Raw genomic sequence first — 143,829 nt, 5'->3', positions numbered from 1 at the left:
CTTCTGCTGCGCGCTTGATGCTGCCGATGCTGCTGACTCTGCGTCGACGTTCTTCATCTACCTTACAAGGGCCCCGCGGAAATAAAGGAGCCATCCTGGCGACTTAGTTGTCCGGAAGGACAATAGAAAGGTGATACGGCTTGAGGCGCTGAACGTGAACGACTTCCCGATTCCGACGTCGCATGTCGGACGGCGGCGTGAGCGGCTCAACCAGGTAATTAACGGGTGATGTTCTCTCGATAACGCGGTATGGCCCGTCGTACTTCGGAAGGAGTTTTGAAGCGAGCCCAGGCGTGTGGTGTGGCACTAACAACCAGACGAGGGCGCCCGGGAGAAAATTGGGAGTCGAGTTCCGGGCGTCGTGAACGACTTTTTGACGGTTCTGGTCGTCTGAGGTGAATTGTCGGGCCAGCTGGCGACATTCTTCGGCGTGTCTGGCTGCTTCCGAGATCGGCAGGCATTCGGATGGGTCCGGCCGGTAGGGCAGAATGGTGTCGACTGTGTGCGAAGGATGACGGCCGTAAAGAAGGTAAAAGGGTGAGAATCCGGTAGTGGCCTGAGTCGCGGTGTTGTAGGCGTAGGTGACAAACGGAAGAACTAGGTCCCAATTAGAGTGATCAGGTGAGACGTACATGGCGAGCATGTCACCAAGAGTTCGGTTGAAGCGTTCCGTGGTACCGTTAGTCTGTGGGTGATAGGCAGTGCATTTACGATGAACAATAGCGCATGCAGCAAGCAGTTGTTCGACGACTTCAGATAAGAAGGTGCGGCCTCTGTCGCTCAAAAGTTCACGTGGACCTCCATGACGAAGGAGAAAACGGCGTAGTATGAAATTGGCGACCTCCTGCGCTGTAGCATTTGGTAGAGCAGCAGTCTCCGCATAACGTGTTAAGTGGTCTACCGCAACGATGATCCACCTGTTGCCGGTAGGAGTCAACGGAAGTGGCCCGTAGAGATCTATGCCCACGCGATCAAAGGGTCGGGATGGGCATTGTAAAGGCTGGAGTTCACCGGCGGAGTTGTGCGGTGGCGCTTTGCGACGTTGGCACTCATGACAAGAGCGGACGAAGTTGCGAACGAAATTGTACATTCCCCGCCAGTAATAGCGGTGTCGAAGTCTTTCGCAGGTCTTGAAGACTCCCGCGTGGCCACACTGAGGGTCGACGTGGAACGAGGAGCAAATCTCGGATCGCAAGGTTCGCGGAATGACGATAACCATGTGCGACCCTCTGGGGCATAGTTGCGGCGATACAGTAGCTGGTCTCGAATCGCAAAATGAGGAACTTGGCGCCAAAGCGTTCGTGACGCTGGAACTTTCGACGTATCCAAGAGAAGGTCGAACAGAGATGCAGTCCAGGGATCATCACGCTGTGCAGATGCGATAGTGTCAAAGTCCAGAGATGACAATGTGCACTCGCAGGAGGAGTCGTGACTGGCCTTCGGGGGAAGCGGTGATCGGGATAGCGCGTCAGCGTCGGAGTGCTTTCGCCCGGAACGGTAAATCACGCGGATGTCATATTCTTGAATTCGCAATGCCCAGCGGGCAAGGCGGCCCGATGGGTCTTTTAGCGTCGACAGCCAACATAGTGCGTGGTGGTCGGTCACTACGTCAAAAGATCGGCCGTATAAATATGGGCGAAACTTGCCAAGTGCCCACACAATGGCCAAACACTCCTTTTCTGTTACGCTGTAATTGGCCTCTGCCTTGGTTAACGTGCGACTCGCGTATGCGACGACGTATTCTGTGTGGCCAGGTTGACGTTGTGCCAACACAGCACCAAGGCCTACACCACTTGCGTCAGTATGAAGTTCGGTTGGCGCTTGAGGGTCAAAATGGCGAAGAATGGGTGGCGTCGTGAGAAGACGGCGCAAGGTTGTGAAGGCGTCGTCACACTCTGGAGACCATGATGAGAGATCTCTAGAGCCACCAAGGAGCTGCGTGAGAGGTGATATAATTGACGCAAAGTTTCGAACGAATCGCCGAAAGTAAGAGCAGAGGCCGATGAAACTGCGTAGCTCTTTGATAGTGGTAGGTTTTGGGAACGCAGTAACAGCACGTAGCTTCTCGGGATCCGGGCGAACGCCCTCCTTTGACACGACATGGCCTAAAATTGTGAGCTGACGAACAGCAAATCGACATTTCTTCAGGTTAAGTTGCAACCCGGCGTTGGTCAAGCAAGTGAGTACGTGCTGGAGGCGGAGCAGGTGCGTTGCGAAATCAGGGGCGAACACCACAATGTCGTCAAGATAGCAAAGACAGATTTTCCATTTGAGGCCACGCAGAACATTATCCATCATTCTTTCGAACGTAGCAGGTGCGTTGCAAAGTCCGAAAGGCATGACGGTGAATTCATACAAGCCGTCTGGTGTAACAAAGGCAGTTTTCGGGCGATCGGCCTCTGCCATCGGAACCTGCCAGTAGCCTGACCGCAAATCCAGCGAAGAAAAGAACTCGGCTCCCTGCAAACAGTCCATAGCATCATCGATGCGTGGTAATGGGTAGACGTCCTTCAGTGTGATCTTGTTCAACCGTCGAAAATCAACACAGAAGCGGATGGAACCGTCTTTCTTCGTGACGAGTACCACGGGAGAGGCCCATGGGCTCTGTGAAGGTTGAATGACGCCCCGACGAAGCATGTCATCGACCTGTTCTGCAATGACGCGACGTTCCGTAGCAGACACGCGATATGGTCTTTGTCGCAGCGGTGAGTGAGAGCCAGTGTCGATGTGATGCTCGACTGTCGATGCACGGCCAAGAGATGTTTGCGCAACGTCGAAAGAACGGTGGAAGTGCTGAAGGAGTGCGAGAAGTTGAGATCGCTGCGAATGTGTCAGATCGTCGGCGATGAATGGGCTGAACACATCTGTCCATGCTGAGTCGGCTACGGAGAGGGCACTCAGTTCATGAACGGCAGTAGAAGGCATTTCGTCGAGGACGGAGACAATTCGGGTTGAATCAACCGACTCGACGTAACCAAGGCATTCGCGGCGGAGCAGTGATAGCGGCGACGAAAGATGATTGTAAATGGGCATCGTGCTGACACCGGCGGCGAGGTCAAGAGCTGCAAAGGGCAAAGGAAGCGCTTTTCGGGTAACAAAGTGATGAGAGGGCATGAATAAGACCGTCCCGTCGGATATAGCACTACACGAGACCGGTACGAATGCTGAAGAGCACGGGGGAATACAGGAGTCTTCTTGCACGAGAAGTTTAGCGGCAGGTTGAGCATCGACCGAGGCCAGGTCACCAAGGTGGGAAAGTTCAATCTCAGCCCGAGTGCAATTTATGATGGCATTGTGGCGTGAGAGAAAATCCCATCCTAGAATAACGGCATGGGAGCACGATGAAAGAACTATGAACTCAATCGTGTATAAAACGTCCTGTATGGTTACACGGGCTGTACAAGCAGCGGTAGGGCGAATGGGTTGAGCACTTGCCGTTCGAAGCGACAATCCAGACAGAGACGTCGTCACTTTACCAAGCAAGCGGCAAAACCTGGCATCCATAACTGAAATAGCGGCACCGGTATCGACGAGGGCGACTGTAGCGACATCTTCGACAAACACATCAATGACATTGGCAGGTAAAGGAGGAGGACTTCGGCATGTCGACACTTGCGCAGTTCTTGCCTCAGGAACTGCGTCGTCTAGTTTCCCTCTTCGTTAGAGACGGGTCGCTGACGCATAGGGGAAAGCGATCGGCGACGTGGGGAGGGTGACCGGAAGCGTTCGAAGCGAGGACGGCGACCAGTCTGGGAGCGAGGTGGTGATGGATCGAAGGGTCCGTAAGGCGCACTTGGATCGGGCGGCACATAGGACGCTCGTCGATCGTCATCGAACGCCTGCGATCGGCGGCGGCAGAACCTTGCGACGTGACCGGGATACCTGTATGCAAAGCATATAGGCCGATTGTCCGGCGTACGCCACGGGTTAGCGACGGCAGTGCTGGCCCAGGGAGCGGGAGGAGGAGGGCGGTGCACAGGCTGCTGGAAACGTGGTACGGGCACACTGCGCGGGGCCATTGCAGCAACCGCAGCATAAGTTAACGGTGTAGCCACGGCATCCTGCTGGTGAACCGCTGGCAGCGCTTTCGTGACCTCTTCATGGATCACATTACGGAGAGGAGACGGCAAAGTGCTGGCAGACTCCGGAGTGATGGACACGAGAGACAGCTGGCGTGCGACTTCTTCGCGGACGAAATCTTTGATTTGGGCTATCAGGGAGGCTTGTTCGGGGCCGGTGGTCAGGCTGCAGAGTGACGCCGCATTAGGTGTGGGATGTCGCCTTGTCAGAGCTCGCTGCTTTCGCAATTCATCATAGCTCTGGCACAAGCTGATAACGTCACCAACAGTGCGCGGGTCCTTGGCCAGAAGCATCTGGAACGCGTCATCATCGATCCCCTTCATGACGTGCTTAATCCTTTCCGCTTCCGTCATGGCAGCGTTCACGCGCCTGCACAAATCGAGGACGTCTTCTATATAGCTGGTGAACGTCTCAGCCGTGTCCTGTGCGCGTGTACGCAAACGCTGCTCGGCTCGGAGTATCCTGACGGCGGGTCGGTCAAATACTTCGGTAATCGACGTCTTGAACGCCGAACACGTTCGGATATCCCTCTCATGATTCCTGAACCAGAGACTGGCGACGCCCGCAAGATAGAAGGATACGTAAGCCAGCTTGTCCGAGTCATTCCATTTGTTGTGGACGCTCACCCGTTCATAAGATGACAGCCACTCTTCAACGTCGTTGTCGTCGGTTCCGCTGAAGATGGGAGGTTCCCGCTGGCGAACGGTGCCAGCGCAAGGGACGGGTGGCGATGGAAGAGTCTGCTGGTCGGCGTCCGGCATGGCAGAGGGTAGCGTCCGCGAACGAAGTTCCAGGATGGTAGAGTGGAACGTTACCCAGCACCTCCACCACTTATAAAGGGGATTTATTGGGGTTCGTAGCGACAGCGGGTCGTAGGATGTACCGAGCCCAGTCCTCTCGCTCGAGCTTCTGCTGCGCGCTTGATGCTGCCGATAGTGCTGACTCTGCGTCGACGTTCGTCATCTTCCTTAGAATATATATATATATATATATATATATATATATATATATATATATATATATATATATATATTGCCACGACCTTGACACGACTGAAAGCCACTCGGTGCGATTCCATGCTAGGGATGTTGGGTGGTCATCGAAGAAGACAACGACGAAGGTGCCAGAATAGCTCCATAAAAAGATCTATAACGTCGACGGAAGTCTTTTGTTCTTTTGTCTGTGACAAACTGGTGGAGGTGCGGGGTACGCGTCTATGTACTCTGACCCCCAGGATCTGGAAGCGGACCACCTATGCAAAAGCCGACGGCTTCAAAGACTGCCTCCGGAATACGACATTCAAGATCTGCCGAGGATGCCAACCGCAACCCAGACACAGGAGTCATACGGTACGGGACCGCCTCCTGCGTCGCTTGTTCACACGCCCCGCTGGCCGCGGCCGCTCCATGGTGCGCCTTTTGAGGACGTGGAAGACTGGCTCGATGACTTCGATCGTGTAGCCCAGGTTAATGATTGGGATGAACGGAAGAAGCAAAGGAATGTGTACTTCGCCCTAGAGGACTGTGCCCGAACATGGTTCGCTAACCACGAGCCATCCATCACCACTTGGCAAGAATTTCAACGGCAGATACGCGATCGATACGTACAGCAGTCCCACAAGAAAAGAGCGAGGAGAGCAAGCCCTTCAGAATAGGGTATAAAAGCCTAATGAAAGCGTAGCCATGTTCGTAGAGGACATGTCGCGGCTTTTCAAGCGTGCTGACCCTTGCATGACAGAAGCGAAGAAGGTCCGCCTGCTGATGCAAGCAGTGAAAGAGCAGCTGTTTGCAGGACTAATGCGAAGGCCTCCAGCTACAGTAGCCGAGTTCGTCAGTGAGGCGACAACAATGGAGCGAGCCCTTCAGCAACGCCCCTCGGTGTACGATCGCCAATTCACCCTGGGATCAACATCTCTCTCGTTGCCCTGTGACACCGATGCGCTTCGAGAGCTTGTGCGTAGTGTCGTGCGGGAGGAGCTCGAGCGACTACAGGGAGTGCGATTTCAGCCGACCGTAACGTCCCTCACAGATATAGTCCGCGAAGAAGTCCGCCAGGTGGCACAGCCATTCGTGCAAAATCGGATATATTGGCGGGTTTAGAAGTTAACCAAAGATCAGTAGGCCGGTTGGCTTTGGGAGCACACGGTAATACGACAAATGAGGCAGTGCATGGAGACATGGGTTGGGCCTCTTTTGAAGTCAGAGAAGCACAAAGCAAAATTAGTTTTGAAGAAAGGCTCAGGAACATGGATGAAAATAAATGGGCGGCTAAAGTGCACAAGTATCTCTACATGAAAAGCGTGGACACAGAATGGAGGAAGAGGTCAAGGAAGTTGGCAACCAAGTACAGGATAATCGAAACTGTAAATAGACAACCAGGGGTCATCAGAAAGAAAGTGAGAGAAATAGAGACCGTGAATTGGATGCAAAGAATGGAAACGAAAAGGACAATGGAGATTTACAAGAATGAGAAGAAAGAAATTAGAAGGGAAAATCTGTACGATAACACAAAGGGCAGTGCCTTGCTATTTGAGGCTCGAGCCGGTTGCCTAAGGACGAAAACATATCGGAACAAATATTCGGAACTAGATGAGACATGTGTATGCTGCAGTAAAGATCCAGAGACCACTCAGCACATCCTAATGGAATGCGACGGGATCCACCCAGCGAGAACCGTAGGTAACGTGCAACTCCCAGAAGCGCTTGGGTTTAAAGTGGAAGGAAACATAAACAGATCAGCCGTAGAGATCAGCAAGAGACGATTAGAGTACTGGTGGAAAAAAAGCAGGGAAAAGATGGATACGACCTGATCTCTTAAAATCATAGGCAGCGGTACAAGCTAAATTTTTGAAAAAGGTATACAAAAATGCGAGATAAAGAACATGTGTAGTATACCTGATTAAATCAAGCAGGCTAGGTGACTATTTGTCGCCACCCCGTTTCAAAGGGGATGCCAATAAATCATCATCATCATCATCATCACCCGACCTGAAGCTGCCCCTGTAGCGACTTATGCGCAAGCAGTGAGGCTACCTGCGCAGCCCGTGAACCACCGTAACCTGCCTTCTTCTGAAGAACCGCTGCGCCACTTCCAGGATCAAGCTTCGCATACAACTATGTACGAGTCCACGAGGCCCCGAATCAATACGCGAAAGTCAGACGTGTGGCGCACACCTGACTATCAGCCACTCTGCTTCCACAGTGGCGAAGCTGGCCACTTGTACCATGCCTGCTACTACCGACGAATAGGACTCCAGGGATATCACCCCGGCGCTCGTCGCCCACGTGAGGGAGTGAGTGAGTGAATAAACTTTTATTGGGTCCAGCAAAACGCGATAAAACGCGCACCCGGCTAATCCCACGACGGGACTGACAGGTCTAGCCTGCCAGCCCGATCACGGGCGCGCTGGACGGCAAGGATTTGGTCTTCAAAGAGGGGACTTCGCAAGAGCGCGTCCCACTCTTCCTTGCTGAACTTTGGGCCCAACGACTCGCACTCCCAGAGCGTGTGAGCCAAAGTAGCAGCCTCACCACAGGCCGTGCAACAAAAATTCGGATAAATATCAGGATATATGCTGTAAGAGACACCGGATTTGGGTAGGAGTCCGTTTGCAGGAGTCTGAGCGTGACCGCCTGCGGCCTGCTTAGCTTAGAATGAGGCGGCGGGAAGACCCTTCTCGCTAAGTAAAAGAATTTAGTGACTTCATTGTGCGTGATAGGCGAGTCCCTGTGGTCGGGGGGAGAGTCGTCCGATCCGAGGGCAGCGCGGTCGGTAAAGCCACGCGCAGCCTCGTGGGCAGACTCGTTGAGGTTCAGAGGAACCCCCTCGACCACCCCGACGTGGGCAGGGAACCAAAGGATGGAGTGTGTGGAGCTGTCGCCTTGTTTGGCGCATTTCAGAATTTGAACTGCCTGCCGGGCTACCCGGCCTTTCTGGAATGCCCTGACGGCCACTTTCGAATCGCTATACACCCTGCCTCTCCGACCGTCTTGCATGACGAGTGCAATGGCTACCTGCTCGGCCACCTCGGGTTCCGTCGTCCGAACTGAGGCACAGTTGATGACTTTGCCCAAGGTGTCCACGGCGGAAACCGCAAAAGCCTTGCCGTCTCGGTACGCGGCGGCATCAACGAAGCTTGCTTCAATCTTGTCCTTGCATATTTGTTTTAATATCGTGGACAGGACCTCCTCCGGCTCGGCATACACAACACCATGGAGGAGATAGCCGAGGCTCAGGAACGGGCCCAGCTAACTCGGCTATTGTGCACAGGATGAACGTTGCGGGGCAACGGGGCGACGACGAGCTTCTCCCCTATTTCTCTGGGGATCTGGGCGTTGCTAGCCAAGTTCTTGGTGGGGGTGAGTCTGATCTCCTCAAGGATCCGCCTGCCGGCCGGCGTGGTGGATAGCCGAGTTAGCTGGGCCCGTTCCTGAGCCTCGGCTATCTCCTCCATGGTGTTGTGTATGCTGAGCCGGAGAAGGTCCTCGGTATGCGTTCTGAAGGGCAGCCCGAGGGCTTTCTTGACAATTTTTCTAATGAGGGCATTGAGCTTGTCCCGCTCGACTCTGAGCCAGTTGTGCATGGCCACCGTGTAGGTGAAGTGACACAGCACAAAGGCATTGATGAGCCGGAGCAGGTTGTCCTCCTTGAGGCCACGACGTCTGTTCGTCACCCTTCGCACGAGGCGAAAAGCGTTGTCGGTCTTCGCAATGATTTTGCGCAACGCAGTACTGTTGCCGCCACCCGATTCGATGAACATACCCAGAACTCTGATGGTGTCAACCCTGGGTATCGGGTCGCCGCTCCGAGAGAACAGGTGAATGTCACTTTCGGAGACCGGTTTCCAGCCCTTGGATCTACCCCCTCTTTCTTTTCTGTAAAGCAGAAGCTCGGATTTTGTCGGGGAACACCTGAGTCCGGTGGGTAGCAGGTACTGCTCTGTGACGTCTACAGCCTCTTGCATGGCGCTTTCCACTTGCCCTTCGCTGCCACCGGTGCACCAGATCTTGATGTCGTCGGCGTAGATGGTGTGTTTGATACCTTCAACTTGGGCCAGCTTCCTCGAGAGGCCGACCATGCAGATGTTGAAGAGCGCGGGCGAAATGACCGAGCCTTGCGGCGTGCCCCGTGGGCCCAGGAGCACCTCGTCGGAGACAAATTCGCCGATCCGCAGCTCTGCTTTCCTCCCCGTCAGGAACGAACGGACGTAGTTATACAGCCTGGGGCCCAGCTCGAGGTCCGCGATGGAAGCCAGGATGTATTCGTGGAGAACGTTGTCAAACGCTTTCTCGAGGTCGAGTCCGAGCAGGGCCCTGGTGTCCCTGGTACTGCCGTCGATGACGTGATGTTTGATCATCTTCATGGCATTCTGCGTCGAGAGGCCGGCGCGGAAACCAATCATGTTGTGAGTATAGACGTTGTCTTCGAGATATCTGCTTAGCCTGTTGAGGACGACATGCTCCGCCACCTTCCCGACGCAGGACGTGAGAGAGATGGGTCGGAGATTGTCCACGTTCGGAGCCTTGCCGGGTTTGGGGATCAGGACGGTGTTGGCGGTCCTCCAGTTCTCTGGGACACTGCCATTTCTCCACGTCCCGTTGATCTCCTTGGTGAGGTATCCGATTGAACGGTTGTCAAGGTTCCGCAGCATCTTGTTGGTGATGCCGTCGGGACCCGGGGCAGACTTGCCGTTCAGTGCAAAAATGGCTTGCCTGATTTCCGCCGCGGTGAAGTCTTCGTCCAACTCCGGACGGGCCGGGCCGAGGTAGTCGGGAAACCGGACTTACTCGTCTCCGTGCTTTACGGGCAGGTACTTCCCCATGAGCTTGGCTACAAGCTCGTCCCCGGAACAGGACCTGGTACCTTCGTGCAGGGCTCTGGCGAGCGTGTGTCTCTGGTTGGATCTGGTGCTGCCCTCGTCGAGGAGATGTTTGAGCATGCCCCACGTCTAGCCGTTGCGCATCCGCCCGTCGATCGAGTCGCAGACCTCGTTCCATTGCTACTTGCCGAGGGTCCGACAGTGATCTTCGATGGCTTTGTTGAGCTCGGAGATCTTTTTCCTCAATCTTCGGTTTAACCTTTGTCCCTTCCATCGGAGGAGCAGTGCCTGCTTGGCCTCGATAAGGTGGGCTAGCCTGCTGTTCATCTTCTCTACCTTCAGGTCGGTGACGATCTTCTTGGTGGACGACTCCGCGTCACTCTTGATTCTCTTGCACCAGTCTTCCAGGTCTTCGGGGACGGGTGCGCTTTCGTTGCCGCGGAGCTTGCGAAAATGGTCCCAGTCTGTGATGGTGAACTCTCTAGATTTACTTCGGGCGACGTCGAAGCGGGTCTCGAGCACGTAATGGTCGCTACCGAACTCCATTGCGGCGTTACTCCACTCGGCTCTCGCGATGTTCTTCACGAACGCCAGATCGGGGGTGGTATCCCGGCTCACCGAGTTGCCGATTCGGGTTGGGAACGCCTTGTCCGTGATGAGCGTGAGGTCCATTTTGTTGGCGTTCTGCCACAGACCCCGGCCCTTGCTCGTGTCGTAGATGTAGCCCCACAGTCCGTACGGGGCGTTGAAGTCCCCGACGACTACCAGGGGATGGGTGCCAGCCAGGTCGACGGACTTCTTAAATATCGTCTTGAACTGTTCTCGAGAGTCACTGGGATTGCTGTAGATGTTGAGTATAAACACGCTGTTTCTCCGCTGGTTGCGTTGTCTCGTGTTGAGCAGAACCTCCGCCATGACGTATTCGACCTTGCAACTCGCCAGCTTCAAGTCGTGAGACAAGTGCGTAAGCTTCTTGTCAACTAACGTGCATACTCCCCGACCACCAGGTTGACCGGAGACGGCCCGATAACCGGGAAGGGATGCGGCGGACACTAGGGTTTCCTGTAATGCTATTACATGTGGTTTGTTAGCTAGCGATCTAGAATATTGCTGCAATGGAGCCCACTTATTGGAGTATCCCCTGCAGTTCCATTGCCAAATTCTGAACGCTTCTTTCGAACTATCCATGAATAGACACGTTTTCCGTACTACCTGCTGTAAGCAAAGCCGCACGTAAAAAGTTCCCCCCAGTCTGATGCGTCGATGTGCCCGTAGCCCCGATTATAGTCGACGACGCGTTCGGATCAACGACCTGCATCGGAGTTGTGGACGTAGTACTTGGGATCACCAGACGCTCGAGAGCGTCGATTCGATCGCCCAGCGCGCCTAGGCCTCTCTTCGGGTCTCCTAGGGCGACCTGCACCTGTGCTAAGCCTTGATGTAACTGCTGCACGCTCGTAGTGAGCGTGGCCAACATGCCCTTGATCTCATTCGTTTGCGAAACTGATTCTTCCTTACTGGAAACTGCCCTGCGCTTGGAGGCCCCGGCCGAGTCGCTGACCGGAACTGGTACTTCGATGGCGGTCGGGGCAGACGCTTTGACCAAAGCACTCTGACTGATTACCAATGTCTTAATCTCCGTCATTTCGCTAGCCATCTTTCTCACCATTTCTTTTAAGTCTGCGTTTTCCTTCTGAAGGCGCGCTATCTCGGCGTCCCTAGCTTGCTCTGGGAGCGGGTCGCGTGGGCCCCGGGAGGGTCCCGCTTCGCCGCCGCCACGAACCCTATCGGCCCAGGATAGGGTCGACTTCCTCTTCATCTGCTGGCCGACGCTGGAACCGGACCGGGCCCTTGAGACGGAGCGGCTCCCGGAGCGGCTCCCGCAGCGGCGCCTGGATCTGCCCCTGGACCTGGATCTCTCCCTGGACGGGGACCTGGAACGCCCCGAGGTAACCGACGGAGAGGGGTTCCTGGATCTGGAGCTTCCGCGGGCCCCGGAGTGACCGGCGATATCTGGGAGCTGTCGCTCGCCCTTGTCGAAGGCCGGAGACTTGCTTCTATTGGCTCGGGATCGCTCCCGACGCCTGCGTCTGACGAGGTACGGCATCTGGTACCTCTGGTTGCACTCCTTGGCGGCGGTGAAGTGTCGGCCACCGCACAGCCTGCACTTGGGGTCGCACTTGTGTTGCTCGTCGGGGTTGGCAACGCCGCATCCTTTACACACGGCTTCATCTGGAGAGGGGCAGACGTCTGCTCGATGCCCGAGGCGGCCACAGGCGTAGCACACCTCCACTTGCTTTCGATATAAGGTACACTTGACGAGCTTACCGCCGTACGAGGCGTAGTTTGGCACCTTGTAGCCGTCGAAGACCACAACCACGGTGCCCGTGCTCTTGATTCGTTTGGCCCCCAAGGCCAGCGGGTTCTTCGAGTTAACAATCTTGCGGTCGAGCTCCTCCGGGCCGTCACACGGAGCGATGCCGCGGATGACGCCCTTGCACGTGGAGTGGGGCGCCGCTTCATACGCGTTGACGTCGTGCTGCTGACCGCCAACGGCGATGCACTCGACCCTGACGTTTCGGGTCGCGTTCTCTCTGCAGGGGGTACTGACGACCATGATGTTTTGTTGAAAATTCGGGCACATCGTGTCCGAGTCCCGCTTCGCCGGGTCGATGCCGACCGCGTTCCATATGGCCTCGGCCACAACTATCGGGCCCACCTTGCTGATGTTCAGACCTCCCATTGGCCTGACCATGATCTTCGCGTCTTCTTTGGGCAGCGGGGGCATCCTCCCACCCCGAATAATCTTGGCTTTCGCCCTGCCACGGTCTCGACGACCCTTGGCGGACAAGTTGTCGTTTGGCTTAGCGCCGGTTGAAATGCCACCAGCTCGCTCAACGGGCGCCGATTTGGCTCCGGAGCGCCTGACAGCAACTGTTTGCCATCCGGAATCCTTGGAAAACTCTTCGGGAGTCAGAAGCTCCCCTTCCACTTCAGTTGCCATGATTGCACAGTCTTAGAGTGTCCGCACAGGCGAGAAACACGGCGGGCGTCGCAGCAGCACCTCGCCGCGCTAGCTCAAACGCGGTTAGCGTTAGCTTCGCAGCGGCGTGGTCCGGGCGGTCCAACGCACTTCGAAAGATCCTCCGCTGCGACGCCCCGACGCCGACTTCACCGACGACGATAACAATGATGACAACGACGACTGCGCACCTTCGGCACCTTTCTTCGAAAACCGTAAACCTGTTTCAGCCGACATACTCGTTTCTAACGGTTTCTTATAACGTTTCTAACCTAACCACCCGGTAACCGCTCTTGTAGATACTGGTGCCGATTATTCTGTTCTGAGCGGACAACTCCATGGCTACTGCACTTCGCAAGGTGACGACACCGTGGCCCGGATATAAGCTCCGTACAGCCGCGGCGGTCATGTTCTCACGCCGATCGCAAATGCACTGCGAGGGTACGCATTCGTGAGGCCACATTTGTCGGTTCATTTATATTGTTACGAAGGTATGGGTTGATTTACAGGTGATGATAGATGAGAACACATGAAGGGAGCAGCCGAAGGCGAAAACCAGTCCGGTACGATCAACCGCCCAGTTCAAGCGCGCGCTCCACGCCACCTCTTTGTATTCTTCTAACCTCCGCGCATTGCCGCTACATTTTCCCCGGGGGCAGACGAAGCTCGCCGAGCGAGTTAAATGGGTCGGGGATAATACTGCTTGAGGCGAGCCACATGAACAACTTGTGTCACGCGCGAACGCCGGTTATTTGAAGTCACTTGGGCGACAACGTAGCTTACGTCACTTAGACGAGCGAGAATGACGAACGGTCCAGAGTAGGTGGCGAGAAACTTGCGGTAGAGCCCTTTTTTGCGAACTGGTGTCCATAGCCAAACATAGTCACCGGGCGAAAAACTCACGGGAATATGCCGGGCATCGTAGAGGCTCTTGCTGTGGCTCTTGCTACAATATTGCTACGTAGAGGCTCTTGCTACAATATTATACTGGCAGAGTGCTCTAGGCAGATCATTCTCGGCATGGACTTTCTTCGGGAGTACGGGACAATCATAAACCTTCGCGAGTTGCTTGTCACATTTTCCAGCGAACATGCAACTCATTCAGACGACTATCACCCACAGTCCACGGTGTTACGCGTTTCGGGTGACTGCGCTACTTTGCCACCACGGAGTACTACGTTGATGACGGTGGAAACAGACGACGATCCTCCCCATCTCGGAATCGCTGAAGGCAATCTGTCAGTCTTGTTGGCTCGACAGGTTTGCGTAGCCCGCGGCATCTTGCAGCTGTCGTCACGGACTGCTCAGATTTTAGTGACCAATTTCTGTCGTGAATACCAGCACTTCGCCCCACGTACTGCCATCGCCTATTTGGAGCCAGTCAGTGACTATCCTGCTTGTTTAACTGTAGGACAGAATGGTGCAGATGCTACCTCTGACTTACCGGCCAACAGCAAAATTGATGTGAATTCAAAATTATCATGTGAACAACAAGCTAGAATTCAGAGCCTTTTACAGTTTTTTGCGAACTGTTTCGCTTCAACGTCAAAGGTCAACCAAACGCCTATTGCGAAACACCGAATTATTACAAATCCCGATGAAAGACCCGTGCGCCAACGTGCCTACCGTGTTTCTTGTAAAGAGCAAGACGCCATCCGAAATCAAGTCCAACAAATGCTTATACCGACGACATCATACGGTCCTCCACCAGTCCATGGGCGTCACCTGTAGTTTTGGTGAAAAATGTCACAGTTTCGCCCTAAGGGCGAAGCAATGAATGCGATAGCAACACAGCAATGTCATACGAAGTAAGGTGAGCGGTTTTGGTAGCAATATGAATTGTAGTAAACATGAGCTGATTAAGTAAGCAGGTGTGCTGCGGCGTAAGTAGACCGACATGAAGAGAGACTCGATGACCACGAGAAGGCGCGTGTGAAACGGTGGTGTTGATGAGAAGCGCTTCCCGTGGGCAGCGCGTGCGAAGGGACACACCTGTAGCGCTGCACTGCCGATCCGGGCAGCATTGCATGTGTAGCGTGCGTTGGAAAATGTCGCCCGACTATTACTAACTGATTGAACAAGCGTGGTGTGAGCGCGCACAAACAAACACGAATAGATCACACTGAATGACTCCAGACAACGACTGTCAAAACGCTGGCAGCAAGCATACGCCGCAGCGGGCGAAGGTACGTGCGGTCTATCGCTTCAACGGAAACTGAGCGGCGAATGCACGGCGCATAAAGGTCAGAGCCGTGTGGAGATAAGAGACGGTGCGGACGAGCGACGAGCGCGGTTGTTGGCAGAGTAGAAGTACGCCCCCCCCCCCCCCCCCCGCTCCTTCCGGCGCTGGCTTCCTGCTTCCTTGCTCTGCGCGTGGGAGATGAGTGCGTTCGCTCTCCGTGATAGCGCGCGTCCCCGCACGCTTCCGCTCGGGCATACGGCGCGCGGCGAAGATTTTATCTATAGGGAACCTCACGGCGACGACGACGGCGACGGCAGAAATCCGGTTGAAGTGTCCATATAATTGCTATCGCAATAAAAGAAAGACGGTACAATGCGTTTTTGCTTTGACTATCGCAAGCTTAACAACGTTACGAAGAAGGACGTTTATCCCCTTCCCCGCATCGACGATTCTTTGGACCGCCTTCGACATGCCTGATACTTAATCGATGGACCTACGCAGCGGCTACTGGCAAATAGAGGTTGATGACCGTGACCGTGAGAAAACCGCCTTTATTACGCCTGATGGACTCTACGAATTCAAGGTTCTTCCTTTCGGACCGCGAACTTCGGGCGGCAGCGACGGAGGGAGACAAGGGGAACAATAGTGACCCCCTCCCCCCCTCCCCCCGCAGTCCGCCGTGCCTGCACGCGCTGCCGATTCTACTTAGCAGCATGTGGCTACCCGAGTGCTTCCTTCATAGCGCTGACCAGGTGTGTGAGGGAGAAAAGGGGGATTGGCAAGGTTGAAGAACGAAAAAGTAAACAGAAAAAAAAAGCGAAGGAAACATTATGCACCAAAGACAGGCAAGGACGAGAGGGTATTAGACAGTTTTAGTTTAGCGTTAGCGTAATAGCGGGGTTACGGGAAATAGCGTTACCGTTCCGCAAACGAACTTTGCAGAAAAAGTTCGTTTGCGGAACGGTAACGCTATTTCCCGTAACCCCGCTATTACGCTAACGCTAAACTAAAACTGTCTATTAGCGTGCGCACGGTAAACGGTATGGGTCGGTTAGCGTTCTGCGCATGCGCACTTCGATCCCGCTATTCCGGTACGCCCGCTATTCCGGTAACCACGCTAAAAAAACTGTCTATTAACACGGACAAGCGCAAACTTTAAACAATTTTTTCTTTCACTCCGAAGCGTCCATATAAGGAGTTTACCACGCATGCGCAATGAAGCGATAAAGAAACCCATTGAAATATGAGCATGATTAATGTCAGCGCAACATGCCATGAAAGTAATTTCCTAGCTGCTAAACAAATAAATAGAAGTTTCACTAACACATGCATTCCATCTCTGTTCCGCATCGAGACGATGCTTCTAGTGAGGGGGGTAATGCCACGACCTTGACACGACTGAAAGCCACTAGGTGCAATTCCATGCTAGGCATGTTGGGTGGTCATCGAAGAAGACAACGACGAAGGTGCCAGAATAGCTCCATAAAAGATCTATAGCGTCGACTGAAGTCTTTTGTTGTTTTGTCTGTGACAATATATATATATATATATATATATATATATATATATATGTGTGTGTGTGTGTGTGTGTGTGTGTGTGTGTGTGTGTGTGTGTGTGTGTGTGTGTGTGTGTGTGTGTGTGTGTGTGTGTGTGTGTGTGTGTGTGTGTGTGTGTGTGTGTGTGTGTGTGTGCGTGTATTTTTTTAATCCTACCGAGAAACAATCGCGTTCAGCGCTGATTCCCATCGCGCTCTACTGCGAATTTCCCCACTCAGCGTACTTTCGCACGTCGCAACTATAATAAAATGCCAGGCCAGCGCGGCACACGCAGCACAGTCACAGCGTAAGCTAGACGAGCGTTTCGACAGTACTACCTTTGAGTGAATGCCTCAAGAACGCGCTTGGGGCGCCGTCGCGCGTGCAAGCCGACACGTTCCATCGCCGATGGCTAGCGTCGTTCGGCTCAACGTTTATAGAAACTTGTTGGTTCGGCCCAGCCAAGCGGCCGACGATGCAACTACGGCTGTCACATTCGCTCCCATTACAACGCGCCCAATCTAGCGCAATCAACGTGATCCCGAGCGTCCATCGGTATGTTAGCGCTATCTAGTTAAGGCGGCAGCAAAATTTACAGTGTTTGAAAGGTTTCGTTTGCCGGCGCCTTAACTAGATGGAGCCGCCATACCGGCGGAGGCCTGGGATCGCGTTGTTTGCGTTCCGCGTCTGAATCGCATCGCATCGTCTGCGCCTGCATGCCTGCATAGGGCGCGTTTATAGTACGTTTTCCCGCTCTCGGATAGCAAGCGCTTGCGTGGTATAAGATCCTGTTAGTATGTTCTTCTGCGCTCGTCAAATCTGTGACATAAGAGGCAATAAAGAAAAAAAGCTTGCGTGGCTCAGTGGTATAGAGTATCCGCCTCCCACGCAGCGGGGCAGGGCTCGATTCTCGGCGGAGAGCGGGTACTTTTTTTCGCATGCGATAGCGGCTACGGGGCGGCGGCGGCGGCATCATCGCGACCCGTAACAGCTATTGGAATGAGCCCATAACAGCTTACACTGTAAAAAAGTCGGTTAGAATTAACTTAAGAAGACAGGAGAGGCCCGCCCTGATCACTGAAGCGCAGCAGCCAACTGCCACCGTGACTAAAGAAATAGTTCCGCTGACGCGACTCGGCCCAGCACGAAGCACGGGCTGTCATGTCCTCCGTCGGCGGGGTCACCGGCCGTCCGACTCATGACGTCAGTCTAGAGTGCACGCCCATTGGTGGATTCTCGTGTGCATACGCCTTTGAGGGGCAAATGGCGCTGCCTTCCAAAGTTGCAGACGACTATAGGTGGCGAGAAGAGGCGATCGTGGAGGTTTACGGCGGATTTCATACTCGTAGCTGGAAAAATTAGATAAAATGGCCCGGTCCCATGTAAGGCTCGTCAAAATTGCGGCAAAAAAGTGCGACCCTCACATGCGTCTGGGCGTTGGTTATATCGCCTATATGAATTGTAGTAACATTTACTTACTAATTAAAATACTAAACATCGTTCAATGCATGGACCATGTAAACCTGTAAATATATATATATATATATATATATATATATATATATATATATCGCTGGATGACCACGAGCAGTCGCTATCACAACGCTGGCATTATGAAGAACGCCGGCAGCGGAGGCGAACGAACCGGTTCGTACAGCCATGCGATTCACCGCGGCGCTGAAAATTGGATTCATCATCATCATCTGCATATATTTATGTCTATTACAGGACGGCCTCTGTCAGCGATCTCCAATTACCCCTGTCCTTTAACTTAGGCCATGCGATCTGCAACACTTGGGGCGCGGAAGAACAGCCTAAGAAGGAAGACAGCACGCATGAAGTTAGCAGCCATCCCTGCTCGCCCTTTATTATTGCACCCCTCCCCAATGATTATCAACAATTGGATAGGGCACGCGGGCCGCGTAAGCGTCAATTGCACACAGTAATTTGTATACCTGCGGCAGGGCTAGATGAGAAGACGCGTGCTCTCCTCCCCATGCGTGCATTTGACCACGTGACCTCCAACTAACCCGAATATTGACCGCGTGGGAAGATAACGTCGATCAAGCCGCCATCCTTTTGAGCTCAGTGTTACGCGCTTTTTCTCGCAACCACAGTGTATGGGTCGCTCACTCATACGACTTTTGGACTTTATACGGAATATCACTGGCGACGACGACAATTTGTCTGGAGTTTCGATACAATTGCTGTCGCGATAAAAGGAGAAATAGAAAACAGGCGTCGAGCTCGCTTCTACCGCGGCTGCGGACGTTGCAATGTGCACCGGCTACAAACACTGCATGAGCACCAACGACAAAACCAACAGTGGGTACATCGCTTATCGGTACTTCGCCAGAACTCGTCTGACGCTGAAAAGGAAGTGTATTTTCCACCGTATAAGCACCAGCGGAAACATAACACTAGGCTTACGGGGAGACAGCGCACGCGAAGGGACCAACCATCTCGGATGGCCCAAGCTTGAACTCGGCGCAGATGAACTCTAAAATAAAGCGCGTGACCCGCGTATGTATGGTAGAGGCTGGAAAAGTAGGAGTTGAGGACCTGTGCGTTCTAGCTGCTAGGCGAAAGAAGACTTCACGCTCACGTGTTTCCATCAGCGAGTGACATGTATCGCCAGAGGTTCTATGAAGTACATGGCACAGTGCTGTCTTCGTTAAACACCAGGTATCCACCTGATATGTGGCAGCATAAGTCCCACATTGAGCAGCTTCCCATAGAGAAGTTCTACGGTGATAGCGTTCTACGGTGACGGACCTTGAACCAGGACGCCTGGTTCAAGGTGGTGCAACAAAAGCCTGCAACATTGCACACATTCGAGGACGTCGTGCGCATGTTTACGAGGGGAAAGGGCGAACACCTGCGAAACCTTTTGCCGGAATTGGCCAAGCTAAACAAAATTGCGTCGGCCATACCGGTCTCGTTGACCACATCCGAGAGGTCCTTTTCTTGCCTTCGGCGGTTGAAAATGCACTTGCGGTCGACGACTGGACAAGCCCGTTTGAACCATCTGGCCATTTTGCACGCCCACAAAGAACTCTCCCGCAAAGTCAATTTGAATAAGATTGCCGACGACTTCATTTCCAGATCAATTAGTGCCCGAACGAACACTTTTTCAATGATGGTGAAATCATCGCATCAGACAACGAACGTATGTCTTTAATAGGAGAGAGAAAGGCAGTTCTAGTTGTAAAACAAATACCCCGAAAGTGGATGGGAAAACGGCTCCACGGTAGCTCAATGGTAAGAGCATCGCACACGTAATGCGAAGACGTAGGATCGTTCCCCACCTGCGGCCAATTGTTTTTAAGGCGAAAGCCTTTAATGGCTCCTACTCGCGGCGTCCGACCATCCGTCCGTCCGTGGCCTGGAACGGTGCCAACATGGCATAGTCAGTCGAATGGCCACAGGCTCTCGCCGAACACACTTTGGAATTTACAAAGTGTCCTTCAATTTTTTCATCCATTGTCATTTCCATTAACTTATCATTTCTTGAATTCAATTACTAAGTACAAGTAATTTCTCCTACGATGTCATTGCCTCATTGGTGTCATTGTTTGTTTGCTTCTTATGGTAATATATATATATATATATATATATATATATATATATGCATACAGGGGTGATGTTCGAAAAGCTGGTCCGGCCATAGCCCCTCCCCTCCCCCCCCCCAAAAAAAAATTGTGGGATCTGCCGGGTTTTTTTTTTTTTTTTTTTTTTTAATGTAGCCTGGTTTTTGGGGCTCCCGGCATATTCTTGGGTTCCTTCTACACTGGGACAAGACACCACTGCACTACTGGACTATGGCAAGGCGAGAAATTTTGTTTCACAGTATATATATATATATATATATATATATATATATATATATATATATATATATATATATATACGACGCAATTAGGCGAAACACAGCACGGCGGTCCTGGCGCAGTTAATTTGAGTTAATGAATCGTGCTGGTACATGTATCTGACGCTTCCTAGGGGATTATTGTAACTTATTTCGGTTCTGTTGAGGCACACTGCCGCACAGGGTGCTGTGACGCAGTTAGCGAGAATCAACTCGGCCGTGGTGTGTAGTCTAGTGCATATTGTTAGAAGTTTGTGCCATTTTCTCTGACGCCTGACATTACTGAAAAGTAATTTGGTTACTTTTTGGGCTACTTTTGAGGCACGCTAGCCGCACAGCGTGCTGTGACGCAGTTAGCGATAAGCAGCTCGGCCGTAGTGACAAAGTTAGTTTGACGTGTAATGAATCTTAGAGGGACAAGTTTGTGACGTTTTTTGTGGCCCCGCAACAACATATATACCTTCTTTCGGTACACGCCTGTCGAAAACGCTGTTCGGCACGAGGCGGACGACTACTACTATACTAGCCAGGCAGTCGTCGTGCTCTTGACGATCTTTCCCAAAAATTAGAATGTCATCAATCAGGTTCACGACCCCAGGCAAGCGCTCAAGAACCCTCGACATTAACTGCTGGAAATACTCTGGTGCCGTGGCAATACCAAAAGGAAGTCTCTTTATTGTAGCAGTACCGGCCGAACGGCGTTATAAATGTCACGAGTTCCTGGCTGTCGGCTCTCAGCTTCACCTGATGGAAACTAGACCGCGCATCCAACTTGGAGAATACTCGCGCTCCACCCAACTAGCCGAGGATCTGTTCCACAGTCGGCAAGATGAAGCGCTCCCTTTCGATGACTTCATTCAGCTTCGTCAGATCGACGCAGATTCTGTAGCCGCCCGATGATTTGGGTACGACTACAAGCCCGAAGCACCACTCAGTTGGCGTCTCTACCTTCCTTATGACGTCCTGCGACTCCACAGTGGCGCACCGACGGGGGGGGATTCGGGGGTTGGAACCCCCCCCCCCCCCCCTGAGGCCGACTTAACCCCTCCTTTTGTTTAACCCCTTTTCTTTCCTTACGCATTTGAGTACTGCAACTAAGATGTAAGACGCGCAATCGTCTGCACACTCGCAAAAAGCGCATTTTTTTAACAATTTCCCGTGAGGAAATCGAAATTAGTGCTGTTTAGATGGTATTGGCAAACTGTCAACCCCCCCCTGGCAGAGATCCTGGGTGCGCTACTGCGACTCCAGGTCGCCCAGCTCTTTCTTGACAACGTCGTTTAAAGGAATTGGAATCCGCCTTGGGGCGCTCAAGGAAAATGTACGAGCGCCGGGTTTAATGCGAATGCGATATTCGGCTTGCCGAAATTTTCCCAAGCCTTGGAAAATCTTGGCGGTGGGGGAATGAACGCACTCGGCAGAATCCAGGAAGTGAACAACACCAAGGGCTTCAATTGCAGGGAGCCCAAGCAGGTGAGTGCGCTGACGTTCAACCACGTACAAGGTCTGCACAGTGGACTTATCACCCCACTGTAAGGTTGCTTTAAAGGTACCAAGAACGTGCAGACTGTTCACCAGGGCCCAAGACTACCCCTTCAATATCATCCAGCACCCACAGTCGGTCTGGGAAAGACGGCGAGACAACAGAGACTTCCGCGCCAGAGTATCTTAAACTCGGCCGGGTGCCCGTTCACTAGAATGTCTATGTACATGTACCTTACTCGTCGTGAATCCACGTTGTGAAGTTCGATGGAATCCAGTAGCTCATTTCTCTTCTTCTTCATGCAATCTTTGGCAAAATGTCCTAGCTTTCTACAGTAGTGGCAAACTGATTTTCTGGCTGGGCAGTCTTTTCGAGAGTGACGCTGTCGTCCACAAAAGCCACACGATAACCTAGCCGGTTGCTCAGACTGGTCGCGAAAACGTGGCGAAGGGGTGGGCGTATCGTTTCGCCGAGCCGAGTCAATATTTAGCGTTTCGGCAAGAGCGTTATCCATATAGTGAATCTATCGCGTGATAATTAACCGCTCCTTTTCTGCGTCCTCGTGTATGCGGGCTTGGAACAGTGCTTCCTCAGCGGTAAGTTTTGTGCACCGGCACAATTGATCAGACAGTTTCTCGTCACGTATGCCTACGACGAATCTGTCGCGAACAAGGCGGTCCTCGACGAGCGGGCTGTTATAGCTCGCATTACCAGGTTACGTAATGCCGTAAAAAAAGTCATCCACAGATTCGCCTGGCTGCTGAGTGCGGCGGTGGAAACGACGACTTTCGTATATCTCATTTACTGGATGCGCGAAATGCGAATCCGACTTTTCTTTGACGGCAGTGAAAGAAAGCGCCTCCGGTGTTGACACCCCCAAGGACGATAGAATGCATGGTCCTGGTTTGCGGTCCCATACAGCAAAGAAGTGTCAGTACCTGGCAGGGGCGTAGCCAGAAATTTTTTTCGGGGGGGGGGGGGGGGGGTTCATCGGCCCGACCGGGGGGGGGGGGGGGGGGGGCAAGCGTCCGCTTTCCTCTACGTGACGTGATCGATAATAAATATCGGTAGTTTAAGCACCCTCTATGTATGTATATCAAAGACATGGGACCCCCCCTCCCCCCTCGCGTGTGTGTGTGCTAGAGCACTGCACGGGCTCGGGCTTACCCGAAAGCCCGGGCCCGTGGGCCGGGCCGGGCCGGGTAGAACTGTTTTTTCACGGGCTCGGGCTGGGCTCGGACACGGCGTGTGCTTTTTGACCCGGGCCCGGGCCGGGCTCAGGCTTTCTGGTGGTGTGCATGTAACGTGCAGTGAGTTATTCTCGCGCGACTCAACTCTGAAAAACATTATTTTTCGGTCTCGGGCCGGGTTCGGGCCAGTTTAGAGTCGGGCTCGGGCCGGGCTCGGGCCTAAGGTAAAGGGGTGGCGGGCCGGGTCGGGCGGGTAACGTAGATTATTTCCGGGCCCGGGCCGGGCCCGGGTCTCGCCATAAAAGTTTTGATCGGGCTCGGGCGGGCCACCCAACGTAATAACGGACCCGGGCTGAAAAAATCGGCCCGTGCAGTGCTCTAGTGTGTGCTTGTGAAGAAATTAAGTAAAAAGTAATGTAAGCTCAGTAAAATACAGTAAGTACGACAGGTACAGTGGGCGTTTGGAGCAACCGTCTCTCATCGCACCACTGAATGGACCAGTCTTCGAAAACGCATCATTGAGACGACCCGCCCGATCGGAGAAGACATCATTAATTGTTAATCTCCGTTAAGCGTGGATGGCGTCGTCCTCGTCGGGGCGAAGTGCGTTTTACAGGTCAAGGACGGCTATACATGTGAAAATGCACGTGTTACCAGGCTATACCTACTCCCATAGCAATAGCTTGTTCGCTGCGTCTTTGCGCTAGAAAACTTAAATACGCGCAAAAACGAGTAATGCTTTTTTTTACGAAGCTTTCGTCGCCTTGCATTTCCTGCGGCAAGTGCATGGGCTGCTGTGTCTTCCGCTGTGTGCGAGCGTGCAGCCGTCATTTGCCTTTACGTCATGGCATGTGTACGCATTTTAAGTAGTGCGTGCGAGTCATTTCTGCTTCACTTAGGCCGGTGCAAACAGGAAGCGGCCTTGTACCTCACAGAATCTCGACTGATTGGTGTACTAGTGATGCAGGAATGAACTCCGGTCTTGTTCAGTGCATAGTGCAGATAATCAATTTCTCAGGACGCGTGAACTCCGACGAGAACTGTCAGCGCCTGCAACAAGAGTTTACTTACGCTGTACTGCGCACATGTAATCCATGCTTGTCGGCTGTCTGTTTCGTGCATTCTGTTGCGAGTCGGTGGAATTTCACTGCTGGCATCAACCCTTTGGTGGGCACATTGCTGGTTTGGGATTCCACAACACAACAGCAACTACCAGCCTTTCGCAATTGCTGGTTGGGGATTCAGCAACACAACAGTAACTATACCAGCCTTCCGTAGGGGCGCAATCGCAAACGAGAGACGTTCTGCGCTGCAGACTATGGCTACGTTCACAGTTGGGAAGCGGCAAGCGGTTGGAGAGGCCAAAGCGGCCGAAAAGGCCAAAGCGGCCGCAAAATCTTTTCCGCGCATGTCCAAGTTCACATTTGTTTTGCTACCACCGCGGCCGCCGCTGCCGCTTTCGTCCACATCCATCTAGTCTGCGTACGTTTGTCGGCGTGGTGGCGCTCATTATCGCATTATTTCGAGCGGTATGTTCATTCACTGACCCACCCGTCATCAAAAGTGATCATCTTGCGCAATTTCGCGTGTCATCTGCAACCTTCGGTAAATTCCTCGTTGGCGTTCTGTAATTCTCCTCACACGGGCGCGGTAGCGCTGTGTCACAGGTTGCTGCCTAGGCGTGATTATATTTCTTTAATAGCTTTTATTTACAAGTTGTAATAACATTTCATCAATTCGTATTATTTTCGGCGCCTCCAGGACACGAAAGTGGCAACGGGAACACCAAAGCTAAAACCCGGGCTGGCCCTTTGTGTTGAGGCTCGCCAAAGCCTGCGCGTCCTTCGTGAGACCTACGCTCCCAATCTATCGTCGCGACGAGAAAAGCACCCCGCGACTTCTGCAACATACCGTGCACGTGCGAGGAGAATTATGGAGCGCCAACGAGGAATCTGCCTAACTATTGTCTGTCATGGAAGTGGAAGAAGAAATGGCTTTTATACTTCTACCTACTTGTTTTCTAGAAATGGACAATGAATAAACGGAAGACAAGAAAACCTCGGAAACGGCGGTGGTGGGTTCGCCTGGCTTTGCAAAAGCGCGAGAAGTTGGGTCACGCGACTCCGTTGGCTTCGTTGCCGCGCCTCCGGTCGCGCGACGTTGAATATTATCGCGAGTATTGCTGACAGTACGTTTTAGTACTTCTCTTGTCGTAGAGCAAGGGGTGGTTCTTGATCGCGTCGATCAGCATTGCAGTCTACACTTTTGGTGCCATGTTCAATGTTACGACCTGAAGTTTACATGCTAGTGTAGCTTCCGGTCGAGCAGAACGACTTTCCGCCACGTTTCCGCTTCGCCATGGCGAAAAAATCGGTCCGAGACCAATTTGGCTCGCCGCCTGTTTTTCTGCCTGTTTTGCCGCCTAGGCGGGCGGATTTTTGCAAGATTTTGCCGCTTCCGCCAGCTTCGAGACCAAGTTCCTACGCGAACGCGGCCTAACCGGCACCTGAAGGGAAGCGGTGGAAATGTATACCGGAAATTTCGACCACCTGGAGACTTTAACGTGCACCTAAATCTAAGTAAACGGGCCTCGAGCATTTTCGCCTTCATCTAAAATGCGGCTGCCGCATTTGTTTTGTTGCTTCATTTGTTGCGCATTTGTTGTTTCAGAATGCGGCCGCCACATTCGCGCCCAAAACCTCACAGAGTGTCAAGGCCTTGACAAACACCGTGACAGTTTTTTTCCATATGCAGACATGATTCGCTGTAAATTACCAACCCAAACGGAAGCGCCCAGGAACGAAAGTGTGAAAGTAGCACCGGTTTCTTGAAATATGTCAGCGCGAAGCGACGAGAGCAAAGGGTGGGTTAGTGGGGGGGGGGGGGGGGGGGGTGCAAAAAATTTCGGGGGGGGGGGTTTGAACCCCCCCAACCCCCCCCTTGGCTACGCCACTGGTACCTGGGCCTCATCGCTGGCACTATGGAGGCCGGCCACGAAAGCGTAATCCTTGAACGTCGAAATCCAAGTTGGCCATTCTCCCGGGTTTGAAAACGTGAAGTTATCAGGTGGGCGCAGACCAGATGCGCCAGCGTGAACGATGTGCACTTTTGGTTCGGTGGTCTCGGCGGGGGTGGATTCTGTGTCAGGCATGTCAGCGTTAACGGCGGGATCCCACTTATGACACCATGTTCGGCACGAGGCGGCCTACTGGCAAGCGGAAACCAAAAACCAAACTTTATTTCCACTCTCCCAAAGCCCCTTATATGGATGGATGGATGAATAGATGGACGAGGCTGAACCCTTTAAATCGGGCGGTGGCATACGCCACCTAGCCATGACTATTAACATATTTTGTACTTTGCGGTGGGTGAAATTTCACCCCTGCCTTGATTTTAGCCACCAATCAGATAACCTCCGTTTGGTTATTTTTACCCGCTTAAAGTCTATTTTGCCTTCACTGTCCCCAAACCCCAATGCTTTGAAAAAATCAGCCCCGTTACTTTGCACTGTAGGGTTAAGGCCTTTACAGAAAAGTATGAGGTGTTCAGCCGTTCCTCTTCTCCACACGCACAGCACAACGTGTCTATATCTTGGTACTTGAGTCGGTACATCTTAGTCCGCAATACTCCCGTCCTGGCTTCAAACAACAAAGAGCTTCCCCTAGAATTATCATAGATATTTTTTGACAATTTCTTGCTTGAAAGTTATGTATGTTCCCAGTGCTGATGTCGTCTGCATCCCTGTTTTCCACAGACCCTCTCTGTTTCTTTAACCTTTTTCTTAACCGCTGTTTCCTGGTTTGCACCCCTCCTGCAGTCCAAATATTTGATTGACAATTTTCTGGTCAGCTTCCTCCATTTTGTGTCAACATTCCTCATGTACAAATAACTGAAAACTCTCCTTGCCCGCCACTTTTCTGCCATTTCTCTCAATCGCTCCTCAAATTCTATCTTGCTGCTGGCTTCCCTGCCCTCGAATGACGTCCATCCCATGTCACCCTGTACCCCCTGATTTGGTGTATTTCCGTGTGCTCCCAGAGCCAGTCTACCTACCCCTCGCTGCTTAACTTCCAACCTTGCTCGAATCTCTGATCTCATGCACAGGACCGCGCTGCCGAAAGTCAAACTAGGGACCATCACCCCTTTCCAAATCCCTCTCACCACTTCGTACCTATTGTAATTCCAGAGTGCCCTATTTTTCACCACAGCTGCATTTCTGCTACCTTTAGCCGTTACATATTTTCCATGTTCCGTTAGGTACTCAGCCCCATTGTTTATCCACACTCCAAGATATTTGTACTTATCCACCACCTCCAGCGTAACCTCCTGTATCCTATGCTCGCTGCCCTGATTATCATTAAAAATCATGACTGCCGATTTTTCTTTACTAAACTTCAAACCTAAGCTATCTCCCTCTTTACCGCAGATGTCCATTAATCTCTGCAAGTCTTCTTTGCTGTCAGCCATAAGTACAATGTCATCCGCGTACATCAGTACTGGTAATGACTGTTTAATCCATTCTCCTTGCTTGAAAAAGGAAAGGTTGAAGCCAAGTCCGCTCCTCTCTAATTTTTTCTCTAATCCTTGTAAATACAGCATGAACAACAGAGGTGACAGAGGGCACCCCTGCCTAAGCCCCTGCTGTATCTCTATAGGCCCAGATACCTTGTTTTCCCATTTTATAAGTACCTTGTTACTTTTATAGATATCTTTTAAAAGATTACTTACTCCGTCTTCCACATCTAGAGTGCCCAGTATGTCCCACAAATCCTTTTGGAATACACCGTCATAGGCTCCCTTGATATCCAGAAATGCGGGCCATAGGGGCCTGTGTTCCTTTTCTGCTATTTCAATACACTGCGTCAAAGAGAACAGATTATCTTCTAACCTTCATGTTTCCGGAACCCATTTTGTAGTTCCCCCAGCACCTCCTCGCTCTCCACCCATGCCTGCAGTCTGTCCTTTATAATATATAAAGTCCCTTGATGTAAGAAAGTACCGCCACTCTGTACTCTGCCGCCGGCGCGCGACATCCTCGCCTCCTCCTCGCCCCTCGCGAGTCCCCTCCGCGGCAGACGGTCTTGCGCCCGTTTTCCTGCACGATGATTGGTCTCCCTGCCGTTGCCCTTGGAAACGAGCGGAGCTTGCGTTTTGCTTGTGTTTTGCTTTTTCGTTCGCGCCATTTTGCCCTCAGCGCGGCTGGCTCGGCGTATAGAGAACGTCGCACGCTAACATTGCACGCTGTTTCGTGCACTCTGCTGGCGCTACGCCGTGCTGCTGCGCATATAACTGCAGCAAGAAGCGTGATGATGGCTATGCAGTTTTTACGATACCGCAAGGAAAGCGTGATGGCTTGCGCAAGAAGCAGTGGCTGCACAACATTGGCCGGAAGAACTTTGTTCCGACAAGGAACAGTGTTGTTTGCGAGGTAAGGCGCCTTTCTTATTGCTCATATCAAAGCATCCCCTAATGCTGCATTTTTTCAATTCTTCCGGCCTGCTCATTAGCGTTTTTGCTGCGGCAATTTGTACGTTGCATAAAAATGGGATTCTCCTCAGAATGCTGAATATCCTGCTGGGACTCCATCACCTCGCACGTCGTCAACTCTTGTTCAATCGGAAATGGCACATTTGTACACTAGCATTGTTTCTCATTCTGAATATTATATGATACTCTTCTGCGTTATCTGTATCTTGTCAAATAACGTTTTTTGCGCGTGCACGAAAATAAAGCATCTTACTAACCATTCTTTTTGTTTTTTGTGTGATAAATATATGTTTTTCTGATGTCTAATCAAAATAATTTAACTATCCGCCTACTACACAATTTAATGGTATGTTGGTGTGAACTATCAAAATACCTTTTCCAGAGGCGTTTCTTTTGTCTAAAAATGTAAAATGCCTTCTCCCATAGGTATGCCGATTATTTTTTAAGCTTCATTGACACCGACGCCTAAAGAATAATCTGTAAATACCTTTCCTCAGATTCTGCTATTGTGGGTGATGAGTGGCTGCCGGCACCGTTTCATCGCACTGAAATTGCGCAACCGTCCTATTCAATGCAGAAACCACAGCGCAAAAGCTACTTTGACATTGAGACAAACACATGGACGGATGATGCTCTCGCCAGTAATTCATTATAAGAAGGCACACTGAATACAATACCTGCGGTGCACATGCGCGCACATACAAGAAAAAACTGCCAAACATCGAGCGATCTGCCACAAGCAATACTAGATCAGATGCAAAAAGTAAAGCAGCGTATCGTGTGGCAGAAAAAATAACTGGAGTATAGAACTCGCCTCAAATCTCCTTTTACATCAGTGTGTGTCATTCATACGACTTTAAGATAAAACCAACCTCCTCATAAACGTTGCCTTCAGCATTCTCCATGCTGTTATCACCATTTTTCAAAATATTCCACGCCACTGGGGCGCGCAACTGGCCCAAAATAATGCGTCTCCATCGAATTCTGCGGCCCGTCCGCGGGAGCCCAGGCGCAATAGCGTGCCGTGCGCAGCGCGCGCAGCCGGCGGGCGAGGAAAATTGAGGAGGAAAGCGCGCGCGCGGAGGAGAGTGTCGCTACTTTCAAGATCAAGGGGCTTTAATATAAAGTCCCTATATAAGAAAAGTACCGCCATCTACTCTTTCCTCCGCCGCCTCCTCTCCTAAAGCGCTTGCTTTTTTCTTTACTTTTTGCTTGCGAAAGCCAAGTCGACGGTGGCGCACCTAGAAAGTCCACGTTGAAGCTTTCAGGCCGGGCGCGCGCCGCCGCCGCCGCCGGCGACTGCGGCTGCGCAGAGGACTTTCAACATGGCTCTGAGGCGGAAAAAAAGAAAATATAAAGAAGTGAAAAGCGCGCGCTATCATCGTGCAATCGGAGATACGGGAGAGAGAGAGAAGCGGCGTTTATCAAAGGATGGCGGTACTTTTCTTATATAGAGACTTTAATATAAAGGTCCTTGTAGCGCCACCTTATGGCCACTTGCACATTGCACGCAGGTGGCGACCTCTACAAACGCGATGGCCGATTGCCAAGAGTGATAACATATGGGCGCGCAAAAGATAACGCCGAGGAACATATCAGAAACTTGTAATTCGAAAATTCCGTCTTCTAATGGACCCACGCATTTGCCTTGAGTGCGAGTAGAAGGCATTCTGCGAACGTCTAGCATGGTCCGTCTCTGTGTATGTAGCGTACCGTCGCGTCACCCGAGGCCAAGTTTTGGGAACGCGAAGTCGCCCGTGTATTTATGCTGCTAAAGTGCAAGAAATAATGCCCGGAAATGGGGGAATGCTAGGAAGTCAGATGTTTTCATATTTTATGGTATTGTTTGGGATGAGTCGCGTATTTTCTACGCCATGTATGTAAAAGCGAATTGCTTTTGTTTGTAATACCGCCCATTCACCGCTTTCGCACGTTTCGCCTCTGCACGCAGTATTCCTATGTCTAAATACCAAAATGATACATGCCTGTAATTTACTTTTTTACAGCTTATGCCGTCCGATGGAGCTTCATACGGGAACTACTGCACCGTGCGGGGTCGAGCAAAAAAAAAAAAAAAAAAAGCGCAGCCGGCGTGCTAACTAGCGTTCAAAATGCGCGCGCGCAAAACCGAAAACAGAAGTGATTGATACCGGCCGCTTGGCGCGCTGCAGTCAATTCGGCCGCTTGGCTCCATGGGAGTGTCCGCCCTTGAATCAGTTTGTAAAGTATGGCTCTAGTCACCGTAGTTTAGGAGGCGGCGGGCTGGTTTCGTTGTGTGCGTCCTGCACAAGTCGTAGCTGATAAAATTCATGAGGTGAGTCCTTCATACGAAGCTGCGTCCTTTCGGTAGCTGATATTCCGTAACTATTGTCGACAGTATTGTCTGCGGTGTGGGCTGGGCTGTGGAGGTAAAATGTGAGTAGGCGTATTACGCGGCATGCGAACTCGCATTTTCTGTGCCGTTGTCATATCGGTAACGTATTGTGATGAATCATGAGGGTAGAAGAAACTGGCGCTTGATCATCGTTGAGACGTGCGTCCTAATCGACAGGCAGAGTCAACGACCTTAAGGATAATGGAAACAGAACTAACATAGCATGGGAACACAGGACACAGTGTCGCCTTACTGCGGCCTGTTGCCAAAAGTGCCGAACCAACTAGCCCAAGTCAAAACTCACGTGATACCTGTATTTAGGACAAAAACAGGATGAGCTTTAACTGACCTAGTGGCTATTCGTTGTGATGCCTGCCGCGCACTGCCAACTAGGGAAGTCAGGACAACACAAACAGTTCACGACGTGTAACCGCGGCTATAACAATATTAGTGAACAAAACATTGCTAGCGAGGAAAGCATTGCTAGCTGGCTGAGAATAATATGTGGGCGCTCTTTTGTGCAGGCGGACCAGCGGCATACAGCGTCGCCGTACGTCACCGCCAAGTGATCATGACGTCGGAGCAGAAAGCGGGCGAGGGCTCTGCTGCGCCTTCACTCGCGCACTCCTCACCCAATGACAACGTCACTACCGCCCGCGAAGTCCATACTTTCTTCTCTGCCATGGAGTCTAGCTTCGTCCAAATCAAGGAACCGTCCGAGTCCAACATCGAAACTGCCAAGTTCCTGGCATGCTGCCGGTCTGTGCTTCCAGTGTTCAACATCCTCGGGGGAACAGTCTTTGCTCCCATCAAGGCCGACATCCAAGGCAACATCGACAAGCTCAACGAGAAATACAACACAGACAAGAAAAGCTTTGCCCGGTTGATGGTGATGCTGCAGAAGGAAGTTGACGAAGGCAGGAACGCGACCAGTGGCCGAGCCCTCGAAGCCGCTCTGTGGCTGAAGAGAGCTCTTGAGTTCATCCTGAGCTTCCTGTCCGAGATCCACAGTGGCAACGACAACCTGGCCGACTGCACCACCAAGGCGTACAACGGGACGTTGAAGCGGTACCACAGTTGGTTCGTGCAGAAAATGTTTGCCTTTGCCGTCCTAGCGATGCCTTCGATGAGGACCTTCAAGCGCGACCTGGCGCCTAGCCCAAAGGACGCATCACACCCTGACTACACAAAACAGCTCCACGCCGACTGTGGGGAATATGTAGCAGCCCTCCGTTCAATTCTGGAGACAATCAACCAATATTACAAGCACCATAATCTAGAACCCAGTCCATGATAGCAGTCTCCAGACTGCATGCCTTACGATGACTCGAAACAATAGTCAGTCTGGTTGTGCGCATTAGAATTTAAGACTGCTCAAATAGTCGTAGCTTAATCCACATCGAATAATATAATGCCCAATGCTTTAACTTGTTGATATTCTAAGTACTCATCCATTTCCTGAAAGTTTCTAAAGCACGCAATATATTTACTTAAGGCTGTGGGGAATATGTAGCAGCCCTCCATTCAATTCTGGAGAAAATCAAGCAATATTACAAGCACCAGAATCTAGAACCCAGTCCGTGATAGCCGTCTCCAGACAGCATGCCTTACGATGTCTCACTCACTCCTCACGCAATGACGACGATACTGCCGCCCGCGAAGTCCATACTTCTCTGCCATGGAGTCTAGCTCAAGTTCAAGTGCACTTGCTACCTTTTTTGCTTATTTCTTTTGTTATTCACTGTAGGTGCAGTACCAGACTTCAGGAATTGAATTTGATATATATTTTACAAATGCATCTCGAGAAAGGAGCTTCTTATAACTTTGATACAAGTGCAGACTGCGCGTGCTGCTCTATCTAGATGTATCTGACTGTGTCTTTGTCCTTTTTAGCCCCTTTTACATCTGGCACTTTGACTGTAGCACATAAAATATGTAACAAATGCATGCTGTTTTATATGTAGAAGACGAAATAAGTTTTATGCTCATGCAGATGTCTGTCTGTATTTTACTGTTGGCTACCCCACTTGTGATGCCTTGTTACACAAAAGGAGGTTTTAGCCATGTTCTGCCTCATTGCTGTGCAATCTCGTATGATATTATCGAGGCTGGAATAGAACGTCTAGCTTCTCTAATGATATTTTACATATCAGTGTTGTGTGCAATGGCATATAAGCGCTGGCATCTAAATTGAGAGATATTGTTATATTATGTTTATTTTGACAAATAAAGCTATTTACTATTTTGCTTACTCAGTTTCTTGTTTATATATGTTCTAGAGCACCAATAAGACTTGCTTGGCACCAAGGTCTGCATGCATAAGAACCTCTCTGCATATGTGTACGGATGAAACAACCAAGGGCATGCACCAGTTTATGTGAGAGCTTGTAAGTGTTCACAACTATTTAAAGACTTTACTGTGGCACCTTCGATCAGGTATCTACTAAATCGATTGCAGGTGCTCAGTATGTGTGTATATAACATGTTTTTTGGGGCGTTGAGAAGGAACTAGGGGAAATGAAGCAGCAAGATATGTGCCAAGTCCTTTTGTCGCTCATCTTCCCCCAATGAAGCAGCGCTGGCATTATTCGATGAAACTGTCTCTTGATTAAGCATGCTGGTGGGATATGATGGATTGAGGCACATAAACTGTTGTCATTCTTGTGAGCTATAGCTGCCTATATGTAATTTGGCCATGTCTTCGGTAACAATTCGGTCTGTGTAGGTGCAGTGTTCAATTGGCTGTTCTGAAATCTCGCATTTGGTGTACAAAATGTTTTTGATAACCGATTTTCCCTACGAGCTTTCAAGCATATTGCTTGCAGGACCCTCGAGTTGCAGGTTGCCTGGACAGATGTTACCGACAATGATTTTGTCACACTTGTATGTAGAAAGGATACAAGTGTGTGTGTGTGGGTGTGCTTTTGCGTGCACATGCGCGGATCCAGGGGGGATGTCCCCTCGATCCCCTTAAAATTTGGGTGTGCAGCCTTCAGCGTACGGCTCGTGGGATACTCATGAAGTCCTTCTTTCCAGCTGTTGCTATTCATTTTGCTTCGGATCAGAGACAAGCAAGGTTTAATGAGTGAAGAGAAGCCGCCAGTATCACGCTTTCTTCAGAGGTCCTCAGCGCGGCGAGGAAGGGTGATACTAAGTGTTACTAAGTATAGTTACTAAGTGGCAAAGTGAACGTTCAGAAAGCGAGACTAGAGTTGCGAGACGCTTGCGCGAACTCGCTAGCACATATCTCGCCAGAGTGACCTAGAATACTAGTCGCCAGTGGCGCATCGACGGAGGCGGGGGAGGGGGGGTTGGGTGTTGTAACCCCCCCCCCCCCCCCCACCCACACACACACACACACGCGTACCAGCTCCACCACCACCAGTCCAACGTGTACCTTCAGTGCTCTGCCAACGTTTTTAGATCTAAAAACGTTGGTACTCTGCCCATATTGTCACTCCAATTCAGGAGGTGGCTTGAGGTCGAATTTTCCTAATTAACAAAAACACTCCTTCACTGTCTTGTATTTATTCGTTCACTTTTAAATTACTTTGAGTAAACGCTGAAGAAATAAACATCGTCATCATTCTTGGTGTCATTAGTATAATTATTATATAGGCATTTTATTTGCTGTTGGATACCTCTGGCTGAAGTAAGGAAATTGCATATTATGCAAAGTGCTTGCTCCCTCCCCCCCCCCCCCCCTACCACCACAAAAATTCGACCCCCACCCCCCGGCAGAAATCCTGTGGATGCGCTACTGCTAGCCGCACCTGTGTTACATGTGCTACTGCTCACCTGCACATCTGGCGGACATTGCAAGTGACTCTAGGAGTAACCAGTAACGTACGAGAATGAGAATTTTATGAGAAAACGCAAAAACCGGCACGATCACCGCCAAGTCGCCAACTTTGCTTTGAACGCGCCATCTAAAATCGAAACCGAAACAAGTAAAAGCAAATTATTAATAAAAATACACAATTTGCTAAGTAATTAACAAGATAATTATATAATAAATATTGAAAAATATTTTTGTGTGCTTTAGCATTTTTATATTGAGAAACAGCAAATTAACATCACGGGTTATTATTTTCTCAAATAAAGGTATCTTGACTTTATTTTTTTTAAATATATCTGGTTATGCAGAAGTGTGCGAAATAAAAAACAACAACAATTACTTTATTAAATGACATCTAAGGTTACGTTGTTGTCACTATCATCATCGCTGTCACCTGAAGTTTGTCATGGCCGACGTCTGCAAATATTTTTTTATTCTTTCGACGATGCGGCAGCGTGGTCGCGGTCACCGGTAATTCATTTTCTTCCGTTGGATTAAGGTGGAACTGCCGCATAAGTTCACGAAGCGCAACGCCAACTTAAATAGTGTTTGGCGAGCTTGCTTCGTTTCAGATACTCAGTGTGAGGCGCGGACGCCACTGTAGTCGTACGTTACCCGCATATTCGCTCGGAATATGTCTCAATTTTTCGATCGGGCTCAAGCAACGTGACATTTTAAGCATCGGGCCAAATTGTGAAACTATTGTATGAACGCAACTGCCGTGAGACGGTCGGTTCAGTACCCTAGGTCGTCTGCGATGTACTTTCTGACCTTGCCCGCTGACCTTTGCATGAAATAACGGGCCATGGGGCATAAACTAGCCGGTAATCATGCACCAGGCACATCTTGCGATCATTCCATTCCTTCGTCCGTTGCTGATAAAGCAGTTCTTTATCGCACCTGTGAGCGATCCGAGTCGACTGACCCAGCCGAGAGGCGATCACCGATTGAAATAAATCACCTGCCATACGTCAAACTCGCAGCTCACCGGCATGCCAGTTTTCGTATGATCTGGCCTTTTGAAAACACGCTAGTTTTATAACTAGTTTACCCATCTTTACCTGATGCGAAAACGAGTTCGCGATGTCTCATTCATTGCTGTTGATTAGGTAATCATCGGTTCTTTTGGCAGGTCGCGTTGGCTGAGCTTTGGCGAAAAAGTTTAATTTCGATCAACTGGACTGTCTGCTTATTATCCCACTGCTAACTACCAGGAGAAAACTGCCACTGTTTGATAATGGCCAAAATAGATCATTTCAGTCAGTTCCGCTCGGAAAGACATTCAGCTTGTGAATAAACTCATTTTTTTTTTATTTGCATGTTCTATGCTTGTATCACCCCATGACAAGTACATTCTCGATGTTCCCAGCTGTGTAGAACAATCTTAAGCTTCTTTTATTTATTTTGTCAGCAGATGGTGTGAACTGTGACGTCAAGTGCTTCAACTTTCACTTTTTGCATTTGCATACGTAAGAAAGAAGGAACACCGAAGTACACATGTGGGGCATTCAAACAGAGAAAACGTGCAATAAAGGTACACTGGGGGGTCCTTGAATGGTCGATCAAATATAAAATATTTATCCATATGTTTAAGAATGAGGAATTAACACAACTTTTGTGATGCAAACTTCCCGAGGTCTACCAAGGAAACAAGACAATATTTCGTGTAAATTGAGATAATAAACCAGATATTCGAGATAGCGTAGTGGAAGCAGTTCTAATGGCACTCCTTGTACCTGTGCAGTGCACACACGGTGTAGCCACCAGCCCCCACATGTGGCACAATATGGTGCTCAGGGCACACTCTCCCTTACTCCTGATAAGTTTGCTGCACCCTTTAAATTGTGGTTACTCTACTGAAGATGCTGCTGCTGTTTGATGTACCAGTGAGGAATGGCACTGCCTCATAGACACAAGAAGAGCATAATGTACGGTTGAAGTACCAGCACAGCAATTTGAAACACTGGAGGAAGTATCTCTCCCTCATTAGTGCACGTTGACGTGATTGTAATTGATAAGCGCTCGTCCATGTCTCTTCTTGTGTCGTCTGTTTGGCGCTTTAAATAATTCAGTAATTGGGGCAGCTCGTGCGATTTGGTGCTTCGCTTGCAAGACTTAGATGTACCTTGGAAAATGGTGCTTGCAGGTGACGGCAAAGGCATGTCGTGCCTAGCCATGCTGTCGCTGCCAAGCCTGGCCCGGACTCAGCTGAAAACCAGGGGCAGCGTTCGGTACCTGCGCAGTGTCTACCGGCCGCACAATGTAAGCAAACTTAGCAACGTGGTGGAAGACGGTGGGCTTAAAGCCACTGCTTAGGTCCACACTGCTATCTGTCTGTCTGTGACCTGCCTCTTGGGTCTTTCTGGCCTCTATGTATGCTTATGACAACAGTCTCCAAGATGACAATGTCGCTGGTGGCTTGGCGCTGCAGGTTCGACGAGCGAGCACGACGGTGCCCAAGGTGGCCGTGGAGGACGCTAAGGCCGGTGAAGAGCTCGCTCCCATTGCCTGCGCGGAGCCTCCGGTGCTGTTCGTGGCCAGGGCAGGCCGCCTGATGAGCGTCCCGGATGGCGCGGTCAGCCACGGCACGGACATTGTGCTCTCCCCGCCAGTCCAGCAAGCATCCGTCGAGCCCGGCGAGGAGTGGCACAGGCGCCACCTGGACCCTGCGCGACTGCCCCACTACTACATGGCACTGAGCAAGATTCGGCTCACAGGTGGGGGAGGCCAGCTGGTTTGCAAAAGCTTCATTGAGACTGAAGTGACGTCGGAGCTGGCTGGTGTGGTGACACTTCATGCATCTTCAGAAGGCAGGGAGGACACAAATCTCTTAGGCTATGCATATAGCAAGTACAGCCCCCTGTACACCTGGCAGCGCAAGCTCACGTTGTTACAGCTTCCTCTGATAGCTGGTGGAAAGGGTCTTGGAAGCACACCACTCCTGCACTCTAGACAGCCGGGACGAGGGCTGCACATGCAGCGCAAAGACAGAAGCAAGTGCTTGCACCATAGGTGCTTGCAGTGTCTCACCAGCTAGCACAACGAAATGTGTTATATGCATATACACCGCTAATTGTTTTCAGTATCGCTTAACTTTTTTATCTTCTTTAATTGTGGTACTGACCTCCCAAGGGTCGAGACCTATAGGTTTCATTTACTCAATCGCACTTCTATGTTGCCGCGCTGCATACTAATTTTTGCATTTATATGCTGTGCCGCTGTGTGCCTGCTCTTCATAGTATTGAGAGCAGTGGTTTACCTTTGTTATCCTGTATTGTATCGGATTTAGCCAACTTTCTCAATTAGTTATCCCTACTGGCGCTACCCGCCGTGGTGGCGTAGAGGCTTTGGCATTGCGCTTCTAAGTGTGAGGGCACAGGATCAAATTCTAGCCACGGCAGCCACATTTTGATGGAGGCAAAATGCAAAAACGCCCGTGCATTGGGTTTACATTAAAGAACACCAGGTGTTAAAAATGAAAAATTAATCTGGAGCTTCCGCTAAGGTGCGCCTCATAATCATATCCTGGTTTTGGCACGTAAAGCCCCAGAAATTTTTTTACTGATGTACTGATGCATACTTTATTTTAATTTCAGCTGGCATGTGCTTTTTGATTCTTGCATACGTTTTTGTTTCATTAATGAGTTTGATGTAGGTATTCATTTCTATGCCTACCACGCTCCTGCTGTCTTGTCACACTTGCTGCCAAGAAATGCAGGGCTCAGGAGCTTGTCAAGCTCTCTTGAGCTTTTTCTCTCTATGCTCGTTTACTCTTTTGAGCAGAAAATAGAGTTAATCATTCATTCATCTCATTGCTTATTTTATTATTGCACTGAGGCAGTTGAATGGTGACTTCCTCGCTTGTCGCAGTGTCATGGCTGCCTTGTGGCACAGCAAAAGGTGGAGATGATTGCTCTGCACATTTTTTACCTTGAAGGCTAGGCACTCTTACTAAAGATGAATGCCTTGTACAAGTCACAAGGTGAAAGCCTTATGCCATGCCATGTTTCTCATTGTGGTGAAGGGGTGAGGGTATTTGAGGCACTGACAGGATTGACACCGAATTGGGCAAACTCGGCTGTTCCCTGTGAAAATGTCTGACCTGATGTTCTGTGCAGGTCTGGTAGTGACAACCACGCTGGCTGGTTACGCCATGGCTCCTGGAGCTTTTGATCCCTGGGTGGTGCTGTTCACTGTGGCTGGAACCACGCTCACGTCGTGTGCCGCAAATGCCATTAACCAGGTGCGTTTTGTGGCCGAGAGCATCCTTCTGTTCTTGGGGACTTTGTCTGGACAAAATGTTTGGCAAGCAAAAAAAAAAAAAAATCTGGCAAGCTTCGGTGCACGCTTAATAATTTACTATTTGTAGCTTTTCTACGTACTAGTTTTGGTTTTGTTTCCCAATAGGTGTACGTGTCGTGACTTCGTGACGCAGGAGGTGGTCACATGGGAGAAGAACATTGCGCCGTCTTGGCACTTGCTCTGACTTGGCTTGGTTGTCTGCCTTGCTGCTACTCGTGTGCACCCAAGTAGCGAGCCAGAGCAAGTACCAAAACACCACAATGTTCTGCTCCCGTGTGGCCACCTTTGGCGCCACAATGTCACAACACAACATTGTGCGTTGCGTTGTCACAACAACGTGCAATGCATTGTTGCCTTGTCTGTCTGGCCCAGTTCCTGGAGGTGCCGTACGACTCCCAGATGAACCGGACGAAGAACCGAGTCCTGGTGCGCGGGTTCCTCAGGTACGTCCTGTACTGTCATAAGAGGTAACAACCAGGATGGATACAAGATGATCGTTTGCGCAGAAGTATGTGGGGGGGTTGTGTTGTCCATCCATTGGACTGCAGTATAGTGCCTCGAATGGAGTCAATACATATTCCTTGAAAGGCGTTGCAAGCATTTGGCTCACCGGTGCAGTTGCCTTTCTTGTAAAACCAAAGAGTGTGGCAGAACGCCTGTCATGTCTGCAAGAATCGTGACAAACAGATAAGTGAGTCGTCAACCTAAAACAGCTGTTGAAATGGTTGCATATCAGCTCCCTTACGAAAGCTTTAATTGCGTTAATTGTTCACATAGGACTGCGGAGCTCCCACGTGAGAAATGAAGCGACGGAAGCTGTAGGACAGAAGAGTAATATGTGTGAGTCATTACCATGTCCCCCACTTCAGTCTTCCTTTACTGACACTGGTGCCCTCCAGTTTGCTGCAGATGCTATCACAGACAAATGAAACACAAACAGCAGGCGAATGTACAGTAGAATGCCTCTTTCGAGTAATAAAGGGAGAGTGTTACTTCGCTGCATCGCTTACATGATCACCAAAGACAGCCGATGCCCCAAACTAAGTGTGCAAACTGAAGTCATGCCAACGTCACACAGGGTGGTGAAAGCAGAAATGAAAGAACCTAGTTAACCCCTTAAGGGCTTATGGCGACCTAAGCTCGTCATGAGCAGTCGCCACTTTTTGCTTATGACGACCTGCGGTCGTCATGGGTCTTCCGCAATGTTCCAAGAGGCGTTCGACGAGCCCAGCTCGTCAAATGGTGCTTTTCTATTTACAACAAAGATGGCAGCACAGGTTCCGTCATTGGCGCTTTTGTTGAATGAGCGTTTGCGCACTAGTTCCCGGAACGCGCGCCTTGTGTTTTCCGCGCGTCATAAAGGTTTTTGACGAGCCCAGCTCGACAAATGGTGCTTTTATATTTACAACATACAAGGCAGAACAGGTTCCGTCATTGGCGCTTTTGTTGAATGAGCGTTTGCACAATAGGTTGGCGGAATGCGTGCCTTGTGTTTCCCACGCGTTATAAATACAAACATGGCCACATCCGCGCGGCGTACTCGCGCGGGAAATCTTTCTCCCTCAGGTGATGAAAGCGTGAGTGATGAGGATGTGGTTGTCATGTTTGACTCTTCAAGTGAAGAAAATAGTGATGACGTTTTTACGGACAGCGACTCTGAAGCGGAAGAAAGCAGTGATGATACGATGGCCAGCGCCCGCAAATAGTACCTGATAGACCCCGACAGCATCCCAGCCAGTCCTCCACGGTTTGAATTCAAGGGTTCTCCGGTAGTGACGATCATAGTGAGCTCTCCCCCTCAACCACTTGAGCTTTTTGAGGCTTACTTTGATGATGAACTGATTGATGTTATCGTAGTCGAGACAAACCGGTACGCCTCTCAGCTATTGAATTTGAGTAATCTGAGCCAACATTCTCGCTTCCGAAACTGGTATGCACACGCGAGAAGAACTTCGGGTTTCTGTTAGCCTCTTGTTGCTGCAGGGGATTGTACAGAAACCAAATGAAAGGATGTACTGGTCAAGAATCCGGCGGATTGAGACTCCTGCTTTTGGCGAGATAATGCCCAGGAACCGGTTCCAACTCATCATGAAAATGTTGCACTTTGTTGACAGCGCGACCATCGAAAATTCGAACTATCGAGGAATAGTGCATCTTCTGCGCGGCAATTCAATTCCAACCCTTACTTTCTGGAGTTGCAGAAATTTATTTCAGAATACACCTCAAATGCCCCATGTATTATAGTGTAATACATGATGGAGCGAGATGGCCAATAAAACATTATTATCTGCCGAAAAAGCTTTTCGCAAATATTTTTTCGTTTTGAACATATTACTGAAGCATTTCGCGTCATAAAAAATTTTGGCAATTTTGGAACATAATTTTTTTGTTAAATGAGCCCTTAAGGGGTTAACCATAACATGCTCGTATCTCGTTTTATGTAGAGTACATGGAATTGAACTACCTGTTATGATAAAGTAGCACTTTGCATAGACAAGCTGCTGAGTAGGACATCGCAATGGCGTGGCTGCACTGCCATTGCATTCAGTACGGGCAAAAGAAGTTTATTAGAGCTTTAACTGGTGTAAATCGTTGCTGAACGCAAGGTTCAAGGGACACTAAGGATGACTATTAAGTTGTATACATAAATTACTGGGGTTGTGCAAATGCGGAATAGTAGGTTTTGAATCGAATAAAGAAAAGAATGCCGGGGGGGGGGGGGGGGGGATATCAGATAACAGAAGATTTTGCAGAAAATGTAATGCCTACAAGTTTTGGGCAAGAAAACACGGTGCTGCGCATGCTTGGGAATCTCCTAGCATTGCATAACAAGAATGTAGCAAGCTATCACTAACTTATATGCAGTACAGTCTACTCTTATTAAAGCGAACTTCAAATTAGTATGCCAGCACTGATGACAGCTCAGTTCTCGTATATGAAGGTCCGGAAAATAATCTTTTATCAATAGAATATTTGTCGAATAGAATCAAGTGCTTTTTTCCCTATGAAGCTAAAGTATTAGTAGTGACCTTATATTGTACTAAATAAGAATTAGGTTCTCAGTTTAACAGTGGGCCTGTGTTTTCTGGCAATCTTTTATTGCTTATTAAGTTTTGCTTTCCAGTTTTCTTCTAAAATACAGAAGGGCTTTTCCGTCTTCACAGCAGGCGGGTTATCGTTAGGCCAATCTTCGCGACAGGTATAAGCATGGACTGCGCGTTATGGGACTCGACCACCGCTCGTGCATAGTGATTGCTGGCGCTGTGCAGGTCGATGGCGCCGGTAAAGAGCAGGCCCTGTTCCATTATCAGGTTTGGAATTATTTGCCAGCTGTCCAAGATTCTTAAATTGGGATAATAACGGCAAAGTCGCACGACGCTTGCCGAAGTAAGCTGACGCAGGCTTGCCAAAGCCGCAACAACGAAAACACGCATCTCTGGCTGCTTGGGCCTCACCAGCTCAGCGCACGTCGGCGTCTCGTGCTGCAACGATTTGTGCAACACTTCACATTACATAGATGTCAACTACAGTTGAGCCTGCCAAATGTTTTAGTGCCTTCGGATCACACATTTTCCCGGCCAGTATATTTCTTCTTGCGTTTCTTTCCAGAATGTATGTACGAGGTTCTACTGTACTAATACTATTGCCTGCAGTATGCCTCTTTGTGTATACAGTATAGACCACTTATAACGTAACCGCTTATAGTGCAGGACCGGATATAGTACGTTCTTTTCAGACTCCCGTTTATTTTCTCGGAGCACTCCATGTATACGCATACCGCTTACAGTGCAGCCGCGTGAGACGAAATACCGGTTATAATGCGGCTTCCGCGGGAAAATCTCGCCGACAAAGGCGGTAGCGAGCACGCTTCTCAACGAGGTGCGGCCACTGATGGGAGAGGAGATCAACGAGGGCGATGAGGAGGAGGAGCATGAGACGTGGAGCATCACGGGTCATCGCAGCGCACCCTATGTGCGAGTGAAAGCGCGCGGGGGACACGCGCCTTCACGGAGAGCGAACGCGCAGCAGAGAGCAAACGTGACTTTCATCGCGCGAAACACCGGGGGGGTATGGAAGGGAAGGAGGGGGGGGCGACGCTGTGCTGCGACACCAAATGCATATTTTGCAACCAGGCACAAGGGTAACTGTCGACGCAATCTCCCACGCAAAAGGAGCAAAGCAGGAAGGCAGTGCGGGAGGGAGGGAGGGGGGGTGGGGCGGCGGCTTCTACTCTGCCAACAAATGCATTCGCGCCTGTGCCGGCTGTCGGTGTTGTCGCGCGCACCGTATCTTGAAAGCGATCTCCACACGACTCTAGCCTTTGTATGCGCTGTGCTTATGCTCCTCAGTTTCCTTTGAAGCGATAAACTGCACGAACCTTCACTCGCTGCGGCGGCTGCGTTTTCCCACGCCCGCGTTTTGACAGTGGTTGTCTGCGGTCATCGAGTGGGATCTATTCATGTTTGCTTGTGCGCGTTGACACCACGCTTGTTAATCCAGTTAGTAAGCAAATGTGTCAAGTTTATGCAGCCGATAAAACTACTATCCCTACTCCTTATAGCTTTCTACTAATTTGCTATCGCAATGGACCTTTTTCTAGTAAGCGACCCCTCTAACGGCCGCCACTTCAACTTGACGGGCAAGACACATACGCTCCCGCCGCTTCTCGCCTCTACGCAGAGCATGGTAACGTTTGACCAAGCAGTCTCGTGACGGCCCGTCCCTTCTTTTTTTTTTTTTCTTTTTTCCTTTTGTCGCTTGTGTTGTTGAAGTAGCTTCTCATTGTACTGCTCAAGCGCGCGCGTATTTGCTCACGTGTAGCAATAACACATTTTACATTTACCGACGCGACGGCAACATGCTGATGCAACGTGCAGGCTGTTTGTAACCAAGATTTGAGAGATGCACCAGCCTTTATTCTTCAACAGCTTGGTCAGTACTTTGATTCAACTGGTGAAGGCATGCGTGATCGTCAAACGCGCCTCGGTAGGACTTTCTTCAGGATGAACTCGACTGGTCGTTCGGAGTGGCTCGACTTGAAGGAGGCGGTTAACATACGCATGCATGTACGTGCTTGCCCTAAATAGCGGGCACGCAAGCAGCTCACTATGATGAAAAAACAACGTGCAAAACTTCTGCACACGTACTGCGAGTGTGCTGCAGGGCAAGTGTTGTTTTATCTCGAGATATGTATCGTATATGGCATGGTACTGGGGACTAAGCGGACGCAACACAGTTTGAGGGGCTAAATAGAAGGTAAGTGGACGCAACACATTGTTTTGTCAGGCGCGTAAAGCTTCATTTGCCTGCAATAAGCAAGACTCGCGAGTTTTGTATATTGCGACACCGCGAGTGTGTCACTTTGGCCTCGCACGATGCATTCTGATCGGCTGTGTGGCAAGATTTTTCTTTTCATTTGGCCCCACGTAACCGTACAGCTTTTTCCGTCTGCATGCGGTAACGCTTGCTTCAGCCAATGGTAAAATCCGTGCGGTATAAATACCCGTAGATTAAAACATCGCCGTTACTTCCGAGTCAGTCGTAGGGCGAGAAGTGCAATAATCACAGCGCTAGTGTCATGCTGTTACCAGAACGCAGGCTTCCCTCACTCAGCAAGAATCGCGTGATAACTCACTGATAACATGGGGTATTTTTTTTTTATCTGACAGTGCGCTCCACTCCCGTACAATACGTTCACCATTCCACGCCAGTTTGTGCAATCGACAATACAGCAAGTGCCCGACATGAGATTTGTCGCAAACGCTGCACCTATTGCTCGAGCCTTAGTTCACGGAGTCGTTTTCATCGACAAAAGTGCTTGCAGTCTTTCCCACTAACTGCTAAGTGTTTCCTTTAACCAATATCCTCGCCCAGAACACGAGAAAAATTATTGTTCAGCCCCTCAAGCTCAGGAAATTGCCGCGGATCGTGCAAGGGTTCACGCACTCACTTTGCGCACCTGCCCCGCGATAATGGCGGCGCGGCGTGGAAGGCAGCTGGGGCGAGGGTACGCGCATGCGCATAGCTCAATTGGAAAAAGGTCCATTGATGCTTCGCCTTTCGGGCAAAACTGAGACATCTTTCTTTAAATTATTACTTTGTCTGCTTCATGCGAAGATCGTGGGTACTTGGACATTAAACTTTCAACGTTCGTAAATTTAAATGGATGCAAAACTTCCAGTCGCCTGCTTCGATTCTCGGATACGTGCGGCTGCTTGGTCTACGTGTTTTGCATACGTGCAGGGCTTGAAAATTTTTCTTTTGGTTATAGTGCGATACCGCTTTTAGCGCAGATATTCACAACTCCGGCGACTTACGTCATAAGCTGTCTACACTGTATAACCATGCGTCTTGTCCACCTGCAACTGGTGATGATCGCTCTCTGCAAACGTTATTTTGACTGCGTCGTTCATGATGTGCTCTCCATAGCCCCCTGCACGCCGTGGGCTTTGCGGCAAGTACGGCGGGTCTGGGCCTGTGGCTGCTGTCGGTGGGCGCCAACGGCCTGACGGCGATGCTGGGCGGCGCCAACCTGCTGCTGTACACGTGCGCCTACACCCCGCTGAAGCGCTGCTCCATAGCCAACACCTGGCTGGGATCCGTGGTGGGTGCCATCCCGCCGCTCATGGGATGGGCTGCCTGCACGGGCACCCTGGATGCCGGTACGGAGAACTCTTGTCTGCAGTAGTTCCAAGCAACCTCCCGTTGTGTGTGCCCGAGAGTGTCAAACATTGTTCATTCTTGGAATGTTACTGCATTGTAGTGAACTGTAATTCTTAGCAAAGAGAACGGGATGGCAAAAACTTTTTATGTACAGTGGAACCTCGTTGATACGATTCTGTGGGATACGTTTTTCGGGATATGTTTCTTTTTTTTCCATTTTCTGATAATACGATTTGGTTGGATAATACGTTCCTTGATACGATTATCAGATGACACGCTTGAATTTCCGGTTCCCGTGAAGATCGTATCAACGAGGTTCCACTGTAAGTGGTAATTTGATGAAAATGGATGTGCCATAGTAGCTGTGACAATAGCATCCTAGTTGTTCTTTACGTCCACATGGTGGTCATAAAGATGCCCAGGCAGTCCCACCTCAGTGACGCCAATCCTTGTCTCTTTATTGCAAAAAGAAAAAGGAGTTCAACTTAGTCTGGCAAAAATTTTCGGCAGACGTGAGCAATGCTTCTTCCAGCTTCTGCGCTCTAGTCGAGCAGTGGCGTGAGGATCGTAAAGTCATCATGTGCACGAGAAACCATAAATGTCATGAATGTGAGCATCACTCACTGTGTGTTTCAGTCAAAGGCTGTCACTCAAAAAAAAAAAAAAAAAGCTTAGTGCCAGTCTCTGCAGAACATGCTCACCAGCAAAGGCATTCACTGAACTCACTTTGCCTCATCAAAGTGTGTAGCCTCACTTTACGCACCTTCCTTGCCAATAAAGCCTCTTTCCACTCTCTTGGTGGCAATGCTCATGACAGTTGACCGTGACCACGCATCTCACCAAGTTTGCCCATGCGACCAAGGCATTGGTTGTCCCATGCAGTCGTACCCGATCAGTGCATGCTGCCAGAAGGAAGTTCGTGTCAATCCAAGTGCCGTGCTTTTTTGACAGAAAGGGAACATACAAGCATGTGGCCGATAGCTTTGTTCCATACCTACGAAAACATGCTGCAGCCAAAATTTAAACGAATGGGAGAGAGTGGTGCTGATCTGTCAGCTGCCGGCACCTACTGGAGGCAAAAATTATTAGTTGGTCGTCAAGAATGAAGCACTCTTGGCTGCATTGTCATGTATTTCTGTCAGTTTATGCTTCATGCTGCAGCCTAGAAGTAAGATTGATCGTTAGTATCAATATCTTACATCCTGAAATATATGGCATGATATGAGCGAGCAGCGAGATTGATTGACATGTGATAAGCATGCTGCACGTGATAAGCATGTGCCAGCAGACGAGAGAATTGCACCGCTCATTACCTTAGCTTTCAATTTGGGCCACATTGCATCGTTAATGGTACCATGCTAGGCTATCTGCCATGCACTCGCTTTCATAGAGCTCACAATAATTCAAGTCCAAGTGCAGGCGTCATCGAAAGTTTAAAGATCTTGGGAACCAAGAAAAAGAATATTTCTGTGGCTTGGCCACACAGCCTGGTATATTCATATTTGCCATCTGTACGTACTTGCATGCGAACAAAATGGTGATGCGTGGTTTTGTCGGCTATTGTTGCAGACTGCCAGGAAATTCAATTTCTTCTTGGATCCCACGGTCTGCAAACTGCCACCAACCGTATAATTGCTACCCCACCTTCGTAATAATCCATGCCTGCATGCAAGCTTTGGTTTTATAGTCGAACGACGTTATAAAAATGTGCTTGGGAGCCTCTGAAACAATTCGTTATAAAGGGTCACGCACGGCACAGCTCACAATAGAACTGGGGCAGAATCATTCTTTCGTTATACAGGTCATTTCGTTGTGGAGGCGTTCAACTGTAATTGTGTCACGGTTGGCGAAACTGAAGTACAGCTGAACGAGCCCAATCTTGGTTTTGCCGTGTGCAGGTGCCTGTGTGCTGGGAGCAATGCTCTACTCGTGGCAGTTCCCGCACTTCAACGCCCTCTCGTGGAACCTGCGGCCCGACTACTCGCGAGCCGGCTACCGCATGATGTCGGTGACCCACCCGGATCTGTGCCGGCGCACCGCGCTCCGACACAGCATCTTTCTCGCAGCGCTGTGCAGTGTCGCAGCACCTCTGAGCGAACTGACTACGTGGACCTTCGCTGCCACCTCACTGCCCCTCAATGCATACCTGTTGTACCGTGCGTGGAACTTCTATCGCGAACCCGACAGTGCGACATCGCGTGCCTTGTTTCGGCTGAGCTTACTGTACTTACCAGTTTTGATTGTGCTCATGTTGGTGAGCAAACGGCGAGATGGTGCAAGCACAAAGCAGACTTCAAATTCTGCGAAGCAGTTGCCACCAGCACTACCCACGGGAGACTCCTGAGGACCTTTACCTTAGGCCTAGGTGACTAGTTTGTGGGTATCTGAACAGAGGCATCTGTATGTGTGTTATCGTGGAAAGTTGGTGACCATTTGGTTTTGGTAAGCTAGAACGGTCTCAAGCTAGCGGTTATGACAGTTGTCCTTGAGTCCTGTTAGAGCTGAATGAAAAATCTAGCAGGTCTCAAGGAGAATGTGGTAGCTGTCACGGTCACAGCTTCACAGGCACAAGACCCGCCTGCTTATTTTCTATCATCCAGCAGAAGGATTTTAGAAGCTCTGATTTTCGAAAGAGAGGATGGAAGCCTTCTATTATCTGTGAAAACTGGATTGACAGTGACGCTGTTAGGCATTGAAGCTGTTAGTGAAGCCTCTGTGTACTGATATCATGGCACTGCCAGAGTACAGCACACCGCCAAGAAACTGAAGATGCTTCTCCTGGAGGCAGCATAGGCAAGTCTCTGTGTCATTCCCACAGCACAGGCCACAAAACATGACTGAATTCAGCATTGGCACAGTTTTGCTCACCAAGCGCCTCATTCGCACGGTTGCTGTTGTAGACACCGGACGCAGGAGCGTCGTCAAGTTGCTTAGGATCATTTCATCTACGTGCATACATGCCTTCTGATAAGGCATTCGAGCACTCATAACGTCATGTGGTGCACATTTTTCACGCCAGTTCGCAGGATATTTCACTTGCCATGTCCGCTAATGCGTAATTTAAGCCATGTAACACAGACGAATGCATTCTGCTTCACTGGAATCCTGCACAATGCTTGCTAGTCTGGAGCGAGTACTTAGCAGTTTGTTTTAGGGTCTGGTTGCAGCTTGCACAGTTGGTCAGTGTGCAAGCCTGTATGTACTGTACATAGTAGGTACGTAGATCTGTACAGACACTAATTGTAACATAACTTCTTGCTTCTGACGTGTCGAATTTCTCGCCGCCTGCATATAAGAAATCCGTCCGTGCCGAAGAGTCGTGAATTGCTGACATGTCAGGCCAGTGGTGCATTCAGCATGCATTGTTCTTTCCTTCTGGTGGCCGAGTCTCTCTGTCGCCAGTTTCATGTGATTTGTTAAGTTTGTTAGCACGGATATAATTGATTTTGGGACTCCCTAAGTATATTTCATTGGCAACCAAACTTATAATGGCATCTGATGAGTGCCTAGAATATTGTTATGTTTGACTTTTTATATTGTCTTTATTAAAATCTGGAATTGAACTGAGTGTATTAGCAGTCTTTGGAGAGTTCCAGAGGAGTGGTTACAACTATCTCAATAAATAAGAAAAACAGCTAAAACAAGGAAGGCTGCTATGGGCCCTGCTTTATGTATATGTTTTTAGTAATGTGTTAATTGCTTTACGATTGAGGAAATACCACGTGTTTGTGTGTAGCCTTTCAAAAACGTGTTTGGCCTCAGTGCCTGCACTGCTGTTAGAGCTACAGCTTGGCATATATCTAAGCTCTCTGCACGAACGTACTGTAAGTCTATACGGTACGAACGTAACGTATAGACTTGTGTAAGGGTCGCAACCCCAATTTGGCAGCCCAAAATTTGGTAAAAAATATTTCCATCGTAGTAACAATTGCGTTCATTGCTGTGCGCGAGCATCGGCGAATTTTCGCTCGCTGCCTATTTCCGCGTCCCGCTACTAGATGCCGAGAGTTGCACATTCGCATCTGTCGCTATGGTACATCTAGGGATCCGGGGTGTGCAGTAGTCGCCGGCTATGGCGGCACCGTTTTGACCAAAAGGTTTGGCCCCGTGTAAAAGCTGCACCTCGTGAAAATTGTGAAAGAAAAGTGCGACTCTTACACGAGTCTTTACGGTATGCGTTTCACAAATGCTTGAGCACTTTTAGTTCAAACATGTGCGATTATACATTTGTACATGCAAGCCTGCATGTACAACTCGTAAATGTTAATGCTTTAGCTGAATCTGTCAGGTAGAGCTACACTTCTAGCTTAGTGAGTGCAGTGCTTGAAAATATGCATTAGAATTTCTTGCGAATGTGATAAATCTGCTTTAAGCAATGCATTCATCGATAGTATTGACAAGCAGTAGCTGTGTAAGGGTTCTTGGTTTGACATTGCAAATTGTTCACAAAATTAGCCCATATGGTTTCAGAGTTTCTAATGAATGTGTGTCCGGTGAGTAAATCCATCTGGTGCCAACTGCCTGGCATAGGGGCACCTTTTTTTTCCAATTTACTTGGTATGTTTTGTTGGATTTGTTGACGAAAGTTGATTGAACCATTTTTGGTGGTGCATAAAGATGGGCTTGTTGATCGGAAGTCTACTTGTCTTCTTTGTTTTTGTATTGTCTTTGAACACGTTATCAGCAGTTACCGTATTTACTTGTGTAAGGCCCATACCCACACTTTGGCGCACGAAAATTTTGAAAAAATGTTGCATTAAGCATCACACCTGGGTGCTTATTAAATTCTGCAAGTCGCTACAAGATGGCGCTAGTAACTGTTCTGCTGATGATGCCATTGTCACAGTATCTCACTAGATCGCTATCACATGGCACAGATCCATCGGGCTTCAATGGTTTCAGGCTGTGCTTTAGGGTACATTAAAAAGGCATTGCTGCAAGAAGTGTGCACATGGATTTTGAAAGCGTGGTGTGCAGTTTTCTTTGAGACCAATGTCACGAGCGTCGAGGGGACAGGAATGGTAATGAACAGCAAGGAGGATGACCAGCTTTTGGGAAAGTACCAGTGAGACGAGCTCATCAAGTGACAAAGGCAGTGGAAGCGACAAAGATGTCAAAATAAAGTGTGCATTCATAGTTGACTGCTAGTTGTTCTTGTATGTGCATCTATTCTTGATGCGTGGGTGCTCTGCCCGTCGCATCTGTCGCAGAGTGTGTGCTGCGAACGACACAATATAGCAAACACTGTGCAACATGCCTGGACGTGTCCGTAAATTGTTACGCAGCATGTCCCCATGATGTCCCTCGCGGACATGCAAGGAATGCCCATAGGACATGGAAAATGCAGCCAAACGATCATATGAGGGACGTCTACAGGGGGTATTCGACACATCCCAAGGATATCCATGTCCTGGCAGTGGATCTCCATAAGATATTCTCACAGGATATCCTTTGCACATCATTCTGGTCACTGAAGATGTGGGAATGAAACGGGCAAATATTAGTCAAACTTATCACACTCTTTCATGTCGTGCTTCTCTGTATATACTAGCAGCTCCTTAACCACACCTCCTCTCTCTCTCTTCTCTATATTTTTTCTACAGAGTAGCAGGCCAGATACAAAGCTCCTCTGGGGTAACTGATCTGCCTTCCTCACATTAAATCTCTTGTCACCATTCTTTTCTCAACAAACATGAAACGTCAGCTTTGTCTTTGTTACGTATCACTGTGTCAATGACTCGCATTGCGAATTCGCGTGAGCTGCTGTAGGCATTTCGGCATATTTATCTTGTGGATACGCACTGTAGTTTATAAACGTAAGCTTGTTGCAGGACATAAAAAGTAGTGACCTGAATGAGAATGAATGTTCTAAGCGACAATTGTATGCATTGGGTTTAGTTGTATAGTATTCAATTACCGTGTTTGTGCCCGTGCAAGCAGCACCAAAAGTCTTTAAAAATTATCAGTAAAATGGACCGCCGGTTATATGCGAATTTCGTCCTGAGGTGTGGCTTCATCGCAGTATGTGCCGTGCTGCATTGAAGGCACACCTGCAAGCACAGTTCTCTGTCATCCAGTTTGGTTATCCCCTAGGGAACCCCACCCCTGTGAGCCTTTTTCATGGTCGCCCCTTTTCCTCTTTTTGGGCTGCGCTATTGCATTCTGGCTATGTTGTAGTTAATGCACGTGGTGCCGGCGAAGCAGAACTGCAGATCACGACGAAGCTGCGCTCCACGGCAGTCCTTTACAGCGCAGCAGAATCCAAGATTATCAGCGTTACCGAAAAAGTGGGGAACAAAGCCACTGGTCGAAGATACCATGTGGACGAGTCGCGACCGAATGGAGACTGTCTTCACAGAGATTTGAGCGTTAGTTGCACGCGATCTTTTCCATTACCCCACCCCCTACCCAGTTCCGAGATGATGTAATTGGAGATGCGGCTTATACGCGAAAACAGTACGGTAACCGCTTCAGATGCTTCGCTATATCCGAACTTAGTACTTTTCTATATTTTTCTTCATAACAGACGCATGTTCCTGCACCAGCTCCGTGTCCTGCACTGTGCAGTTCTACAATGCCGGTCTAGGCTGCGAGTTCTGACGGTCCGGTACAAGCAGAGCGTCGGCGTCCGGTTGCTCGTTCTCACCGATGCCCTGAGGCATATCATAAAATAGGAAAACACGCAGTTCTTTGCGCGGCCTTCAGTTTTAGAAAAAAAAAAAAAATATGGTGCAAACGGCTCGGCTCGACCGCTAGGCCGAATACCGAAACAAGAACTACCACAGTGGCCTAGCGATCCGTGTCTTCATCACCATCATCATCATTCATTTCTTTGCACTCGCGGGCGTCCGTTTCGAACGCGGATGGCACCGGCGTCGACAAGGTATCGTTTTCTTGCATCGCTAATTGTCGCTAAAAACCGAGTCTGGTAATGGCCTGGCACGTCTCTCTGGCGTGGTTAGTAGCGGTGTCCTGCTTTGCGGCCACGGGTGAGCCCGACGGGCTACCCTTCGTGGCTCCAAGCGGTGTCGAACAAGGCGAACGTCAGTACAAAGCCGTGCTGGCCAAGATACCCGAGTACGGCGCGTGCTGGAGTGAGGCGGTCGCACGGCTGGAACGGGGCTGTGACGAGCTCACCGAGGAGTTGCAGGTATGCGTTGATATCCCGCTCGATTATTTGCATTGCCGAGTCGTTTCGCGCGGGGCCTCTTAAGCTGCGTGGTGTGAAGCATGTGGCGCTACGGTCGCGAGCATGTGCTTCGCGCTACTCACGTTGGGCTGTGCGACGCACAACACAGTGCAGAAGTGCTATTCTATCATGCGTCGGCCTCCGCTTCGCCGATAGACGTAATACAGAGGGAACCGTTACTGAAGGGTTCTATTGTTCTTTTGAAGCCAAGGAAATCGTGGTGGAGCGGAATGGGAACGATTGTCATACATACTGTTGTTGCTACTACCTACAGTAGAATACGGAATACACCAACATGCGGGCCCGCCATGAACTGAGTGGTAGGAAAAAAAAAAAAAAAAACAGGGGGGGGGGGGGGGGGTATTGCACACACAATACCATGTGCAGTTCAGGATGACCGCATGGAACAAGAGGTTGAGTGGATACCTCCGTCTTGTCTCAACCAACCTCAAACAATCGGCGTGGCTTCTCTAGAGTAAGCACAATGACAAATTGATAGGTTTGCATCGAGATCAGTGATTACTATGCCTTTACGTTCGTTAAAGTAAGCATTGATTGTGATGGCATAGGTTGCTGTTTTCGACATTTACGCTGGTCAGTGGATCCGGTTCTGGGCGTTTGGCCGCTGTCGATATTGCGTCATCACGCCTGCTGTGATTAGCTTAAATGAAGAAAACCAGCTGGCCTGCGAATTTGAGCACACAAAGATTCACAAAGGTATTAACATTTTATTTCGCATAGGGATCATGTAGACGTTTATTCAGTATAGATTATTGATTTTTTTTTAATTAGTGAAATGTCGCTGTGTGCAAGACTACTATGTGTTCAGCACTATCATGTTCTTAATGCTGTATTGCCATGTTAGGGGTCGAGACAACTAGGAGTGGTGTGTGACATTCTGCTGAAGGCAGCAGATTTACTAGGCAACTCAAAGGTTACAGAAACTTTTAACCAGTTTAAGTAAAATAGCAGTCAAAGAATCGTACTGCTCCCATTTCCTTGTACACCACTTCATAAAGTAGGGGTCGTAATGGAACAGTTTGTGGTGCTTTATCACAAGAGCACAGTAAATCAGTTGTACTATTTTCGATGCCGTCGTCATCAAGTCGTGCTGTCACTCTGCCGTTATCCCGTACATTCACGCGCACAATTGCTCGCCCTACACGGACATCTTGCGCTATCTGGTCTGCTCCCATTTCCTTGTACACCACTTCATAAAGTAGGGGTCGTAATGGAACAGCTTGTGGTGCTTTATCACAAGAGCACAGTAAATCAGTTGTACTATTTTCGATGCCGTCGTCATCAAGTCGTGCTGTCACTCTGCCGTTATCCCGTACATTCACGCGCACAATTGCTCGCCCTACACGGACATCTTGCGCTATCTGGTAACACATTGTGGAACGCCAAACGGGGCTAGATCTCTGGTTATGTGCAAAATGTTTTGCGTGGCATTGATTCCCGTTGTCGCGGTTTCACCCGAAAGGTGAAGCATCAATTGCGATAGCAAATTAGTAGAGAGTTATACGGAGTAAGGATAGTAGTTTTATCAGCTGTGTAAACTTGGACATGCAGCAGCACCAGCAACGCGCAGAACTGTTGTTGACGTCGTCGGCGTTTTATCCGCGTTCGCACCGAACGCGCGTGGCGTTGGTGACTTTTGCCGGTGCCTCTGGGGGCGGCTCGGAGGTTTTCCACGAAATCAGAATGGGACACTCGTCGAGCAGCGTCGGAAATCTTACCTACCTTTTCGTCTCGCAACGTTCTTATATAAATATACATTTGGTGCCGCAGCCAAACGTCGCCTCCCCTCCCTCCCTCCCGTCCCCCCACGGCATTTCGTGCCTCGGAAGAAGTCGTGTTTGCTCTCTATATATGGTGATTCTAACGGAGGAAAGAGACACAGTCCTTCAGGGAGCACGGCGCAATGTACTTGTGGGATTTGCACGATATATATACATATTTTTTGAAAGGGACTATGATACATCTCGTTCAGTCGAGAGGAGTTTTCGTGTTGCTGCTCGAACACTGAACTTGAAGAGCACACAGTGTTGCATAGGAACCGGGAAGTGGTGCAAGGCTGGGGGGGGGGGGAGATGTTGAACTGGGCTGGAGGGTGATGTTCGTGACATGAAGTGACAGTGCAGCTGCCAGGTTCTGGTTCTACACGACACAGCACTACACTTAACATGTGTCTTCTTAGTGCGTCTTGACTAGAATTGACTATCTGGAAGAGCTTGTCTTCCCCCTCCCCACTTGGGTTGCCATGTGGCATAACATCACTATGAAACTAAATGTAAGGCAAATTGGTGCTGCGGAATTCTGCAGGGTGGAGGAAGGTTTGTTAAAGGGAACGTTGCCATCCACCCGTATGTAGCACGAAGCTACAAAAGAAACCCGTGTGGGTTTCCTTTGTAGCTTCATGCTACGTACTGGTGGATGTCAGTGTTCCCATTCATGTACTAAATACAAGCATGCAGACCCATTCCATAGAGATACTGCAATAGTGACTTATAAAATGTGTTGTCCATAATACAGCTTTCGTGGTCTTCGGCTTGATCAAAGTTCATTTTCACACCTTTAAGTACACTTTCGCGAATTGTCCTTGTCTCAGGGCATCTGCCAAAGTTTGCATGTGGTAAGCTCCCAGTCAGGATCTGGCAATGCCTGCTGTATGAACTCCAACCCCATTTTTATTCTTCTGTAAATTTCCTTCTCATGGTTAGGTTGAGCTAGATAAACGTACTCCTTTACAGACTCTAGAGACTGACAATCCTGAATTCTTGTTCTCTTGCCAGGCTGTTGAACATTTCTTCTGCATATTAATCTTCAAACCCACTCTTACAATTTTTCGGTTAAGGTCCTCAATGATTTGTTGTAATTCGTCCCCAGTGTTGCTGAACAGGACTGTAATCTGCAAACCGAAGGTTGCTAAGATATTTGCCATTGATCATCACTCCTAAGAGTTCCCAGGCTAGGAGCTTGAATACTTCTAAGCATGCAGTGAATAGCATTGGAGAGATTGTGTCTCCTTGCCTGGCCCCTTTCTTGATCGGTAACTATCTACTTATCTTGTGGAGAACCTAGGTAGCCGTGGAATCTCTTTAGATATATGCCTCCTGTACTCCTTGATTACAATACTTAATGTGACAATACTTACGTATATATTTTTACAAGTGGAGGGTTGGATTGTGTAGTAGTACAGTTTAGAAAGCACTGGTGTAATAGTTATGCCATCCTCTTTGACTGGTGGGGCAGGGTCGGCTCGCACTGGCCTTCACAAGCTGCTTCCTGGAGAAGATGGGCCAGCCGCCCATTCGGTGTCCCAACTCCCAGCCACTGTCACGCTGCCCAGCTCTGGCACAATTCCTCGAGAAGCCCCTGGCCACCTCGTACACCCAGTTCTTCACCCACACACAGGCAGGTGAAATCGGCGGCATTTTTTGAACGTGACAGATTTTGCGGAAAAGGCTAGTTGCATGTTTGTGGGCAAATGGGAAGCCAAGGCAATAATGGGTGGTTGGGATTTCTGACACGAGTAGACGAGACTGGCCAACAAGGGCCGTCATCTTCCGAGACGAAAACACGCAACCGTGTGCATAACCGCTAACTCTGGAATTTCTTATAACTGGTAGAAATTGGGGTTTGTTTTGCAATCTTAACTAACGTTACACCACCTGCTGTGGTGGCTTAATGGCTACTGAATTCTGCTGCTGATAATGAGATAATGGGTTCGATTCCCAATCACCGTGGTGTGGTTGTGATGGGAGGCAAAATGCAAAAAAATGCTTGTTTACTTATACTAAGCTGCACGTTGAAGAACCCCAGGTGGGTTAAAACTTGACTTGGAAGCCTCCAATAAGGTATCTTTAATAGCCCTAATGTTGCCTTGAGACGTTAAACCCCATGAGTGAATCAGTCAATCGCCGATGCAACATGCCATGTGTTGAAGTGTAATCCTTGGCCATGTGTGTGTTTCGCAGGTGATATGCGCATTCCTGCGCAGCCGCAAGTGGCAGGCTGAGGCGGCACGCACCATTACCGAGCTGGGTGCATCCAGTGTGCGCGCCACTGCTGAGCTCAGGCGGGCGGCCGAGACCCAGGCGCAGCTGGTGCGGCGGCAGCAGCAGATGTTTGCCAACACTGAGCACCTCAGGCAGGAGCTGGCCAACGCGCACTCGACGCTCCGCGAGCACCGGGAGATGCTCGACACGAGCCTGCTTCGCCTGTCCTACGTGCAGGTGAAGAAGCGTGGTTGGGGCTCACGTTGGGGTCTCTTTCAGGTGGACCGTGCAGTGAGGTGGACGTGCTTGTATTAATGCGAGCAGTAGTAATGGTAACACTTAGGGCTGGGCATTGACTAAAAAACTTTGAATAAACTATCAAACTTTCTTATTGATGAATTTATCAAATAATTGAATTTTGGGATTTGCATACATAAACTAAAAAAGGATCAGCAAGACTGGTAACTGTTGTGTGTAAGCATTGCAGGAAAGCAAACCATGCTATATTTGAATCAATAAGTGCCTGTTAGCGACACTCTGCGTGAATGTAGATATCAAGAATGACAAGCTCGTGTGGATGCAATCAAAGGACCAGCCATGGAGGCCAAGAAGCGTAATGGTCTCTTTTAGTAGAGAATTCTTGTGCTTATTAGCAGTCATGTCAGCAGCACTGAAGAGGCACTTGCACGGTGCTGGATTTCTTTCTCTGATGGTTTGAAGTGCAGCATGCATGGGTTGCTTTTGTCCCAAGAGACCTGTAGGTGCCGTCTCAGTCGGAACATCGAAGCCTGATCTGCCATTCGCTTCATCTGAGGCTCTGGGTTGTTGATAGTTATAAGGAGGCTTCCAACAGCAACGGTGGTGGTCGCTGCAGCTCGATGCAATAAATATTCTTTTTCTGAGTGAGAACAAACCTCCATTAGTCTCTGTGTTATCGTAAAGAAATGGTCACTGAACCAACAAGAGTATTTCATTTATACAGTGGAGCCCCAGTAATTCAATTTACAATTTTGCGACGTCCAAGGTTTTACGGTGGATTAGTGCAGTCCTGGCAAATTCCCCATAAAGACAATGCATTTACTCAGATTATACAATGCAAAAAGAGTACGCACATCCTTTCTCATTCGACGGCCTGTGCAAAACTGCAAGCCCAACGGCAGACCCCTGTGAGAATCGCCAGCTTCCGGCAGCTTCCTCGCGACGCCGTCCCCTCCATCAAGGAGGGGAGAGCGCGCCTTCACATGCGGAAAGCTGGTTTCCTGACTGGTTTCCGGCCTCTTTCCTAGCTTCCTTATTCCTTCCTTCGCATTCGCTGCCTTCTCATAGTTTGTTTTTCGTTTGTTGACCTTCCCCCTCTTCACACCGCACAGTTGCCACCCACCTTTGTTCCTTCGTTGCCGTCCCATTGCGCTTTCTATCTCTCGGCAGCGCCTGCTCCCGTCACTTGAGACATTAGCATATACGGCCGTCCATTGCCGTACAGTTCTTGCTGCGTGGCTCAAAGAAAATGACCAAGCTTTTTAAAGTCTGTAGATTGAAAAAACATTCTTTTTCAGATTGGGGTACACAGTATGCTAAATCTCGCCAATAAAGCGTGACTGCCGCCTGCAATGCAGTATACTCTTTACATTTGCTTTTTTAGTGGTTTCGGTGTCTGAGCCCTGCAGAGTATATTAGCCTATACTACTTTAAATTGAAGCTCTTCGCAACTGTTTCATGTGAGACCATGTATTTAGGCATAACCTTTGTTGGTTGGATTATATAACGCCCGGATTATACGATGCTCTAGCTTGGTCCCAAGAAATTCGTATAATTGGGGTTCCACTGTGCTTCGTTGAAATATGAAAGCTGGTTGCATGTTCGTGATCACAGGCAAATCTCTCTTCATTTATGGCTGTGAAAATTTGGATATTTATTACAGTCAAGGGCGTGTTAAAATCGAGCAAATACAGTACTCTGTAGGTGGCTTCTCTTCAGTGGCAGTGGTGCTCTGCTGCTATGCACAACGAGGTCACTGGTGTGGCTACCTGCTGGGCCGGCCACCTTCCCATGTATGGGGAATGTGAGATATTTTCACGATTTGTATGAGTTGGGCTACCTGTAGTGCACCTTGCATGAAAGTGGCAGTGTAATGCTAACACTGATAGTGCTGAGGAAAAGCTTGTGATTGCAGCTGCAAGAAACCTTTACAGATGTATGCAGATCTTAGCAACTCGTAAATGAAAGACAGTGAAGCCATACAAGTGGGTTCTTAAACCTGACGGATGTCCTAATGCTTGCCACTGCCCAGAATTTACCCAAGACTTTGCAAACACTTCTCTAAATACATGCTGCACAATTCCTTCGCAATACCTGCGTCATTTAAAACGCTTCGCTATGTGCAAGCTTAGTACCTCTATGCTCACTGATATATCCATTGCACGTTCCTGTATGCTGCACTGGCTCTACTGACACCGGTGACTGGCAGCGCATTCCGACTACCTGGTCACATGGCCGCTTTGGTGTCGTGTTGTTGGCCTCCTCTTACCATCACTGCTGCTGATGTCTGGCTCTGCACTGGCCGAGACCATGCCCTGCTCACATGACCGTTTTGGGGCTCGACACTCGCAGTTCCCTACAAAAATTACTAGAGGGTATGTGGCGCTAGTGTTAAGGGGGGCTGCAAGCATGGTGGTCTAGCCTGCGTGGGAATGGTGGTCATTACATGGATTTGTCTAAACTTCCTCCTTCTGGCTTCAAGCGGCTTCTCGTCCTGGCAGATTGTTCGTTTTCAACAAAATATTGTGTTGTAAGTGCAACTATTCCCAATAATTCAGCATGGGCGCACACCCCTATTGCCTTTAACGTTTAAAAATATAGTATTGCTTCGTAATTTAGCCCAATGAGTGGCAGATGAAGCATAGTAAACGAAGCCGCAAGAACGTTTGAAGCCACACGCATGAAGATCAGACAAATCCCTGTACTAACCATCGTTCCTATTGCGGTTAAACAATCGCAGTGCCAGAGCTTCCTCTAGTGATATTAGTGGGAAACTCGATGCTGACACAGGCTGCATTGCTGGCGGTTCTCCGATTGACGTTCGATGCCGACTGCATCGCCAGATGTCATCGCTGTTGCACGTAAAGTGCTGTGGGAACTCCCCTGTGCAGCTTCACTGTAAAACATGCGCATCTCGACAGGCAAGTTGCAGACAGGTCTGAGCCTAAGTCAACTTGTCAAGCTCTCTGTCTGTTTCTCTTGGTTCTCCTCACGAATTGCTTCTGTGCTTGCAGGCGTTCTTTGTGGACCAGTTTGCGACACTGCATTCCCTGGGATACTATGCCATCGCGGCAGTCCTGGCCTTCCTCATGACGGCCTCCAAGCGGACGGCTGGCGCCCGCCCCTGGCTGCTCCTGCTCTTCCTGATAAACCTGCTGGTCGAGCGGATGATCGTCAAGTGGGCCTCGGTGGACGCTATTGATCGGGCTGCGCCGCTAGCGTCGGATGTGAGTTTCTCTGTTTTCCACCTGCCAGCCTGTTGTTATAGTATGTACAGTAGACTACTATTAATTTGACTCTGAATAATGTGATTTTTCGGTTGATCCGATTCTGACCAAATGCATGGGGCCACACCCATGCATTTGTACAGGCGCAGGTAGTATTCCTCGGACTACGTATTCTTAGAGAGGTCCACCCTGAGGTACTTATCTGTGCCATCCAGAGCATTCAATATTTTACTGCGATAAAGAGGTAATAAATGAGAGAGCAAATGGGGATAGCCTATATTCTAATTGACAGTAAGAGAGAAAAAAATGGAGCTGGGCAGGCCATGTAATGTGTAGGATGGATAACCGGTGGACCATTAGAGTTACAGAATGGGTACCAAGAGAAGGGAAACGCAGTCGAGGACGGCAGAAAACTAGGTGGGGTGATGAAGTTAGGAAATTTGCAGGCGCAAGTTGGAATCAGCTAGCGCAAGATGGGGTAATTGGAGATCGTAGGGAAAAGCCTTCGTCCTGCAGTGGACTTAAATATAGGCTGATGATGATGACGATATACCACTTGCAACCTTGGCAAAGCTGCAGCCCTGGTGACTGTCTCATTTTCTTATTGGCAGCCTCTAATTGGCACCTAAGCAGCTGACAGATGTACGTGGTGGTTAGCGGATGTGATGCAAATACCGGCATGCCTCGAGCAGCCATGGGCAGTGCCCATCCTTGAAGGCCATGTCCTTGCAAGGACATGGCCTTCAAAGCTATGTGTTCCAAGTTGTGCATCACTCCTGGCAAGCAGTAATGGCGGTGCATTTGTTTCTCCCCTCTCCCCAGTTTTGGTATCAAAAACTTCTACTTTTGAAAACCTTTTGCAACGCATGAACTTGTATCTCAAACGTAAAATTTTGCACGGATGCTGCTCGATATCCAAACTATCTGAAAGTAGCTTTTTCTTACGCTGCCCTGAAATTTTGTTTCAGTTGGGCCTTTGAGAGGGGCACTAAAGGGCAATATTAATCCTAGCTAGATCAACAGGTTAGGCTTCCGTACTATTAAGGAATTGAGAAAATGACGAAAATGGAAAATTGGACTGGCATCACCTATTTTGGGCTGTCATAACTCTCGCGGGACATTGGCCCTGGATGGTTCACAGAGAGCGGCTGAGATGGAAGGTCACGTGGAGATTACGTCAACTCGTCTGTTCTGGTGCGGGCACATCAAATTGAGCAGCATCCGCGGAACCTTCGGTAGCAATTTCCCATGCAGCAAAGTGACATATTGGCTCGCAGAAAACGTTAATAGACTTTCAGGCAAATAATCTATCGCCCGAGCTTCCTTTAGTGTAACTGTAGGGAATGGCTGTTGTCTCCCCCATTGGTCATTGCAGAGTCCCCTGGGCGTACACATTGGTCTGTCCCGCCGTCTCGTCTGCCTGCTCGCCCTGTGCGTGTACCTGTACCAGCTGTACACGTTCCGCGACTTGGCCTCGCTCAACAATCAGTTGCTGCTGGACCTGCAGGCCGAGATGCGAAACCTACGCACCTCCCAATCCCCCTTGGGTAGTCCGCAGCAGGACCAGGACCCTCGAACTGGTAGGTGAAGGCGGAGGACGGGGAGGGCAGTCTGGTGGCGTTATGAACTTGCCATGTTTTGCAGCAAAAGTGGCACGAGTAGCGTGCATGAACTAGACCCTAGAAACTAGTTCATGCACGCTAGTCGTGCCAGTTTTGTGCAAAACACAGCAAACACCCTAGAAACTAGACCCCAGAACTAGAAAGATGCCAGTGCAAGCAATGCGAACATCAAAGTCAGCGAAGATGTACTCGCCCTTTGGAAGTCCTAAGTTTCTGTTTTGCCTCTACCGGAAATCTATACATGAGCCTTTTCAAATGCTTGAATATATTCAGAATTAGTTCTATACTCTCCACTATATTCAACACATGTTCCTGTTCATGATCGCCAAACTGCGATCGTATGATACGATTTCGGATGCTAGGCCCGATGTGAACAAGAAAAGGCACGAGGCACGCGATCGAGAGCAGTAGGCATTCGGCAAGCACTCAGTTTACCTTTCCTCAGTGCCAGCAAATCTACTCGTGGGTTATGGCACGTTGCATTCACATATATTGTTGCCAGCCCTATTGGATAATCATCTTCACCTATCTGTAGAGGTGGGCAAATAGAAGCATTTTCGAATACGAATTAAATACGAATACAGTCGGAACCCATTTATAACGAACTTGACAGTTTTGTGAAAGGTGATCGTTGTATCAGTAGTGCGTTATATGTGGACGCGCCTTTCAACACAGGCAAAAATAACGACACTAAAGCTAGCGGTGGCAGTTACGATTCGACACCACTTGGGTCCGAAAATCGTATTTTTAGTATCTTACTTTTTGTTCCCGGCACGCATCTAGCTACAGTATAGACCACTTATAACGTAACTGCTTATAGTGCAGGACCGGATATAGTGAGGTCTTTTGAAACTCCCGTTAATTTTCCCATAGCACTCCATATATACACGTATCGCTTAGAGTACAGTTGCGGGAAACGAAATACCGGTTACAGTGCGGCTGCCTGGGAGGACAGAAGTCAGCGGAGACGGCGAACGCTCCCCTCAAACGGGCGCCCCAAGGAGTGCTCGAGGAAGAAAGAGAGACGAAGTGGAGGAGAAGGGCACGTGGTGCGAACGAACAGCCAGTGAGGCTGAAACCAGAACCTTGAGTGCGAGAACATATCACGGCGTGCATAGCGAGCGAGGGCCACGAAACTGCCAACGCCGGCCAACGCTCACTTCACGATAACAGCAGTAAATGAAACTTCAGGGAGGGAACGGGTGGCGCCGGCATGGCACGGCGAAGCGCGCACGCGGAGACTGTGGAATGTGAGGCAGGGGGGCAGCAGGGAAGCGGATTTCGCCTCTGCAACTCCGCCGCTTCGGTGGCTCCCCTCGCCCTCCCTCGTAGCTCCCTCACTTTCGACTGTCACCGTGCGTGCTCGCAGTCGCCGCCGCTCCAGCCGGCCCAGCGTCAGCTCCCCGAAGTTTCGTTTTCTGCCGCTATCGGGAAGCGGGCGTTTTCCGGCGTGGGGGGCAGTTTCGTTGGCCGGCCTGAGACAGCGCCGCTGCTTCCCTCTGTACCGTAGCCGCAGCATGCAAGGTTAACACGTGACTAAAAAGTAGAGGAAGGATAAAGGAGAAAGAAGGGTTCACTGCCATTTTCTACGCGTGGCTACGGTAGCGTGGCTGAGATGTCGGCACGTACACGTATGTTCCGGCGCAACGCAAAATCGGCGACCTTGCCATTTGGGAGAGGGTGAAATTTCCACCGCTCTTTTTTTTGTTTGTTTGCGCGCGACATTGAGGGGTCTCTCCTAAGCTTTTACTCTATGGCGGTGCCGGAGCAATGCCGGGAGCCATGCCGGTCGGAGGCGCCGCCGTGTGATTTGGTTCAAATTAACGAGATTCGACTGTAAATTGAATGCAAACGTTCTAGCCGCATTCCTCGACTGTCGCATACGCGTGGCGGCTTGGTGCACATGTTTTGCATGTGTGCGGGCCTTGAAAATTGTTGCTTTGGTTATAGTGCGGTACCGCTTACAGAGCGGATGGATATTCGCGACTCCGGCGACTTACGTTATAAGCGGTCTACACTGTACAGTATAGACCACTTATAACGTAACCGCTTATAGTGCAGGACCGGATATAGTACGGTATTTTCAGACTCCCGTTAATTTTCCTATAGCACTCCATGTATACGCATACTGCTTACAGTGCAGCCGCGGGAGACGAAATACCGGTTATAATGCGGCTTCCGTGGGAAAATCTCGCCGACAAGTGCGGCATCGAGCACGCTTCTCAAAAAGATACGTGCTGCCGGCCGGCGTATGCATAATTCAATGCAATTTAACTCTCGTTAACTCTGACTTATTTGGTCGCACATCGGTTAATGCGGACTACTTTCGGAGCACGGTGAGCGAGGAGCGCCGCAAAAGAGCAAGAACGGCGCTAGCGTCCAACCGAAACGAAGCGGCGGAGTCCGCATCGCCACAGCCATCAGTTCAAATCGTACGTAAATGACAGCAACGCTGGAACGCTTCGAGCCTATTTGTGTCTTCAAAGCCTGTATTCTTGCGTTTACCGCTGGGTATAACACCGCGCTGGCCGCGGGCTTTCGTAACTGCGTAGTCATCCACGATCGTGTCAATAGCGGCCGCGGTTTTCTCCGCAGCGGTTGCGGCGAACAGTAGGTTTCGTTTTTACTCGGTACGCGCGTCGGCCGCGTGCCTATACTGCATAGTCGCCATCGATGATCGCATAGATAGCGACCGCGGTTTCGACGGCATTTGTTGAAGCGAATGGTAGTTAATTCATCCAGACTCGGTGTGTGCGTCGGGCGCGTGCCTTCAGCACCACAAACTCGCCGTCCATTATCGTGTCGATAGCAGTCACGGTTTTTCTTGCAGCGGTTGCGGCCAACAGTTGTTTCGTTTTGACTCGGTGCAAAGCTGTCGAGCTTGAAGAGCACCGGCTACATCGTGATATATCGTTATATGTGGTATCGTTATAAGTGGACTGCACTGTACTTGCATCTAGAAACATTAGCCAAAGGGAGCACCAGTTTGCTATTTTAAGTCTTCATTGAGTATGTTTAAGACTTCCTGCTGTAAATATATGCAGATGAATATATTTGCAGCTGGAATATAAATTTTTTTCGGTATAGTAATTAGGTACAATGCCTGCACAGACTAGTGTAAAACAGTAGCCCCTCCCCCATCGAGGAGATGGGGGTAAGCGAAGCTTGTCGTTTGTTTCTTTGGTGTTCCTCCGATCGAATTGCACAGATGAGTACCATGTTGTGCTTGAATCACAACCGGTCACCTGCACTAGACCTGGCTCCGAAGTTCCGGTTTAGAAACTCGCGTTGAAACCTGGCCGTCGCACCGGGGAAGTTGGCGCTTGCGTTGCCGAGGCGTGCACCACCGTTGTCTGGTTCCTGGTGGGCTAGATGGCGCTGACGTTTGGCCTCAACAATGCGCTCCCGCAACAGAAGCCCTCACGCTATAATCGGCACGTCCACAATGAGCCTGTTCCCGAGTGCGTTCATTCTGGATGGATTTTCATGAAATTTCTTCAAAATTAAATCTGTCCGTTACGTTAGACATTGAATGCCTAACACCCCCTTAAGCAGTGGCTCATACCCCCGTAAACACGGCCTCCCCATTATGACGACAAGAGAAGTGAAATTCTACGCTGGAATGATTAGCGGCAACGTAGCCAGCTGTGGAAGCAGACTATGACGAACGTGGGAGCAGTGGCAACGGCGTGTGCCGAGCACGAGCCACCTATGCAGCTCTGAGAGCACCTGGTTTATTTAGCGTTAAATTGCTGGCGCAGGCTAGCTTATACAAGCTTCGCTTGAAAAAGACATCAAATCATCAGTGACAAGTGATCATTTTAAATCAACAATCACCAATTGCCATTATTTTAAAACTGCATGTATAGCCTCTCAACAACATTAGAGCAAGCAAGCTCTTCGAGAAAGAATGGCTGCTGTATGAATAGCTTTTTAAGAATGCTGAACAAATGGTTGGTGGAAAAAAAAAAAACTTTTAATAAACAAGATGCAGGAAAAACACCAAAACACATAGCTGATTCATTTGGCAGTATTTGCCCGAATCTAACATGCCCTCAAATCAAACACGTCCCCACTTTCTGTGTCCAAAGCAGAAAACTAACGTAGAAATGACATTAAAGCTCCTAAGAAAAGTAGAAGTCTAACGCGACCTGATTGTTTAGCAAGAAAAGTGGGCAATGTTCTAATATGTGTTGCACAATGGCAGACTTTCTTGTAAAGCGAGCTTTGCCGCAATACACTGGTGTTATGAGGTAAAGCATACAAACACCGTGCAGGCAATTTTCTGTTCAATTTTACTGAAAAACAAAAACCCATGTTAGAATTGGGTAAATACCGTTAGCATTGTGAGCTACGATTATTACTTGAAAATCTTAGGGGTGGTTGGAAATACAGTGTAGACCGCTTATAACGTAAGTCGCCGGAGTCGCGAATATCCGCACTATAAGCGGTACCGCACTATAACCAAAGCAACAATTTTCAAGGCCCGCACATATGCAAAACATGTGCACCGAGCCGCCACGCGTATGCGACAGTCACGGAATGCGGCTAGAACGTTTGCATTCAATTTACAGTCGAATCTCGTTAATTCGAACGAAATCACGCAGCAGCCCCTCCGACCGGCATTGCTCCGGCACCGCCATAGAGTAAAAGCTTAGGAGAGACCCCTCAATGTCGCGCGCGAACGAAAAAAAAAAAAAGAAAAGAATGAAAAAAATGCGGAGGAAATTTCACCCTCTCTCAAATGGCAAGGTCGCCGATTCTGCATTGCGCCGGAACATGCGTGTACGTGCCGACGTCTCAGCCACGCTACCGTAGCCACGCGTAGAAAATGGCAGTGAACCCTTCTTTCTCCTTTATGCTTCCTTGCACGCTGCGGCTACGGCGCAGAGGGAAGCAGCGGCGCTGTCCCAGGCCGGCCAACTAAACTGCCCACGCCAGCAAACGCCCGCTTCCCGATAACGGCAGAAAACGAAACTTCAGCGAGCTGGCGCCGGGCCGGCTGGAGCGGCGGCGCGTGCACGGCGGCTAGGAGGGAGGGCGAGGGGAGCCACCGAATTGGCGGAGTTGCCGAGGCGAAATCCGCTTCCCTGCCGCCCTCCTCCCTCACATTCCACGGTCTCCGCGTGCGCCCTTCGCCGTGATGTGCCGGCGCCGCCCGCTCCCTGAAGTTTCGTTTACTGCCGTTATCGTGAAGCGAGCGTTGGCAGTTTTGTGGCGCTCGCTCGCTATGCGCGCCGTGATATTTCACGACTCTCACTAAAGATTCTGGTTTCAGCCTCACTGGCTGTTCGTTCGCACCACGTGCCCTTCTCCTCCACTTCGTCTCTCTTTCTTCCTCGAGCACTCCTTGGGGCGCCCGTTTGAGGGAAGTGTTCGCCGTCTCCGCTGACTTTCGTACTCCCAGGCAGCCGCACTATAAGCGATACGTGTATACATGGAGTGCTATGGGAAAATTAACGGGAGTCTGAAAAGGCCGCACTATAAGCGATTACGTTATAAGTGGTCTATACTGTACGTGTTTTCGACTGTAGCTGACGTGTTCGACGCGTTCACTGTCCACTGCCACTAAAGTTGTCGCTATCGAGGCCACTATAGGGGTCAGGCGCGTGAATGCTGTCAGGTCCAGTTCGAATTATTCGGCAAAGGCAAATTCTAGGACCTGTAATAAGTTAATAACAAAGTTTGGACCTATAGAAATGCATGGGCGCCAGCCAGGACCTTCGGCCAGGGTCGAATAAGCCTAAAAATCGAGTTGAGTCGAAATGGCTGAGATCTACTGTAGTAAATTACTCAAACAGAATTGCAGACAGGCAGTTTTGCCACGAACTGACGCTTGGTAAACCGCAAGGGACATCGTAGCCAGCTCCTCATGACGTGACAAATTGTGACAGCGCCCGATTGGTGCCAGTGAATTGTTTACCCATTCAGGATTGTTACTTTGTATTCTAAGCTATGCAGGAACTCCAATGGCAGCAACTGGTGAGGTTGCCTAATACCTCCGTCACACGAGGCACTTTTGATGGCGATTGCACTCAATCTGCACTGCTCGATCACCATTGGCTCCCTTCCTCAGCCTGCACAAGGGAGCCAATCGCGATCGAAGGTGTCCTGTGTGACATCCATATAAGAAAGGTAGCTTCCAAGTGGGACCCGTGGGTGTGCGTATGTACACGTCGAGCGCTACCCAGTCTTGGCTGTGCCAGTGCCAATGCGATTGACAATGCCAGTGGCTGAGGCATTATGTGAGGTCGTGGGTTCTACCCAGCCATGGCAGCTGTGTTCCTATGGGGGTGAAATAGAAAAATGCCCATGTATTATACACAGTGATTGAAATGCCAACGGCGGAGCACAGGGGGAGTTTCGCCGCCGTTAACATGTGGCAGAAGCCTGTGTGTGTCGGTGAGTTCGGTATCAATCAGCCACGCAGCCTGCGTGGGATTTACAAGTTGTTGCTTTGAAACATAATTATCAATGACTATATAATAAATGTTACTCTGCAAAAATCATGTGCTACACTGTTTGCATTCTAATCGTTATGTATAATACATTGTGTATAATACCCCAGGTGGTCCTCATTAATCTGGCGTCTTCTACCATGGTGTCTCTCACAGCTCCGGGGTTCTTTCTGGACGTTCAGCCTCATGAATCAATCGCAGTCAAAATGTCAAGCGCTGAAAGGACCCATAGCAGCTGTATCTTCGTTATGGGTTCCCGGTTGTCGGGAAGTAAATTTAATATTTTGCCCAGAAGTTACAAGGAATTTATCCTCAAACAGCAGCCACTGTGCATTGTGTTTAGAGAGCAGGACATTTTGTTTGCATGTAATAATTGCATGCAAGTGGTGTGGCTTTATTCCAATCCGCAGCCACCATGTGGAGACCACCCGAGGAAAGTGCGTTTCGCTGGATTCCACTGAACAGTACCGCTGCTGCCTGCTTGTTCACAAACCACACAGGTGTGTATCCATGTCGTGTTTTTTTTTTTTTTTTTTTTTCATTACCACGATTCACTTCCGATAACTCCAATTGCTATTTTACCGTCGCGGTAAACTTTCAAAAGATGGTTTTGCTGGCGACGTGTCCCAGAGGCGATTGCAGGTGCCAAAGTTACGTCGTGGCCACCACGTTTCTAACAATGGGCGGTCATGACATATTTCCAGCTCCTGCAATTGCACTCTGTGCATGTCGTCAGCACAACCACACTCTGAGATCGTTGTCTGTTATTAGAGGAAGCCGTCGTTGGCTGTGTATTTTGGCCCCACAGTTAGGCGCTGGCTGTTCTCTCTCACTCTGACACGGCCTTGGCTGGCGCAGCAAAAAAATTGAAGAAGCATGCTCCTTTCCGACTAAAAAAGGACACTTAGAGAGGAGCTGGTGCACCATAGGCGCCAGTCCGAGGAGCCTTCTGCTCTGAAGTTAACGTCAGGGTCTCTCCTGTACGAAAGTGTACAACCGGGCGCAACCACGAGGTGCGTGCCGAAATTCATTGACTCCTTTAATTGGAAGTTGCCGTAGTTGCAAGGTTCTGTTCTCACATTTTGGTGATACTGCAGATGCACACAAAATATAAAAATCATTGAGTAGTGACTTTCCTGTGGTACTTCCGCAGTCGAGATTTTGAGGTACCCGGAGACTGGCACAAAAGCTTTTCAAGGTAAGGGGTGAAAAATACAGCGAGTGGACACCGTGGTGGGAGAAAATTTCTACTTACCCGATATTTTGAGATGTCAGAGTTCGAGAACGAAGGTTTACTCTACTTCAGTGCAAAGGCCTGTCCCTAAGGTCTCCAGTTACCCCTGTCCTTTATCAGTTACCTCCGTGGTATTGAAATCGAAATTTATTTCAGTGTGCAAAAAATTTTCACAAATTTCTTATTCTCATCGCTTCTTTTAATGTTGTGCCGCCCTTGACTCAATTTTTCTTTTCTCAGCGCTCACTCTTGTTTCTCTAATAGAGCGTGATTCAGCTATGTGCTCTGTGCATTACATGACCCCTCTCAGCTTCGCTCCTTCAAATTCCTGATAAAACATCACTGACCAATACTGTTGCCTTACTATCTCTGAATATTATTACTTGTGATTTTTATTGCCATCGCTTGTCATGCGGTCTATAGTTTCCCATGAGGCTCATTTTGTGTAAGGTTAGTTTAGGTGTTATCTGACCTAGCCTAACCTAACCGTTACGCGTCATCTCAAAGCTTATTTACCTGGTAGCAAGTAAAGAGCCAACCATATTGTCACATTTAAATGGCTGAGGAGAATTAAACACTTCCGTAGGCAGTGTTTTATAGGAGTTGGAAATTTACCTCTTTGTTGTGCAAACTCATGCCTGGAAAGACAAGCAGCACTTAGGTTGCAACGATAGCAGTGAGCACAATCAATCCTCACAGAACAAGTGTGTCTGCCATCCATACATGACTCATTGTACATTCCAGAATGATCGCTGGTTCCTGCATGCATTCGATGATGTACGACACTATTTGTGGGGCACATTTGATCTCACCAGACAGGTGTAACCCCCCCCCCCCCCCCTTTTTTTTTTTCATCACAGCTAGAGACTCGTCAGACTCGTCAACAGAATCGTCAGAATCGGAGGAGTCCGACGCCGGCATGTGGTCCCTCGACGATTGGGACGATGACTACGACTACGATGACGACAATGACAACGACAATGACAGCAATGATGATTATGTCCACTTCAGTGATCAAAACAGTTGTGCCAGTGACAATACGTTTGTGGAAACGGAAACCAAGTATGGCGCCGGGTCAAGTACCGAGCGGGACTCAAACGCACAGCTGAACAGGGCTGCCAGCTGTGTAACCTATGCAGCACAATCAGAACGGGGAAGCCCATCAGTGTTTACATCCCCAGCCACATCATTGGCGCAGGTGAGCAGTAACCATTCATCACTTTTTTTTTGTTTATTGTTCATATTGTGTATTCTATTGTGTATTGTAGATATACAGTCAATGACCGTTTATTTGGACACCGATACTTCGGACATGCTTGATTAATTGGACAGTCCTACGGCACTACCACTAGCCCTGTAGACTTAATGGAAGAGAACCGAAATTTTGGACACTTTACAGTGCGTGGTACGGTAATTTGGACTCCGACTGCACGAGCGCATATGGCCACTGAGTCAGGCTGAAATAGCAATATTTTTGTTTTGAGACGGCGCCGGCATGGTTGCCAGCATAAACGTGGACCATGTCGCCGGCACTTTGAGAAACCGAAACTAGCGAAGCCTAGTCGATGTGCTCATGAGAATTCTGTGCATGCATTGACTGTACTTTCGTCTATCTGAAGCAACAGCATGACAATGGTCAAATACGGCTTGCGAATTTGTAGCGGTGCTTTCTGCTCAATTCTATGCCGCTTTTATCATTCGCTGTTCATGGCTGGCTGATCTCGTTAACGCAGGCGGAGCGTCAGTCTGACCACTGATGAAGTGCATAGAAGGAATTCATATTCTTAGCACCGAATGTGTCTACATGAATTGCATGACTAGCACCGGACGCATCGACAGGCGGCAGCATTTCCCCACTGTGATAAGATAGCATGCTTGGCATATGTTCGTAGGTGCTAACACTTCTTGCGCTAGTTTCCCGAAAGTATGTTTGGTACCGTGCCAAGGATGCCATCATTTGCAGACACCAATGCGTCTTGCTCTAGTTACATGGAAGATGTAGCGCGGGCATCCCTGCGCGTGGCCCGTGCAGAGACGTGCACGCTAGTAGAAAAAGGTAGATAGGTGTGCATTCCTAGGGGCTGCGAAAACGGCCCGAAAAATTGGGCAGTTCAGAAAAAATGAATGGTTGCCTTTTACTGCCCCCAAGGGCTCAAATCACCATAGGTATGTCTGAAATGGTTGAACGGCTTTTCCCTCCGCCTCCTGTTACACTGTACTGTGACGAAGCAAATAAAGCAATATCAATATCAAATGGTTCTGAAGGCCTGCTGGTACACATTTTAGGGGTATCGGGGCTCGTACTGTGACAGGCGACGGCGGGTGCATGCATGTATGATTAAAGAATACATACGGTGTCCCGTGACTGTTGCCTGTTTCCACTTTTGGTATGTTTGACTGCAATACATCGCGTATGCTTCACCTGGTAACATTGCTGTATTGCGGCGAAGCTGGCTTTTGGGAACAGGCATTATGCAGCGAGCCGTGCTTTCCGCACCTCTTGCCATCGGTGTGGATTATGGCGCTGACTCCATCGGTGGAGTCAGCGCCATTGCCAACAGCGGCAAATTCTTTCAAGTAAAAACACGGCACCGAACAGCCAGAAACTTTGTAGGGAACATCAAAGCAGCTAGGCCTAGCGTTGCCGCAGTGGTGGTTACGGCTGCCTGTGGATCCACGGGCGAGAGCGCCGTTTCAAGGCGGCGAGATAATCAAAATGGCGGCGGTGGTGGGCTCTATTAATGCGATTTTGAACCAGCAGTGAGGCAAAATGTCTGGAAAATATGACGGCGAAGAGCTTTGGCATCCGAAATTTCAGACGTTCTTATACAGTACATTGACTCTATGGGGCTTGTGGCTGTGCCGTGACGGCAACCGAATTATCGGGCGTCCGGAAAGTCGGTCATTGACTGTACTTGTCTTTCAATGGAACTGAGATCGGGAAGTGAAAATACTTGGTTACATCGCAAATTTTATTAAATCGAGGTTCATTATATCGAGGTTTGACTCTAGTAGATTTCGAATTGTATATCAAATCGAATCAAGGAAAAGAGGCCGAATATTGAATCGAACATCAGAAAGCTATCAGTAACTTGGCTACCCCGAATCAAGATGTACCGTGTGGTCTACTTTTATTGAGGGGAACGCCAAATTAGTGTGCTAGCGTTGATTACAGCTTAGTTCTATATAAAGGTCTGGAGAATATTTCTTTTTATCAATAGAACGTGAATAGAATCAAGTGCTTTTTTTTTTCTATCAGAAGCTGAAGAAGTAGTGAAGTTATGTTGTACTTGTAAAGGCGTTTATTGCACGCAAGCGTTAGGGCTGACCGTCCGATCAGTTCAGGGAACCGTGAGCGCGAGCGGCGTAGTCCAAGCGATGCGCTGGAGAGACTGACCCACTAGACAGCGCTGGTAAAGATGCCCCACTGCATCGTCCCTCTTCTTCACTACATACTGAATGTCTTATGAAACTTTCTATTTAATAGTGGACCTCTATTTTATGGCAATCTTTATTACATAGAAAGTTTTCTTCCGAAATACAGAAAGGTTTTCCTAGCTTTACGGGCGAGTGGGTGTTGCTGGTTATCGTCAGCTCATGAAGGTCAGTCAGTGCAACAGACGAAAGAGCGAACCGTGCATGACGTGACATGATCACCACTTTGCGTGTAGCCATCGTTGGCACTGCATGGGTCAACCACAGTTGTGCCGACAGTACGGAGGAGGTACCTTTTTGTTGTCGTATTCAATGTCGTTGCCAACTGTCAAAGATTCTGAAATTGAGTGGACCAGGGTAAATTCGCCACCGAGCCAGCGCACTACTCACATGACACTTTTGTGCCTGCCATGTAAATTTAGCTGGTAGTTTGAAGCTACAAAAATTTTTAAAAACGACAGACATGCGTCTATTAACAGCGTTGGGAACGAGGGGCTGCCGTAGGGCGTGTCGCAAAGATGGGTGCCGGGAACAATGCTGGTGCCATCCCTTGCTTTTGTTGCCATCCTGTATACTTGCTCCGCACCAAACCGTAACGTTAGTCGCTGATGTCAGACGAAGCCGCACTGATTAGGCCTAATGGCATGTACAGGTTAGATTGATGGCTATTGAAGCAGCATTCGGGTCTGTGGGTTCGTCTCTGCAACTCGTGTTTGGACAGAAAGCTCTGAAATGTGTGAATATGTGTGTAAATGTACATATCCGATGCAATCTGTATACCTTCCAGCTGCTTATCGGCCCAATCTTCGCAAATGCTTTCACACTTTCCAAATTCGCATTGCTGTTGTCGCCGTTCCCTCTGTCCGAGTTGTGTTATCGTTTACTATCAGTCCTGCTGATGGACCAACCTTGTACTACTGACTGAGACCGCGTACCATGAAAAGGCTGCACGTGTTGAGGTACCGTCTATTCAAAAAATCGAACAGTAGAAATTCTGTTTGCGAAACTAATTCAAACGTTCACTGTTCGGTTTGGTCATATTTGAGTACAGTAGGACCCCGCTGTTACGTTTTTCACGGGACCGTAAAAAAAAACGTAAGAGCCGGGAAACGCAAGAGCCAGGAAACAGGAAAAATTGAGAAATGGGAGTAGTGTTGAACTGCACACAATATTATTTTAATTCTTACGTGTGACAAAAAGTAGTTTCGCCCGACAGCCGAAGTATCGATTGCGATGAGCTATACAAAGTAAGAATAGTAGTTTTATCGTCTGTATAAACTTGTAAACATTCGGTTATTAACTACTTAACAAACATGGTGTCAGCGCCCACAGGCAAACATGAACACATCACACTCGATGAGCACGGACACGCGCAGTTAAGCGCCGCTGCAGAAGCGAGCGAAGTGACCTTCGTGCCGTTGTCTATCGCTTCAACCCAAACTGAGCGCCGAGAACACGCAGCACGCACAAAGCCACGATCCGCCGACGCACCTACACTGCGTAGAATCTGCCCCCACGCAGATCGCTTTCAAGATACGGCCCGCGGGACCGCGCGCGCTCCGCCGCGCAGTATGATGCCAGAGCACAACGCTGCCCGCTACCCCCCCCCCCCCCCCCCCCCTCGCTCCCTCGCTGGTGCCTCGAGCGCAACGGAAGGAGGCGCCCTTCCTCCCTGCTTTTCTTTCGCGCGCGAGACGCGGTCGTCGGCTCCCCTCCCACGCTTTCACTCGCACATTCAGCATACGGCCGCGCGGCTTCCCTCGCACGCTTTCACTCGCACACACAGCATACGGCGCGGCGAGCCGACGACTGCGTCTCGCGAAAGCATACGGCGCGCGGCGACGGCGTTATCGCCCTTGGACTTTATACGGAACATCTATGAGCCAAAATCAATTTTAGGGCCGCAACGCGTCATAGACATCATCTTTAGATAGCAAAAGCGGATATCAAAGGCCATACTTTTGCTGGCGGAAACCGAAAATACATAATAAATGTCGCCCCCAGCACTTTGGGCGGCCAATGCCATCGTCAAGCAACCAAGCCAAGCGACATGAAAAGTCAAAATGGCCGCTCGGGCCAGCGCGGTGTGGCAGTTAGCAACGTATGATGCGGGAACGGTCCCACAGTTGCGACGTAACAGCGGGGTTACCAATGCATTGGGTTCTATAGGAGCTGTGCCGGGACCAGCCGAAAACGACGTAACAGCCGGGAAAACGCAGCACCCGGGAACGTAACAGCGGGGTTCTACTGTATTCACCCACCCTCTGAAAATAGTAATACAGTTAAATTTGGATTTAACAAAGCCAATGGTACTTCAGAAATATTTCATTAAGCTGAGCACCTATCATCGTCTCTTCTTTTTCATCTTTGCCTATTTGTTGCCCTGACAGATCATGAACTTCTTTAAATTGCAAAACAATCACTCATGTGAGTAACATTATATTTATTAAAGAGAATAAAGAAAGAGAAAGAAATAAAAGGAATGCTTTCCTGCACACACTTGTAATCAGCGACCTCGTTGAGCATATCATGTGCTCTTTGATGGGAGTGGCAAACCGTGAAACGGGTAAACCATGTCCTTTATCTGAGCTGAAACTCTCGATACTCATATTTCCCTTCAAAGCTTCGTTAAATTGGATGAGATGTTTGCGTTCACTCCATTGCTTCAAGGTTTTCAATGCATTAGGCCAGGGGTTCTCAAGCATGTTCATTCCAGGGAACACTGCTAAGCTCCATGAAGCGCCAAGGACCCCCCCCGAATTGACCGAATTAAAATGTCCTTAATAAACTAATGTCGAATTATCCAGAGTATGAAGAAAATAAATTAATGCTTACTACGTCAACACGCTTTTATTTACTGAGTGCATCAGCAAATCTTGTTTCTATTTGGCACAAAAGCAGTGAGGAAGCTGAAATTCTTGTCATCTCATGACTGATTAAGGGGGGGGGGGGGGGGGGGCTAGCTACGGCGAAGGCATCGATCCTTTGCAGCGCGGCTGCGGCGCGAGTCTTCATCTGCAGACACGCTTTTCACTACCACGCGCACATCCGGTTATTTTTTCGCTAGGGAGCTGGTCGCCAACAAATCGTCCGTCCATCGTGATGTAGCCAGTGCTCTTAATCTTTGAAATTTTTGCACCGAGTCAAAGCGCACCTACTGCTTGCCGCAACCGCTGCTGACGAAACCACGGCCGTTATCCACACGATCATGACGGCGACCTTGCGGTTCAGAAGGCAGGCGGCCGACGCCCGCACCAAGTCAAAACGAAACTACCATTTGCGGCAACAAGTATGGACGAATCTGCAGTCGCTATCGACGCGATCATGGATGGCGACTACGCAGTTATGAAGGCATGCAGCCGACGCACGCACAGAGTCAAAACGGAAACTACTGTTTGCTGCAACCGGCTGCGGATGAAAGTGTGGTGGCTATGACGCGATCACAGATGGCGACTACGCACTTATGGAAGCACGCGGCTAGCCGCCAACGCGGTGTTACGCGCGGCGATTAACGCAACAATAAGGGCTTTGAGGGCACAAATAAGCACAAAGCATTCTGGCATTGCTGTCAGTCACGTATCGCGTACGATTGCCGCTGAGGACCATGGCGATGCGGACTGCACCGTTTCGTTTTTGGACGCTAGCGCCGTTTTTGCTCTTTCGCAGCACTCATTTGTGGTGCTCCGCGCATTTATTTTTTATTCCTCCGACATATACGTCAGTGCGCACGCTATCGGCACCTACCTTATATACAAACGGGAGAAATGCGCATGTTGGTAAGTTACGGCCTCCGAGATTCAAGTGCGAAAGCTTAGGCGCGCTGCCTGTTTTCGAAGGTTGGATGACTACAAGGCACTTGCGGATTTGTTGTGCAGTTCATGCACTGCCGTTACGCGCTGTGATGTGGTTTTTGACTCTCGGGCACGGGTAATGGAAGTTGTGTGGATCGAGCACGCCTCTTGTTCGCCGTTTTAGCCACTTAATTGGCGAGCGTGGGACCACGAAAAATTTATCAGTGGCTCGCGGAACCCCGAGCAGGGGCCTGCGGAACCCCAGGGTTCCGCGGAACCCATTTTGAGAACCCATGCATTAGGCTATAAGAATGTGTGTTGGAAAATCGAAAGCACTTTAACTTCAAAATTTTGTCAAGTCATGTTTCGTTAAAATGACACTTGACTGCATCAGGAGAACTGCATAGTGAACTTGCTGCGACTGCGTCATGGGGCAAGAAAGACAAAATTAGAATTAAGCACAGTGGAGCATCTGCTAGTTTTTGTTGATGAAGCTTGGAGCTGTAATGGTGCTTGTAGCTCGAAACAATCACTTGGCCTGTGTGCTATGTGGACATACCTTGTGCATACTTATAATACTTGCTGCAAGAACTGCAAGCCACGCATCTCTTTTGTCATGCAGAGAGATGGCATACATAAGTCAAGCAACAGGCTTGGACAGTTATAATGTTGGCAGGTACAAAATAGCAGGTACACTTGCAGATATGAACTATCAGAATGAATGTAGCACATAACTAGTAATAAAGCAAAATATTGAGGCTTATAAAAAAAAAAGGCAGCTACAATCACAGATAAAAAATAACACAATAACACTTTCCTGTGCAGCCATCGTCTGTGAGGATGCAGGCAGAACTTTGAGCTTTTGAACAATACCAAGTTGGTTGCGCTCAGCGGCGGGAAAGACAAGCGATAGCTCCGTGAACTCTGGTGTTTCTGCACAATTTTGGGCTCCTTTCTCGCTGTCTGCGCTGACAAAATATTTTATTTCGAAGTCTTAGGGTGCGTTTTTGGGCAAATAGTTTTGATACAGTGCAGATTAGGCATTAAAGATGCCGAAACATGTAGTTTCCAAAAATCTATTTCTATCGCAATTTTTGGTTTTTAAGACCTGTGTCCCCTCTTAGCCATGTTGTAAGTTTGGAGTCATTGTTTTTAATTATTGTAGCCCTTCCTTTTATCATTCACAATGGCTGCGATCCTTGCCTTTGCTTCACGCTGCACGGCTGCGATTGTGTGTCATAACTACGAAGCAGTGCATGTGCATGAGCCATAAAAAAAAAAGAGAAGGAAATAGAGGCTAAAGATACAAAGTGAACCACTGCACTGATTGCCTGCATCGTGTGGTGTGTGCTTCAAAGCTGTCTATCTTCCCGCGCCTCATTGAGACGTGGCTGGCATCGCGGTTTATTCCGTTCGTTGTAACCAAAAGAGCAGGTTACCGGGTCATTATAAGTGGACGGCTCTCATAGATTCCTTGCAACATGTTTCGGAGCATTGATAAACTATTCGTAGTAGCTGAAAGTTAGCTTAGCTTTAGGTGTGATCTTTAAAGGTGGGCTCAATTGTGTGTTTTTAGATATACAAGTTTAGGTCTCCAGTGCTATGTTGTTAAAAGTGCATTGTCTCTGTGCACATGCGTGGCAGGTGGGTGGCGGGTGGGCACTGTCGGGATAATTTGGTCACATCTTGGCAACCTTTCTTGTCTGTACTTTAGGCTGGCTGCTTTTTTTGGCTACCTTGAGGGATTTTGTGGTTTGTACTTCTTAAGTTACAGATGCAACTTTGGCAGAGGCAGGAAGAATGTTGCTAAACTGAAACCTAACAAATATTTGTAACAGCAGTTTATCCTGAGTGGCTAGCAGTGGTGTGTATATTTGTTGGGATTGTTGCTGAACTGCATTCCGCAAGCAGTGTTGCTGTGATTATGAATACGATGCCAACAATGTTAATGGTTTCAAGGCTGCTGTTTCTGATTATTTTGTGTAAGGTTGTTTCGTTTGTTAGTAACCTGTATTATGTACGCTCTGCTGTTTTAAAAATATATATATTTGTGTACTTTGTAACCTCCACTCCTCTCTGTAATGCACCGAGCTTGAGAGTAAATAACTGAAACGAAATTCAATTCAATTTCGCGAGCCAAATCCTGTTGGCACAGGATTTTAAATTTATAGGACGCTGTTACTTGGCGCCTTTAACATCTGTGATTATTAGAAGTAGCATGCAGTCGTTAATCTAAGCCATCTTTCATTACTCGTACAGGATAGTATCATTATACAGTTAAACCTCAATATAACAAACTTCAATATAGAAACTTGGAGGTTAACAAAGAAGCTTGAGAACAAGTTAACGTTAAGAGACGGGAAGAGAGTGGTGTGGATCAGAGAGGAAATAGGCGTTGGCCGATATTCTAATTGACATTAAGAGAAAAAAAAATGGAGTTGGGCAGGCCATGTGTTGCATAGGATGGATAACCGGTGTACCATTACAGTTACAAGAAGAGAAGTGTAGTTGAGTACGGCAGAAAACTAGGTGGGGTGATGAAGTTAGGAAATTTGCAGGCGCAAGTTAGAATCAGCTAGCGCAAGACAGGCGTAATTGGAGATCGCAGGGAGAGGGCTTCGTCTTGCAGTGAACATAAATATGATGATGATGACAGATTTAACGAAATGCTCGATATCCATCGAACCAACTTGGGGGGTCACTTGAGTACGTGGCAATGGGTACATGTGGGCTGCTTTTCAAGAAACCTCGTTCACACCGACATGGATCACTGTAGTATTGCTGGAGTATCACACATCACTGTAGACTGGGTATGTATCGCTCTTCAATGAACCTCTCGCCAATTTCCACTGGGTGTGCGGCAAGCGAAGGAACATTTATCAGCATTTGCACACGCCGGCAGGGCACACTTCTCGTCTCGGAGGCCACATGTGGTATTCTCGGCAGCCCCACTAGATGGTGCTGGGTGTCCAGAAAGAAGTGCGAGAGAGGAGTCCCGCTGCTGTACACGCCTCATACATGACTCGTTTCGATGGAGGCAATATGTTGTGTCGCTCTATTCAATCAATGCTAAACGCATTGCCGTTGACAGTCATCGCAAGTTGGGTTGTACTGAATTCAAGTTTGCTTTTTCAGATTGCCTGATAATTTGGAAATAATGCGGCCCCTTCTGTGGAAAAAAAAAAATCCATTGGCGACTGTACTTATTTGCATGAAAGATCAAATTTCAATATAACCAAGCAAATTGCCAATTTTTCCAACTTCGTTATATTGAGGTATAACTATTTCTGTCGCGTAGTGTTGATAGTGGCTTTTTAAACTTGAATATAACATGAATAGGCATTTTTTCCCCTAAATTTGCTATTGCTATTGTATATTTGGCCCTGCAATTAACTCATACTGTATTTGGCATCTTCTTCAGTGGCCTTGCGTGTTCTTCCTCTCTCAAATTTAGTACATACCTGCAATTCATTTGGATACTATCAGGTTGGGTCAAAAAAATTCAATTGAGCCCATGAATAGGACATCATTTACAGGTGCTGTACGTACATCTCATTCCCCAAGTACTTTAAGTGGGGCAAACGTTTGGTTGTGCTAACAGTAGTTTTGTGTTTTCAGCTAATTGCGATTGTTAGCTGAGACTATAATGGTCTGTAGAAGGGGGGGGGGGGTTACACGTTGGCATTATGCCATGAATTCGTCTTGTGGTTGAGGAGTCTCACGATTTGTATGTAGCAGCTGTCATAAATGTAAGCATAAGTGTAGTCTGCTAAAATATACTATAGTTGAAATAGGAGGAGGAGAGGTGTTAGTTGCCAGGTCCGGAGACGGGTGCATTTTTCTATTGTTGTATCCAGATAATGCTGTTGCCCAGCCGGCATGTTTTTGCAGATAGAGTAGTGGCTATGTGCAACTGTGTTTATTTGGAAGGGCTAACAGCTGGAATGTGTACAAACTGCACAAATATATCTGGCAGATGCTCAAAACTTGTTAATGCATTCCAATACTGTCGGTTTGGCTCGTTCGGTTATGATGGCTAGAAGGGGAGGTAAGACCATTGTGGCAGGCAGTAATTCATGACGACGATAGGTGGCGCTAGCGCTGCTTCTTAGATGCCTGTTTTCGGGTGGCTGTGGCGACCTGGAGTCTCCTGTTTTCTCGTTGTCTTCCGTCATGTCACATTGTTTAGGACAACTTCGATGCACGCTCAAAATAAAAGTGATAAGACATAGGCTTGGCATATTTGGTTGCAGCAAACATAGCACAGATTAACTAACATACTTTTAAGGTTACATGTGCTGACGAGGCTACATTTTCCTGTGAAAGTAAAAAACAAGGCGAAGAAAGGTAGAAGAGAAAGAATGCACTACTTGAAGCTTCGCTGTGTTCCATAATATGCTCCGATGTGCTGCTTTGTTTCCTTATTGTGTTTTCACATTTCATGTTTCCTGAGCGTTATAACAGACCTATAAGACTGAGTTTTAACAGCAGAGCTGTTAAAGCCGGCCGTTAGTCCGTTAGTCATCCACAAAAAAATGTGGGCCGATCCTGGTGGTAGTGCACAAAGGGCCCAAGCGCCATGGCACATACCCCTGTGAACTAACGAAGCTGAGCCTAGGCTAAGTCTAGCTAAGCATGGTTGGGACTACTTAAGCTTAGTCATCGATAGCCAATCAATAGCTAATCGATCAATAATCAATAAATTCCTGAAAATGCTGGGGATGACTTGGTAGTGCTTAGCCTAGCCTAAATACATAGCCAATACCTTGCGATAGCCAATCAATAGCTAATTGGTAATCGATTAATAATCAATATATTCTGGGAAATGCAGGGGATGACTTGGTAGTGCTTCGCTTAGCCCAAATACGTAGCCAATACCTTGCAGTAGCCAATCGATAGCTAATTGATAATCGATCAATAATAAATTCCAGAAAATGTTGGGGATGACTTGGTAGTGCTTAGCCTAACCCAAATACGTGGCCTTGCGATAGCTAATCAAAAGCTAATCGATAGTCGATCAGTAACCAATAAATTCTTGAAAATGCTGGAGATAACGTGGTAGTGCTTAGCCTAGCCCAAAAGCCAGGACTAGGTAGGTGCCCATCAGCTCTGCTGTCTCTTTAGCATTGCGCCTCCAGTGCAAGCTATGGTAATTAAAAAAAAATTCATCATGTTGTGTTTTTGTAACTTTTCCTGGCTACAAGAATAATAAAGTTTATGCACCCTGTGACCAACCAGTGTTCTTTGATGTGTACAAGCCATATAGAATTGGACAGGGCTTTCGATAGATCATCAGTCCTGCATGAACTGCATTTTGAACAGACGTTCATCGTTGCACCCGTGTTGTGAAGGGAGCAGTCAGGTTATGGAAGAGCAAATTATTTGATAAATATGCTTATGGGTTAGTACGGCAGTACAAAGAGGATGAAATGAATAGCTCTGCGTAAAATGAGAGCGAATTGACTGTACATTGTAGAGATATGTATTATTCACATCTGGTGGTTAAGCACTGCTCCTTAATGGTATAGCCAAGCGTCTCACAAACACCATAAGCGGAATGGCGACGAGCGCTGTTCTTTGCAGTGTGCGAGTAGAGTGCTCCAAGTATCGCCGCTGCTGACATGATCTGCTGCTGTGCTCCGCAGCTGCCAATGCTCCCACCTTCCCTTTCTTGTCACCATAAAGTGTTATTTGTTTTCCGTTGGTATCGGCAAAAAAGAACACAGAAAAACTGCTGTCATGGTTTTACCTCCCACCTTGAAGCGTATAACGTGGACGTTGTCATCTCTTCTTTTTTTTTTTTTTTCGAAATTAAATGTGCACTTTCTCCAAGTCTCAAAAGAGTTCTTTTTGTATCACTCGTTGACTTCGCAGGCGGCGCCACCGTCGTCAGTGGCATCGCCCGAATCGGCAGCGGCGCCTAACGGCGGCCGCTACAACCTCCGGTCGCGGCGGTCGCTCAATTCGTCCAGCGACCCACTGTCACCGCCACCGAGTCTACAACAACGACGGGACCTGGCTCTCCCCCGCCGGACCATCGAACGGGCCGCCATCCTTTCGTCGGACGAGGACTGAATGGACGAGTTGCTGCGTCTTTGTGCTTTAAGTTGGCTTCTCTGCCGTGCAGCAGCGGTGTACGGACAAGCATTGTCGAGCTCTCCAAAGCGAGGGCTCCTCTGCTCACCCTGCGTGTTCATTATTGTGTTTCGCGTTCTGCCTGCAGAGAAGCTGGCCTAAGGAACACGCTGCTCGCCCGTGACTAGGGTGTGTGTGTGCTCGGTTCGGGAAAGCGCCCTGCGTACACAGTGGTTCGAATTCTTCCATACAACGAGCATTTCACTCGGACCTCAGCGCAGGAATTTATTTGTTGTTTTTATAAATATTGTGACAAGGGGTTTGCTCACTTGGACCAAGTTGAGTTAATGTACCGTCTGGCCGCACGTATGTCAGACTAAATCGGTACCGAAGAAACGGTCGGAGGTTGGCAGGAAGCCTACAACGACACTAAATTTTAATGTAAGGAACCCTGCATAACTATTGGTACAATAGCAAACCTTCAGGTATAGGTTTGTATCCAAATCATGTTATAGAACTGAATGCGGACATGGAACTTAAATGACGGTCTGAGTACTGACTTAGTAGAACGAACTTAAGGACTTATTGGCACAACCTATCTTGCGTGACAAAACAAAATGAAGACCAATAATCAGTTCCAGAAAATTACTGTAACATTATGTGCAACGTGTCTATGACGCGACGAATGCCGCACGCATTTGCATAAAGTATTTGTCACGTGTATCCTTTACTGCGGTGAAGCCGAATCGGGTTTGAACAAGCTTTGAAGCAATGCAGGAGTGAGTTGCGGTGAAGCCGCACTATAAGGTAAACATGATCTCGTACGATGTTTGCTCTGATTTGCAACTTGGCACACGCCGAGTTTCTGGTGCGGGTAATGCGCGCGAAAATAGAACATGACCTCGCGTTTACCGTGATCTTGCACGCAGAGAGTGCGGACCTTTGAAAGAATGCACGTTAGCTTGGGCCGAAGCTCCTTGCAGGGAGCTAGCTGCTGCTGTTGTCATAACGGGCACCTAAGTCTTCCGTGCGTAAAGAACAAACAAGTCATTTTTCATTTTTTTTTTTTTGTCTTTTCAAGCAAGATCTTGACGCTGCCCCATAGCTGCGCCTTTCATCATGTGTGAGGAGTTTCCTTTGCGGCCGTGCGAAACTTTGTGTGACTTGCATACGTGATTTTTTTTTTATTGCATTCCTGTTTTACTTCGTGACGACTTTTTTTTTTTTTTTTTTTTTTTTTTTTTTTGAACGTAGGTGCAGCTTAGCTTTCCGCATTCTCGTCGTAGAGAACGCAAAAGCGGGGAAAGAAAATTGTGGAAGTGCCATTTGTTTGTTTCGCCCATACGCCACTTTGGTTTTGTGATGTGCCTATAATCGTAATTTTCTTAATTTTTGAACAACCACATTTTGCAACCATCGAGCGCGTTCTTTTGAGTTCTCCGCTGCACCAGAGGCGGACTTTGTTGTGCGAAATAAAGTGATATATTATTTTTCCCATTTCTGTCTGCGAAGTGTACCGTGTTTTTTGTCATGACGCTAAGGTCCAACTGTTTACTCCGTATATACGCCAGGTTAAAGTATGTGTTTGACGGTTTATTTCGACTCAATTTTAGAAACCGTGTCCGAGTAGAGTCCGTTTAACTTACGTGATTTATCGTACTGGAAGAATACACGTACGCGTAAGATGCTACCACTGTCAACATGGTAAGGAACACGCCAAACTACCCGAAACGAGTGGAAGAGAAACCTGTCACTTCGTGCTACTACATCACTTCGTTGTAACAGAAATGTGACTTTTAAGTGCGCTCGAGTACCTTGTTTCTTGCGCAACCCGCGGAACGCGCAAGCAGCCGGCGACTCGCTAACGTAAAGCTGGCAAGCCAAGCCAATCCGACGCGATCCAATCCGTCTGTCTCAAGATGGACGACGACAGCTCGCTTGACACTCTGTTGGGTGAGTTCTATCGCCGTTGCTGGTAATTGTAGTGCAATTTCGCATCGAAAACAGCGTTGCAAATAGCGAATCAGCCGGGTCCGATTAGTGGCATAGGGTCAGCGCACCCGTCCGCTGCCAACCGGCGGGCCGCGTCAGTGTCTGCCGTGAGCGTTGGAATACTGGCCGTTTTCGAAGACTGCTCAGCTGTGAATTTGGAATGCTCGGAATCTCGGCGCCGCACTCTATCGAGAATCTGTTGTTCTGTCGGTATCGGGACATGTTTGACCCCGGCGGGCCTGCCGAGAGAGTTCCAGGCGCGAACGCAATGGTGCCGGGCCGGTCGCAGAACCCGACTTCGCTCCTGCGCTAGTGACGATCTCGCGCTGTTCGGAACCAGCAGGCTCTCGCCGCCGGTGCTCGACCACCGGTGATTCTTAGCATCTGCGTAAGCAACACAGCTGCTGGTAATCTCGGCGCTCTAAGCGCTCAGAGGTCATCGGCTCTGTAGCCTTGCACCGGCGATCAGTTTCGATATCAAATGAAGCGAAAGCACCGTTCTCGATTGTGGTTATTTGGCCGCCGCGTCGGTGTTTGCTTAACTATGCGCACCTCGGATATCGTTTCCGTGAACATTTCGCTGCGCACAGGTTTGTTCTATGTTTCCCCGTCTTCGTTTTCCCCAACTGCAATGTGTTATAAGCGCATTAGCCTCTGTAGATGTGCCCGTACTGGAGCGATTGCGAGTCGAAACGTTTGTTGATACGAGCTCTGTTACAATAGATGCAGGCGTCTGACAGCGCTGTAATGTGGCTTTCTTGCGGCGATAAGGGGGAAAAAAAAGAACGCTGGCTATATTCAAAGAAAATAATGCTTTGCTTTGTGTTGCACATGATTCTGAGATTATATCAATCGTAGGTACTGGTTTGTCGGATTTTAAAGTGGTCCTTGGAAAATCGAAAGTTTTGTTCCGAGACCAGTAGGGAAGGGCATTGCAATTATACAAAGAAATTTGTTGCTGACAAAAATGAAAAAAAAAAAAAAAAGAGGAAGAAAGGTTGCTGAAGTGTGTTGCTGGCAAGGAATTAAGATGTTGCTGACAATGTTTTACGTGCATCTTTTTTGTTAGTGTTTAGCTGCACACGTGAGCGAAATGGCAGAAAGTAACGAGTGCTTTGCTTCTCTTTCTGTGAATACCTTTGGACTTTGCCTGTTCGCTGCGCAACTATTTCCTGTAGACTCCATGGACATGTCAAAACGGGACGCATGACAGGCGTCACTCTGCTGCGACTGCAAATGGTAGTGGAGTTGCTTTTGCGTGCCGTTTTGCGTGCCGTTACGCGCACATTTGTTCTAAGCTGTTAGCGAAACGATTGGTTTGCATTCGTGTCCCTTTTTTTTTTTTTTTTTTTTTAACGTAAGGCTGTTGTCAGGCTAAACTCTGTAACCAAAACTCTAATGTTACAGCATCATGTTTTTCCTTCCTAAGGACAAGGTAAATTAGAGCAGTGCTTTTTTTACTGTTTCCACTGTAAAACCAGAGTCCCCTTTGCATCTGTTGACATTCATTCTTCAAGTATTTCACAGTAGAGTCATAAATAAGCTGCTGTATGTTTATGTCCGCGTAAACTGTCATTGCATTCAGCAGATTTTGTGACTTTGTTGTCATGGTGGCTTTATTTCTGTACTTCTGTCCCGCTGTGAGTGTTCCCACATTTACTTTTGTCCTGCTCCAATGTTTAATCTAGGCTCTTGCTCGAGATGAGTTCATGCTATCAGATTGCTGTAATGTCACGATTGTTGAAACTCTTAGCGTCGTTGCCCTGTCATTATCACATGTACGTGGTGCAGGTAGTACATTCTGGCAGTGTGGACTGGGTGGTGCTATAAAATACTGATAAGGCAAGGGGCTTTCATGACAAGGATAGGTGCTGTTGCTTCCAACCATATTTCAGAAACACCAAAGAGGTTTATGAATGTGCAGTTTTACTTGTACATGTTCATTTCTTTGTCCAAGTTTTTATGTGTGCTCCTGTCTCACATATGAGAATGAACGCTCTAGCCCAAATCAAGGTCTTGTAGTGCATTCCAGGACTGTTGATCTGACTGACAGTTCATTATAAACCTCCCGTCACACCCTGCATATCGTAGATTGCCAGCAGTGTCATTCAATTCAATTGACTGACCTTTCAGTGTTGTGACGATGACTGCCTAGTTCTGCTTTCTGTTGTGAGCACAAGTTCACCCTGTAAGGCTTTCATTTTTGAAGTTTGTCATTGCCTTCTTATCAGTCAGCCGCCGTCATTTTCACATGACAGTATTTGCCTGTTATTACCCTTTCTTTTTCTGGTGGCGATAAATTTTATCAAATACTAATACTAGGTACAAATCAAAGGCCATCAGTAAAGGTGGTGTTGCAGTCTTGGATGCACTGCGTGCAAATGAGCCTCAGGTTTATATGTCGTCACCACATCTGGACATCATGGGTCATGTGACACTGCAGCCGATGCAGAGGAGGCATGCATTGCGTGTACCAGTTCAGCTCAAGCTCTGCTTGGCAGTGTTAAACCTACCTGATTACAGTGTCCGCCTGTTTTATGTCCACTGCACGACAAAGGCTTCTCTCAGTGATCTCTTTCTACCCCTGTCTTGAGCCAGCTGATTACAAGTAGTGCCTGAAAATTTATCAAAATTGTCGCACCATCTTATTCTCTGCCGTCCTCGGCTGCGCATCTCATTTTTTTGACACCCATTCTATAACTCCAGTTGACCACTGTTTATTTGCTTTTCTTATCTTCCTCTTAATCTCAATGAGAATATCAGCTGCACCCATTTGCTCTGTAATCCGTACTGCTGTCACTCTGGCTCTTTAATTATTACACCTATAATTTTTTTGCTCCAGTTCCCTTGCTCATACATTCCTTAGGTGGAACAGGCACTTATAATGCGAATAATAGCATTCTTGGCAATGTCAGAGCAGCTTTCTCTCCGGCTATCTAGCCATCCCACGAAAAATGTAAGCTGATCCAGAAGATAGTGCAGTCTAAAGATGTCGGCTGTTCACATGGGTATGTGCCACTAGGTATGGGTCACTCTTAAATGAACCTCTTTGATGCAAGCTTGGGTCTCTGTCCGTGTGTCACTGGGTATGCGCCGCCAGAAGGCGCAGTGTGTCCAGGCGGAAGCGCGAGAGAGGAACCTGGCTGTACTATACGCTGCTTACATGACACGTTTAGGCCATTTGCATACGTGTACAGACATCGTGGATGAGTCCTGCCTGAAATTTTTGTGAAATGTTTCTAGTAATGTTGCTTCACTGTAACTTGTTAATACGGGAAATTTTTAAAATGGGAAGTTTTGTCTTCATTTACACTTCTTGTGATCAACCTTTTTTTTTTGTTTCTTTTTTAAACGAGGACTAATGAAGATAGAGTTTTCGAAGAATACGTTATCAATCTTAGCTCATTTAGTGTTTTTCTTTAAGTCTTACAGAGGACAAAATTTGCGTGATAAGAAATGGGCCGACTGTGTTCGTTTGTCTATCCGCAACAGTCATCGTCTGCGACATTGCTGAGGCTTGTGTCATCAGAGCTACGCTTCCTGGAGTATGGGGCGGGGTCCCTGGATTATGATAATTAATTGTATTGTGCAAAGGAAAGAAGGGGCTCTGGCACAGTAGGTTTGAGTTAGAGAGGGGCAGCCCAGGAGTGGATGGGAGCTTTTCCAAAATTTCCTGGCAGAGGACTGTGCATTCGCAGTAGCCTGAAAATAAGGGGCAGTTATGAGCTAAAAAATAAGTTAAATGTGTCTCTCCGGAGCACTTTCTTAACCCTTAAGAGATTGTTGGCTGTGTTTAAGAGAATCAAAGTCTCTCTTCATTATTTGGGATTATTTGTTTTGTGTTAGATGAAATGCAGCAGTGTTTGTTTACGTTCCTTCTACGGATGGCTTTGTAGTACTGCACGCTAATGCTTGCCCGTAAGTTTTAAGTGAGGTTACATGAGTTACTCAGCCTTGGGCTGATGATTTTAGAGCAGCTGGTAACAGCAGTACAGTCACTGACTGTTGCAGATTGAATTAAAAACATTTTTCTTTCAGTCAGGTGTGCAGAGTAAAATAGTTAAACTATAAAATGAAGAATAAAATTACTCTTGCTGGTGAATACTCTTAGAACATTCATGCTTTTTCTCTAGTGCTTCTGTCATAGAGCAGTGATAGCTGTTCTCTTAGGCAGTTCTCTTCTTTTGGAATTTTGTGCTTTGCTATCTTGCTGGTAACGATGGTAACACTCTGAGGTAGTAATGATGCCAGTTTTGGAAGCTATTGCAGTTGCTGGCATTGATACCATTGAGGCATACACAGTGCACAAGCACCTGCATCTGCAGCCCTGCTCTTGCAACTACAGCTGCTTAGAGCCTGCTATGCCAGGTTGCAGATGTTAGCTATCGTTACAAAATGTTGGCTGAAGCGAATGGCAGCTCTTCAGTAGTTTTTTTGCATTGGGTATTTGGGAAGTCAGCCAAACGTTTGTGCTTGTTCAGTGTATTGGAGAAATCGGCTTAACTGAGTTTGTCTCAACAATAGTGTACTGTAATACCTACAGTACTGGTCCAGCAGCTGGTCCTTTAAAATAACAAAATAGGTGCTCAAGAGAAGGGAAAGGCTGTTGAAGCATTTGGTAGAGCTATGAGATGAAATTCACTGGCTCAGGTTCAAGTAGGCAGATCAAGTTGGGCAGACTACGGATTGCTGGTAGAAGTTTTCATCCTGCAATGAAATATAGTGATGATGATGATCTACTTGTCTACAAGGCAGATTTCAAATACATAAGTGTACCAAATAAGTTTAAAGAGTGAACTATTTTAAGTGACATCAAACCCTGCTAAACAAACCTGGTCCGAATGGGGGAGAGCAAAAGCACTATAGGATCAAAGGGTGTAGAAGCATTTACAAGGGAGTACGTTGTGAAGGGAACACAGAGTTAAATGACACCCCAGAAAAGTGCCTGAAAATTTGCCAGTACAAGACGGAGTCATCGGACACGACAGGAGAGACTGGAGATGTTAGGAAAGGTGTTTGTCCTGCAGTAGATGTACACAGGTTGATGATGATGTTGGGCAAAAGCTTTGTTGGAACAAAAGGTGTTGGAGCACTCACAAAGGTGTAGTGTGTGAAGTGAGTGTGGAGTAACAATGACACCCCTGCTTAATATGTGCACAGCGCGGGCGACGAATCCACTATGCCGGGAGCTGGACATGGAGGCTGTGCAGCAGCTGTGCGAGCGCATCCTGCTCGAGCGAGACGGCTCCCATCAGGCATTGCGTTTTCTCGCCCACAAGATCCAGTCGCCACAGGAGAGGGAGGCCCTGCAGGCACTGCTGGTGCGCTCTTCCTTCGGCCATTCTTTTTCATCTGCCTCTAACCTGTGTCTTTACTTTGGTTGATGAAAACCTGCCAGCCAATTTCGTTTGTTTTGGTCATCGTGGCTCAAGAATTTCTCACCATTAGATTATGCCGGAATTTTCTGCTGGGGGGGGGGTATTTTGTAAGTGTCCAGCCAGTGGACACGTCTGTTTCGTCTGCCGCTGAAGTGCTGATTGGCTGGGGGCACCTTTTTCTTCTCACGCGTACCCCAGCCCAACCAATCAGAATTTCAGCAGCAGACAAAATGGACATGTTCACTCGGTGGACACTTACAGAATTCCCCCCCAGGTCGCACAACATTTTTTTTTTTAGTTCACGTGGCTATTGCTAGCATCAAACAGCACATGGCATCAGCCGTTAAACATGCTGACCATATGACGAATGTTAGGTTGTCCAAATGCTTTTCAAGGATCATTTCTTCCAGTTGTAATTGAAGAGTCAAACAAATGACGGTATTCTGTAGATTGGTTGAGAGTCACGTTCAGTCACGAGATCTTTACCGTTCTTCAGGGTGAATGCACCCAAAGCAGTGAAGTGTGCACAAAAATAATGCCTTTATGAGTGTTGTGAAGGTGAGCACAAAATAATAAGATCATTTGAAAAATATGTGAAACTATGGCACAACAGTGCAAAGCTTGGAAAAAAACAATGATAGCGAGTTATGAAAAATATCAAGATCATGAAAATAAGCGTTATAAGGACTGTATTCTTTGGATGGCGGAGTGTTGGTGATGACGGGCAGGAACGTGGAAAGGTGTATATTCCCTGGTGATCTTGCGTGTAATACGAAACATGATACAACGGAGGAGTTCGGGGCAGTTGAGGATACCGTCAAGGAGTTTAAAAAGAAACTAGGTAGCGTGATTACGTTGGTAGCGAAGTAAGGGCAATGACAATAATTCAACAGTGCTAGAGCAAAGTGCAGTGTCCGTGTTAGCAAAGCGGTAAGGATATATCCTTAGAAACCTTTTCTGGACTCAATCTATATTGTCACTGTTGGATCTATAAATGCCATTCCAGACGACCGACGCATATTCGAATCGAGGAAGGCATGGTTGTGCACACTTTGTGGAATGGTGTAAGAGAATTGAATTCTCTTGATAGTCTGCAAACACAGCCAAGAGAGTGCATACCCCGCATTGCAACGCATTAAGTGTGAGCTGAAAAGTGTAAGGCTGTATCAGAAAATACATCGACATCATTAATCTTACAGATCTCAGAAAATGGTACAGAATCTACAAAATAAGAAATAAATTCTTGCTGTTTTGCGTGTGAAAATCATGATTTTGGTCTTAGCAGCATTCAAGGTGAGGTCTTTGCACAATTTAGAAAAAGAAAGAAGGTCAGACTGCAGGATGCGACAGTCATCAACAGTATGAATTTCTTTAACAATCCTGATGTCGTCGGCATATAGAAATAATGAAGAATTCCAAGTAGTGGAAGAATGTCATTAACCCTTTAACCACCAATTTAACTTCCGAAAAACTGCACCAAGATCGCCAATGTTTTTTAAGTAGTCATAATTTTTTCCATGCAATTCTGATTCTGAATATATATGTTACATCACTGATGTCTGTTTAGAATTAGCACAGAAATTAGCAAAATTAGAAAAGTACGCTACCACATAATGGTTCGTCTTCGTGATGATTAGGTCAATGATGTCCCAGTCAAAAAATACATGAAACCAGCCGAGAATGTCATTCTCATCAGTGGGCTGCTGCAAGATTCCAGGCACTGAAGAGAAGGGAAACTGCAGAGGCGCAGGTGGCGGGTTATCGGTGCTCACGCGCTGCCACACACGTGCACTGCTCAGTGCATCGTCGTCGTCATCGCCGTTGCTCTCGTCATCATCTGAAGCAATATCCAGGGTAAAGACAACGTCCGAGGCGCTGTCGGACACAAATTCCATGTCGTCCCTAATGCTGCTTTCTGTACTGCTACTGCTCCAAGAAGCACCTCTTGGAGAATGGCCGCCACCGGCCGCCATTATGAACTGACTGTTGCCAGGTTTAAAACACGCACGAAAGGCACGGAATGCGTTTTTTCATAGACAACTACCGCCATCTAGGGTTGAAAATTGCAAGCAAAGCAATTGATGACCGTGATACGTCTTTAGCAGGCGGAAGGAGCGGAAAATCGGGCCGGACGAGTGTGACTCATCGTTGGCGATATTGGTACAAACTCGTGCGACGAGTACAGCTCGGGGTTGGCGGCTAAAGGGTTAATCAAAATTAAATAAAGGAGTGATCCTAATACCGATCCTTGAAGGACACCGCTAGTTGCCATGTAAGAAGATGTTTGGCCATTGACGTAATAACATATAATAATACAATTGAATTGAATTTGACTTTATTCCAGTGTAACGTCATTGCACTTAGGAAGGGAGGACAAAAAGGCTGTAACCGTACGATGAGGTCCTCTCCCCTCGGACGACAGTTCTGCACAAGCTGTGGTAGCAAGACAGAAGTGATAATCTAGCACACTTGAACGAAATATATAAAAACACAAGGTATAACAGATAAAACTGCAAGCACGCATACAAAGGTGAAAACATATGTACAATGTGAACAGAAAAAGACAAGAAACACTATATTTATGCATCATTGTAAATATAGATGGGGGCGGAATGAGAAAACACCCGTGTACTTAGATTTAGGTGCACATTAAAGAACCCCAGGCGGTCTAAATTTCCGGAGTCTCCCACTGTGGCGTGCCTCATAATCAGATCGTGGTTTTGGCACTTAAAACCCCATAATTTAATTTTTTAATTGTATATACTATATAAAAAAAGACACTATCACTAGAGTTTGCTCAGTGATGTTTTTCCAGGAAATTTATGTGAGAAACATGAGAAGTAATTGACTTATTTCCCACTCCATTATTTTTTTCAGATTTATGGTTTCTAATTATTTGCTCCGTAGTTTTATAGTTTAAAGAATCTTCTGATCTGGTAATGCAGCGTTTGTGAGCCGTAGTTTGTCCTGGACTTGTTACTCCTGTATGTAAAATGTCGAGTGTGTGCGGTTGCAGTTGCTGAGGGTTTTGTGATGTGAGTAGAAAGGCAGGGTCATTATTAAGTAAATAATGTGCCTCAACAGCTAACATAGGATTTTTAAATTGTGTATGTTTAGTATGCCCAGTTTATTCGAATATTCCTCCGCGCTGGACCTGATATGAAATATTACTAGTGGCTCTAATAGCCTTTTTTTTTTTTTAAACAACTAGTGATTGTAAGTTTGTTTGCATTGTGCTGGCCCAGACTGATAAACAATATTGCAAGTATAATTGGACAAGAGCATAATAAATTAGCTTACAAATTTTTCATTTTGTAGATAATACCAGCTGAACAAGAGACCTACAAGCGAACATGATTAACGGGATGTGTCCATGTCCCTAAAAAACTTGTCATTAAAAGCAACTCCTGAAAGTCGTATTTAATCCGCACATATGAAAGCACTATTGCAAAAAGTGATAATGGGTTCACTCTGTGATTGTTTCTTGGTCTGAATAATAGAAACTTTGTCTTGTGTACATTAAGTTCAATTTTATTCTCTGTCAGCCATTTCGACAGCTCAGTCAACCACATGTTTGCGTCTCTTGCTACAGAGCGTTAATTAGACCCTGAAAATAAAATGTTAGTACCATTTGCGTACATCACCATTGAGGGAGTGTGTGTAATGCTGACTGTGTCGTTGATATACAGGAGATACAACAGTGGCCCCAAAGTTGAACCCTGCGGAACGCCACTGCATACATGTCCATGTAGTAGCTAGTTGAAACACCATTCACACTAGGGCATTGTGTTCTCGATGTTAATTAAGCAGTTCTTGATCAAGTCTAGTGTAGTGCCTCTTATTCTGTAGTACGGTTAGTTAAGTAAAATAATTTAATGATTGACAGAATCAAAAGCCTTAATAATAATCAACCAATGAATCAATTGGGGAGTGCCTGTTATTCTGTAGTAAATTCTGAGTCACTGTAACTTAAGTAAAATAATTTTATAACTGACAGAATTAGAAACCTTAATAATAATCAATCAATCGTGTAGTGCCTCTTATTTTGTAGTACGGTAAGTTAGGTAAATTAATTTTATTACTGACAGAATCAAAAGCCTTAATAATAACAATCAGTCAATGATTGATTGATTGATTGAGACGATGGCTGTTCTGTTGTGGACACGTGCAGGTGCTCGAGGAGTGTGCCAATCGGTGTGGGGCCAAGTTCCAAGATGAGCTGGGAAAGTTTCGCTTCCTCAACGAGCTCATCAAGGTGGTCTCACCCAAGGTAAGCACAGTTCCTATGCCATACTCGCATTCCTTGCCAGTTCTGCAGAAGACGTAGTTTGAGCTATTGGTACACGTGTCAGTGCTGTGGTCCGTACCCGTACTTCTGTGAAACCTGTTATTGTATCATCTCTCGTAGTCATGGCAGTGCTTGGTACTAGTATGTGGTTGTAAGGAAAACGGACTGGAAGACCGGCGGTGAGCCCCCGGTTACAATTACATTGTGCAAATGAAACATTAGCTTACTGTTAGGGCTACGGTTATAAGGGTAAAGTCCAGATACAGTATAGATCACTTATAACGTAACCGCTTATAGTGCAGGACCGGATATAGGGCGGTCTTTTCAGACTCCCGTTAATTTTCCCATAGCACTCTATGTATACACGTATAGCTTATAGTGCAGTTGCGGGAAACGAAATACCGGTTACAGTGCGGCTGCCTGGGAGCACAGAAGTCAGCGGAGACGGCGAACGCTCCCCTCAAACGGGCGCCCCAAGGAGTGTTCGAGAAAGAAAGAGAGACGAAGTGGAGGAGAAGGGCACGTGGTGCGAATGAACAGCCAGTGAGGCTGAAACCAGAATCTTGAGTGCGAGTCGTGAAATATCACGGCACGCGTAGCGAGCGAGGGCCACGAAACTGCCAAGGCCGGCCTAGCTCGCTTCACGATAACGCAGTAAACGAAACTTCAGGGAGCGGGCGGCGCCGGCACGGCACGGAGAAGGGCGCACGCAGAGACTGTGGAATGTGAGGGAGGAGGGCGGCAGAAAAACGGATTTCACCTCGGCAGCTCCGCCGCTTCGGTGGCTCCCCTCGCCCTCCCTCACTTTTGACTGTCACCGTGCGCGCCCGCCGCCGCTACAGCCGGCCCAGCGCCAGCTCTCCGAAGTTTTGTTTTCTGCCGTTATCGGGAAGCGGGCGTTGGCCGGCCTGGGACAGCGCCGCTGCTTCACTCTGCGCCGTAGCCGTAGCATGCAAGGTCAACACGTGACTAGTGTGTAGAGGAAGCATAAAAAAGAAAGAAGGGTTCACTGCCATTTTCTACGCGTGGCTACGGTAGCGTGGCTGAGATGTCGGCACGTACACGCATGTTCTGGTGCAACGCAGAATCGACGACCTTGCCATTTGAGAGAGGGTGAAATTTCCGCCGCGTTTTTTTTTCTTTTTTTTTTTTTTTTTTCGCGCGCGACATTGAGGGGTCTCTCGCTTTTACTCTATGGCGGTGCCGGCGTAATGCCAGTCGGAGGCGCCGCCGCGTGATTTGGTTTGAATTAACGAGATTCGACTGGTAAACTGAATGCAAACGTTCTAGCCGCATTTCTCGACTGTCGCATACGCGTGGCGGCTCGGTGCACATGTTTTGCATATGTGCAGGCCTTGAAAATTGTTGCTTTGGTTATAGTGCGGTACCGCTTATAGTACGGATATTCGCGACTCCGGCGACTTACGTTATAAGCGGTCTACACTGTAGTACTTCCGCACTTGACAATAAGTTTGAATTAGATGTAGTTAGAGATAAAGTTTGAGTTGGATCTTTGTGTAAGCAGCTTGGATTTCCATGCTTTTGGGCTGTGAAAGTGTCAACAGTGCATCCCTCTCAAGATTTCTGGCTACATTACTGAAAAGCTGTGTCTGTTTCTAGGGCCGTGGCTTTTCTCTTTTCTAGCCCTTGATTTTTGAAGTCAATTGCGCCATTTATTGCAGATACATAGCAGCCTGCCCCGGTTTCCTTATTAAGCGGCATGTTTAGAAACAAAAACTCCGTGCATTGTCTAAAGAGGTCCACCCCCACTGCCTTCATTTTCAATGCTTGTGCAATGCCACCAATCTATAAATTACGGCTAGCTTTACGATACAAGTATGAAGTAAAAAATAATATTTCAGCCCTAAGTGATACAGCAGAATTAAACGACTACGCTTCAACGTATCCTCTGCGGCATATGAAACATTTTGAGACAAGGACACCTCGCATAAATTATGGTGCCCAAATGTTAAGACTTACACTGCCCTCTGTTCTAAATGATATAGCGCAGAATGGTATTGATATTACTTGATGTAGCCAGTCTGAACTTCATGTTTTCTATGTATAACCCTTCTGTATCCGAAGATGTTTATTTTTCCTTTGCTGTGTCTAATCTCGTTTTTATACAGGAAGAATTTCGCTTGCGTTCTTGTGTGTTCACTTAAATATGTATTAAATCTGCATGGACAAGTGATGTATTTGATTTTTTTTTCCTTTTCAAATGTTTTGTACGCAAGGCAAATACATAATGCTATTGATGTGTACTGCGGTGCTGAACACGTAATTTGCTGAAGTGTGAAATCTCATGTAAAATGTGCTCAGCCGCTGAACTGTACAGGGGCTAGGAAGCCTTGTCAAGCTCTCTAGCGCTTTTACTTTCTGGCCCTCCACTCTTTGAAGTGGAAATAATCAAATAAACTGATTGATTGATTGATTTGTAACATTTTCATAGCACACAGCACTTGTGGCCATTTCGTTCTTAGCAATTTGCAAGAGGAGAAGGCCTCTTGCAAGTCTGAAAGGAGTTGCTGTAGTAGTCTGCACAGCTCATCTGATGTAAATAGAAACAGACATCGACAAAATAAAACTTGCACGTTTCATCTGGCTTCGAGGGAGCCTGTCCGAATTTGGGGATTATGGAGGAGCCGTAAAACATCTTAGTTAGGTCGTTTTTCAACTGTGTTTGCTTTGTCTGACCTTATTGGTGGGTCGACAGCTTCCACTAGAAGAAGCTTTGTCAGACCCTCGACTTTTGTTGCACAGCTTGTAAGAATTCAGCCACTTGCGTTGCTTTGACTTGCGTGTGTCCATGCATGCAGTACCTGGGCAACCGTGCCTCCCAGCGGGTCAAGCAGAAAATCATCGAGGTGCTGTACCGCTGGAGCATCGAAATGAAGCACCATGCCAAGATCCAAGAGGCCTATCAGATGTTGAAGCGCCAGGGTGTCGTTGCTGTCGACCCCGTCTACGTCATCGAGGTTAGTCTTTCTCGTTGTAGGCTTGTGTGAAAGGGAAAAATCGTCATCCGCCCGATCGTAGCAAAAAGCTACGTACTTTGGTCAGGTGGACTGTAGCACTGTAATGCAACCTAGGTGCTGTGGGTAAAAAGAATAAAGCAAAAAAAAAAAGAGACAATTCTCTTTCCTGAACTCTTCCTCCAGTTTGCGGGCTTCTTCAGAACCAATTTACAATGTCGTTGTTGGTTTCCATTGCTTTGCAGTGGCCGGGACATACTGAAACCCTTGTTGATGCAGCACCGCTGCACTTAATTGCTCTTATTGCTTGCGATGTGCATTTACCGTCGGTAGCTGTGATGTCATGTGCGTGCAGGTGCCCTGTGGTGCTAGTGGACTTGTCAGATGTATCACGTTGGCGCCTTTCGCCTCTGCACAATGACAATCGTGTGTCCTATAAACAATATTTCCCCGTGCAAAAATTATATTTAAAGCTTAGCTTTAAATACAAAGATGAGGGTGTGGCTTATGCATACATTCTTTTATTATGTTTTTTAAAAGAAATTACCATGAATCCCACTAGCAGAAGCAGTAAGTGCAATGATGACTGAACACGCAGAATTATAATTGTTTCTAAAGGCTTCACTTAGGGCTGATAATATTTGCTAGGTTACTTTCATGGAAACTTGAGCACTGTTGTGTACTGTCGTTTGTGGTAATCATACGCGTGGACTCTTTCTTTTCTAAGGGTTGTAACTGAGGGTGCACGTCACTTGTACAACTGAGTTATGCATGTGAAAGTATGGTGTATATTTCCATGCCTCGTGTTTCTGTACAACAGAGCATTCTTGCGTACTACTACTGAATTTTCTTTCCGAAGGGGGCTGTTGTATGTAGCTTGGAGAGCCGCTACTGTGCTCCAATTGAACTTGACAACCTTACTTGTTTACCAGCTCAATTCAGATGTGCCCAAAGGAGTAACTGTATTAATTTTTTTGTTTGCTTTGATTTTGTATCCTCACTGCATTTTCTCTTTGCAATTACAAAAGTTGTCTCACGAGGGCGACTGGTAAAGAGCACTGTCAAAGTTACCTTCACCTGCCTACAGTGTTCATTACACAAGAAGAACTGTCTGTGACGTGCATGGCGGAAGTACTATCTTGATGTTACCATTATTGCTGTTATTTAATGGCTACGGAAAACATAGGCAAGCTTTGGTGCTACCTCAAACAATGATTAATGCTATCTGCAGGCTGGTATAGGTGTGTAAATAAAAACTGATTAGCATTGCTGTCTAGTTAAGAAGAAAAGGAAACGAAAATAATTTTTTTCTCATTAATCGAAATTGATATTATTTATTACTTTATGTATGCAGCATAATTACGTACAATTGAAAAATGCACCATTAGCGAGTAGGCTAGTGACCAGTCCAATATAAATATGATCAATTGTTAAGGGCAGTCAGGAGAAGTTATAAAAAAATGTAACAAGTAACATGTCAAGTTTTATCAGTAGAAGGAGAACTTTAATGTGTACATAAACGATACACCAATTATATATAATAGGTGAATAGCAAGGTAAGGGATAAGCTGAAAGTCCTTACAGCTCATAAAGATGGAGTACAGAAAGGAAAAAGAAAAAAAAAAAGAAAGCTGTGATCTGGTTTCAGGTTTGAAACTGTGATTGTATTAAAAGGTACTGACAGAAAATTTTTCTCATTTTTATTGCTTTATTCGATCGCCATCGACCCAGTGATTACCCTATGGAGCCTCAATTCCCCACGAGGGCATTTAGCTTTTAATGCGACGAGCTCAAAATGCATGCCGAGTGCAACACAGCTAGGGATTGTAGGATTTGGGAGTTGTGGTCTCGGAGTCTGGCGTCAACTGCAGCTAGGTCGCTCTCTAGCCTATGCCGCCGGTGCGTCTTGTAACGGGCAGCTGGCCTATGCTACCGGGTTGTCACACGGAGGCCTAGTGGGCCCACGCCCTCGTCTGCGCTGACTTGACAAGGGTTGCTTCTTTCGTGATGAGTACGAACGAGGTCAAGAGGTATGGTAAACGGAACAAGGGGTTTACTTACATACGAAAAGCAAACTTATTTACAAAACATGGGGATACAAGTACTGGCCGGAGTACGGAGCGCAGTACATCATCCTCGTAGCATGAGCTACATGTCACAGCAGATGGGCGAGCACTAAGCTACACATCAAAGCAGCAGGGACAGCACTAAGCTACATCTTGGAGCAGAAGGGGAGATCCCACTCTAGATCCACACTCTAGATGAGCTGCAAAAGTCCACTTAAATGCCATTTGTCCTCCCTAGATCCCTAGTCCAGGGAAACCTGCGGTCACACCCTCCTCCAACCGGAGCGTCCAAAATCGCCGAAGGCTCCGCCTTGAGGACGAGGGTGTGCATAAACACTCTGGCACCTTTGTTCCCTGAACACCTGTAGAAAAGTAGCGTCGAGTGCACACGGCTCACTGTAACGGAGAACGGAGGGGAAGCTCGTAGACGGGAGGTTTCACGCTTGACCCAATCTGGCGCATGTTTGTTCCTGGGATGGCCCAGCTATTAGCGGGTTCGTCTATCGAACGGCCTTGGTGGCTAGCAGCGGCTGCAACGAAAGTGTCGAATGCACTTTGCCAGGCATTCCTTGGTCCCAGCGTCGTGGTCGGTGGCAGAGTGACATCCAGCAACCACGTATTTCTTGAAACGTGTCTCGCCATGGTGTTGCCGCTGGTCTTTCCCGTGGGACATATTTTCAGCTTCACGAAGCGATTCGTCACAGGAAATTAGAAGTGGCTCAAAGTTCACCAGCCCCGCTGGCCGATCGTAACATGGTGTGGAGAAGGAGACTCATCACGTCATCATAACCGTGGTACCAGATACCTCTGACGTTTTCACACACACTATGATCATGCTGCCGAAAGCTGAATCCGTTCAGCAAACGAAAAGACAAGAGCTGTCCCCCTGCTCTTCCAGGAGAAGCAAACAATTGGCAGGACCAGTTTGGCAGATTTCAGCGACACGGTCATGGTACGGGCTTCAAACACTGCAGCGGGCTGAATGGCAGGCTCTTAAGTTGTTTGTAATACCACGTGACTGCCACCTCCACTTACGTTGATGTGATGGGTCTCATTTACCACGTCCAAAGCTGCGCGGTGCTTGATGTCTTTTGAAGGAGTCGTGTAAAGGTTCTGCAATGAATTTTATTTGTGCTGCTGAGGGAACTGAGGCTTTGTACCAAAATTATGACGTACGGCGTTCTTCAAAAAAAAGAGAGAGAACGAAGAAAAATATACACTACAACATTTTTTTTTCTTGATAATCCTTTAATACTGTCACTGCACACATTTTGAACAGTTCAGTATATAAAGCTGTGCATTTAACTACGGTGTTGCTGTCACTTGTCAGTGCACCACTGAGCTTCATGTTTTAGATAGTGCAAGAACATGGCACACAAGAATTAATGAACTACAAAACAGTGTGCTGTTTGGCCATTGGCTCATCTTAGAAGCTGTGAGAAATGATGCAAAAGACATGGCACAGACACACATGGCAAAACATAGTCATGGCAAAAGACACAGACTAGAAAGACAGCGCTCGTGACATGTCTTTCCAGTCTCTGTCCACGAGTGAGAAAGACCTGAGGGGCTCAATTATTTGTTAGCAACAACCCTACGAAGAAAACAGACAATGAAGCCAGAGAAGGCACAGTGGAAGTTACTGTGACATTTAATTAGATGTGTAAATAATTAGATGAAAGGAAATGAAAGTGTACTAAAAGACAACTTGTTGCAGGTGGAGAGCTGAACCCACATCTCCCACATTACGTGTGCAGTGCTTCCGTCCATGTTTACTTTCCTTTACCTTATTATTTTAAACATGTCAATGAAACGTAACAATTAACTTCGCCTGTGCTGTCTCTGGCTTCGTTGTCTGTTTCTTTGTGTAATCTCTTGCCCATGGCTGTTGCACTGTTTCCCTTGCCTTCTGACGAAAGTAGAGATACAGCGCTTGTCCTCGGCATCTCCTGTCCTTTGGTGCAGCATCTTTACACTGTTCAGAACACAACTGTTATCCAGCTATTCCACCTTGCTGCATTTCTCTGAGGGCTTTGTTCCTCTGCCTTGAATGGTGTGGTCACGATTTAATTTCTGTGCCTAGGATTACGAGCCAGGCCCCGCGCCAGCACCCAGGTCCCAGAGCGCTGTCTTCGAGGATGAAGAGAAGTCACAGGTGAGAGTGCAAAACGCGTAGTACTGGCTCACATGAATCTAAAAAAGTCTTCATGATGTGATCATGTTCTTCGTGTTCTTGATAAAAAATTATTTCCTCTTATTTTCTTTTCCTCAGTGATTACTGGCATTTCTCTTTTGCATTGTATGCATTGTTAACAGGGCAGCATGGTCAGCTAGGGCAGTTGAATGGAAGCAACTGGCCTCAGCTGCGTCTGACTTCAGCTACGCTGTTATAATGTATTGAATGAACAGGGCATCATGTGCGGGTGAATCCTTTGCTATTTAAGAACAGGAGTTCAAAACAGGCAATGGGGGGAAATTGCTTACTGGACTGGTATAATTTAGCGATGCCTTCCAGTTGATTCTATGCCACTCCTATCATTCACCATTCACAGCCGGCTTATCCTGTTCATAATGCATGTGGAGTGGCACTCTGACCACTGAGGTAGTATGAAAAGGAATGGCATTGGCATAGAATTGTTACAATAGCCTGGCCTTGTTGTTCCTTCATCATTTGAAAGCAGCGCTGCACATGATATGAGTGCAGAAAATAATCAGCTGTCTTCGGCATTTCCTCAAGTTCTAATCTCGTTTACTGCGACAGCAGCAGGCACTCAAGTGGATGCCGTCTCTCAAGAACACCTCTTAGTCTTCTCAAGAACTCCCTGTTTGCGATGCACTTGCCATATTTGTCTCTTGCGGTATAATGCTTGTTGTGGCCTCTGAAATGTATGCACGGGTGCCACTGCTCCGAGTCGCTGTGGAGCGCAAAACCCTGCACAAATTATCAAGCGTCAAAACTGAATGTTAGTGCAGTGGTTACTGCTTCCAGCTCCCAACTGCACAGAGCTGCAGGGACGCGAGTTCGAATCCCAGTGGCAAGAGTGAAGGCCAGGAGGTCTTGACAATGGCAACAGTGTAGTTTTGGAAAACGATGAACGGACACAGCAAACTGAATTTCAAGCTTTTAAAAAAGGAGTACTGACATGATATTTTCCACTCTTCATGTCTTACGGTAAACTAAAGTCCAGGACCTTGAAAACCTAGAAGAAATATTGGCAAGCCTCACAGTGACTTAAATAATTTAATATACAGATAAACCTTGATATAATGAATTCGGAAAAATTGGCAAATTGCTTCGTCATATCTAAATTTCGTTGCATCGAAATTCAATCTTTTATGCGAAAAGCACAGTCCTCGATAGGCTTTTCTTTCACGGAAGGGGCAGCAAGATTTTCCAAATTATCGGGCAATGGGAAAAAGTAAGTTTGTATGAGAAAAAAAATGCATTTCGTTGAATTTGAGAGTCCGCGATCGAAGATATGGGTTCATGCCGTGTCGACAAGATTTTCACATTGGCGGTACGAAGTGAAGCCAGCCACGCTTTTGCATCCACTTTGTCCCCGCAGCCCATAGTGTCGCCCGCAGTGGCATGACACTAACATGAAGCCTCTTGATTCATCGTGTCTCCGAAACTCGAGATTATGCAACCTCCAGTACTAAATGCGCGTGAAGACAGCACACATGATTCCAAGCATCTTTGCACACGTGGCGACTTGATTACCTCTAAAGCAGGGCGTGCAGGCTACGTATGCACTCCACCACGCTGAAACCTATGCGTAGCCACGGCCGCACTAGAAAACGAGACGCGCGCCAACCTGCCCTCCTCTCCCCCCCCCCAGCGTGCGCTTGTTCACGTTACCGCTAGCTCGCTCGCCTCCCTCTTTTCTGTTTGCTTGCGTGAGAAGTCAGCCAGTTTCGCTTTCGTTTTTGCTGTGTTGTGACGTCGTGATGCAGAAAGTTGTCGTGGGAACAGGACATTGTGACATTTTGAGACTCGCTTTGGCTCTTTTGGTGGTCTTTCCTGCTGCTACATTGGGTCTCACAATGAGTAGCAGCAGCGTAGGAGGCGACTGAGCCAGCCAGAATGAGTGCCAAATCGTCACAATGACCTGTTCCCATCATGACGCGATGACACAATCACCTCCTGGGAAACAATACCACAGCTTGCCAGTATTTTTTCTATTGACATTTTTTCCCAAACCTTCATCATATGTGAAAAAAAAAGTCCGAAACATTATTTCAATACTCCTTGAACTGTTGTAACAGTGCTTTCTTTTCTGTCCTTGCATGGCCTGTGGGGCAGCTTTCAAATGACGATCAGTAGCCAACTCTCCCAATTTCCAGCTTTTCTGTAACTCCATGTAAGCTGGAGTGTCAAAATGAATGTGAGGTGCTGCAGCATCACGATGCCTGAGAACGTTGAAGGGTGTACAAGAGGCTATCTTTAATTTATGGCAATTTATGCATGCACATTCTGTCTCGTGTCCTCAGCAGCTGTGCAGAGTGCTGGTTGTTGTCTTTGTATGCTCTAGCGTTTCTCTTGTGCTGTGCTCCACTTCGGCGACATCGTGCCATGTGTCAACATGTCGCTGTGCAGATGCTGCAGAAGCTGCTGCAGAGCAAGAACCCTGAAGACCTGCAGGCTGCCAACCGGCTCATCCGCAACATGGTCAAAGAGGTAAGGGGCTTTTCTTCAACAAGCAGCATGATGATTCCTGTGCAAGGGCGAGCATGCATGTGGCTGAAGCAAACACTTCCTTATTGTAAAATGTGGGGATCTGAGAGAAATGTGCCCAGAAAGCAAGGTAACACTTTTCTTCCTATGGTAGCAGCAAGCACACTTAGCAGTCATCAAATCGTATCTCACAAGTCAAGTCCATTCATTTATTCATATTCAGTCAATTCACTCATATTTCACCGTGCATTCTAGAGTGATCGCTGGCACTCGACACTAATCAAGTCATGTGTGCAATCTGATTAAACATGTCTCTTCAATATGAATGTTGTCCCGACAATATTCAAGAAGTTTCAAATACAGCGAGTGCATCTTGCACTCAGCAGTAACGCTATAATGGGAAAATGATTTTTAGCCGGGCTTGTTCGTATGACGACATAATACGGCGAGCAGTGCAGACACAGGACAGAAGATTTAGGGAACGGATGACATGGGCGTCCGTTTCGTAAATCTTTTTTTTTTTTTTCAATTTCTGTACGGCTGACCATATGATAACAGGCAATTAGCTGAAAGGCGGTCATGTACAAAAACATACAACCTGTAGCAGTATTCAAGTTGCCTTTCTAACAAAGCACTTTGACAATACAGTGACTGCTGTAAAACTATATGGAGGAGATGGTTCTGTACAGTCATACGGGAATTAAGTGCAAACAGGACTAAGCAAAACAAGCTTCCCTTGCGCATAATGACTTCGTATTGTAATGTTTTGTGAATGTGAACGACCTTAAATGAAATGAATAGCACCATTGTCACACATGGGCAGCCATGGATTTAACCAGGTGGCACTGCTTACTTTACCATTTTGGAAGCCTTGGTGCTAGCATTGCTGTAAAGGGTGCTGACAGCTCGGGACTGAACTCTGGCTGTCTTAGTGCCACAAAGTGTAGACCGCTTATAATGTAAGTCCCCGGAGCCGCGAATATCCGCACTATAAGCGCTACTGCAGTATAACCAAAACAACGATTTTTAAGGCCTGCACATATGCAAAACATGTAGACCAAGCAGCCACGCGTATCCGAAAATCGAAGTGTGTGACTGGTGAGATCCGTTTAAATTTACAAACGTCGAAAGGTTAATGTCCAAGTACCCGCGGACTTCACATGAAGCAGACAAAATAATAATAATAATTTTTTAAAAAAAGAACAACGGCGACCGAAATTTCAGGCGCAGTACAGTGTCTCATCCGATTTCTTGGACTGATCGGCATATGCATGTGTCGAAAACATAGCGACCGCGGACCAAGTTGCCATCATTCTTGCCCTCACTTTCGTTATTAAGGTGGTTTCTATGCTTTCCATGTGCCGTACAGCCATTACAACGCATTTCGTTGACTCGGCACCAAACCACAACTTTCGTCACCGGCGATGAGCGCTGGCTAGGCCTAGCCGGCGGGGGTGTCGGCCGGCTTGCTGTCGCGGGAAGCTCACCCTTGATATGTTCGTATCCATAGACAATTACATAGAGACTACGCATGTGATCACGCGCACGGACTGGACTGGCAGCAATGCTTACGAAGCGGAATTTGGTTCCTCGAGTGATCGGCAGTGGTAGCTACTACGAATGCCTACCAAGTTTGTGTGTACGCCACTGGTACGAATGGCAAAGCTCATAAGTGCACATAAAGCCTAATAGCTCTCAACTGAATCTGCGGAACAGTGCTTAAACTGACAGCGTTGCACACACGATACCTGCACTTCACGACGCGCATCGCGACGGGTGCTCAGAAACTCGAGCTGCATTCTGTGCAAAGCGCACCGCTGATAAGCAGCCAAGCAAAAGGCTTCACCATCGCCTAGGCAACCACCGCGCAACCACATCGCGCTTCCGCCGCTTTTTTTTTTACGTTCGCTCCCCGTCCCATGCTCCTCCTCCGCATCGCCCTCGTTGCTCTCCTCTCCCATCTGCGAGCGCACCTCGTTGAAAAGCGTGCTTGCTACTGCGCTTGTCGGTGGGATTTTCTCGCGGAAGCTGCGTTATAACCGGTATTACGTCTCGCACGGCTGCACTGTAAGCGGTATGCGTATACATGGAGTTCTACGGGAGGGTAAACAGGAGTCAGAAAAAGCCACGTTGTAGCCAGTTCTGCACTATAAACTAGTTACGTTATAAGTGGTCTATACTGTATTTTGACAAAGCTGTACTCAAATCACATCCAAACAGTCACAAGGTAGCTTAAATAAAAATAAAGAAGCTTGGAAGATGTGCAATGGCATTGCATCTCACTAAGGAACAGTATACACGTGCCATACGAATTGGTTCCTTTTAGCAATGTACCATTGCATCGTGCAGCAGTGGTACTGTAGGTACCTTGCCACAATTGGAAAAATTTGGTGTTAGTTTGCGTCAGGGACGTGGTATCAAGGCAACTAAGGGTGTGTGAATATTAAATTTTCAATTTCGAAGCAAATTCGTGTAATGAAGAATATTTTTCAAATATGAATACTATTTGTCTTGCAAAAATGCAGTTTTTTTCACCAACCTGAGGTATTAAAAAAAAAGAAAAGCAAGTTTAATGCACAGCAAGTAACATATGTGAACGTTATGCTTTGTGGCCAACAAGAGTCTCTAGTACAACGCTTTTGCTTGACAGTATCATAATTGCAGTTTTTTAATGTTGTTATGAAGAAAAGATAGCTGCTCGACGTGTTCGGTGAGCAGCGGCACCCTTCTCCATGTCAGAATTTCTACAGACACCAAAAATAGCCTCTAACTGGACAGACTAGTGGCTGCTATAGGCAGCCATCTCTTTGCGAGCCGAGCCAACAGTGGGCACTATGCTCTTATGCCACCACTCACACAGATCTTCTTTCTGACCCGAAATTTCATCATGCACATATTTTTCAACCTGTGCTTGTGGCAGTGAATATTGCTGCTGGTTGAGAGCTTATCAAAGCCTTTTTTTAAAATGCTGACATGGAAAGAGCCTCCTCAGAAGCTTTGGTTGTTAAGGACACATCTAGATTCCTGGGTGTTGAAATTTTCCTTGCTTCTTCTCAAGCCAGGTTTTTAATTCACTTTGCCATTGAAGCATGCTGGTGGTACTCAACTACTTTAGAACGAAGGTCTAAAAAACATTGCGAAGCTTGGTCAAACTTTTTGTTTGAAAACTGTGTTTTTAGGTGCCAGATTGGTAGCAGTCACAGAGGTTTCCACCTGGTGACTGGTGGGGTTCAGAAGCACGATGAGCAGCACAGTGTGGGCCGATAGTCTTGATCATCAAGTACTGATGAGCACAGTACTTGAACAGATAGTGTTGGGTAGCCATAAGCACCAGCAGGGGTCCCGTGACCAGTGCCCCCTTAGAACTTTTGATATTCTGTGTGTACATTCAGTACATTCTGTGTGCGCTTCGGCGCATAACACGGCTGTACTGCGGCGAAGCTGACTTAAATAACCAACAATGGCAATTTTGGGGGGCTCGATAACTTTGTAAAATTTATTTCTAGGATTTCGCTTATTCAGTAGAAGTGTATTTCGAATCGAATCAAATTACTAACCGATTCGAATTGAATATTCGAAGTTTCGAATATTGCGACACATGCCAAATGTGGCAGCACTGTGCTCCATTCTATGCTAAATGACTGCTCTGTGGTTTTGTGAGAGCTAGCTCATTGTACCGGCATATGGGATGCTCTGGAGCAGGCGGATCGGCGCATGGAGATGCTGGCACGGCGCACGACGGAGATCGAGACAGTGCATAATAACGCCAAGGTGCTTAAGGACATGCTGGCCAACTACCGTCCGGGGGAGAGCTCCGCGGAGGAGCAGGACCTCATGAAGGTGACCGGGCACCCCGCTTTTGCAGTCATTGTGTTGCCTCTTTTGAGTGTGATGGTACTACTGCTTGCAACTACACAGCACAGTGTTTGACTTTGGTGGTCGATGCTTCCAGGTATTGTTGGTATGTGTTAGCTTACTTGTAGCTAACCTTAAAGAAGTTTTGGTAAGTATCTTTGAAGTGGTAGGAACTCTGCTGCACGCTTCCTACATGTATGGAGACGTGCATTTGTCCCTAAAATTATAAGAGATTTCGCATTAATGCTGCTCTGTTCTTGCTCAAACCTTGCAGCAATGCATTTTATGGCTCGAATTGTTCAATATAGCACATGGCCCTCTTACGTGCCTGGTTTGTTATGAAAAAAAAAATTCAATTTTTTTCTTCATGTGTGTCCCCTTAAAATGTGGCGGATGTTGCTTGCACTGTCTGCAGTTGGACAAAGCATGGCCTTTGAGATTGGTTCCCAATCGCTTGGGTTTGCATCTAAGGGGTGCCTAGGTAGGCAAATTTGCAGTGTTTCTTTAAGGCGAAAAGCCTTCTATGCCTCATGAAGTGACAAATCTGCTATTTGTTATCAACTAAGGGTAACGAAACCCACGTGACCAAGTGATGATGTCATGTTTCCGGCGCTGGACTTGCTGCGGCTCGTGCTGGGAAATGCGGTGAACAGCCATGGCATCAGATGGACACCGTGGCCCACACCCAAAAACCCGATTTTGCCACTCCCAGAATAGGATTAAGGTGGATTAAAGTGGATTACGGTGGATTAAGGTTGGTGTGAGCTAGAGCAAAGTGAATTAATGTGGATTGAGGTAGAGTTTTAATGTAAGGTATAACTTAGAGAAGTAATTATGCTTTCACATTTAAATCTTGTAAGGATACTTAAGTAGCTGTCAATGAGCCAGTGTAGCATGACGTCATGATGCTCACACCTGCTGGTTACCAGAACTAAGGCTAGTTCATACAAACAAGTACAGTAGAACCTGCTTGATACGTTTTTCAAGGGAGCGTGTAAAAAAAAAAATGTAACAGCCGGGAAAACGTAACTGTGAGGAGGGCTACCAATCGCCACAACTTTGTCAGAAACAGCTCTGAATGGCTGCCAGTACAGTTATTAGACGTCTCAACGCTTGTGCTGTGCCCGAGGACAGTGCGTGCGCACGAGTATATTTAAGGGACATGTAAAATGTTTTTGTGACAGTGGCTCCTTTCAACTGTAAATGTGCTTGACTGCAATATTTTGCTTATGCTTCATTGCATAACAGGGCTCTATTGCGGCAAAGCTGACTCGAGAGAACCAGCGATTATGCTATACACATAAGACCCTTGCCGGTTCCAAAATAAATGTAGAGCTGCACTCGGTGGATCTGGCTCAGTGTGCGTGGTTCCTGGTAGGCTATAACTGATGCACACTTTACTGCAGATGCTTACCAACTGCTCTGCAAATGTGCAGCGCCTGGCTTGTGCAACTTTGGTCGCTTATTGCGAACTGTGGTCGCCTACTGCAAACTGTGGTTGCTTACTTCATACTTTATTCACTTACTGCAAGCTTTGGTCATTTATTGCAAACTTCTATAGATGGTTGCAACGCATCTGTCACTTGTTACAACACACAAGCTGGCTGCACCACTAAATTTGCATGACTGCCACGTTAAAATGCAACGTAAGATGCAGGAACATTATAGATTGCCGATGTATCAAGGGAAACATAATACATGGAAGTCAATGGGATTTAGGTTGGGACCGTGAAAAACACAACGAAGCATCTGAGAAAACGCAGCAGCGAGGAACGTATCAACGGAGTTCACTGTACTATAGCAAAGTATAGTAAATTATTTTGTGTGCTCTGATGCTGACCAGTATGTCCGTTAAAGTTGAACATTTCATATGAGTGCACCTTTAATGGCTTGATGACTGCTAAAGCTACTTTGTGCATTGTGCATACATACAAAACCCACAGGGTGCTGGAAAGACATATGAAATGGCAAGATTCAGAACAGTTGCGTTATGCCTAAAATGTTTTTGTCTTTTTGTTTTCTGGTTAGCACAAAGTCGGGATGGAAGCGCGAGTGAGTATAGTAGTATTTACAGTGGGATGGATCTTGGTTGTTACGATGAGTACTGTCCCAGCAACCACTTCAATAGGTGCGGTTTGTTTCCTTCCTTTGCCTTAGTTTTTGTTGATGGCCCTCTGAAGCACAGTGGTGTAAAGTTGGATTAGTAATGCAGCAAAAACAACATAAATGCTTCAGATTTTGTTTATTGTTTTTTTTTTCCACTACGCGATCTTGTAGAGATGTAGTGAAACAGGTCCTCTGAGTATTGTACTTAATGTTTCCTTGTTGACGCATATATGAATGAGAGCATCAAAGCCTTTTTCAAAGGATGTGATGCCTTGCAGTGTTGATGCAAAGGGAAGGGCTGTGTAAATTGCAGAAGGGTTGAAAATTGAGCTTGTTGGTAGATGTTGAAACTTATTTGGAGGAGCGCTGAACGACGGGACAAGGAAAGACAACACAAGGGCATAGACTAACAACCAGTTTTTATTTGAAGGAACGTGTGCATATAGTTAAAATCCGTTCACTGCGGCGCAAAATGGTCAATGCAAGCAACCCCGAGCGCATAGCCATGTTACTCAATCAGATGATCAAACTGCTCAGATAATATTGAGTTCTTTGTTGATTAAACTTAGTGATAGCGCGCTTACGCAAGAGGGGTCCCTCCTATGGATCACGTATGCTTCTACAATTTCGCGCATTCTTTTGGTCCCTTTGTCGCCTCAGGATTCGGCACTTATCAAATGCCGGCATACAGCTGCATGATGCTACATGAATGGCTAGGTTGCTGCCACGTCCTGTGTAGAGATGTATCATGTTCTCAGAGTCAACATGCTCGACTCTGTTGATTCAGCACTGACACAGTGAACTTTCAGGCAATTAATTTCTGCATCCTCAGCTATCTCTTTCCTTGTCTGGTTTGAATGCTTGGCTGTCACTGTGCAATCTTCAGAAACAGGGTAGACGACTGCAATCTCGACAATTAATTCCCAACTGCTAAATAGTTCGGGTCGTGGGACGCAAAGACGATCACCCATTTACGCCAAACCCACAACATATCAACGTGCAGCAAACGCCTGCAGCTGCTTTTTATTTCCACTACTATGGCTGGCAGGTAGCAGCAAAGTAGCATTCAATATACAGTTGAAACTCGATTTAATAAAGTGATGACCATGCTCGAATTATTTCGTTAAATCAGGAAGTTCGGAAAATTGAGAAAGGGGTTTCTCAGGTCCTTTGAAATCAAAAATTGCAACGCCGCACCCAAAGGCTACCATGGCATCGTCCAGCTACCGGGTTTGTACGATACCTTCATCATCTAAGGCCTCCATTGTGTCCTCATCTATGTCGGCATTAGCACAAAGAAAGTCTTCGAAGCTTAAGTCTGCAGCCACCTGGTTCAGCTGGCGAAGCTGTTCCTAGGAACTGGACACTGTCTCCTCGTGATCGTGTTAGGCTTTCGCAGACCCTGACAGAGCTTCAGCAGTGGTTGCTTCGAGTTCGATATGACTGAAGTAATTGAAGATAACCGAGTGCCTTGTTAGCCTCCACGATGCTGCCACCATCTCGATTGCCATAAAAACGTTGATCTTTGTCTTCCGCTTCAACTCCAAGTTGAGCAGCAGCTTGTCTATCACCGTGCGCTTCTGGCGCACTTTACACTGTTAGTAATCCCCTGGTCCAGGCGCTGGATGCCGGGAGGTCGCATTGAGGGGGGAGTAGTTCAGGTCTACACTGTTCAACTGCACCTCCAAGACAGGGAAAAGTTCAGAAAAAACTTCTTTAAATTGGGTTTGGTGGCCAAGTTAGTTTCGTTGATTCGGGTTGGTGACAAGATTGAACTCTATGGGTACCCTGCCGGGGAATGGAAATTTCTTCGTTAGATTGGGAACTTTGTAAAATCGGGTTTTGTTAGATCGAGTTGTAACTGCACAGAGTTTCCAACAGCATTCTTAGTTCCCCTTGACACAGCTGTGGCAGCGTAGGCATGTGATAAATAAGTGTGTGGAGAAAACGACTAGGCTCGTGGAACTTTAGGCAAGAACTGATTTATTGCTTGCAGCGTGCATGTCATTGAGGTGTTCTCTTGTGCCATCCTCTTTGGTGTTGGCGCAGCAGCACCACCACTAGTGCATGACTTCTTGTGCAGGAACTGTTTGAGAGCTGTGAGCGCCTGCGTCCCAAGTTGTTCCGGCTGGCGGGAGAGATGGAGGAAAAAGACGAAGGGCTCAGTGAGTGCCACAAACACTACTCGTTGCCTTTAATATTGTTTTAAATTGCTTCGAGGGGGCTGATTGGTTTGACACGTCCTGGTTGTGCAAGTTGTGCTGGTCATGTAAAACACAGAGGAACACGGACAGGTAAACATGAAATGCACGCAGACTGTGTGCATTAGGAACAATTGGCACACAAGGTCCATGTAGTTATCACTTTTACGTGGCAGTGCTCTCGTGTGTTTCGCCTGAGCAGTGCAACTTAACCCACTGCAATTGCTCACCGGATATGTCATTCTGCTGCTGAACACAAGGTTGCAGGTTTGACTCCCACCCACGGTGACTGCATTTTGATGGGTTTGAAATGCAAATACGCACGTGTACTTTTAGATGATTTAGGTGCACATTGAAGAGCTCCACGTGATCAAAGTTTATCTAAAGCCTTCCACTATGGCGTCTCTCATAGCCCTAGTGTTTCTTCACGACGTTAACTCAATCGGTCATTTGAACAATCAGCTTACACAATCGCGATACTCTTTGCTTACTGGGGTCCCTTCGTTCGTGAGAGTAGTACTGTTGACTGTGGCTGCTTGACCACGATGCCTGCAAGAGATGGTGTACAGTCGACTTCCGTATTAATTTGACCCTGACAGGACCGACAAATTGACCAAATTAAACAGGATGCATAAAAAAAAGTCAAGACAGTCGATTTCCGCGTTAATTCGACCCTGACGGGACCGACAAAATTGATCAAATTAAACAAAATGCATAAAAAAAATGTCAAGACACACCACACCGTTGATTCATTTGGCAGTATTTGCCAGAATCTAACACGCCCCCGAATCAAACGCGCACCCACTTTCTATGTGTCAAAAGCAGAAAACTAGTGTAAAAATTACGTTAAAGTTTCTGAACAAAGTAGAAATATAACGCGCACCTGATTTTCTAGCCGAAAAAATATGTGCCACACAATGGCAGCCGGTTTTCTAAGGTCAGCTTCTCCACACAGCTTTTAAAGTCAAATTAGCCACAGTACATTTGTGTTATGTGGTAAAACATACAAATGCCGCGAAGGTGATTTTGGTTTCGTATTCGATTGCACTGCACAGGCAATTTCTGGCCCAATTTTTGTGGAAAAAAAATGCGCATTATAATCATGTAAATACGGCAATCAGTCATTGTGAGCTACACTTATTGCTTGCCAATCTTCCTAGGGCAGGCCGAAAATAGGCTTTTGCAATGGGAGATTTTGACACGTGTTCAACGCATTCACTGTCTCCTAAGCTCCACCAGACAGACACTGCCACTAAAGGGGTCAAGTCACCATAGGCATCTCGTATGTGCATGCTGACTTGCTAAGTTTGAATTATCCAGCTAAAGCCAATTTTGGGATCGAAATAGCAAAAGCTTAGACCCATATAAACGCATGGGCACCGGGCAGGACCTTCGGTTGGGATCAAATTAACTGGTGTCAAATTAGCGGAAGTTTACTTTAGTGTGTTGACAAGGATGTGTGTAGCAGAAGTTTACTTCTTAGGTATCAAAGTTGTGCAAGCTTGCTTTGGTAAGCTGGTAACCAGATAACTATAAGGCAGGGACATTATGCATTCTGCTAACAGAAATATACACAAATAAGAAAGGAAAGAGGTATTATTCTCTGTTCTCCCATCTGGCAAGAATGAGAACAGTGGGCTTTCTTTTGGTGTTGCCAGGCTGTTTCGTTTAGAACTAACATTACGAATGATGTTACCCTATGTTGATCTTGGCATCATAAATTACAGCACCTCTGCAAACAAAGTACTACAGCTGAGCACTGGCAGACTGTGGATAATGGTGACACAGTGGAAACTCGTTAGAACAAACATGGATGTAATGAATTGTCGGATACAACAAAGTAAATTAAAAATTTTCTGATATACGCCTATAACAAATATTGAATAGGATGAACATATTTTTGTGTCAGATTTAACTATGGTAAAACGAGGTTGTACTGTATGCTTAACGCCATGTGGCTACCACTAGCCACATTGTTGCTCTTGATGTGATCTCTGCTGCACAAACCAGGCCATAGTAGTCGGTTGAGTTTGCTTTGGAATTTTGTTCTTGAATGCTTACTGACAAGATGATATCCATAAGGGCCGTATAGGGACCTGTTAGGTTGTTTTTACTGCTAAATCGTAGACACCTCAACTAAATGAAACCCGCAATTTAACGAAGTGTCGCGCTGTAAGTATGACTTCATGGTATATTGAGATATTGAGCGTTTTCATGCCAATTTGTACCTGTGGCCATATTAGTACATAGCTGTTTCCCACCAGCATAATTTCGGTTCCTCTTGCTCAGACGAGATCCTGACAGCCAACGACGAGCTGACGAACGTGATCAACATCTACAAGAAGACCATGGGGCTCGAGCCAGCTGTCAACGGAGGGAGTTCCACCACTGCCTTGAACGACACCCACGGTGGGTTTCTATTAGCCTGTTTCAGGGTTAAGACACCAAAGAGAGATGCTGGATCAGTTAAGTGATGCCCTAAGAGACGTACAAGTTAGAATGCATTAGGAACCACTGTGTTGTGAAGGCTAGCAGTGGTTATTGTGTGTTCAAGATTCGGCTAGCATGGTGGTTCTCATGTTTCTTTTGTTCCCCCCCCCCCCCCGAGGTGTACACACAATCATAGCTCTTGGTGAAGCGGCACTCACCCAGGGATTTCCCAGAGAGTGAGACTTATCTTTGGCACGGTACAGTTAAACATTGTTGCAGTGTGATAACTGTTCACGTCGGAGAGCTACGTACGTGATCACAGTACAAGCTACGATGCGCCTAATAAGTGTACTGGCCGACCTTCATAGGGGGGGGGGGGGGGCTATTTTGTACGTGCTTGTGACAATTTGAGCGCTTGGGGGCAGTAAAAGGCGTGCATTCATTTTTTAGGGCTGCCCAATTTTTCAGACATTTTCACGGCCCCTAGGGAGTCCGAAACAGTGCAATAGCTGTTCACGTGGAAGAGTTGGAGCGATGATTTCTAGGGTATTATTCTTTTGCATGCATCACTAAAACACATGATTATGCCATAATCAGTTGCAACACCTCTCTGCTGTAATGCCTTCAGTGACCCTTGTCCTTTATTTATTATTGTTTCTATAGTTGCAGAAAAGTGCTTTGGAACATTCACAATTACAGTAAAACCTCGGTGATACGAATCTCGCGGGGTCGCGTGAAATATTCATATCATTCGAAATTCGTATCATCAAAACATACACAATATCAAGAAAAATGAATTTATTTTTACCAGAAAAGATTTCTAATAGTGGAACCCCATTGATACCTTCCTCGCTGCTGCGTTTTCCCAGCTGCTACGTCGTGTTTTCGCGGTCCCGACCTAAATCCCATTGACTTCCATGTATAGTCGAATCTCGGTAATTCGAACTCGCAGGGGCCCAAAAATTTGTTCGAATTAAAAGGACTTATTTTTGAAATATACGTGCACCATAGCACGACGTACGAACGGTGCGATTCGTGAAATATCGCGGCGCGCAAGCACATATTGAGCGAGGGCCACATAACTGCCCGCGCTCGCTTCGCGATAACAGCTGAAAACGAAACTTCAGGGAGCTGGCGGCGCAGGCACGGCGAGAGAGCGAGATTGTGGTTGCGAAGAGGCGACACGGCGACGGGCGCGCGCGGGGACCGTCGCAGGTGAGGGAGGAGGGCGGCAGGGAAGCGGTTTGGCCTCCCCTCGCCCTTCCTCTCAACACCCTCGTAGCCCCCTCACCTTCGACTGTCTCCGTGCGCGTCCGTCGCTCCCGCCGGCCCGGCGCCGCTTAGCCCGCTCCCTGAAGTTTCGGTTTCTGCCGTTGAAGCGAGCGTTGGCCGAACTGGGCCTCCGCCGTTGCTTCCCTCTGCGCTGCAGCCGCAGTGTTGGCTGATGAGACGTCGGCACGTACACGCGTGTTCCAGCGCCACGCAGAAACGGCGACCTTGGCGTGACGCCGCGGTTCTTTTTTACTCCGCGCGGCGTTGAGGGTCTCGCCTAAGCTTTTGCTCTCTGGCGGTGTCGGAGCAATGCCGGTCGGAGGCGCCGCCACGTGATTTGGCGCGCTGCTGAAAGCATTGTCGGTGCGCGGTGCGCGATTTAAGTTGCAACAAGCGACCGGCACGTTGCAGATACGACGCACCCGCGCGGGTGCCGTTACTGCCGTATCCTGAAAGAGATCTGCGACGTGCGCGTAGTGCGCGCCCGCGCGGACCTTATCGTCAAAATGATCTGCGATGTTGACAAAGTGAGCCTAGTGCCAGTTGCTTCGTATGCGCTGTGCCTTTGACGTTTAGTTCGCGTTGAAGCGAGAGACAGCGCAAAGGTCAATTCGCTCGCTGCTGCTGCTGCATTTCCGTTGCTTCACCTTTCGGGCGAAACTGCAGCTTTTCTTTTTCTCTTTTTTTTCGCGGTCCTTTGAAAAATGTATCAACGGGACGTTTTCTTCTTGTCCAAATCGTCAATGATCGCCTTCTGAAAGGCGTATAAGTGCGCGCACGTGATCTTGGGAATGTTTTCGCACGCCACTGAACGCCTGAGCACGTCCGAGTGCAGGGAGCGTTTTGACCGTCGGGGCTGCGCCTTGGTCGTCGTTGCAGCAGCGGTCCTCGTCTACTTTCTCGCTAAGCATCGGCTAGGCTGTGATGTGGTCCGGTCCGCTCGACGTGGGGACCAATGAGAGATTGTGCAGCCGCGCGATGTAGTCGGTTGCTTGGCGACTATGGATCCCGCCCAGATCCGGCTGTGCCGGTGGCCCCGCTGGCTCGTCCGCGGCAACACGTTCGGAACAGCCGATTTTTTTCGTATTGTGAGCAATGTATTTCGGCCGGGGAATGTTACGAATTCGTATCACACCGAAATTCGTACCAGCCGGGTTCGTATCACCGGGGTTTTACTGTAACAACCACCACCTCAACTTAGCTGCAAATTTTTTCACGCTCCTCGCTTGCAGTGTATTTCTCTTGATCGGAGTTTGAATAAAATTATAGTATTCGCATTGCCAGAGCCACATTAATGCATGGATCACATGAAAGTGTTTCATTGCCTGTCCGTAAGCATATTACAGTTTACGGAGACACAGACGTGCTCAACAGTGCTTATGCCACCATCTTGTGATGCTGACATCAACTAGGGCATACGGACCTATAATCCAAACAACCACATTCTATCGGTCTGCTGGTGCAAAGGTATGGCAGCAACAACCATTGGAATATACGGTCAACGACTGATTTTTCAGACATGCCCCATAATATGGACGCCTTCGCAGCACTTCCATGTACCCTATGGAGTCGATGTATAGACCTTTTCATCGGGCGAGGAGGAAAGGGTGCGCGATGAGCCTTTCCTCCTCTCTGGCTTGTGCGAGCCGGCGCGGCGCGGCTTGAATGTGTTGCCGGTCGCGCGCTGCGGAACGATTCGTAAGTGTTTTAGCTAGTTCCGAGTGCAATTTACGGGATGTCAGTTTTTACGAGGTCGTCGAACAACCACTGTGTAGCCTTTAGGTGCAGCAGTAGCTACAGTATCTGGAAATTTCTCTTGCATGTGCAAAAATGCGACGCGCATCATCAGTTGGGTGTGTGTATGTGTTGTGATCTATGTTGGATGTATCGGTTTTCACTCGACAAAGAGTTGTTGTAGAACATTTGCATCAGCCACCGGAATCGTTCTCAAGCATTTTAAGTCTAGTAGACTTCAAATCACTGTCTACGTTAGCCTCTTGCAAGAGGCCGAACACAGCGAGCACTGCGGTTGGCAAGCCAACATGATACACACAATTGCTTTGTGCTTAGATCGGCATTGCCTTTTTTGCACTGTGAGGCACAATATACAAAGGGGATCGCATAAAGAGAATCCAACAGCTATTTGTAAGTACACAATTTCCGTAACGTGGGTGAATGGGTTGTAAATGACTGAACTTAGGAGACTGAAAAAAAAAAGAGTTCAGATGTTCTCCTTTTGCGGCAAAGTAAAACAGAACACGGGATAACGACGCAATAAGACTCTGCATGGTCGTACCGCATGCATGGACCACTTGGACCAAACGCTATATAGAACAAACAGATCTATAACGCAGCATTTAGTACTGCCTCGGGTTCTCGCACAGTCTGCAGCTGGTCGTTCGACCACTCGAAAAGTGTGATTCACACTGTACGGTATGCGGTTATTATTAACCAAACTATTTCATTTGGAGGCGGAAACCTTGCCCAGCAAACAAGGCAGTCGCCCAGTGTATCTACACATAACAACTTGAACACTTGTCAAGTAAACACCACGACTTATTCTGCAGCAGAACGGTACCCACGCTGTTAGGATCGTCAAATGTTTAGTAACTACTCGTTGCAGCTAAACCAGAGCTTAGAATTACAGTGCTAAGAATGCTGCAGTAAGGTAACATTCGTGAAACTAATTTTCAGGAATACCTAACTGTTATCTGAGGCTGATTGTAGGCTCAAACAAACGTGCACAGCTCGCGCTGGGTGCTCCGTCCGCCCTAACACCAACAGTTACTCCAGCCGCTTGATTACATCAGACTTAAATTCCTCCACTACGCCTCACAGGACCATTCCCCACGTAGAAGACGCCATTTGATGCTAAATAGACCGCGCGAGTGCGAAAAAATCCACCAGAAACTGTGCCGCTGAGCGTATACCACAGCATACAACACGGGCGTTCGCCCAAGCCAGCATGCCAACCGCCCATAGATGGCGCCACTGGCTACGCAATGGCGGCGCCCACGAAAAAACGGTCTTAAAAACGTCTGAAATTTCGGATGCCAAAAATCTTCGCGATCCGATTTTCTGTGCTTTTTGCCATGACCGCAGCTTTGAAACAGCATTAATTGAAAGCCACCGTCGCTGCCATTTTGATTATCTCGCCTCCTCGAACTGGCGCTCTCGCACGCAAATCCGCTGGCAGCTGTAGGTAGCCACCACACCAGCAGTGCTAGGCCTAGTTACTTCGATGTTTGGTACCAATCTTCTTTCTGTTTGATGCCATGTTTTTCATTGAAAAAATTCACTACTGTTAGCAGTGGTGCTGACTTCGCCTTTGTAATCCTCGCAATTGTCTTGGAAACTAGGAAAGCATGACGCATTGCTTAATGCGGGTTCCTGAAAGTCAGCTTCGCCTCAATACAGAAGTGTTATGCAGTGAAGCATACACAAAGTAAGTATTGCGGTGAAGTATATTAAGAGTGGGAAGGGGCAATTTTCATGGGACACGGTGTGTATTCCTTAAATATACACGCATGCACCCGCTGCCTCCTATCACAGTACTAGCTACAATGCGCCTAATAAGTGTACTGGCTGACCTTCATAGCTATTTTGGACGTGCCTGTGGCAATTTGAGCGCTTAGGGGCAAGTAAAAGGCGTGCATTCGTTTTTTCGGACTGCCCAATTTTTCAGACATTTTCGCGGCTCCTAGGGAGTCCAACACATCGGATGTTGACCTGTACTGGATTTCTTTCTCTTTCATCCCCTTCTGCGTGAACAGTGCCACAACACAAAAAATTCTCAGGCATTCTGGCTGAAAAGAGCATCACAAGATAGCACTGCTGCTGCCTTCGATGTTTCATAAATTGCAATATGTTTGCAGATGGGCCATATCTCTGTATTGAAGAGTTAGCGTGTATGTGTATTCTCACCCCCTGCACCCGATAAACTTATGCGCACTTTGGGTGGTGTCGGAATGCAGTCGCATCAACTGCGCCGGTGGCTGCAGCGGCTGCTGGCTCCCTGCTGGACCTTGGCTCCCCGGGACCCGATGTTCGTGAAGATCCCAAGAAGGGCCCTATCGACCTCAGCCTGCTTGATGACCAACTACTTGCGCTCGGTGAGCCTCCGTGACTCTCGTTAACGTAACCAGGCAGGTTTGTTTTAAAGGGATGGTGAAGTGAATTTTCTGCACGGGTTAGACCACGTTGTGTAGGTCATTACCACACCATTTTGTCATGTTCCAAAGCTGTGGTTTATTTATGAAAGACACAAATATCATGTGAACTGTCAGTGTTCTAGTTCGGGAATGGCCACTATTCACTTAATGAAAAAAACTTGCTCTGTCTCTTTTACTCCGCTCTTGTCCCTGCTAGCACAGCACAAGTTGAAAAAAAAATTATCAAGAATGTTTGTTTCTTTGGTTACTTGCTGGTTTCTTATATCAGTTTGGGTGAAATATTCTTTATTATTCACTATAGTTGCACTGAAGTAGTGTGTTCCGTTTTTCCTTTATTTAAAGGAAATATAGTAGACTTTAGTTTATTCAACTCCGGTTAATTAGACTGATTAATTCGACCTGGCCAAAGTACCTAGCCGGCACCCATGCATCTCTATTGGCCGCAACTTTCATTATTTCGACCGTAAAAATTGGCCTTCGCAGTATAATTCGAACTAGACCGGTCTGCATGCATGTGCCTGACCCCTATGGTGTTACCAGAATAGCGACCTTTTAGTGGCAGCATCTGTCTCGGCGAAACTTAGGGGACAGTGAATGCATTGAACACGCATCTCCCGTCGAAAAACGCCTATTTTCAGCCTGCTCTGGAAAGATTTTGAAGCATTAATCGTAAGTCACAATATCTGATTACGGTATTTACACAATTCCAACACGTGCCCTTTTATTTATTTTTTTCAATAAAATTGAGCCGAAAGACTCTACAGTGGAATCTCGTTGAGATACGATTCTGCACTATGTATTTACACTATGTATTTGCCTACGTGTTTGGGGTTAATAATTTTTTTTTCATTTCCCGGCAAGTGTTTATAGGAGAAATGTGTTTCGGATAATAAAATTTTCGGATGATACATTTTATTTTCTGGTTCCCATGAAGGTCGTATCAACGAAATTTCACTGTACCAAGAGCGCCTTCGCGGCGTTCGAGTGCTTCACTGTATAACTCAGATGTATTGCGGCAAAGCTGACTTTAAAAAAACTGCCATCTATGTGCAATGCATATTAGACCCTTGCCTATATTTATTGCTAAAAAACCGGGTGTGTGTTAGATTTTGTACACACAAAAAGTATGCATGCTTTCGATTTGGGGCTTGTTAACAATTAGGAAAATACTGCTAAATAAATCAGCAGTGTGTTATGGCGTATTTTCTGCATCTTGTTTAATTCGGCCCGCTGGATAATTCGATCAATTTCGTCGGTCCCATCAAGGTCGAATTAACGGAAGACGGCTGCATTCTGTCCAGCAGAGAGCATCGACGCGCTAGTTGGTGCATATTCATAATAACTTTTATAGCCTGGTTCCATATTTGGAACGAGAATTTTCTGATTATTCATATTCGGTTTGATTAGAAAGTCTTACTATTCAAATGCTCCTCTATTGTTAAACAAATAAAATTCTCGAAACAAATGATTGAAACGTAAACAAGGGATTACCCACTATGGTTGCTTAGTGGCTATATTGTTCTGCTGCTCAGCACAGAATATTGGGTTTGCTTTTTAACCATGTGGACTGCATTTCGATGGGGTAAAATACAAAGATGCTGGTGTACATCAATTTAGCTGCATGCTAAAGAACACCAAGTGATAAAAGTTAATCTGGAGCCCACCAGTATAGCTTCTCCCATAGCCCCGGTGTCCCTTTGAGAGATTTGGCCCCATGGATCAACCAATCAATCAAAGACAAATTATTGAAGGTGTGTGCACTTTGGGGTCGCAGGCATAGGCGATCCGGGCCCTCCGACTGCGACCAGCAGCATGGCAGATCTGGGCTCCCTCTTCTCACCGGGGCTGCCCCAGGGTAGTGCAAGTGCCGGTGCTGGCTCTGGGGGTGCTGGGGCTGCCCCGTTTGTGGGCTTTGGGAATGCCGCCACCCAATCGCGGCTTCCGAGTTACTCCCCGTCGCACCAGGCGGTGTCGCAGCCCACAATGCTGGCGCCTAGCACTGCGAGCGGCCTGCTGTCCTCCCCGCTGCGGCCGACGCCCTCTTACATCCAGCAGGGGAACCACATGAACAACATTGGCGGTGGGAACAGCAACGCCACCACCACAGGTAATGGTAGCAATTTGAAAATCACGGGCGGGGGGGGGTCCATGTAACTAACGTAAGGGCTCCTTTCACTCGATTCTAATCCTTTCATATCATCCACCGTTTGTGACTGATTGATCCCAGTAATAATGCAGCTGGTGGTTTGAGCTTTCTGACCACTGGCAAAATGCAAAAGTGGAACGAAATTAGAACAGAACAGAAATAATTAAGTTATCAGGGCTTAGAGTGAATTGTCTTGTCAAGGTGTGCAGGTGTTGGGCTGGTTATGTGATGCATAGTGTAGACAACTGGTGCAGTAGTAGGATAGGTGCAAGGGAGGGCAAATCATTTAAGCACAGCAGAGTGTTAGGTTGTGTGATGAGTTTAGGGCATTTTTTGAACATTTGCTGGGGGAGGCTTTTGTACAGCAGTGAATGTGAAATTGACTGATGGTGATGACAGGTGGTAAAGGTATTTCGGCAAGTATAGACTGAAAATTTGATTGCTGGTTTCATTTCCCACAGCATCGGCGGCATTGCTAAGATAGCTGAACACAAAAGTGTTTCTTTGTGTTCATATGAGCGCCCATCAAAGTGCATGCGGTGTTGCAGTGTTACTTTCAGCTCCTTCAGCAAACACAATGCCCCACGTGCCTCCTTTTTAGCAGACTCCACATAAATTTCATTTTTAATGCGGTCTAGAAATAAGGAACTATTCAGAGGTCACATTTATCAAATATTCATTCGATTTGATTTGATTAGGAAAGTTTTGCTATTTGAACCCCTCCTTTTTTTCTTTATTATGTGTAAACAACCTTTCGCATCTGCTTAGCATGCAACAGTTTCAAAACCGTGCTGCCATTGCCTTGTCGTGCAGGTGGGTCTCTGCTGAGCAAGTCACGCGGCCTCGAAGAACTGGATGCCCTGGGCCAGTCCCTGATCAAGCAGGCTCTGCCGCATAACCCCGGCTCCCAGGGAGACTTCCCCACGTGAGCACTGCCCGTGTGGCACTTGTGGAGTTGCTCAAATTATTATCCTTGTGCTGCCGCCCTGGCACTTAGCAGCTGAAAATACCTTCCGGGAGCTTCAGGGTTGCCAGATGTTTACTGTGGGGGACAGAGGGGCAGAGAAAAGTCGCTATTCAAACAGCTGGAAAGATGGAGGAAGGAATTGAAGAAATGACAGGATGTAGTGCTAAGCTGTGATTGGAGCTTACAGCAAAATCTCGTTAATTCGACCACCCTCGTTGATTCGGAAAATTGGATCCTTCCGACTTACCCTCTGGTCGTGCCAAGTATATGCATTATTTAATGTCATCAAACAGCCATTAATTCAGACGTATGTGACCGTGATCTGTTAATTTTGACAACCCTTGGAGCACGCTAAGGACAAAGTGCTGCAAATGTACGATGCAAAAGAGCAAAAGTGTTGCTAGCGTCCATTTGCAATGAAGCGGCAGAGTCCTCATCACCACAGCCATCAGCTGGAACAGTCCGGGAACAGCAGGAATGCTTTTTACCTTTATAATTAGAGAGCTTTAGCATGTCCGGTATTCTGGTATCATTTGCGGATTACCAGGCTTGCAGAGGCATAAACAGGAGCGGCCATATTGGTGGCACAGAGCTTAACCAGACAAACAGCTATTTAAATTAGAGTTTAACAAGTGTATTCTACTTCGCTGCTGGCGTAAATTTTTGGCAGCGGCCTAATCGGGCTCCCCCTCCCCCCTCTCCTTACTCTCTCCCTTGTGTGTGCGACTACACGCTACTGCATCAAGCCACCATCTTTCTCGGCTGACACTCGCACACTTTCCGTCGTACCTACAGCATACACCACGCGGCTGCAATCTTATCGCACTTGGACTTTATCCGGAACCTCATGGCAACGCCGGCAGCAGAAATTCACCCGGAGTGTCCATATATTTGCTATCACAATAGAAAGCTATTGCTGAAATTGAAAATCATCTTCTATGGTTGCTGGTTAATTTTTTTTTTTATAAGTTCCACCTAAACCCACTTTTTAATAAATCCCATATTTTTGGAGATGCTATTAACTACCCGCCTTGGTGACTCAATGGCTATGACATTCTGCTGTGAACACGAGGTTGTGGGTGCAATTTTTGGCTGCACTGACTAATTAAAATGCTCGCGGCATATAAAAATGCTAGCGTACTTGGAGCTACGTGAGTGTTGACTCTTTTTGTGCCACGCTATTTCCCCAAATTCTGACTGGAAATGGCCAAAATAAATTTAAACACCCCAGCTGCCAAGATCTTTTATTTGCTCAGACAGGATAAATTCGCTTCTGCTAGCGCTGCCCCATAGATTATGGGCTGCCATCTACCAAAAGCATGACAAAAGCACTGAGCCAAGCAGTGCTCGTCCATGGCATTGCTAGAAAATGAAAAGTACCGTCGACGAGCTGAGGTCTTCCTTTACCAAAAACGCACGGACAAACCCAGCTCGTCCAAGGCACAGAAGGGGTTAAAGAATCCTAGATGGTTGAACGGAGCCCCCTCCCCCCCTCTCATTACGACATCCTTCATAGCCAGTGTGTCACTTTTGAGATCTTAAACCGGATGATTTGATTTTAACTTTATAGTTAACCAGTTAAACTAGACTGGCAGTGCTGCCGAAATGTTTAGCTTTCGAAAAGAAAAAAATATACCCACACCTCTGAGCTCAAACAGTGCCCATCTCATAATATTTTATCAACTTCTTGTTGCCCACCCACCGTGGTTGCTTAGTGGCTTTGGCGTTGCGCTGCTCAGCTTGAGGTCGCGATTTCAATCCTGACCGCAGCTGCCACATTCTGATGGGGGCGAAATGCGAAAATGTTCGTGTATGTAGATTTAGGTTCACACTAAAGGACCCCAGGCGGTCAGAATTAATCCGGAGTCTCCACTATGGCATGCCTCATAATCATACTGTGGTTTAGGCATGAGAAACCCCAGAATTTAAATTTTTATCAATTTTTTTCTTGTCATCCGCAGCACGCCACAGAAGATTCCGCTGAACCAGATCTCACGGCCCCTGCTGCCGGCTGCGAGCTCCAGCAGCGTCCAGGCTTCGGCAGGAGTCTTCCAGTCTTTGAACGTTGGCCCGAAGACGCTTCCCCTTGGACCGTCCATGCTGGCCCCTATGGAGGGGCATCCGCCGGGCTCCCCTTCTAAGATGGCCACGGATGACATGCTGAACAACCTGTTTGTGCCCCTGGAGCAGATACAGCCAGGTGAGGAGGGGGCGCTCCTGCTGCTTTGGTCATGTGCCATATTAAGTGCTGTTGCACATACATTGACTGTTAAATAGAGGTGTGCGAATGCCAGATACACTTAAACTTCGATATAACAAGATTCAATATAACGAAACTTTCAATATAACAAAGTATTTAACTTTTCATAATGTCTTGTCCATAGAACACTATGTATTTAGAACCTCAGTATAACAAAGTGTGTTTATGTGCGATTTCAATGTAATGAAATTTCACTGCCACTGCAAAGCAATATCAAGACAATAAATGGAAACTTCCATGGATTCAGATGGTCAAATGATTGAATTACAAACGGCTTCTTGCAAACACACGCCTTAAATTGCGCGCCACGCGACAAGAGCAGCCGCCAAAGTGGAACAGCGTCCTGCTTCGTATAAAGTCGAAGTGCGATAAGGTCCGAGAAGTGCGATAAGGTGCGAGTGGAAGCGTGCGAGGGCAAGACAAGGAAGATGCTGGCTTCACGAGTGCCACCCTCCCGCGCGAGCAAAGGGAAAGGGGGAGGGGAGCGGCCTCGCAGTAACATGATCAAGCGCACACGAGGGGGTAGGGGGGAGGGGGGCTCAGTTGGTGCCTGTCTTGTTTTCTGGCGCGGCCGTGGCTGTAAACGCAGCTGAGTGAAATACGCAGCTGCGCCACCCTGCTTTAGAGGTAATCTTCCACGTGTGCAAGTAGTGGGCGTGCCGAGACGAGACAGTGTGGCATCATGCTAGCTGTCATCCCGCGTGTTTACTACTGGAGGCTGTGCAATCTCGAGTTATGGAGACCCAATAAAGCGAGAGGCAGATGAAGCATTCGCTCCCTACTGCCGGCACTTTTCATGATGGTGTCACCCGGAATGGGATGATACTGAGCCCCTTCAAAACACGTCAGGTGGTCAAATTAACCTGGAATCCTCTATTACAGCATCTCTGATAGCTTGTATGTTGATTGGGGATGTGAAACCTTCTTACAGTCGCTATAACTTCGATATAACAAACACAGGTATAATGAATTATCGGATATAATGACAAAAATATTATTTGTAGCCAACATCAGTGTGTAGCAAATATATGCTTATAATGAATTTCGGATCTAAAGGAAGCATTTCCTTTTGTGAGGTACGGCTTTGTTAAAGTGAGGTTCAACAGTATTTCATTTGATGTACAATTAATGCAAACTTCTTATAATCTCTTCTGGTATGGTGGATGCAGGCTCACAGGCGCCACTAAACCTGCACGAGCAGAATGGGGTGCGTGCAGTGGTACACATCGCACGAAACCGACCCCAGGAGCATGTGTCGGTGCTTGTCGTGTCCATCACAAGTCAGAGCAGCCTGCCTGTCCGCCGGATTGCCTTTCAAGCAGCTGTGCCCAAGGTGAACATGCAGCTAAGGCAACCATTCTAGTCACACTGTTGAAAACCTTTTAAATTGAGTTTGTAGAGTTTCCCAGTGACTTGGAAAGTATTTGCACGGGTATGCTTCCAATGGCTACATTTGTCAACAATTGCAGTTGTGTTATTGTGAATCCGTTAAACTTATCGGAAGTTTGCTCAACAGAGACAAGCAAAAGTGAGGGTACAGTCAACGTCCAATTTTTCGGACTCCCTAGGGGCCACGAAAACATAAGAAAAATCGGGCAGTCTGAAAAAGACGAATGCATGCATTTTACTACCCCCAAGGGCTCAAATCACCACAGGCACGTCCGAAATAACTCTGAAGGCCTGCCAGTACACTTATTAGGCGTATCGTAGCTTGTACTGTGATAGGAGGTGGCGGGTGCACGAGTGTGTGGTTAAGGAATACATTTCGTGTCCCGTAACAATTGCCCCTTTCCACTCTTGATATGCTTCACCGCATACCTCGCGTATGCTTCACTGCGCAACACTGCTGTACTGAGGCACAGCTGACTTTTCGAAACAAGTATTATGCTATGCGCTGTGCCTTCAGAGTTTCCAAGACATTGGCGAGGATTACGAAGGCCGAGCCTGTGCCAATGCTAACAGCGGCGAATTGTTTCGATGAAAAATACCGCACCGATGAAAAATACCGTGGTAGCAAACGTTGAGGCAGCTAGGCCTAGCGTTGCCGTGGTGGTTGCTACGACTGCCAGCTGATCTGCATGTGAGAGCGCCAGTTCGAGGAGGCGAGATAGTCAAAATGGCGGTGGCTACTTTACTGCTGTTTTGGACCTGTGGTCATGGCAACAAGTCCGGAAAAATCAGATGGCGAAGGTTTTTTGCGTCTGAAATTTCAGACGTTTTTGTACATTGACTCTATGGGGTGTTCGAATTATCGAGCATGTTCTAAAAATTTGGCGTTTTGAAAATCGGTACTTGACTGTATTATCCTCTCTACAGGTATTGGATATGAGCATGAATCTCGAGCTGCTCAGCTTTTAATGAGATGTTAGGCTTAACCCACAAACTGTCCAAGATTTTTGAATTGTCTTACCCAGAGGTCAAAATTTAGTTGGGGTGTTACAGCTGTGCACGAGTCTACAACGAACACGTAGCCGCGAGAATTTTTCGAAATGGTGCCGTAATAGCGCAGTTAAACGTGTTTGATGGTCGAAACATGGCCCTGGCTCATTTCGCTCTTTCCTTTGCTATGCGTCGTTCGTTTGCTGGTCTCTCCTCCTCGCCGAGTGCTCCTCCACATGTCACGTCACTTACGTCATCGCTAATGCGCTTCCACTTCCGGTTTAGGCACGCCCATGCTAGCGGCAGACATACCGACAGTGAACCGGCCTTCAGTGTCGTAGAACGTCTGCCGCGTGAGACGTGTCCCAAGTTGACAGCAGTTCGGCCAGTGCACCGCCCGCACCACGATCGACGAGCCAATTGACGACAGCAAAGCTGCGCGCCTCCGCCACCGGCGACGCAGATGTCGGCTGCAGCTTCTGTTCCAAGCGAAATAATTTCCGCTAGATAAAGTGATGCGTAAATTGTGCATTTTACGAAAAACGATGTCCACTGTAAAACGTTAAACACGATCGAGAGCTCCGATACTTGTCGAGCTCAGCTGCAGTGCGCAGCTACCAACAGCAGACGACCGGCTTAGCTATGCTCGCATCGCAGCCGACCGCGCTGCTAATAGCGTATTGCGATATTATTGCGAAGAGCGACAACGGTAAGAAAATATTGTGGCTTGTGAGCGTCGGCAATTCATTCCGAAGCACCGTCCGCTTTAGCTTTAAAATGAACCGGAGGAGGCCTAGCAATGATATCGGCGCCTTCGTGCGATCAGCGGCGATAATCGAGGCTGCCCCAAAAATGGGTCCCAGTTTCGTCCTCTCTACGGCAAGGAAATCTCGCCGTTCGTGAGCAAAACCACCGTCGACAGCGGCCCGCGAATGGCAAATGGCATGCGGCGAGTTACCATGCCGGTAACGTGGACGGGCCTTAGCCACAACTTCGTGCTTCTCGGCTACCCGCTGTTGCTGCCATGCCGGCTCGTGTTCATGTGAAGCGTGCCACTATAGACCCTGTGTTGCGCGCGCGTCTAGAATGTCCAAGACTGTCACACACTGTTCGCGCCACTGATCAGACCGCTAAGCACGACTGTGTAGGAACATGAGTGATTTGGCACTTGCGTTGCGGGCTGTAATTACCGATTCGCAAGGACGCACAAGTCAGCAACACGACGAGGAAGAGCAGGGAGCGCACGTACCTGCTAGCAGACTAACCGGAAGTCGTAGGTCCTTGCTCGACCAATTGACATCATCGCCCCTGTTGACATCACCAGATGCACTCTGGTGATGACAACGGCGACTGGGAATATTGGAAAGGCTCGGAGAGGAGCACGGCATTGTTTTTTTATTTTATGGTGCGGCCGCGGCTCGTAGCGCTACAGCGTTTGGCATCATTGATCGTGACGGCATTCTGAACTCGATGCGCGTGTTTACTTGAAATCTTTAAAAAATATCAGAGGTGGTTTAGGGGCCCTTTAAGTTGAAGGAAGTGTACCGGGATCACTGCTGAGCAAGTGGTCTTTGGTGTCTGTATTTTTCTTAAACTTGACTTCTCATTCTGCTTGTGTCGTCACTCATGCGTCTCGTGCAGACAATGCGGATCAAGGTGCAGTCACCCTCGGCCACTGAGCTACCACCTCACAACCCTATCCTGCCGGCTGCTGCCATCACCCAAGTCATGCTAATTGCCAACCCCGCCAAAGTGAGTCGGGCATTGTACCCACTAACCTGCAGTAGCTCCAGTTCTTTGCCATTAAATCAGATCAGACTGGCCAGACTGGCATGAATGCAGTGAAGTTTTGTTATAACAAAGTTGCATCCTAAATGAACTTACCTTCGTTATACTGTCAAACCTCGATATAACGAACCTCGATTTAACGAAATTCGTTATCTAATGAACTATTTTTATTTCCCTATCTTAGTTCTACTGAATTAACGAGACCTCAATATAAGGAACTTCTCAATATAACAAAGTTTTTTGCTGCAAGTACAAATTCGTTATATCGAGGTTTGACTTATCCGACGTTTACTATGAACGTTCATGCTGATATCGCTGGGGAAAAAAACTATTCGGTCTGTGCGATAAAGGCACAAGTGTGATACCTCGGACGGGACAGCAAAGACTCTCCTGTCGCCTTTAATAGCCTGTCGGTATTTTGCAAGGACATCAGGGGGCATGTGAACAACGCTAAATTACAAACGTGCTTTGCAGCATTGTTAGTAACGCAACCATGCTATCGATTTGATCTCACGGTATTGGCATGTTGGCTCACTGGCTATGTGCTGGCGAAGCCTCTGGTCAAAATGAGCACACCTGTCCAGAATGTGCCTTTTCTAGCCGCTCTTCTTGAGCATTCGACATTGCTTCCAGAATTTTGAGCTGCAAGCAAACAGTCAAACCTCGATATAACAACATCCTTGATGAAACAAAGAATTTTACTTTCCTGATATTGGTTCTATTGAAAACCGTGGATTTTTTTCCGCAATTTAACAAAGTAATTTAGGGACACAGTTTCAATATAATGAACTTGTCTGCCATTTCAAGCATGTACTTGGAGCTCGTATGGCTGGTGAAGCTAGCAAAAAACGATAAAAATGTCAGCCATGGAAAATGTTACTTGGAAGCGTCCTTCCGCATGAAAGGTTTGAGCATTGAAAACGCCATCGAAGCGCATGCACCAGGATGCAGTATGCAGGAAACAGCGCTCCAACACTTGTTGCCTAACAACTTGTGGAGGCTGCAGTGCCCGTGGCAGCTTGGAGTGCTCGGAGAAACATGAGCCGACGATTCATTCAGTGCTTGGGGGGCAGGGGAGAGGTGTGCGCGCAGTAACATGATCAAGCACGCACTAGAGGTGTGTGTGGGGGGCGGGGGGGAGGGGCACAAGGGATGCACGCCATCCGTCCTCTCCCCCTACCGTGCGCGTTTCCTCTCTACCTTTGCTGTAGCTGCGCATGGCTGTCTATATGCGGGTCACACGCCCTGTCTTGGAGGTGATATTTGGCTCGTGCAAAGGCTGAGCCGTGATGGTTGGTGCCTTGATGCACATTTTCCTGTTTCTGTGTGTCTATTGTTGGCAGTTGTGTAGTCTCAAGTTTCCGAGTCGCGTTGCGAAGCATTTGCTCATGTTGTGACAGCAAGTGTTCTTGGTCATTGAGCGAGATCTTTGCTTGAGCATACGTAACACCGATAAAACTGCAAACCTTACTTCGTGTAGTTGTCTGTTTGCTGTTGCCATCAATGATCCGATACCTTTCTGGTGCAACCGTGACATTCCTTTTTTTTTTCTCTCAGTACGAATATTTGTATCTTCGTCACTTTATTTAATTTTAGGGAGCCATTTGATGGCAGCTGCGGGCACTAAGCGCAGTCAGCCATGGCGTCCAAGATTTACGGCGCCGTGTGACGCAGCACGCTAATCTCGGACACCGTGAGCCACCCCGATGCACAACTCTTGGTGTGATCGGCACCGCACGCGCTGGCACTCATAACAACGCTATTATGGCTTCACCTTCTTGCGTGATTATTGTGATTATGGGATTATTGACAAGATGTTGCCACCACGAATGTTCTGGGGACTCGTGAAACGAAGTTTTTTGCCGCAATTACAACGTCGTTATATCAAGGTTTGACTGTATACAAATATCTGCTTTTGTGACCAATATTGCCAATATTGAAATACAGTATGGGCAGCTAAATTTTAATTTACTTTCTTATGTCCTCTGACTCGTTAATCCTTCTTCACTTTGTGGTTATACTGTATTAGCACAGTGATCGGGAGCAGTTTAAATTTTACTGACATATATGGCCAGCGGCATGTGGCAATACTGCATGCTATAAAGTCCCATTCTTGAGCACTGGGCAGATGCCATCTCATGTTCTTGTCAACTGTGTAAAAAGTAGAGGATGTGTTCCATGATGCAAATACTGTCGACCCTGACGGGGCGGACAAAATTGATTGTATCATCCAGCGGGTTGAATTGAACAAGATCTAGAAAAATGCTAGAACACACTGCCGATTCCTCTGGCAGTGATTGCCCGAGTCTGACATGCTTCAAATCAAAGGTGGTGCACCCACGTTGTGTACAAAGTGTGTTCTAAAATTGGCTTTGCCGCACCTTTTTTTTTTAAGTCAGCTTTGCCACAGTACATTTGTGCTATGTGGTAAAGCATACATACGCCGTGACGAAAGTTTTGGTTTCATACCCGATTGGCATTGCACAAGCAATTTTGGCCCATTTTCTAGAAAAAAAAAGAAAGGGGGCACACGTGCACACGTTAGAATTCAGTAAATACCGTAATCAGACATTGTAAGCTACGGTTATTGCTTGAAAAACCTCCTGGGCAGGCCGAAAATAGCTGTTCTTGATAGGACACGTGTTCAGTGCATTCACTGCTCCTAAGCTCAGTCGAGAGAGATGCTGCCACTAAAGAAGTTGCTATTGGAGTCACCATAGGGGTCAGGTGTGGGCGTGCTGACTAGTCAAGTTCAAATTATCCAGTGAAGGCCCATTTAAGAATCATAATAACGAAAGTTTGGGCCCATAGAAATTCATGGGCGCCGGCCTTCATTGGCGCCAGCTTATAATAGTTGAAGTAATGTAAGTTTACTGTACTTGCTGATGCAGCTTCTTTTTCTTTGTGAGGCACGAAACATACGATCATTTTATTATGTATTTATGATACTCAACCCACGATTATTTATGTAAGGCAAGACTATTGATAGTCAAACATCAGTCAGCTTAGAGCTGAAAGGTCATATTCAGATGTCGCAGCAAATGGATGCTAAGCAGTGCAGCTTCCTCGTCACAAGTGCTGCCCTGTTGTGCTTTAACAAGGCACACCGGTCTCTCTACTCAGGACAAGGTACGCCTGAAATACAAGCTGAGCTACGCAATTGAGGAAGAAAGCCACACAGATTCCGGAGAAGTTGACTGCCCCATAGACACAGCTGTCGCTGCCACCTCATGATGATGACAGCTGCCCGACAGAAGACCTGAGGACACCGCCACCGCTGCTGGTTGAAGATACCACTGCTGGACACACACACACACACCTGCATCTGCTGTGCTTCCACTTCAGCAGCCTCTACAAGTGCCATCACATTGTCCCACCTCCACCCATTTTGCAGTGCTTCTTCTATCCTCTTGCGTGCCATCTATCCAAAAAGATTTTTAACGCCTGCACCTGGCCTTTCATTGTAAACCAATTGATGGTGGCTCCCTCTTGCCTTCATGTCATCTGCTCTAGGTTATGGCGTCAGCTGGTGGCGTTTGTCGTTTTACTTTGATGCTTATGGAAATCTGACAAAATGCTATGCTCCCTGTGGCTGAATCGTCGTCTCATGTTGGCTACAAATTGCAGCTCCTGCCGTGAAGCTGGCGCAATTCGGAGCCATCTAATACTGTAGATTTCTCATGTAACTGTTGTTACATGAGAAATCGACACGAGACGACAAGGATGGCAGGTTGGAGCTTATGACTACACGAGGAAACAAAAATGCCACACTTCAAGCACAGAAAGTATGTGATCACCTCTAAGAACAGATGGCTCAGCAGAAGATGCTTGGGTGTGATGTGTGGTGGGTGGGCATACCAGGCTCTGAAGTAGACTAGCTGCAGAGCTCATTTTCGCTATCTTTTGGCACCTTGGCAGTGGTAGTAATTGCCGGTGTGTGTTAGGGCACGGCTGGTTGGGACAGTTACTCATGAATGCGATGTATTCCTTTCCTCTTTTTCTTTTTTTTTTGTATGTCCTCCTGGTGCACAGGTGTTCTCGAGAAACACCACGTAACACGCATGCAGTATACTTAAAGGTGTGACTGTTCTCATTTGCTGGATGGTGTCATTGTTTTTGGCGAGTGCTGTCTGGGCACGAGCTTGATAAATGTAAGATTTTGCTTAGGGAAACATTGATTACACGTTGAATTGAGTGCATTTGTGCCAGCACCAGCAGGAGGTAATGCAGGCCAAAGTGGGGGGAAAAATAGGAATCGATAATTAGCAGTCTTGCTGTGTTGGTTGAAAATCCAACGTATTATGAGAGTCGCACTGATTTGACAACCTTGTACCAAAAACCTTATGCTGTTTTCACATAATAGGGCTGCTGTTTTCACTTCCTCTTCGGAAGCTTTGTTTTTTTCAACTTCAAGCTGGACCTTGCATGCTGGCAAGGTTTTGGTGTCGTGTAGTTCTGACTTCTTGCCTCGACATATTTGTCCACAGTATGCTGTCGTAGCAAGTGTGGTCTGTTGTTTCAGTGCCTTGAATCAGTTGTATGTACTCAAGGAGCTTTTAGCCAAGATGACCAACATTTTTGTTGTAGGATCTAGTGTAATGATTAACAAGGAACAACTAAGCTATTTATGGGCAGGTCTGTGTAAATTCATTTTTTGTTTGCACGCTTCACATATGAGAAATTCAGCATTATTTTCTTTTGCAACAAAAGAAAAGAAAACATTACTGATGTTTTAAGTAGACACAGTACCTTTTGTTGTTGGGCAGAGAATTAAACACATGGGATTGCATCACAATGTAAATGCTTATAGGTTTGGAAATTTTGCTCACTCGCTAAAAGCTTTTATTCAAACAACACGGAAGTTTGGTGTTAGTGTGTTATTGTGAGAGGGATTGAAGCATTGCAAATAGGATTATTCCACTTTTGAAGTTCTGTGAACAAGCTTTAACTTAGGCCTAAACCTAAGCCTAACTTATTTGGAAGAGAGATGTGTTTACCCACTCCCAACAGATGTGTTTACCCACTCCCAACATGCTTTGAAAAAGTAGAGAAGGCGGTATGTGTGTTAGGATCAAATGCAGAACAGGAACCACATGAGCACAGTTTTTTTTTTCATCTCGACTGCAAGAACAGTGCATGCATTAGAAAAGAGGAAAGAATGGTACATGTCAGAATTGGGCAAATGCTGTTTATAATGTGCGCTACTTATGAGAGTATATGAAATTATAATGTAACAATGTTTACCACTGTTCTCTACAAGAATCATATCTGTATGTGCGGCGGTAGGTGTGTAAAAGGAACCCTCTGAGCTGATGTAGCTTTTTCGGAAAAAATATGCACAAATCTGTCACATATCTAGCAAGGGCAGAGAAGGTAGCTATGAGTGTACCTTGTGTCCTCTAAACTGTTCCTTGGGGCCTTGTTCACATGTTACACAAGTGTGTGTGCAAAGGACGGCGACAACCACAACACACATTGAAGTAGCAGACCACCAGTACACTTACACAGCCTACAGTTGACGTCACAAAATTGAATGAACTATGGGATAACTTTAACATGGTCCTCAAGGTTACTGTCGAGTGCTGCTCAGTCAGCCAGTAATGTGTTTTTTTTTTTATTTGTTTGTGGTGGTTAGAAAACTGCTTTGTGAAAGTGAGTATACTTATGAACATGTAGAGCTGCTTTACTTCAGTACTAGAGAGAGCAGCAACATTGTCATGAGGGCATGCTCATTGAAGCCAAGTTGAGCTTGTAGAACGCTGCTTGAGTTTCGTTACGTGCAGTACAGACTTGCAGGGAAGCGGCGGTTTCACTGGAGTAGCTCCCATCTGTTTAACGGTTGGTCTTGCGCAAGGCTCCTTGCATTTTGATTGGCCGGTATCACCAGCAGCTCTGGCTTGACTTATTCCTTCTAAAGGTGAGCTGCAAGAAAATTTTTGACCAGATAAAAAGCCTAGCTTCAGTTTAAAATAAGAGTGGGCACACGACTGAAAGCTTGCAAAAGTAGACATTTTTGATGCCAAAACTAAAAAAAAAAAAGAATGCCATTGCAACTCACCGGAACTGATATATGACCCAAAGCGTTCAGAACCAGCGCAGCTCCTGGGCATGAACTCCGAGATTACGTAGCACGTGCGGCATGCATCTTAGATAAGAAAGTTCAACAATTACCAGTCATGCAGATTTGCCAAGATTGCTTCAATAGTATACCAATATTACCCGCGTATTGCCAATTTAGCCAGAGTGAGATTTCCTTGCAATTGGCCTTTATAAAGGAATGGAGGAAACCCTGTAGTCTAGAGAGATACTCATGTGTTTCCTAGTGTTGGGGTGCAGTTTCTTAGACGTCAGCTGACGACTGACATGAGCTCGTGCCAAGAACCCCAATAGCCACTTTCTATGTCCTCATCGGTCTTGGGAACTCGATGGTCACAATTAGAACTTAGTCGCAGGGCTGCGACATAGATTAGTTCTTACTCCCATATTCCAGAATGTTTTTCCTCTCGACTCAAGAAAGTGGATAGCAGTGCTGCACTGCAACTGAAGTGGTTGCTGCACGTCAGTGACACCCCCCTGAGCAAGAAAATATTGTGCCCAGATGCTCTCGGCATCTACTGGAATGCACCTCCAACTCCACAAGCAACTCCTCGTCGTAGGAATCGTTGAGGAGTGTTGTTGAAGCTGAGCACTTGCTTCAGCCAAGGAGCAGCACTGCTCTCCACTCAGTGGATTCAAGGAAGCGCTTCGCATCAGGTCCTGTTTCAGAACACAGTGCCTGCAGTTGAGTGGAACCACTGCTGAGGATCAAACAAAAAAGCAACTACGCAGATGGAAAGCTGTAGTTAAAATGGGCATGAGATGGACCAACTAAACTTCATAATTACTTCTGGTGAATAGAGCTTTCCTGGTAGTGCACAGCATGCATTTGTTAAGTATGTGTGCAGTTTAGAGGCTCTGCAAGCTAATTTCGCTGTTTATGTTAGGCAGCTGACAGATATCCTCTCAGGTTTCCTCACAGACGTCAAATGTTTGGCCAAAGATCACCATTCAAGAGAAGCCTGGCGTTAGATGTGGCGAGTTCGAGGTCATTTGCACATTTGGCAAAGAACATCCTAGAAGTGGCAACTTGGAATCGGCAATAGTTTTATGGTGTCATGGTCCCGTTATTCTTGTAGTAGGAGGCGTTCAGTCACAGGATGGTTGTGTTGCCTTTCAACGCAGACATTTGTTACAGCTGTATTTGTGCACCTTTTAATTTTGAACTAGGGGCTGTGCATTTAATGTACTAAGCACTACATTGTCCTGGCGGTGTCTTAAAATTTTAGTTTTCTCTGCTTTCATTAAACATGATGCAAAACAGCTCTAAAGGAAAGAGGTAGGTTGAGAAAGAGCTGGGAAGATCAAGAACTGTTCTTGTATTTTTATTTCTGGGCCATCTCTTTCTAGCGTTGCCTTGCATCATAAATTTCTGAATTGAACTGGCCCACCTGTCAATGTTACCATTTACTGTGCTCATTGAATTAGTGAGAAACCCTACATGTCTAGTTTAAGTCTAGGAAAAGCATGGGCGTTCCAAGTGGCTAAGACGTATGGTGGTTTGAGTTTAGTGGTTTAACTCGGTGACTGCCTTTCTGCAGGCACGGTAAAGTTGCTGTTGGGATTTTGGGAGGTTTCTGCACAGATAGTTGCTATGACTGACATGCTCTGTAAACTGCAGAACTTGTTGCTGGGAAAGTTGGTGTTCGCTTAACAACAAGCGCACAAGGCACAATTACAAAGAAGAGAGACGGACACGTCACAGGTGCTCGTCGCACGTCATCACGTCACAGGTGCCTGTGACGTGTGTCTCTTCTTTGTAATTGTGCCTTCGCACTGCAATATGTCGTGCTTTGTAAATGCTTGCAGATGATGAGGTTCCCCCCCCCCCCCTTTTTTTTGGTGCAAATTCAGAAATCTTGCAAAAGGGGTGCATCGCTTGTTGTCGACAGAACATGCAGAGGTTTGCCTATACCTCTTTGGCAGCCTGGAGGACAACGGGCAGACCTTGTTAAGGGTAACAGAATTGGGTGCTGCGTACATGCATGCACACTCATCGCAGCACATTAATCATAACTTCTCGACCATTCTTGGCGGAGGGCTGTGTGCTTGTGGGCCAGTAGCAGTACATCGAGGACAGAATTCTCTCGGAATTTTATTTTGTGCTTCCGGTATTTATTGGCAGTACTTGGCTCCTTGTGTTTAACATAATGGTTGTGAGGAGCAACAGAAAGTGCCATGGCATTTGTTTTTGTCTTTGAATATGCATTTTCCTTTGCTATATAGACTTCGGCAGGCATCCTAGGATTGTAGTTGCACAGCTTGTGAGAGGTTGATAGTGAAACACTTTATTCAAATTTAGACTTTGCCGCTGGAAAAGTAATTCAAGTTAAATTGCTCCAAGTGCCTACGGCTAGACCGATTGACACAAACGTTTGTGTGCTGGCAGCATAGCATACATGTTCCTTTCAAGCTACATCATGACATTGCACCGAGTATTAATTTTGCAGTAGAGGATATTGTTACGCCGGGTGCTGGCTCACGTATTCTTTACAGTGCAACACAAAATGTACAAGCCACCTCCCCACGTTGCCTCAAAAGGTTCTGTTTTTTTTTTTTTTGGCCGAACAGGAATGTTTGGAGGGCAATTGGGACTTTACTCTGGCACAAAGGGCTGAGAGTTGAAACTAGACCATGATAATTGTCGCCTTTCAAACAAAAGTTTCATTGACTAGGCAAACTAAGCCACAAAGCTATTGGAAAAGTAGTGATATTTCTAAATGACAGCTTAATGTCTTAGGTACGGTGAAGTTAAGGGTCTGACGAAATCTCGTCTGGTCGGGAAGAATCATGGCGAAAACAGGAAACAGACAGCACAGTAAAAGGTGAATTATTATTTTTTTTTTCTTAACAAACGTTTGCAGTTTGCACTGAAGCTTCATTGTGTGCAAGGCTCCCGTGTGGGGGCCGAAATGTCGGTTAAGAAAAAATATAGTTTCACCTTGGTCGGCATCTGTTTCTTGTTTTCGCTAATATATGTATGGTTTGGTAATCCAGTGGAACGGACCTTATATGCTGCTCTCAGTGTCTGCTGCTGAACGCATGCTTTCTTCAAGACGAATGCTGCTGTTGAATCATGCGAGAACACTTTTACAAAGAGGAAAGGCACTCAACTGTCTAGATGAGGTGGTAATAGTGCTTCACGCATGTGAGGTACTGGCACAAGAAGTGCCCTGTAACTGATGCTAGCCTATGTGGCTGCTTTAGGTTGTATAACAGGTGAAACGGAATGTTAGTGTTGCATGTTTGGTTACTGCTGTGACATCGAAGAAGGCCTGTACTTCTTCAGGTCCGCACAAATGCCTGGAGGAGCCACCACGTAGTTTTCCCTGCCACCGAGAAAACTTTGGCATGCTGCAGTTAGTGCAGTGGGAGGAAGGAAGCATTCCACAACTCCGGGATAGGGGACGCATCAAACTTTGAGCTAGTCATGTCTCCGTTGAGGAGAAACTACTACCTAGGGTATTGCAATTGAAAAGGATGGACACCTCTTCTTTTTCTTGTCTATGTGTGCGTGTTCTTGTCTGTCTGTGCATGTCTTGTTTTTCTTGCTGCCTCTTCACCTTACACTCCAGTCGCGTATATTATGTTTTTCTCCTCTCCTCCCTTGTAAAATACATGCCCTGCTTCTCTCTCACCTGTTTGTTGAGAATAAACGGTTTATAAGCACGCCGGCTGCACTGCATTTTCTTGCCTGTTATGGCATTTAATTAAAGTTTCTGTTTATTTGTATTGTACAAAAGATGCAGTCATGAAGTTAGTGAACCTTCGTGGTGGAAATTTATTTTAGAGAAGCTTTTCCTCGGATCCTAGAGCTTGCTCCATTAGTCATGTCCCTGCAGAGGGGCTGCAATGATGCACTAGTGTTTTACAAAATTTTCAAAGTAAAAATTTATGTAGACATTCTTCTCTTCATTGTAATGACACTTTGTGAACGGATGCCCTTCATTACTCAGAGAATCGAAGGAAGGTGTGAATTATTTGCGACAGTCAATACAAGGATGGTTGTTGCAGGTGGATGCCAGAAATCATCTGTGCATAAACTCACTGCTTCAGCCACTTGGTTTTCTATGGTTTATATATTGCACAAATCTTTTGCCTTGAGGGGAATTCTCTCAACATGTGCCTCATGAAGAGAGCTTAGCTTACGTGCTCTGGGCACTTATTAAGGAATCCGGCAAAACCCATCTCACAATGAACGTCAGCGTTAATGCACTTGGCACTGAAGCAGTGTATCGACACATGGAATCTCCACCACCGAAACGCGTCGTGTATGAGGCATGCATGCGCCATCTAGTTGCACCAGCGAGAAGTCCGCACGTGGTCTTCAAGAAGAGATGCGTGGCGTACCGATGCGCGCGTTCCCTCTTTGGCCACACAACCAGTGACACCTATTCAGTGACCCAAGTTGGTGAGAGGTTCATTGAAGAGTGGCAAATACCCAGAGTGGCACATACCACATTGCATTCATGGCACAGCTCACTAAAGTGTTGGAGTGAGATGTTCATTGAAAAGCAGAACATACCCAGTGCATTTGTAGCACAGCTTGCTGAATAGTCGGGCTGCTGTCCTTGAGGAACCCGTGTGAAGAGGGTTTGATTCTGCCCAGCAAGGGATAAATTTCAAGGGTTGTCTAATGGTAAATTCAGCTGGTCAGGATTGCCCATCGCGAAATGAGTTGGTCTAAATGTACCCGGGCTCCTCTCCCGCTGCACTGATGGTACTGCACGCTGCTTTCAACTGCATGCATTGCGCCATCTGTCGGCGCCACCATAAAATTCAGCTCGGCTCGGGTTCGATTGTGCCGAGCGTCGAAGAAATAAAATATTTTTGTCATTATGAGCTGCACGTTCCCAGTTGTGCATACCTAGTTAACGAAGTCGGAGTCAAAGACGTTCATTGATGAGCCGCACACACCTACAGGCGCATACTCGGTGAGCGAAGTTGGTATTAAAGAAGTTCATGGAAGAGCAGCACATACCGAGTGGCGCACAAACAGTTCTCCAAGTCAGTGCGAAAGAGATTCATTCACACTGACTTATCCAGTGTGTCATGTCGGCATCAGAGAGGGTCGATGAACAGTGGCACATAGGTACACAGTTCCACGTGTTCAGTCACCCACGTTGGTCCAACGGTTGGTTTCGAACCCTCTTCCTTGTGCACAGCAGCCAGACTCGCTACCAATTCACCCAGAGACCCAGATTTGTGGGAAAACGGAGACAAATACAGTGGAATATCGATTATACGATCACGGCTAATACGAATTTCCGGATGATACGATTTTTTGTGGTCCTGGCCGAGCCCCATTATTTTGCAACGTGCTAGAGAACGGTTGTTACGAATCGATTTTCGACCCGCGTCGGTTGATACGAATAAACGCCGCCCCACCGACGGCCGCGAAAGAGAACAGCGCGCGTTCACGCGGTGGCGCTTTTCTTGCTTTTGAGCTTTTCCCCACGCAGGCGTGGGGAAGTGTGGTCTATCGCTTCAACGGAAACTGAGCGGCGTAAGCACAGCGCATACAAAGGTCAGAGCCGTGTGGAGATCGCTTTCAAGATACGGTGCGCGCGACAGCCCCGACAGCCGGCACAGGCGCTAAGTACAAGAACGCATTTGTTGGCAGAGTAGAACCCCCCCTCCTCTCTCCGCTGCCTTCCCGCTTTGCTCCTTTCGCGTGGGAGATTGCGTCGCCAGTTACCCTTGCGCCCGGGTGCAAGATACGCATTTGGTGCCCCACAGCACAGCGTCCCCCCCCCCCCCCCCCCCCCCGCCGGCCTTTCGCGCGACGGAAGCAGGGCCGGGCTCGACTGGCGCGCCCGGCCGTGACGGAAGTCGCGTTTTCTCTCCGCTGTGCGTTCGCTCTCCGTGCGTGAAGGCGCGCGTCCCCCGCGCGAAAGGCGCGCTTTCACTCGCACATAGGACGCGCGTCGACGATTTTATCGCCCTTGGACTCGTGCTCCACGTCTCATGTTCCTCCTCCGCATCGCCCTCGTTGATCACCTCTCCCGTCGGTGGGCGCACCTCGTTGAGAAGCGTGCTCGCTACCGCCCTTGTCGGCGAGATTTTCCAGTGGAAGCCGCATTATAACCGGTATTTCGTCTCACGCGGCAGCACTGTAAGCGGTATGCGTATACATGGAGTTCTATGGGAGGGTAAACGGGAGTCGGAAAAAGCCGCGTTGTAGCCAGTTCTGCACTATAAACAGTTACGTTATAAGTCATCTATACTGTAAGTGCTTTTTACATGCGTGTGCCTGAGTGAGTTTACCTCCGACTCTTTAATTTAGCGAGTTTTAATTGTTTCGATGATACGAATTTCGGCTAATACGAATATTTTGCGTGACCCCGTGAGATTCGTATCATTGAGATTCCACTGTAGATAGATAGCCCGCAGAATGTGCATGAAGTACCCTACGGATGCTAATTGTACTAAACGTATGAATTAGTGAAGAAGGTTCTAGGGTTAAAGAGATGCTAAAGGAAAAAAGCATGAGCCGTTCCACTCTATGAAGGTGGATGACCAGTGAAGCTGTGTAGCACACGACAGACATGACACAAAATTTTGAACAAAGGTACGAACACATTTATTGTTTTAATTGGTAGTCATCGTGACGAAAGGTACGCGCACACAATTATTGTCTTGGTCGCGGTGGTCATTATTCGTCTTGATCGGTGGACAATTGGTGTTTGCAGCCTGCTGGCGACGATTGCACTCTCGTATCTGTTCTCGCGTCTCGCGTTGCTCCTCGGGATTTCGGACTACATGCGGCTTCCCCATTGACAACAGAATTAAGAGAAGTGAAATTGAAAATGGAGAAAGGCAACTTGACTTTCTGGTTTGTTTATATGTACCGCCACCACGGGAGAGCGGAAAGAAAGGAAACTTGACACGCAAGTGCTTGGAAAGTCGACAAAGAGAGGGCGGTGCGAACGTAGACATGGCCGACAGGGGTCGCACAGCGCCAAATCTTTCAGAAACCTTTATTATTAGAGGCCGGATCTTTAGGCATTAAAGAAGCGCGTTTTAGGCGCCAAAAATAGGCAAGCAAAACAACGTTTTAGGCCTCTAGGCACAATATAGGCACGATAAATTTTTACATAAAGGAATTTCAAACGAAGACGTGCGCGGCCTATATCTACGATAGGAAAACAAGAAATGTTATTGTCTACGATGGCACAAAGGCGCCAACAGTTGAACATAGCCATGCAATTGTCCCATAATACTGCGGAACTAATGACGATCAATTGGCTTAATTCAATAAGCACACTGCTCATATTCATGTTCAATGGCCACTGTATACTCGAGCGTCGCATATCGTGAAACAGGCATGAAAAAGTATACTTGAAATCTGGGAATACTGATTAATAAAAGCGATACTTTGTCTGCCTGACGCACGTAAATTAAGACAAAACAAAAACAGACAAATAACAAATGTAAGAGAGACTACGATTTATTAAGAAATTAGCATGTTCTTGCATGAGGACTGTTAGGTACAACTCTTGGCAATTTTCTCATATGCAATGACATTATCGGAATTGTACAGGCAAGACGCCCCAACACTGCCAAATACACTTCCGCCTATTTGAAGTGCACATGTTTGAAGAAATCTGTTTGGACAGCACGCGGAACGTAGTCTAAGAATCACTGTGA

At 47.6% G+C, this 143,829-nt stretch overlaps 4 protein-coding genes across 6 annotated transcripts; all 4 read left to right on the top strand.

Annotated features, from left to right (window-relative positions):
• Positions 1 to 30,866: 30,866 nt before the first annotated feature.
• LOC119453421 (pleckstrin homology domain-containing family A member 8) lies at positions 30,867 to 33,291 on the top strand. Of its 2 annotated transcripts, none has more exons than XM_037715448.2 (2): positions 30,867 to 30,980; positions 31,565 to 33,291. In XM_037715448.2, the coding sequence occupies exon 2, from the start codon at positions 31,612 to 31,614 to the stop codon at positions 32,332 to 32,334; it is 723 nt and encodes a 240-aa protein (XP_037571376.1). In that variant the 5' UTR covers positions 30,867 to 30,980; positions 31,565 to 31,611; the 3' UTR covers positions 32,335 to 33,291. The 2 variants fall into 2 exon arrangements, with proteins under 2 accessions (XP_037571376.1, XP_049524082.1); XM_049668125.1 differs by having other exon boundaries at positions 30,968 to 31,074.
• A 1,958-nt stretch (positions 33,292 to 35,249) lies between these two features.
• Positions 35,250 to 50,479, top strand: LOC119453420 (protoheme IX farnesyltransferase, mitochondrial). Its single transcript, XM_037715447.2, has 7 exons — positions 35,250 to 35,349; positions 37,025 to 37,140; positions 37,310 to 37,595; positions 38,997 to 39,121; positions 39,553 to 39,623; positions 45,610 to 45,842; positions 47,742 to 50,479. Exons 2-7 carry the CDS (start codon positions 37,039 to 37,041, stop codon positions 48,185 to 48,187), a joined length of 1,263 nt encoding a protein of 420 aa, XP_037571375.1. The 5' UTR covers positions 35,250 to 35,349; positions 37,025 to 37,038; the 3' UTR covers positions 48,188 to 50,479.
• A 2,211-nt stretch (positions 50,480 to 52,690) lies between these two features.
• Positions 52,691 to 84,630, top strand: LOC119453418 (uncharacterized). The gene is made up of 8 exons (XM_037715446.2): positions 52,691 to 52,993; positions 56,288 to 56,449; positions 57,013 to 57,270; positions 60,306 to 60,518; positions 61,894 to 62,098; positions 69,009 to 69,098; positions 70,693 to 71,030; positions 82,933 to 84,630. The coding sequence occupies exons 1-8, from the start codon at positions 52,775 to 52,777 to the stop codon at positions 83,131 to 83,133; spliced, it is 1,686 nt and encodes a 561-aa protein (XP_037571374.1). The 5' UTR covers positions 52,691 to 52,774; the 3' UTR covers positions 83,134 to 84,630.
• A 347-nt stretch (positions 84,631 to 84,977) lies between these two features.
• Positions 84,978 to 139,848, top strand: LOC119453417 (ADP-ribosylation factor-binding protein GGA1). Of its 2 annotated transcripts, none has more exons than XM_037715445.2 (16): positions 84,978 to 85,086; positions 90,286 to 90,446; positions 94,675 to 94,773; positions 97,611 to 97,769; positions 101,916 to 101,987; positions 104,430 to 104,510; positions 108,210 to 108,347; positions 112,552 to 112,633; positions 114,959 to 115,078; positions 120,346 to 120,483; positions 122,318 to 122,650; positions 123,503 to 123,614; positions 125,618 to 125,856; positions 127,086 to 127,249; positions 129,937 to 130,047; positions 133,207 to 139,848. In XM_037715445.2, the coding sequence occupies exons 1-16, from the start codon at positions 85,053 to 85,055 to the stop codon at positions 133,315 to 133,317; spliced, it is 2,154 nt and encodes a 717-aa protein (XP_037571373.1). In that variant the 5' UTR covers positions 84,978 to 85,052; the 3' UTR covers positions 133,318 to 139,848. The 2 variants fall into 2 exon arrangements, with proteins under 2 accessions (XP_037571373.1, XP_037571372.1); XM_037715444.2 differs by having other exon boundaries at positions 108,207 to 108,347.
• Positions 139,849 to 143,829: the final 3,981 nt, after the last annotated feature.

This window comes from Dermacentor silvarum, chromosome 5, assembly GCF_013339745.2.
Source record: "Dermacentor silvarum isolate Dsil-2018 chromosome 5, BIME_Dsil_1.4, whole genome shotgun sequence".
In the NCBI taxonomy this organism is placed as follows: domain Eukaryota; kingdom Metazoa; phylum Arthropoda; class Arachnida; order Ixodida; family Ixodidae; genus Dermacentor; species Dermacentor silvarum.
Note: the sequence above shows the minus strand (reverse complement) of the source record. Positions and strands in the feature narration are given on the sequence as shown.

Coding starts and splice junctions, on each gene's coding strand:
- LOC119453421 (XM_037715448.2), top strand. CDS start 31,612: ATGACGTCGGAGCAGAAAGCGGGCGAGGGCTCTGCTGCGCCTTCACTC.
- LOC119453420 (XM_037715447.2), top strand. CDS start 37,039: ATGTCGTGCCTAGCCATGCTGTCGCTGCCAAGCCTGGCCCGGACTCAG. Junction 37,141..37,309: donor GTGTCTACCGGCCGCACAAT/GTAAGCAAACTT, acceptor TTGGCGCTGCAG/GTTCGACGAGCGAGCACGAC. Junction 45,843..47,741: donor CACGGGCACCCTGGATGCCG/GTACGGAGAACT, acceptor TGCCGTGTGCAG/GTGCCTGTGTGCTGGGAGCA.
- LOC119453418 (XM_037715446.2), top strand. CDS start 52,775: ATGGCCTGGCACGTCTCTCTGGCGTGGTTAGTAGCGGTGTCCTGCTTT. Junction 56,450..57,012: donor AGTTCTTCACCCACACACAG/GCAGGTGAAATC, acceptor TGTGTTTCGCAG/GTGATATGCGCATTCCTGCG. Junction 71,031..82,932: donor CAGCCACATCATTGGCGCAG/GTGAGCAGTAAC, acceptor TTGACTTCGCAG/GCGGCGCCACCGTCGTCAGT.
- LOC119453417 (XM_037715444.2), top strand. CDS start 85,053: ATGGACGACGACAGCTCGCTTGACACTCTGTTGG. Junction 101,988..104,429: donor AGGATGAAGAGAAGTCACAG/GTGAGAGTGCAA, acceptor GTCGCTGTGCAG/ATGCTGCAGAAGCTGCTGCA. Junction 122,651..123,502: donor CAGCAACGCCACCACCACAG/GTAATGGTAGCA, acceptor CTTGTCGTGCAG/GTGGGTCTCTGCTGAGCAAG.